At 41.6% G+C, this 106692-nt stretch overlaps 5 protein-coding genes across 10 annotated transcripts; 1 reads left to right on the forward strand and 4 right to left on the reverse strand.

Annotated features, from left to right (window-relative positions):
- Positions 1-14702: 14702 nt before the first annotated feature.
- Positions 14703-21690, reverse strand: LOC306817908 (glucoside xylosyltransferase 1-like). The gene is made up of 7 exons (XM_079335164.1): positions 21346-21690; positions 20449-20662; positions 20221-20352; positions 19300-19551; positions 19000-19123; positions 18689-18861; positions 14703-15852 (listed from the first exon to the last, which is right to left on the reverse strand). The coding sequence occupies exons 1-7, from the start codon at positions 21546-21548 to the stop codon at positions 15691-15693; spliced, it is 1260 nt and encodes a 419-aa protein (XP_079191290.1). The 5' UTR covers positions 21549-21690; the 3' UTR covers positions 14703-15690.
- A 1178-nt stretch (positions 21691-22868) lies between these two features.
- Positions 22869-39774, reverse strand: LOC306818013 (YY1-associated factor 2-like). The gene is made up of 4 exons (XM_079335343.1): positions 39579-39774; positions 39067-39192; positions 27077-27232; positions 22869-26850 (listed from the first exon to the last, which is right to left on the reverse strand). Exons 1-4 carry the CDS (start codon positions 39602-39604, stop codon positions 26589-26591), a joined length of 570 nt encoding a protein of 189 aa, XP_079191469.1. The 5' UTR covers positions 39605-39774; the 3' UTR covers positions 22869-26588.
- A 1043-nt stretch (positions 39775-40817) lies between these two features.
- On the reverse strand, positions 40818-43648 carry zcrb1 (zinc finger CCHC-type and RNA binding motif 1). The gene is made up of 8 exons (XM_079334738.1): positions 43531-43648; positions 43286-43388; positions 43124-43152; positions 41835-41946; positions 41631-41738; positions 41390-41499; positions 41227-41305; positions 40818-41139 (listed from the first exon to the last, which is right to left on the reverse strand). Exons 2-8 carry the CDS (start codon positions 43367-43369, stop codon positions 40987-40989), a joined length of 675 nt encoding a protein of 224 aa, XP_079190864.1. The 5' UTR covers positions 43370-43388; positions 43531-43648; the 3' UTR covers positions 40818-40986.
- Positions 43649-43658: 10 nt separating this feature from the next.
- Positions 43659-63121, forward strand: pphln1 (periphilin 1). 5 transcript variants are annotated; one of them, XM_079334733.1, is made up of 12 exons: positions 43659-43740; positions 44224-44262; positions 44902-44966; positions 45225-45440; positions 47369-47430; positions 49034-49150; positions 49363-49544; positions 49839-49925; positions 50785-50820; positions 51550-51605; positions 56861-57001; positions 62074-63121. In XM_079334733.1, coding segments are annotated over exons 2-12 (1236 nt in total). In that variant the 5' UTR covers positions 43659-43740; positions 44224-44261; the 3' UTR covers positions 62347-63121. The 5 variants fall into 5 exon arrangements, with proteins under 5 accessions (XP_079190859.1, XP_079190861.1, XP_079190862.1 ...); XM_079334735.1 differs by having other exon boundaries at positions 43660-43740; positions 49363-49538; XM_079334734.1 differs by lacking the exon at positions 43659-43740 and adding an exon at positions 43778-43896.
- Positions 62606-91999, reverse strand: LOC306817655 (prickle-like protein 1). Of its 2 annotated transcripts, none has more exons than XM_079334718.1 (8): positions 91674-91999; positions 73073-73270; positions 72113-72226; positions 69798-69935; positions 67267-67470; positions 66985-67171; positions 65812-66810; positions 62606-65699 (listed from the first exon to the last, which is right to left on the reverse strand). In XM_079334718.1, the coding sequence occupies exons 2-8, from the start codon at positions 73256-73258 to the stop codon at positions 64735-64737; spliced, it is 2793 nt and encodes a 930-aa protein (XP_079190844.1). In that variant the 5' UTR covers positions 73259-73270; positions 91674-91999; the 3' UTR covers positions 62606-64734. The 2 variants fall into 2 exon arrangements, with proteins under 2 accessions (XP_079190844.1, XP_079190845.1); XM_079334719.1 differs by lacking the exon at positions 91674-91999 and adding an exon at positions 76510-76625.
- Positions 92000-106692: the final 14693 nt, after the last annotated feature.

The following is a 106692-nucleotide window of genomic DNA, read 5'->3' on the forward strand; positions in this document are numbered from 1 at the left end:
TCTCGCATTTAAGCATGAATCCCGAAAGACAAGGAAGTGCTGGCTTAGATAGAGAGCTACCAGAGGGCATGAGAGGGCGTTTAATGTACTTAGAATCACAAAGGAAACAAACCAGATTGTCGCAATAAAACTGCTTGGATGCCTAGCCGTTAAAACACCCAATCGCTTTCTTCGAGCAACTCAAAGAATCACAAAGACGACAAATTCACCTCAAGGCAACAGAAGCGTCTCCTAGTAACGCCCCGCCTTTTTTTGTGTATGAAAGAGCATCTGTCAAAATACATATCCTCCCCAAAGCATATCCAAACACCTCCATCCAAGGACAAATCAATTAGCAGTGAAAGACAGGCAGATGGTTTTGAAGGACGAGCGGTGCCTCCGCCTCAGGTGAGAGGCATCGAATGGCAGCGAGCAACTGTCAAGTAGGATACTCGTCTGAGCCATTCCCCGATGTCATCCACAGGCACACACGCACTCCCGCATCGCCCCAAGAGCCTCTGCTGATATCAGACACATGCCACCACAAAAAAAAGGCGGTTCACTGCCTACTGAAGGATGTACAATCAACGCTTTTAGAGAGAGAGAGAGAGATAGAGGAGTGAATATTTCATATCCATATTATCAAACTGAATCCTAGATTAGCGTTCCCTCAAAATGACCTCAGGTGATGCAAAGGAGGCTCCATGGAATCTCTGCTTGTTAATTTGTGTGCACCAAAAAGAAGATCATGGGGTGAATTATTCAGAAAAATGAACACAAAAAAAAAAAATAATCAAAGCACACCATTTTTCTTGGTGTGCTGCATGTGGAGTTAGCATGCGAATCTTTTTGCTGATTGTATACTTACAAAGGGACAATGAATCAAAGCGGTTAATTAGGTGATTTCCCGGTGTCTTTCATTTTACCTTCCGACTGATGAGATAACAGTCTAACTGAATTAGTCTAGCTGCTTATCTGCAGGTAACCACGGCGACAGTTTGGTTTGCTAATAATTGAGCTATTGATGGGGCAGGTACAAAAGCAACCATATTAAAAAAAAAAAAAACTGTGTCGAGGAATGATAGAGAACCTGGATGCTGAGGGAAAAGGCCCATCAGTTACAAGACGCATTGTTTCCTATTCAGGCATAATTATGGCACACAAAAGCACAAGGATACAGTACACAGGGGCTAGCATGCAGAGACAAAGCAGCAAAGATAGGACATCATTAATTACAAAACAATAGGGCGACAACAACAGCAGAAAACGAAGAATAAAAAAACGTGAAAAAAGTAAAGATTTGGTAGAATTTAAGTCCACATGGCATTAGATCAACGTATTTCCCATATAAAGTTGAATTTAACATTTCGGTATTTTCGCCAGACACTGCCAAAGATCATATTTTCTTGAGCTGTTTTCAAAATATTTTCATCTCGTGCTGTTAATTAACTGGCTGACAGACAGGCAGATTCCAATCACGGAAATGGACCCAGCATAACTGCCAAAAAAGACTTGCTAATTGAGATTCATGGCTTCAAATACCAATCAGATAAAGTGATTAAGTCTTAGCTTGTCCACATCTTTTAAATCATTGCCTCCCCTCCCGGTGCATCATCCTTTGATAGTCCATGTCTCATCATTTCATTATGAATCCTTCTTTGTTAAGGGGCTTGGTGTCTCCCTCGAGGGCTCAGGCTAGGTACAATCAGGAGATGTAATTATTTCTCTGCAGTGATGTACATTCAAGCAATCTATATCTGTCCACTACAGTATAAACTTGAGGCATGTGTTGTTGTTGCATGATGTACAATGGTTCGAGAATGTACAATCACAGTGAGAAATAAGCTTCTGTAGCATCCATATTTACTGATAATCAATAATGAGTGGGGAAGCATTCAGCAAGCCGGTAGATTAATACTGCAGAAAAAAAGATTACAGATTTTCGGTTTATTTGGGAAGTAATGACAGTGAGTGTAAACCCGATTTAAACATATTTAAAGTCATTGTTTACACTTAAAGTAAATACCACAGATATAGATGGGATATTGGGTGAGAAAAAACAAGAGACAGATATGGATTTCAACAAACAGAAGCAAACCAAATCCCAAACTTTTTACTGTCCTTTAAACGGAAAACTAACAACAAGCTACTCCGGCGACTATGTGGTGTGATTAAAGACTTGTTTTTTTTCCATGGTGCTTCATCAAAACAAGGATTAAATAAAGTAATAAATTATACATGAACATAATTCTTACAATGATTCATTTGAACATCACACAAATACAGGTTATTTACTGTTTACATTTTTATAGAAAACAGAAGACAGAGAAAACTTGACAGCAAATATTTTCTTTCCAAAAATGATTAACCTGAATCAAATCTTCTTCCTCTCCAATAGCATCAGTTTAGCAGTAAACAAACAACTCAGTGCCTTGGCCAAGAAGCACAAGTAGCAGCAGCAGCTTTACTCTGAACATTAAAAGATGCTTTATTCATGGTAATGAATGTCTGTCACTGATATTCTTCATCATTATAGTAAAGCTTTAAAAGAAGCCAAAAAATCATCCTCAAAAATGCTTCAGCTTTCAGGGAACTACAGGAAAGTTCAACTGAAATGCCTCCAGTGAGACACACTTAAAGTTTGAGATTGCAGCTTTAGGCTTATTCCTTAAACTCTCACAAAAACGTCCAGCTATCCTTTAACCCCAAAAAGCATTTACCATTCTTTTCTTAGAAGCTTAGCACAGAGCTTCTCAAATGTAAGGCACACATCCCTCCCCAGGGACGCACAAAAGGACAGAACAGAGGGCATGTGTTGCATGGGGAACATGAACTTGATCACAAGTTCAGTCGAAGCGAGCTGCAAACTGGTTATAAGACAAACAGTGAAAACATGCACAACTTTACAGCCTTGTAAATGTCAAACATACCCCGACAAATGTGATGCTACAGGCCATTTTTAAACCTTTTTTTAAAGAGTTTGGGTGAAGAAATGGCGAGGGAGACACAGACAACATTAATTAATTGTTATTGTATTTCCAAGCGGCCGTGATTCTGGATCAACAGGCGTTGTCAGGGAAGAGAGAATTGGGACAATTAAATAGATCCGATTGTCATGCAAAGTGTGAGCCAGCCTTAAGTCTGACTTTAAGAATTCTTATTTGGGATTTAGTCAAACTTATCTGTTTAAATGCTTTTTTTTAGTCTGGTTTTGATCGAACTAACACAATTAATCGACTATTTCACAACAACAGTTATTTTTGCAGACAATCTTGTTTTCTTCTTTTCTGTCTAATCGGCATTCAAATCAAGACCAAAGTAGTCGTGGATGGCTGATCTGTCTCTCTCTCATATGTCATAATCTTATCAAAATTGGCTCAAGCTCCTTTCTTTCATTGGCCAGCTCAATTACCATTAGCTGCTGAAAATACATCAACACAGAAAAGTTGTTTGTGTCATTACCAGAGAGAGGAAATGACCTTGCCCTTATGTGACAGCTTAATTACTGTTCACCGTTATTGAGAGTCTGAATCACCAATGATCAAAATTTAGAGCTTTAATCAGCGTAGGCCAATGTTAACGCTGACAGTAAGCCTGTAGCCCGTCCTGACAGCTGAAATAGGGTCCACTTCCACTAAGAGTGTGTCTTTTTACGATGGCACTGAATCAAAAAGGAATTAGCCACTTTGCAAACACAACATTACTGTGATGAGCTCGGGATGAATTATGATTCGAAGTTGTCCTCCTACTGCATACATGGATCATTTTAGTTGCCATCTGTTTTTATTACTCCCCAGTGAACAAAGAAATGAAGGGATTTTTTTCTTCTTAACAGTACAATGGCTGAAAGTATGTCTTACACATGCTGTCAGGTTTGTATATTTGGCTCAGTCAAATGATGGAATAATATCTCAGTGTTTTTATTCATATCTCTATGTCTTTGAATACACAGGGTTTTTTTTGCTTCAGAATGTTAATTAAACTATAAATTGAATCTGGTAGGGAGAAAAGCAGCAGCCCATGTCTATGACGGTTACAGGAGAAATGGGGTTCACTGAAGAAGGCAGGGCTCCATTCATCTTGACTTTCAAGAACATTAGTCCAGTGGCTGAGCAGGGTTCATCCCTCTCACACACTCTGACTGGGAATGTTCCATATAGGACGTTAAATTAATTTCTCATTTCGAGTCATTAACCGTTTAATGAATGAGTACTTTCAAAGTGGAATAATTCCGCTGGACTATAAGAGTTTTCAGGGCATTGATTTCACTTCTATTTCACCATCGGAGCAGCAGCATTGAAGATTTCGATGTCTCAAGTCGCATTTGACCTTGACTGTGGCGTGACTGCTGTATCATGTTTGGAATGCGTGAGAAGTCTCTGCCATTCCTCTTCGATTGAGACGCTCCTTGTTCAAAGCCCACATGTGTCAGAGCCGTTCTACTTTGATTTGTTAGCCCCGTCTCCCAAGTCTGTTTCCACGTCCGCACACTCAAAAAAGAGCAGGTTGTTTCTTCCTCCAAAGTGGCGTTGATCTGAGAGACAGCCTGGGATCTGCCGCTTACGTAAACTGTCTGCACCGAAGACTCTGTGTATCCATGGTTCAAAGTGAGGCTTGTCTGAGTAGCTGAAGTGCTATGTGTTAGTCTCAGTTCTTCATTAAGTGAGATATCTGGATCTTACATAAGCAACAATTTTCTGTAATTCATAGGAGAGCCCCACATCTCACCCTCAAAATCAAAGAATGAAAATTCAAAAAAGGTGAGGAAAGGAACCACAAGTTCGATTCCAACTTTGGCTGCCCGTTTGAAGGCTTATAGCAGGGGTGTCCAAAGTGTGGCCCGGGGGCCATTTGTGGCCCTTGAGTGGATTTTTTGTGGCCCTTGACTTCAAATCGAAGAATCAGAAGATTTTGGCCCCAGGCCTCATCAGATGGCATATTTCGTTCTTTTTTTCTTTTTCATGTTAGCGAGGGAGACCGATAAAAGCCTGACTATTCTTTCCAAAAAATTAGAACACAACAGTTTCCCACTGCAATTAGTTATTGTGTATTTACATAATTTTTTGAAGAGGTCAAAATACAAAAAGTTCCTTCCAATATTTAAAAAAAACAAACAAAAAAACCCTGTGGCCCGTGAGCAATTCTAACATGACAATTTTGGCCCGCAAGAAAAAAAGTTTGGACACCACTGGCTTATAGCCTCCATACATGGCACGCCATATCCCTTTGGTTATTGTCTCCCCTCTATATGTTGTTTAAGGATCACATCCTTAAACATAAGGAACTAGTCTCGCTCAAGTTAACGGGTTACGCTGATTTGGAATGATCACCGTGTGGTTTTAAAACATCTGCTTTAATCTGGCCAGTTGACTGACACACATAATAATAGTCACATGTTAAGATAATGGTGTTATCATTATTCTGCCTCACCCTCTTGTGTAACACGTACTGTACATACATAGCATGGAGATCAATTAGGTTTGCAATAATGCCATTAGTGGGAAATGTGATCTAAAGCTGACTTGACGTCTTTGTAACTGGGGGAATCAAGAGGACGGGAAAGTGGCAGACTGTTTATAAAGCTGCCTGGCTGATTCTTTTACTGATAGTAAGCAACAACACACGAATTATGGAAGAAAATGACACAGCTTATACGTTCAGCCCGTGGTAAATGGACCTGAGCTTGTACAGTATTATTCTAGTCTTCTGATTACTCAAAGCACTTTTTAAACTGCAGGTCATCAGTATAGCCCATTCATATACATCCACAAGCCCCTTACACAGCAGCAGTAGCAACAGGGGTCAAGTGTCTTGCCCAAGGACACATCCGACATGTGGCTGCAGGAGCTGGGGATCGAACCTCCGATCTCTCCAGTTCAGAAATGACTACAACTGAGCCAAAGCCATGACAAGGCATGTTCGAGGAATGACTACTATTAGTGACGTCGATTAAGTCTGTAAGCTAGGACTCGGGGTTTAGGGTGGATATCCAGATTCTGCCATTTTATTTGAAGTGTAGGTTCTTCTGTTGGGTGACCAGCAATCATTGTAACCTTTAAGAGTCATTATTAATTTAGACTTGGGATACTGGAAATCATCTCTGAGTTCTAATCATATCTTAATCTTTTCGAATGCAGGGAGGGTTTCAGTTGTCTCATTGTCCCCAGGACTGATGATGGACACTGTTGGGTGTAGTATTTGTCTTTGGTATTGACCTTTTCTTTCACTGCATCTCTCCCCTCCTCTGCTACACATGTCTCCCCAGACAGACTGAATCCATCTTTCTGAGGGAGATAATCGCGACTTCTTCCCAATTATATCCTTTTCTCTGTGTTCCTTCGTTAAGAGATCTCATTAGTCCTCCGTGCGGCGTTATCAGTGATTGATCACAACCGTCAGCCTCATATCCTGCCTTACATCCTCCGCCCGGAACATCGAGAGCGATAAGCCTGATAAACATCACTGATAAAGGCTGAATGCATCTGATTACAGCGACTTGGAACCCAGCCAAGATGCTCAACCATTAGTTGCTGTACATTTTACTCAAGGAAATCATTTAGGAGCCACGAAGCAGTCAGTGGTAGAACACATGTGACAGCAAACTGTCTTCATACGTCAGTGCTTTTACCAAGGGAAATAACAGAGATGTAAACAGATTGAGAGACAATGGAGCATATCGAGTCCTCCACTTAGTGAGTCGCATTATTTTACTGTGTTATTCATGTTTGTGTGTGTTCTCCAGCTCCTGTAAGCCCTAATGGCCCACTTTAACCTGTCCATCACACAACATAACGACAAAGTAAAGGGCTTTAATTAACAGAATGGCTCCCATCGTCATGGGAACAGATGTGATAGGTTGTTACTGACGTGTTTTGCCACCTTGAGAGGTTTGAAAATTGCACGGTGTGAAACACACACACACACACACACACACACACACCTATACACACACACACATACATATACACGGGATGCTCCCGTCAAATTGTAGCACACATTTTGGCTCATCTTAACAGAGCTTTAGCGCTGTCCATGTGTCCAAGCAGATCAATAGGTGCTCACTATAAAATGGACTCAGGCGTAAATTAACACCCTAGGGAGCTGTAAGAACAAGACACCAGCACGAGATTCACCAGGATGTAATATGGACAAAGACACCTCAGCTGCCTGAGAGAACAACAAGTAGCTGGGCTTCCAATTTGCTGTAGTGCTTTTTTTTTTTTTTTTCCCAAGACAGAAAATGAGCTTTGATGCATAAATAAATGAGTACAGCGACGCATAAAAAAAAACCCTCAAAAGAACCTCAATTCCATCATGGCTCAGCTTTATTCTAAGGTATTTATTGTACCTGGTTAAATGTTTTTACTACATAGTATATTTCCAAGCGTGCTGTGGTGCTGATCCTTTGACTGTACGCTATTGGCTAAATGCCACAAAAGTGATCTAATGTGCCATCATCCACATTTTAGTTCCACTTTTTTATGAATGGTTAAATATAAAACTTTTCAAATCTCTTTTAAATGTATTCACACTTCATGGATGTAGAGCGTTTTCAACTCCAGTGACATACAACCGGTCGAGTTCACAGGCTCTCACTCGTAGTAATTGATTCAGGGAAAAAAGATTTGATAGATGCTAAAATCAAATCATTTATAATGTAACTGTAAGTTTTTGTCCCACATTACGTTGTACTTGGTTGTGTGCTAGTTTGAATGCTACTTCATTGGGCAAATGGAGCCAAACTTTTTTAGCTTTTTTTTCCTGTTTCATGGGGCCCAAAGCAGCCTTCATGCTGTTTGCTAATAACTGTAATCAGTTGTCTCCATTGTATTCTGTTTTGTCCCCCACACTGACAATAATATGTACATGTTTACTCCTGGTTTGTTTTTCTCTCCTTCAGGGACCCGTTCCTCATTCGTTGTTCAACTAATCAGAGCTAATGTCCATTTAGCCTGATTCATTTCACGTGATTATTGAAGGCTGGCTAAGTCCATGCCAGCAGGGAGGAGAGGAGCTCTTAGGTCAAAGGTATAGGTGAACCTATTTTTCATAATTGGTGATTTACTGTGGGTAACTATTGTGACATTTTGCAGCACTTGGCCATTTGATCACCCTGTTGCAGCTCCCACCATGTGTGTTGGTTTAAGGAGAGAAGCAAGGAAGTGTCTATGGCTGCATCAGTGTACTGATTCTGTGTTTCTTCATTGCGCGTGTTAACAGGGGATAAATGTTCCTCCTGATTCACTGAGGGGGCAGATGATGAAGACACGGAGTCAGCGTGCTCTAGTCTAGACGCAGAGAAGAGAAACTGTAACCCTCATATCTTAATCGTTGTGAGTGGTATTTGGACTAAAATCAATCCATTCTTTTGTTCTTTTTATTATTTATTCTTTTATGGGAGTACTGAACCACAACCAGCAGAGCCTGGCCTCTCTGCTCGCACTGCAAGAGATGGAGTATTCAATACACTCACATTGTAGCAAGAAGATATTCAAGTTAGTATCTGATAAGACAACTAAATCCTGACTGTATTTCAGACAGGGACTGAGGGAAGTGTCCGTTGTGTGTTCAAGCGGTACCTGCAGACCAAGATTGCATACAGGCAGCAGAAGATGAGGAAGCTCCAAGAATAGATCAAATTGCTTGACTGACAGGTGGATGTAGGAATGGAGGCCTACAGCAAAGTCTCATTAATGCCTCAAACTGTGTCATGAATTGTAACTAAACTCGAAATCTCTCCTATCAACAACTCCTCACAGGAGGTTTAATGCTGAGTGAAGTTTATTGAATCTATCTTGCCGTGACATTTTTGTCTTGTACGGATTGCTTTCTATTTGCTCAGTCTGAGAGAAAACTATCATTAAGTAAGAATCAATAAGTAAGTGTTTAATGTCTTGCATTTAATAACATGCTGTTTGTAGGTGGTAATCTGAACAGGAAAATCCTCTTTTCCCACTGCAGGTTGCTCACATAAACTTAACTCATCGTATTTGCATTTTGCACGCTTAACGCACATTTATATTTGAAAAACATTACCATGACATTGTCGAGCATCACTGTCATTGAAAATGATTGAGTGCCACCTCTTCCTGCAGATCGGACCCACACAATAGATGCTTTAGCTTTAAGATGAGGGTACTGGCAAACACACTTGTATCACTGCATGCAGTAGATACACATAGTTACCATTTCACACATTCTCAAATATATGCATACACACAATAGCCTGCAACTCCCCTCCAGTCTGGCAGGTAATTGCTGTCTATGGGGGGAACAGGTGCTTCTACAAAAGAGCACCACTGTCCAGACAGGCCCTATTCACTTCCACTGTAATTACCTAATTGAAAAACGTGCAGGGGAAATACTGCGTGTGGCAGAAAATGTGGGGTAAAGGAAGAGATAATCTCTGGGCTCTCTGAATACAATAAAGCTATACACTTCATGCCTCACTCACATTCATATATGCTTCCAAAGCTTGCATTTTTTGCTTCCAAAGCGTCATTCGGACACGTGATCACACATGTATGACCACACACACACGGACATGCTGAGTTTCTTTTTTGTGTGTGAATCAGATCACTCCGGGGGTAAATATTGTCAGGCTGTAATTGAGGGATGGAGTGAAGGAGGGAGCAGTAATGGGAAATCTATTGTTGTGAGATGAGGATGCAGCGGGGAGAAGAGGAGGAGGGTCGGAGCACGTTTGGATATAAAAGCAGCACGGTCACTCTCATTCACTGCTGTCAGCCTCTTCATCTCAGCGTCCCCTCTGCTTCGGCTTGAAGTTTTATATAGGATCTGTAGATAGGGGAGAGCAGATGGGGTCTGTTTGAAAGAGTGATGTTTGTGTATGACTTACTGTGAACATGTATTGTGCACATGTGAATATAAATGTGAAGCACTGGGTTCCTATCCTGCAAACTTTTTTATTGTCTTTGCAGAAAATGTGCTAGATATTTTAATTTAGAAATAAACCTTCCATTTTGCAGTTACTAATATTAAGTATAAATGTTGATAGAGTAATATATCTAAAACACCAAATTATACCAAAAAAATGGACACTCCATCCAGATTTCCCATTCTTTTTTTTTCTTTTTTTTCCTTTTTCCTTTTTATTTTATTATTGTAATTTCCTGTTTTTTGTTACTTACTCTTGTCTATTTCATCCAGATCCTGCTCCTCATGTTCCCTCCTTGTGTGTAAGCCTCACCTTGATTGAACTCTGCGTTTTGTAGTCCACTGATTGTACTGATCGTTTATCCTTGTGTGTCCTCCCTCATGTTGCCAGTTGGTGTTTTCCCTCCTCTCCCACTGAGTTCTTGTGTATGACTTTTGCCTGCCTTTTTGGCCCTTCCTTTTGTTTAGCTGTATCGAACTGGAGTGAATAAACCTGCTTTTTGTCCTCTACCCTGTGCAGTCTGGCTGTTGAATCCTTTTGAGTGTGTCATTGTGTCAAACGTTGTGATCAGATTTTATGCCAACCAGATTCTGACTGTAGCCTTGTACTAAGCAGATACTAACATGAGATGAGATGGATTTAAATAAATAAGCTGAGTTAGCTTCATGCTATCACTAAATAGGCAGTTATATAGGCATAACTTTAGAATTCTTGAGTAAATATACAGATTCAGCCCACACCATGTTAGCTTAGCTTGATAGTATCTTGTTTAGCCAGGCTTAAAGACTGGAAGAAGGGAGAAAAACCCAGTCCAGCTCAGTCCAAATGTAACAGAATTTTCCTAATAGTACCTCTAAAGCTCATCACTTCACGAACATTGGTTTCATTTATAAAAACAGCTTGAATCTTCAGTGAAAGTTAACACTAACCATCTTTAGGCTAAAGCAATTTACTACTCAGATTTGTACAAAAAAAAGAGATTGTAAAGAAGCTAGCATGGTGCTGGTGTTAGCATCTGAGTAACTGTAAAGATATAACAGTAGTAAATTCTAAAGACATATAAGCACAATTTCAAACCTTGTGAAAACCAGGTTGCTAACTTTTACATTTATTAAATCATGGTGTTTGAACCACTTCAAAGCTCCTCAGTATGTCCTATTTTGTTCCAAACAAAAACTCTACAAACTGTCATGCTTGACAAGACAATAGCCTGTCAGTAGTGCTTGATTAAGTTTGTCGTGCTGTTGCAGCCAGTTTCGACTACACTGTGATTGCAGTGTTGCACAAAGTGATGGAGCTCATATCCCCAAGGCTCGCTTTGCTCAGCAGGCCCAGACTCACACTAGGGGTTCCTGAAATCTTTGTAGGTGCAAACTTCTGCTACACAATCCTTTGAAAGCTTATCTGTGTGTTGCCATTTCTTGCAAGGAAAATGCAAAAGTATGGGCATATTTGTACCAGAGTACATCTTGATTTTTTTTTAGTTTGTTTTGTCTTTGGATGTTTGGGTGGATTGACATACTGGGCCATACACTGATATGGATTTCAAGGATGTTTTTTGTAGGAGCAATGTGAAAAGATAATAAATTAGGAATGAAAGGAGAAAGGGAGGACAAGGAGGAAAAGGAAGATGCGAACAACAGCATGGGGAAAAAAAACAAGGACATGGACTGATTTGGCAGAAAGACCGAAAACGGCGAGCGTTTCCCCGGTCTTGGCTGCTTTGAAAGCAGCGAGATTTCGCCGAGAGCTGGACAGACATCCTTTGGCCTGGCTTTGTGGCATTTGTTGTGTTGAGTCTGACAAACACAAACAGAAACTAAGCTGTGAAGTCAATAAACCAATCTGCTGAAATACCCATCACTCTCTTTGTTTCTCTCTATATTGTACCCAGTAAATCGTAGGAGCAGATTCAGTGTCAGACTGAGCAAATATGTCATATTTCCATCTCACTGGGCATCAAACGTACCCTGGAGTCACTCACATGTGTAAATAAGGAGTGTGGGACATGTCATTCTGTTTGTGGGGAACATTCAGAGCCTGTGTGCCGTTCTCTCTCATCTCCTACAGCAATGATATGTAGACCCTATTACAACATGTAAATGACCCCCTGCTGTGCAATCTAACAGTATGATGTGACATACAAGTTGAGCAGAAGTCATATTTAATATAAGACCGGGTGTGCTGGTGTGTGATGCCTCTCGACATATTACCTCGGCTCACTGTGGCTATGTGTGGGAACATGTTTGCATAATGCATCCGTACAATCATGTATGTTAGATTTAAGCTGTCATATGGTCTTTGAAAATGACAAGTCACATGACAAGTCACATGAAAAACAGGGAACTTCGTCTTAGATCAAAACATACATTTACTACAAAAGTTATCGAAACTCAGCAAAAGCTCAAAGCTCATAATAAAATAGGTACCACTTTTCAGTTCGGCATGTTCATAAGGTTGTTTTATTATGAATAAAAACATTTGGATTTTAAAGCCGCTCTAATCAAATTAGTTGTATTACCCTGTGTTACAGGAAAGCTACTACTTGAATGTGTTAAACCTTACAACTTCATCAGCCCTTTTTCGACCTAAAGGTCCTGACACAACAAGGAGATCGGTGGCTGTTGGTCCTAGTTTGACTGTTGGGGAGCGATCGTTGCCCTAGTTTTGTGGTGTAACTCCAGCTCTCGACACAGAACTTGAACGTGCCGCTGTAGTGTCCATGCTTTTACCTATTTAGTGCCAAGGGCTGACAACGCCAGTGCCCTTTTCAACTTTTAATCAGAAATTATCACATTGCTCTTACAGCTGCTATCCAGTTTTTCTGGTAATTTAAAAATCCATTTACTCATTCTGATGTGAAAAAAGTCCTTTTTACTAGTAGCTCAATTTTAGGATGTCTTTTATACTAGTGCAGTGGCCCTTCAGAATGTGCTTGTTGGTAATGTGTTTGGTCAGGAAGGGCTACGTGCAATGTGTAGTGTTGTGCTTAATGAAACAACTTCACATGCAATAAACAGTAACACATCCTGCCATGACATATAGTTGTATGTTCTATTTATGTAGAGGTTATGTATCATGATACATAGTGTGATACAAGTGTTGGGGTTGCAAAGAATTAGATGCAGTGCTTCAACAGCATTAGTCTCGGACTTAATTCCACATAAGATGTAAGACGGGCTAACATGTTATGCCACTGCGCGCATACACGAAAGTAACACGATTCTGTTTAAAAAAGTGTACTCTTCAGGAGGATTTCGCCATAGCAAAACTTTCAAAAAAAATATTTACGCCACAAATCTGAGCTCATCTTTTCTTCACATCTGCACTGCACTTCATTGGGTCCTCAGCAACACAACAATCCAAGTGTGACGTCAATCAGATCAATGGTTGATGAGAAACTCGACTAACAAACACAGACAGACAGACAGACAGACAGACAGACAGACAGACAGACAGACAGACATTCCTGGATTCATAGATAGATTAGTGGTTGTTTACCAAGTTTGATCAAAGAGCCCACTGGTAATTAGCCCACTATTCTATTCACAAGTACGCTGAACTTTTACCAAATAGAGAAAACACCTTGAGTATGTTTGTTTCTCTCCAAACCTCTCAGTTTCTCTCTTTTTTTTTTTTTTCCATTTGTTGGGACCATTTCGAGGTCCTACTCTGTTTTCAGCAAAGCTATATCAACAAGATAGAGCTCTGAAGCACCTAAGTGCCCTAATTGCTACATTGGCCATGACAGACCTGTTTTTTTTTTTCTTTCATCAATAACACACTCTCATCAGCCATGTGCTCCCTCTATGCACTTATTCTCCCCTCGTCATTTTATCCAGTGACAAAAGGAGAAAAATGGCCAACCTGAGCTTGTGTAAAAAAACACAAAACGCACACAGATGTGGGGACATTTAATTATTCTCCAATGTGCACATTCTCCCCCTGCTCTAAATGCCGGAGGTCACATATTTATTTAGAGCAGTTTCACTTCCAGACTGCATAATACAAAAGAAGAAATACCACAGTTATTTATTATGGTATAAAACATGCAGTTTCAGGAAAATGAAGCCTTGGAGGATGGCTCATATTGAATTTTTCAACATGGTGCTCAATCCATGCTATTGTTTTCTTCTCCCCGAGGACTTGGCCTGTTACACGTTGCCTTTAAGCACACAGGTCAATAAAGGTAATTGATAAGCTCTCATATGGATATATAGTGATGAATGAAGGGTCCTTCTTGTGCAATGAATCAAGTGTCTTCTGGAGCCGTAAATGAACGCTCGTATCCCCTCGCCTAATGGGAATAAGCATAAACTTTTTCCACAGTCAATGCGGTATACAGGGTTATCTATACATCTGTGTTATTGGTCCATCACTTACACTTTATGAGCACCTCAGTGTTGGTGGCCGAGTCAAAGATTATTGGCAAGTCCATTGATCTGCCCAGGGAGATAATGGAAACACAGCATCAATCTTCAAGTTAGATTTTTATGGGATAAACTAACAAAGATTGCATTTTGTCGATAGAAAAAAAAAATCAAATGGGATTGTATTTGCCTACTCAAAGCCCATACAGCAAAGGATCAACATCTGGAAACAAAGGGTTGGCATTTGCTCATATGTTTTTTTTTTTTATACTTACATTTTAATAAATCCTTCATCCATCCAATCTTCTTCCGCTTATTCAAAGTCGTGTCGTGGATGCCTCATCATCATTTCCTTCAAAAGGTTCTTTTATTTTAAACTTAAGTTAGTAACTATATATTCTATATTGGAACATAAAAAAATGCTTCCCCCTAGTGGTTAGAAGAAAAAAAAACACTTTCAAAAATAATGAGATGACCTTTATTTATTTATTTTTTAAATCACATAACAATCTCACAACGTATCATCAAGTACACGTGTAACAAAAGATCTCCCCTCACAGTACAACCACACCGACATAAACACAGATACAATTTGAAGTGTTCCAAATACATTCAACATACAAAAAATACAAAAACCAATCGCTTGAAAAAAATAAAAGAAGAAAAACTTTGGCATTAGCAGAACTTATAGCTTATTCAAATGTTCAAGACTGACGTAAGACAGAAGAATGAGCTTTTCTCAAATGTGAGGAATTATTTTTTGCTATCCCACTGGTCTTGATTTCATTCAGGTTAAGAGAACCTGTGTCACAGATATGTCATAAAATAAGACAAACACTGGTCAGTCTTACTCTGATAGTGGTTATTTAGGCCCAGCCCGTTGCAGCTGCAGAATATAACATGTATAAAAAGTATTGAAGAAATTGTTCACAAGGTCAAATGACACTTTCCCATGCTTGTCCCCAACTTCTCATCCATCATGTTGGTCCAGTGCGTCCATCTTCTCGGCCTGTTTTAAAAGCCTTTGTCCAGTTCTGATGCAAGTATTGTCTCTTTTTTTTTTAAAAAGAGCATTTTTCATAAATTCTCCAATATGGAAAGACAAAAGCTGCTCTTCAAAACTTCAAAGATCTGACAGCAGTGAATAATCACAAGGAAGAAAGAAAAAGATACTTGTTGGATTCAGTGCTGTGAAAGTCTGCACATGGAGAAAAGAATCCATACGTGCGGAAAAATCCGTACTTTGCAACAGGACCGATCGGCTTTTATAGCATTGATTTCAGTCGTTTACATCACGCTCTAATCCAGAGCAACTTAAAAGCGCAGAGCGGTTGTTAGTCTCACTCTGAGACAACCCTGAATGTCTTATTGAGCTTTCGACATCTGCTCACTTAAATAAGTGTCTTCTTCTGGCTTCTTTCCAGTCATTAAGTTTCCTTCGTGTCACCGTCCGTGCTGGGCCTTTCTGTTGACGTTTGCCAGGCTGTGTGCCAGTCTCTTCGTGAAGAGCGGGTGAGATTTACCACAGTAAGTGTGCGTCGTCTTCAAGAGTTCTTCCTCCAGGGGCTCCAGCAAAGTCGTCACTGGATCTGAACCGAAAGGGTACTGGAACGAGAGAGAAAAGGCCACATTCGGTTAACGCGACAAATTCTGAGGGTCCCATTGAAGTGCTATAAAAATACTGGATATGAAAGGCAGATTCATGTGTTACGAAGTCTTCTTTTTTTTTTTCAGACGACTTGCTCTCTCTTTCCTCTCTCTCTCTCTCTTTGGAACATGGGGGTGGTTGGCCAGAGGTTGGATGAGTGGGCTTGGAAGACTTCAAAGGAGCTTCTGAAATCCCAAACTGCTAAACTCCCCCGAGGACAGCCCCCCCCCCCCCTTTACTGTTCGGCTGTGATTGATCAGCTTCCTCCTGTAAGTAAGCAAAGTGCTGCTGTGGGCAGCATTCAGGCTGAGGAAGATATCTGTCCCAGGATAAATTAAAAACCCAAGTCCGGGAGGCATGCTGGACTCAGATGGGACTCCAAATCTAATCTGATTGGTCAGCTGGGCAAAAAATAAATAAAAATAAAACATAAAGCAGTTGTTTGGAGTGAGTTTTATGCTATAGGCTTAGTGTCCAGTGATAACACGGGGATCAGAGAAGAAATTTCATGTCTTCCTGATAATGAAGGAGCCTTTACAACGCTCTGAGGAAATCAAAGGGGAATTACCATTTTTTATGCCAGCTCATTTGCTTGCGGTTGGGTCCCTGATATTGGGTCACAAAGAGAATGGCGTATTTATGAGCACATACTCTCACACACACACACACACAGACGTGCGCGTTGGTCATAAAGTTGCATTTACAGTTGCTGTATTGATTTTGTGTGGCTGATGGGGCACCCTTGGCGTGCAGACTCCGACTCTAAACGTACCGTCGGTTGTAAAAATTTTTTTACTGCTGCTTCTTGGGCTCAGCTTCTTCTTCTTCTTCTTTTTTTTTTTTTTCACAGCGCAGGGAGGGAGGAGATGCTTTATGACGGACGGACGGCTGCGGTCTGTCTGGGAGGAGAGACGAGCAGACAAGACGGGGAGGAGCGGTGCCGTCTGTGCTCCCCTTCCTTTGTGTGAGGATGCAGGGACGTTCACACTCATTTCCTCACGTGTGTCGGGTTATAAAAATGAGTTCCCTGCCTCTCTAATGTAACTTTACCCTGACTGTGTGTGGATTTAGGATTTTCCCACTTCCGTCTCTCACCTGATCCACACTAGTTAATAAAGAATCAGGCCCAGAGTATTGGAGCTTTGAGTCTGAGTTTGGTCGGATTGTGTCTGTTGCCGGAGCTTTCTGGAAAAGTTCCCTCTTTCTTCTGTATGACGCGTTGGTTCTATCTGCTGACGGGACGTTTAGTGACTGTCACAGCCGTCTTTCTCAGCCTCTTCCTTTTCGTTGGTTTTTTTGAAAGTCGGTGTAAAGACTGTTAGTCACACTACACCCTGAGGTTCTGCCGTACGAAAAAAACAGGAAAACAATAAGAGAAGGACTGACCAGCGAGACGAACACACACTCCTCCATCCTCCTGGCAAAGCAGACTTAATCACACATCTGTGGCTGTGTCAATATCTTAACACAGGCTATTGGGAAAAGTGTGTTTTACTGCATGCTCTGGGCCGTCGTGTGCAGGTTTACTGCTCCCTTGTAGCACCAGAGCACGTGTGTGTGTGTGTGTGTTCTACTATCATTGATCGAGTCATATAAAGCGGCACTTTTTGCTGCACGCCGTGGATCAGGTATGGATCACGGATCGCTCGGATCTACGTTCAATGCTTTGTTAATAAGAAAGCAATGAGACTCCAAACAGTGATGGCTCCATTAAGTAAATGCCACTCACGCCGTCAATATCATTACACTCTGGTAAACAAACCGTAAACGCCCTCACGGGGCAAATTAGCCTCGATCGGAGCTTCGCAATATGGTGGGGATTTTGCGTTTCCAATGCCGGCGATCTTAAAAGACCAAACATAAACACACTTCGGGTGTTTGGGGTCAGCACCAATCCAAAATCTAATCCAGGAGGAGGAAGGAAAGAGGGGTGGTGGAGGAGAGCAGAGGTGTCGTTGGCGTTATAAAAAGGGCTCCTTTCATCAGATGTGGCACTAAATTACAACAACAACACTTTAAAAAGGCCCAGCGGGCTCTTTTTCTTCTCTTGAACCGTCCCCGAGAGACTTTTAATGAGGCGCACTTTCTTGTTTACTTTCACTGTCGTGGTTGATTCTTCATTTCCCAAAAGGCGGGGGGATTTACCTAACTTTGTGCATTTCAAAAACTACGAAGAGAGAAACAATGGAATAAAGTAACAAGTGTGTCGTTTTGTCAATTAAAAAAAGTGAGCAGCATCCACTACTAATGATGGACGTTGACACTATTGAGACTTGTGTTATTAAGTTTGAGACAAATGGGCCGCTCTTTGACGTGTTCTGTCGTCAATTTAAACGATGTTGAATAAATGATGATGGCGCTCGAATCAAAGGCAGAGATGCAAAGACGTCGTCCGGGTCTTTATCTTCCGAGTCGTTCGTGCAAAATTGCACTTTTTTTTTTAATGAAGATAACTAAAACGAACATAAAAGCTGCTTTGAGGTTTACTGTGGTGCAGTTAACTTTATGTTCCGAGGGGTTACATCAGACACAAATAAATCTTTACGACGCACGCGTCAGCAGTGGGAGTTTAATGTTGCAACCAGCAATTTTTAATGTCTTTTTTCTGACGTGGGAAGAATTGTTTCTTTATTCTTTCAGTTGTTGTATCTGATCGATGCGTGCTTCCCAGCTTGTTAGGGCGACATTAGAAAAAGGCCTCTCGTCGATTCAGCTGTTCAACGTGAGTCTGGTGCTGCTCGAGGTTTCTGCCTCGAGAGCGTTCGGGCATCCCGCGCGCACTTCCACGCTCACCTTTTGTATGGCCTCGTAAACGGCCCTGAAGGCGGGCTGTTTTTGGTCGTGGTACACCCCTCTGTTTCCGTGCAGGATGTTGATGCCGTCTTTCTCGGCCGACGCACAGTTACTGCCATAGATGCAATGATCTGGACGATAATTCCACTGACAGGGAAACTCCAGGAGGCACTCTGAAAGGACACGATGACGCTCAAAAAAACAGCTCAACCCCTTTTGTAAGGAGGTTATATACATTAAACAGTTAAAAATACATCTATGGAGAGAGAGAAAAAAAGTGCTATATTTGCTTCTTGAATGTGCGGCCTTACCAGAGTTGTGGTGGAAAATGATGTTAAGAAGATCCTGGTCTCCCCAGGTTATATTGAGTTTGTATTTCTGAAGGAGAGGCATCAGCAGCTCCTCCCAGCGCAGCCCCACAGCTGTCATATCGTTCTGGGGGGAAACAGAAAAACGGTCAAAAAGATCCTTTTCTATGTCAGGATATTTTCAATACAGCTTGAAAATGTAACCAAATAATCCTTTCACAGACATGAGATCAACTGCAGCACAACGAAGACATCTAGTGGCCGGTTTAAGTAGTACCAGCAGGAAATGTCCCCCCACACTACCTTAAAGAACATGCTCCTCATCCTCGTCATGTTCATGAGCATGACGCCCGAGTTGATGCCCGTCCTGCCGTAGAAGGGGTGGCGGGCGAAGCGGTTGTACCAGGCGATGCGGGGCTCCTCGTGCTCTGGGGCCATGGCGGCCAGCTGGGAGGAGTTAAACCTGGACAGGAAGGCCCAGAGGCGGTCTACGGGCTGCAGGAAGAGGATGTCAGAGTCCACATACACCACAGAGTCGACGTCCTTCAGGAGCAGCTGAAAAAAAAAAAAAAAAAAGACACAAAGAGACAGGTGTTACGGAGGAGGTGAATTATTGAGATGTTCTTCGGTGAATGATTCATAGAGTCAGTTTGTTCTGCAAAGCCCTGACACAATGGATGTTTTTTCTTAAATATTTAAAGGGGACATATTATGAAAAATCCACTTTTACAGTGTCTTTGAACATTTGTTTGGGTAACCTGAGTCTCTATCGACCCACACAATTTGAAATAAATCCCTTCAGTCCTTTGTTTGTGGTCTGCTTCAGTTTTATCACACAGAGAAAATCTGAAACGGAGCATTTTTCTCGGTTTGTGACATCACAAGTTGGATTCTGGTAATAAAATAACCTCCCCTCCCCTGATTATTCCACCCATAAACTCCACCTCCAGCAAAGAATCAAACTTTTGCGTAGGTCTGCCCTTTTTATTCTTCCGACAGAGGAATGATGTCGGGTGAACTTCAGGGGTCTCATTGCATTTAAAGAGAGCTGGTTTCTACAGGGTCACAAAACTCCTCTGCTGCTTGATTCATGTTATATTTTGACTTAAGCACGGCACAGATGTTTCATTTAGAGCACCGGGCACTGTTTGAAAAGGTGAAAAAAGGGATACAGTATGTCCCCTTTAACACGACTCAAATCTGCCCTCTTTCTTTCATACTTACTGGTAAGAAAAGCCTCTGAGAAGCACAGGGCTTGAAGAGTTTCTTCCACTCAACAGCGTTCTCGCTGGGAAAGCTGATGGAGTAGACGGTGTAGTTAAACCTGGAGCGAATCAAATCGGGCCAAGACTCCAGCTGGAACACACAACCAAAAGATTAAATTGCTTGTAGAGATATCGCCTAAGAGGAGATGATCAACACGAATCAGGCGGGCAGTAATTTAATACTCACTGCTTCCATGAAACTGGCGTGCAGCTGATCCTCGGCGAAGATGTGCAAGGAGAGCTGCTTGATGCTGAAAAGCACAGCGGACTTGATCATAGTGAGCGTCTCCTCCAAACGTTCGCCACACGCCACAACGGCCAGGTGCATGGGAGGGTCCGGTCTGGTGTGAACGCTGCCATCGATGCCTGACTCCACCTGGCCCTTCTGCCGCATTATGTACCTGAGAGAGGTACATAATACTTACTATGACATACTATTGCATTATTTCTTTATTTTTCTGTCAACCCTCTAGAAATAAGGTTTACTAAAAAAAAAAATGTAACCACCAATAAATAAAATATCTGTTCTAGTATAAACAGGAAGTTAAAAACAACAATCTCTGATGCTGTCTTGGTTAAGTGAATACATCATTGTCTTTGTTTCTCACCTCTGTGTTAATTCAAACATTAGATTACAAAGCTGTTGTTACATTGAACTTGTAGCCCGTGGATTTATTGTTTATTCTGAAGGACGTAAAGCTTAAGTTTAGATGTGTTTTCTCTTCCTTTGAACTAAAGCTACTCTTGCTTCCTCTAATCCTCACCAAGTCAAGCTTTACGGACTGTGGCAGACATAATGTTGAATGTTTTTATATTTCGTGACGTAGGCCGACTATTGTTTATTAGTATAAGAAGCAACAAGGTGGCTGCACGTGCAGTCACGCATCGTCTTGCGTCACTGCTCGACAGAAACATGATGCTACTTTGTAGCGTTTCCTCTCTTCTGATGTATAGGAATGTGACGTAGCCAGCGCCGCGAGTATTGTTTGTTTCCGCTTATCGAATAAAATGTTGTTGTTTTTTTTATACACAAGCTGCATGCTGTCGAAACCTCACAGTATACAGACCAAACAAACAGTCTTACCTATTGTACCAGTGTGAGCTTCGGGGCCCAGTTTTGTCCGCAGACCCTCGCCTGCCTCCAGGAACTCTCGGTGGGATAAAAACCTTCTTCGGTCCTTTTCCTCCGACTGGCACGTCCGAGTAAAGCAACCTAGTGTAAACGTACAAACCCGAAAACACGGCAAACACCATGCACAACAAAAGTGCACGAATGTAACGCCGCATTATGGAGTTTGAAAACACAACTTCCAGCTAAAGTCATGACACAGAAACTAACGTATAATAACAACTGCACAGCCAGACTTAGCGGGGAAGTATTTCCGGTAATCGATTGGAAAATAAAACAGTAATACGGCCTAGTTTTCACGCCCTCTAGCGGCAATATTAGGAACTGCGTCGCCAAGTTCATTTATATTGTATTTTCTGCAATTGTCACTTTAGTTTTCATTCATGTTTACTCAGAAATTGTTGAGTTGGTTATAGACTTTACAAACTAGGAAACCTGCAGTGATTGACTTTCCATTTTTTACAAGGATGAAATGACTAAATAAATCAAAAGCAGAATTTAATTTTCAACATGTGTTTGAGAGATTATAAATTCTTAATATGATGACATAATAGCACAGGTGTGGTCATTTACGTACTACTTTAATGTACTAGACTTGACTGCACTCAATCCAATGACATTTGTGTGTTGAATGGATCTTTAATGCAAGAATAGATAAGAGAATAATTATAATAATGTCTCAAGTCTATCGACAACTTCTTCAGGTTTGACAAATTTACTAAGGTAACTAGGCTACAGCATAAATAGGTTTGGGATGTAAGCCTAACATTTTGTGAAAGTATCATATACTTGTCAACCAAAAATGTCAACCAATCTCCCTGTATTAGTTTCATATGTCCTGCACAGACACAATCAGCTGTCCCTTTTTTTTTTTTTTTTTTAGTAAAGCATGTATGATTTTATTTTGAAGGCGAAAGTAAGCTTCCGACTCTTTCCTCTTATTCTATCCGTTTCACTTGCTGCACATCACGCATGGGAAGCCGGAGGTCGGGACCCCAAATGGGGGAAGGGTGGGAGCGCTGAGAAAAGTTGATTCCTCTCTTCTCCCTCCCCCTCAAGCTCCGTCTGCAGCAACTTTCAATTGATTTCACCTCTGAAAAGAGCCATTCAAGGCTTTAAATGACTAGTCTCCCTTATTCAAGTAGCTCCATAGACAACAAAGCTGAAAGCCAACTGCATGTTCATGAAGTGTGGGTAAATCAGATAGTTGACTAATGCAATGGTTAATTAATTACTGTCCAAACTTACCTTCTGCATATAACTACTGAATGACGATTTTTAAACTATATTTTACATGAGCCCAATCTATTATGTAACACAACATGCACCATAGTTAATTCTGTAGTTTTCAACAGGTGAAGTGAAAAATCCAACAAAATATGCTCCCTGAGCATACAAAGCATACATAACAAAATGTAAGCCAGCATTTAAATTTAGAAAAAGTGACTAGTGATATAAAAAAAGTAAAATTGTGCGCATAAGGAAAGACATTTTATGTTGGACGTTTTGTTATTTTCTTATTCAGACATGGAATAAACAAGTTCACACGTTTAAACAATTGAGCATGACAAAGCAAAAAAAATGAAATAAAATTATATCTCCACAAGTGACACCAACATATTTTCAAATGTCCATTTTTTGTTTTTTTTTGCCACAACTGGATAACAAACATCTGTCTGAACACTCCTCACCAGCTCACACACCTAGTCCCAGCTAGTGTAGTGAACCTATATGAGACATGAAACAATGCTAACAAACAAAGAGACATAGCCTGTCCCACAATATACCGAGACCATAATATCATCATGCCATGACATTTCTCAGGATCTGTGCTCAAATATTAACGTAAAAATCTCAATGATAACACTGGTAAGATGGATAATACAACCACATCAAAACATTGTAGTACAATATTATTACTATTTTTTAGAAATATCCATTTGTATCTGTGTTGTGTTCTACAGGTTTTATAATTTATTGTGAAGTTAGGTTGATCTATAAGTTGTTCTGCTGGGAGATTAGCGTCCTCTTTAGCTCCTCCCACTTTGCTACATCAAAATGGAGGAACTGAAACCGTTTCTGAAGTCCATCACACTGCAGGCCATCAGCCGTACAGATCATCAATGTGCATGTCCAGAGGGCAGGGGTCTTTTTCATTCTGGTGCTCCCACTGGGTCCAAACTGGTTCCATTGTTGGGGCAGAGCAGTGCGAGCACCCTCTGGTTGTCCACGGTGACTCTGAGCAGGTGCAGCTCTGTTTGTGCAGCTTTTAAAGGAGAAAACCGGCAGGGTTTACAGCTACAGCCACAGGTCTAAATTCAACATGTTTTAGTCATTATTAGCTCATGTTTTAGAAAATAAAGGCAAGCAAAAATAAACAAACAAATAGGATTTTATGTACATGTATGAGCTAAACTGAAGAAATAAATGGAGACATGAGAGGCACATGTAAGCTGTTATAACTAATATATTAGCAAGTTATTGTTTGCTTGTATATCTAGCTAACATCAACATTGGAATCCCTTTGAACTTGTCTTCTGAAAATTAGCCCAACACAAATATGAGAATTGTTTTAAAGACAATTAGCAAGTTAGCAAGCTTGTAGCAGCAGCTAGCTAATAGATTCTGCTGTTTTATGCTAGCCATGGGGGTGGTGTAGTAACTGGTTTGCTGGATTTGAGTGCTTTAAAATATTCACAATTTAGTCTTGTATCTTTTTGTGAACAATTTTCTTTTTTTTGGAAAATCTCATCAGGTGAAGGAATGATGGAAAGAATAACTTATAAAACAAAACAAACCATGCTCCTAAGAGTCCAACTGTACTGTAACGAGGCTACATAACAACTGATGTTATGAAACCAGTCTGCAGTGGTTGTGCCTGACATCCGTTTTGCTGAGCTACTGTATGTATACATGTAAATGTTATAGCTGTAAGTCCTTCCTAACCAGCTCTTGTCAGTGTGCCAATACTGGGTAATTTCCACAAGTTTCCTATCGCAAATAAATGTAAACATTTTCATGGATTAATAATTGTCAATGTTTAAGGTCTAAAAACCAAATACTACCAACATCTGCCAAGATCAATAGCTGGAATAATGCACATTTTCTACTATCCATTTTCTCTTTAATTATGGTAAGTTTTATTCTAAATTTATATCAAAATAAACCTTAAAGCAGGTTTATATTCGAGGTGTTTATTTTTAACCTTTATTTTCCCAGGTTATTATCATTGGGATCAGAGATCTCATTTTCAAAGGAGACCTGGGGCCATATTCACAAAGTTTCCAAAGTACTAAGAGTTGCTCCTAGTGACCAATTAGGACTGCCAAATAAAATATGTCTTATAATGATGGCGTTCTTAGAATTTCCCCCTAAAGATAAGACAAAATCCTTGTAAGAAGAGTGCCTTAAGAGAGCTCCTAAGTGTTATTAAAACTGCAAGGAGGACTCTAGAGAAATGTTCTACTAACACTTCATAAAGAATACTCTTATTGAAGCATCGTTGGGCCGACCAAACAAAAAATCATATTGCAGACATTCCAATACATCTGACTTTTTTCAGTGCAAAGTGAGACATGCATGGTGATTTCATTCTTCCAGACCGAGGCAGCTTGTATCACTTGTATCCGTCTCGTGCACGCATAATGCACAAGTCGAGTATTTCATATCAAAGTCACATGTAAGCCTGGGATGACGCGTGATGTGGCTTACTAGCCTGCGTCCTCACGAGAGGCGCACCTACAAAATCTTCTCGCCGAGATTCCGAACGTCGGAAAAGTCTGGCGGACATCCAGAATTCATAGAACCGCAGTTATGTATGTAACCCTAATTTTTCTACAGGTGGTTGCGTTATCTTCAGCTGCAGCTAATCACTAATTAAGGCTCTTTACATTTCAAATATCTGATATGCTTTATAATTTTAAAGTACGGCTTACAACATACAGAGATGTTCATTTCATAGTTTGTACACAATGTCTGACTAGATTCTACGATTGTGCCTAATTGATTTAACGGTTTGCCTATGCTCATTATTACTAACAGAGCACTTTAATTATCTATTTTTTTGGATTAACCAATCACAGCTTCTGTAAAAATGTGTAACACATAGCAACAGTTTCAACCCGCCTCCTCACTAAGATAAAAGTTTGTGTCCCTCCCTCGCTCAGAGTTGCCCTGAGAATGCTCCTAAGCTAAAAAGTCGTGCTATGATTTTTTTTAGCCATGTTAAGGAGGTGTCTGAGAGGATCCTCATGTTTGTGAATACTTTTGTTTATACGCAAAAGTAAAGGGCGCATTTACTTAAACAAAGTATTGGCACAAAACCAACACAAACACAGAAAAACACCAGTATTTTCCTTTAAAATCAGTCGCTACACCTTCAGGCACCATTTCAAAGAGGGCTTTAATCAAAACCTGCCTGATGCCTTTGACACAGCAGCATCAAGCGTTGACTGGACTGAGAAAGTCGCTCCAAAAACGATGACGAAAGCCTCAATCCTTAATCAAAAAAGTCACTCTTTCAGGAGCAGATAGAGAAGTTTAAAGGTCGAAGTAAATCTCAGGAGCAAAGGGTCGCAGTGAGGTCGACGATTTCAGCTCAGAGGGTGCACAGGATGGTTCCAGGTTTTTTTTTTTTTTTAATAGGGAGGTAAGGATTCCAGACAGAGGCTGATACTTCCACGTGAGTTGAGGAAAGGTCACTCTGCTGGTCCCTGCAGATGATGCGGGGCTGCACTTGAGTTAAACAACAAGAGAAAAAAAAAAAAAAAAAGGTAGGTGCATCTTCAGGGAGCTGCACCTGAATGTGTCTTTAAAATAAGAATGTCCTGGAATTTTCTTTCTGGCAACAAGCCTCAGACAGTGTGTGGGATCCTTTCGAGTGCACCAAATGTCCAAATAAAAAAATGCAGAACGCTAAAAACTGGAAAGAAAATGGAACAAAAGGTGAGTCATATTGCTTTCTAAATGCAGACTTCCAGTACTGTGAAGAACTGGTTAAACAGTTGAATCTGATGTGTCGTCAAACTTTAATAAAAAAAAAGTCAAAAAAAGAGCAAAAAACAAGTTTTAAAGTCAGTTCTGTACAGCACTACATCAGAGGCAGAACGCTCCACCTGTGACCTGTGGGCTTGCAGATGAGTTGTGGGTGGGAGGAGGGGGGGGGGGGGGGGGGGGGGGTCTTGAGAAAGGTGGGTGACTCAGTGGGACTCCCCGTTGACCGAGCCGGCCTCTCCTCTGGGCGAGGAGGAGCGGGAGAGCCCCTTCTCTGTCGTTTCTGAGCTGGAGCCGTTCTGGCTGTGGTGGTCGGCGGCGGACGCGGCGCTGGACGTCGACGACGACGTGGTCGAGGTGGACGAGGGCTTGGCCTTCTCCTTAAAGTCCGTTATGATGACTGTCAGGTCCCCAACCGTCACCTCGAGGTGCTGGGCGCTGCTGCGGTCGATGTTTTTTAATCTTGGTCTGTGGAGAGAGGAATAACGGATGGAAAAAAAAAAAAACTATGAACAAATGTCAGCATGACGCCAGACACAAAAGGGATCCTACATAAATACATGAAAAGAGAAAAACATGAATATGTAATATACATTTTGTTCAGCGTCTTTATCTAAAGGACAGGTGGCGACATAAACCCAATCTGAGACTCGCTCTCTTTATTCACCCTTTAAAACCCCTCCGCCTCGCTTACCTCATCTTCTTGTGACTGTTCTTCTTAAGCGCCGGCTCTTTGTCACTCTTCTCCCTCTCCACTCGCTCTTTCTTTTCCTTTTTGGGCTGCGAGGGCAACACGAACTGCTGCGTTACCTGCTGCTGCGAGACGAGCTGGGAGACGGGTCGAGGCTTCCTGATCCGGGGAGGAAAAAAGAAAGAGAGAGAGAGAGAGAGAGAGAGAGAGAGAGAGAGAGAGAGAGAGAGAGAGAGAGAGACAGGAGGACAGGCAGATTCATAAAAGGGAAAATCACAATGAACGCATGACTTCAAGCGAGCGTTCTGGAGTAATCAAGGGCCAATAGAAGTGCCAGAGCTGGTTAGAGCGGTGCGGCTGAAGTATTCTTAACGCTGGCGGCGAGGGCTTTCACAATCAAACCCCGGGTTCAGGCATCTGAAAGAGATATGGAGTGTTCCTGCTCGGGCTTGTTTGAGTGCTCGGAGGGATAAACATTGACATGAACGGGGTGTGCAAACACAAAGATGTGATGGGAATTTAGACTTACAGGATACTCCATGAAACTAAAGCCACGCTCACACAGGACATGCTGATCATTTCGGGGACATTCAGGCCCATCTGTTTGTCTCTGGGTTTATATCACTAAGAGACACATGAGGATGAGTCACATCACGGGGTCTCTGTAGAGGGGGGGGGGGCATGATCATCATCACAGTCAACACTTGTTCCTTAAAAACAGACAAAAACGCCCCTTTGATGCCCCTAATACAGCGTGAGACTTTCTGATCCGTGAGCAGGAAGCGTGACGTCAGCACCGCCAAATATAAAGCGAGGGACGGTAACGCAGGAATCCAAATGAAAGAAACACTTGAGTCGCTCTGAGATGGAGGTAAAGGGCTGAGTCAGAGCAACGGAAGCAGACATTACAGGGTCCAGACGGGATCCTGGTGGAGCGACAGTATAGTAGGGGGGAGGTGTGTGTGTGTGCGTTCCCTCGCGTTGTCAAAACGTGACATCACTGATAGGGACGCCGATTTAACGTCGTTGCAGCAGAATCAACACGAATGTGCAAAGGTGAAAGGATGGCAGAGCTCTGTGATCTGCAGCTTGATTGACACCATCCCTCCTGGGCTTTTAATTTGTAAATAGCAGTTTTGTCATTGGCTACAGCTGAAAAACATCACATATTTTAAAATCCATTGTCAACAAAACACGCACGATTTGAACATGAAACATCTCGCACACAAAGAGAAACGAAAAGGCTGAAAGGCAAAAGTCTAATATGAAACATAAACGGGCGCAGCGTTTCCATGTGAAATGTTCCTCCTCGTGGCCACGTTTCGATCCAACATGAGTTTCTGATGTCCCAAAAATGATACATTATGTAACCGATCTGGCAACAGTTTGCGTGCAAGAGGGCTGCAATCTTATTTCTGTACAGGAGTGTGTGAGTGTTTGTGTGTGTGTTTGTGTGTGTTTGTGTGTGTGTGTTTGTGTGTGTTTTTGGAGGGGCTGGCAAGAGCCCGTGCCGAGAGGCAAGTGTGTTGAAAAGGCCATCTGTTGAGGGAGCCTGCACATCTCGAGCCTGATTCTGCACTCACACAGAGACACAGTGATACTACGGATGAATGCACCGATGCCTGCATGCACACGCTGCAGCAACAAACCTGGCTGCTGTTACAGATTTTAAAAAAAGAAAAGAAAAAAAAGGATGCACACGATCATGATGATGTATGCACACTTTGCAAAGAAATATGATCGGCAACACAAGGGGGCAGCTTTTGGCACAGGACGTGCATGACACGCAGAGACACAGCAGTGAGCAGATGAAGCACGAGGGCACGAGGATGAGTGCCGTTTTTTTTTTTAAATGCACTTTATTCTCCCTCTACAAAATCTAATGGTTGACCTGCTTTCCGGAAAAAAAACCCCCTTCACCTTCACTTTCAAACCAGCAAATTGCAGCTAATGAAAAAAAAGGAGTTTTGGAAAAGCAGCATTAGGAGAACGTATATGATAACTCGTGTACAACTCATTTTTTCTTTTGATGGGTGCTAACCTGTGTGTGAACCCTCCGAAAAGTGTTGCAATTACTAAACGCTGGCCTGCAGGTGCTGCGTGATAAATGTCCTCGTGCACTTGTCTAATGCAACTCTAAAGGGTGTAACAAAGCGCAGAGTGTACAAATGTGCTCGCCTTGATGAAAATCCATCCACAAAATGAGTCCAAGCACCTGGTGTTGCTGTGTTTTTTTTTTAATTCTTGCCAAAAAAAAAAAAAAAAAGAGCCTCAGTGGCCTATTTAGCTCCATTTCGAGGCTTCTCCTTCCTTCCTTCGTTTTTTTTTTCCAAAGGGGGGAAATATGTGAGCTGCTGGTCTGCTGTGTTGTTTCGAAGGGCAACACTGTTGTTTAACAAGTCTGGTGATGACCTAAATTGGTACCCAGGCTTCAAACAGTCTTCTTTTTCCCAGAGTTATCACTGCCTTCACAGAACAGGCAGTATGCTCTGGAAAAAAAAAAAAAAAGGGCGAGAGTGAAATGCAAATGGGTCTCTTGGCCTACATAAGTGTCTGATGGGGAGGAGATGTAGAGATTCTCTAATGTGTCCGTCTTGTCAGCGCGACGCTGCAGAACTGCTGACTCCGTTTAAAAATACAGAAATACCGTAAATTCCGGACTATAAGCCGCTACTTTTTTCTCACACTTCGAGCACTGCGGCTTCTACTCCGGTGCGGCTAATGCATGGATTTTTTATGGGGGACAATGAGCTTCTGCCGCAAAAACATTTGACTTCGTCACGTCGGATCTTAATATCAGTCATTTTGCGCTTCATTCACGCACCCTCATCATGGAAAACACACGGAGAAATACATATGATGCAGCTTTCAAGTTAAAGGCGATCGACCTGGCTGTCAAAGAAGCTAACAGAGCTGCTGCACGTTAAGATGACACTGACAGCGACAACAGAGACTGAGGAAGTGAGTAATGAAGTCATTCTGAGGCAGTGAATGGATGGACTTTTTCTTGTGAAATATATTACGGTCATCTTTTTCATCAGCCGTGTTACAGACACCGTCGGCTAGGCTTCGTATTGTAACGGTTCATGTTGTAAAGTCAGTAGTTGATAATGTGTTCATAATTCCGATTATGTGGAGAGTCAGTGAATGCACCAGCGAGAACGTGTTGAGTGGCTGTATGAGAGAACGCTGGGGGAGAGAGTTGGATTGTTACGGCAAGTTATGTGTTGCTCTCTGCTGTAAACGGCGTGGTCACGGCCGACAGTGATCGGGTTATTAAAAGTTATTATTTGAACGCTCTCGTCGTCCTTTAACGTCCGTACGGACGCTACAGTATTTGCGGATGTTACCGGTAGCCTACGTCTGTGTAAATAGCTCTTGTTATAGCGTGGACACCTGCGGCTTATAATCAAGTGCGGCTTATATATGTACAAATACATTTATTTACTTATTTTTAGCCGGTGCGGCTTATATCCAGGTGCGCTCAATAGTACGGAATTTACGGTAAATGAAAGAGCGGGCCTCTGTTCCCACTTTGAGTCACTTCATCCACTCATTGACATTCCCCACCCTGATAATGTCAAACATCCGTTCTTTTCTGAAGGGATTTTTTTATTTTGAGAGTTTCTAACAAACAAAAAAAGCGACTGTCACAACCGGGCCCCGCCTTCAGGCCAAAGACAAGCAGCTTTCTCATTCATAACCTCCTCTTTGAATTCCTTCTTTATCTGACGCGTTTGGGTCCAGGGTGTCATGTTGAGCTCATGGGTGCTGTACTCTTTTTGTAATGAAGATGAAGACTGTCTAATTATGTACGTTTGCTTCGCTTGATGTGCGATCACGAGAAAATGTGACCTCCTCGATTTCAAAAACCTTAGCCCATGCGTGTGTGTGTGTGTGTGTGTGTGTGTGTGTGTGCGCAGAGGTGCTGTTTGTCAACAAGCAAGGCAGGCCACTGCTTGGGGCCCCAGGCCAGTAGCCCCCCCCCCCCCCCCCCCCGAACGACTGACAAACTTGAAACCAAAGCATTTCCTATAAATGTGCCGATTTTTGCAACGACAGTAGGAAACCTGCCTGATGTGACAGCACTCTGCGAGGCGTCGCAGCCTTATTCCTGTGAAAACCGAAAGGTATGAGTGAAGAGGAGTTATCCGCCTGAGGGTGGGAGAAAAAAGGAAAATAATAAATGCTGGTTGTAGGGGCCTCCAGTTAGTTTTTGCCTGGGGCCTAACAGACCATAGAATCGCCTGTGTGTGTGTGTGTGTGTGTGTGTGTGTGTGAGGGAGACAGCAACCAGAGCCCAGACATACAAATATTTGGTAAACTCTTTCTTCTTCATGTGTTACAATTGAGTAGATTGTCACTAATAGACCTCGAGGTGAAAGAGGAGACGCGTAATGGCGCTGGCGAGGCAGCAGGCCTAAACAGAGCTGCCTCTGTTAACCCAATCAGATGGTTATTATCTCAGCACTTAGGCCTTTTGCTGCTTGCTCAATGAGTGTGTGTGTGTGTGTGTGTGTGTTTATTGATTCCAACAACAGTTTCGGAGCCCTAATGTAACAGCCTTTTCTTTCTGACATTGATACTACGTGCTGGAGCCGTTTTGTTCCAAACAATATTTGCTCCACACACGCTCATCCATTATCTTGCAGCTAATGGAGTCTCACACCGGGATATTAGGAAGCCATGAGCAGGGCGAAAACACGCCACAGATATCAATCAGCGTGTCTTTATTCGGGGCTTTTTAAAAAAAAAAATACACTCCTGTAGTCAAGCAAGCAGAGAGTGTATTCATCATTTCCCTCCGTCTCACTTATTTTTCAGTCTTCGTTCACCGTGTTTCAGACCGGGAAAAACAAAACAAAAAACAAGCCTGACTTTTACTTTCAACATCTCCATCGTTATTCTTCTTCAGCTTCACCGTGCTGAGCTTCTACTTCATCTTTTTTCCTGCACACTGCCGGGGTTAGAGAGTGCAAACGCTGCCACTGATCCCTCACACACTTCATTGACAGGAGAACTCTGGCTGACCCCCCCCCCCCCCCCTTTTTTTCACATCACATGCACACACATGTATACCCCTCCTCCTTTCTTTTTTGGACTGCACCCACTGACCTGACACCCTCCCTCCTAGACCCTGTGCTCAGAAAGAAGACGAAAAAAAAAAGAAGACGAAAAAACTCCGCACTAAGAGACGTAAAAAAAAAAAAATCTGCTCTGGTTTTGGTTTGTGGCAGTAAATGTTTGTCGAGCAGAACTCAGCAGGGGGTCAGCTCATGACTCAGGACGGTTTGGCCAGGCTGTCCCATTTCTGCCACAGCAGACAAAAAAAGAAAAGGAAAAAAAAAAAAAAAACAGGTCAAGCTCTCTAATAAAGTCACAGAGACTCAGACACGGACACAGATGGTGTGCTAACGTTCAAGAGCCAGAATGTGCTCAACGATGAATCATGCTATCAGTTACAGAAAGATGAGTTTGAGAGACAGCCTTTTACAGATTAGGATCTCAGTGTGTGTTCATGTTGCATTATGGATACTTGGATTACTCCCTTTAGATCCTGCAAACCGCCCACTCTCCCATGAGGCCTTTAGGTTTCCATATTTGGTTATTTTAATATCCTCAGATAAACTATAGCAGGTGAGGGCTGCTATCATGAATCATCTATAATTAAAACTGTTAGTGACTCATTTCATCGATTTGTTGTCTATTACTGAACACTGAGCTCGTCACAGACCTGCATCAACATTATATAACACTCATCACAAAGATGGTAATCATTAAAAGATTAAAGGCAGGGTTGGTCACTTCCTCCAGATACACTTTATAAGATTTTGGTTTGAAGTTGTCTTTAGGTCCTGACACAAATTAATAACTCCCGTGCTCTGAAAACGGAACAAAGAACGTCAGTCACCTGTAGCTACGAGGTACCAATTTAATGAACCAATCAGAGCGCCCCTGTCTTCCTGCTCATTCTGTACCCCATGTTAGTATGAGCCCACACTTCTGGACCAATGGCGCTTTGTGCATATAAGTGTTAAAGCAACAGCCTGTTATTTTGCTATAAACAAAATCCCGATGGACTGATGAATGATTGAATTGATCGTTAGCTGTAGCCTGAACAGTTAGCCCTGCGTCCTACCCTGAGAAGTTACCTTTAATTATCTTCTTTTGGGGTCAGCTACAGACTATTCTCTCAACGATCTCTGGATCTACTTTCTACGGCCTGACGTTCGTCTTATCTCCTCAATTAAAGAAGAAACCGTCAGAGTTTCCTTCCAGTTTTACGAGGTCAGACTGGAGTGAAACTGAACATTGCAGGCGGGCCTCTGGAGGGGAAGTGTTTGAGCTCGGACACGGACGTCTCGCTTCAACACTGCGTCTCTTCTGGAACTTTTTTTGTTTTTCCTAGGCACTTCTTGCTTCTACAAATGTTGATCCGGAAAATACACAAGAACACATAATAAAACATTAAATCTCTGCAGATGTTCGTCCTGCTTTGCAAACATTTGTCGAGGAACATTGTGTGGTGAGTAAAAAAAAAAAAAACCCCACAGGGCAGCTGATGGACTGCTGTGTGTGTGCACGCTATAAAAAACAAACGTCATCTCAGCATTCTGTGGTGATTGTGAGATGGTAGTGAAATAGCTGATTTTACGCCTTGTTGAACGCTTTCACAAATGGAGGTGTAAGTGTGTATCAGGTTTTTCTATCTGCAGGTTGTAGGCTGCTCCCGGGAGCTCCTTCTCCACCAACCCCATGATTAATGTCTCTTCCTGCCTGTACACGCCATCACCATGTGTGTGTGTGTGTGTGTGGCAGATGGCGGTGCACGTCCTGTGGTTTATGACACCTTCTGCAGCCTGCTACCCACACTATACAACATTCTCCTCTAACACACACACACGCACACACACACCACACGCACACGCGCGCAGGGAGCAGTATGTCATGCATCAGTGTCAGCAAAGTAATTACAGGCTTATCACGTAGCCATAATCTTGAGCCACAATGACGTGATAACAGGCAGCTTCATTGTCCCGGGTGTACGCTGTTTGTTCACTGTACGAGCATTAAAAGCTGAATGTCACACGACGGAGCGGAGAGGATCTAGAAGAAGAGGACGTCGGTATTTAGACTGGATGATCACGCGTCGACCGCTTCACGTGCATTCGGTTTTTTGGAGTTGCAGTCGCAGTGATTAGGATGTCTTGTGAATGACGCTGATTTTGTTCCTCTTACAGATTGAGCTTATTAAACCTCTTCATTAGCAACGATCGTCGCCTCTAGAATTAAAGTCGCGACGTTAAGATCCTTTCTCAAATCAGAGGAACACATCCAACCAAGACAGAACAAGGAACTACAATTCAGACTTAAAGGTGCAGCAGAATAATATGAAAGTGCACCGACGTGAACACTAAACACAAACACTAAACACTCTTGGGTGTAAATGTAATGTGTTGTAGACGTAATGTGATCAGAGGGGGGTGATAACACTAAAGAAGCGGCCCTCTATAGATGTAAGGCTTCCACTCCGGAGTGGTCGTGTGTGTACACAGGCAGCAGTTTGCTACACTCTCACACTGTGCACTCATTCATGCAGTTCTCTTCAGGCAGCGTTTTAATAAACCTTGCATTATATATTAGTGTTGCTGCACAGTCGAGTGAGTGCAGCTATGTAGAGAGAATATTAAGACACAAAAAAGAGAAGGATGCATAATTAATCCTTTCCCTTTTTTTTTGCATTGCAAGTTCTGTAGTGGATTCTGTTGACGCCGAACTTTGAGCAGGCAACATTTCACCTCAACTCTGCACCTGAATCTCGTTTTTAGCTCTCTCTTTTTTTCCCCTTTTTTTTTTGAGTGACCCTATTTATTTAAACTTCTCTTTTTTTACGTGTGATTGTTCTGTGTTTTATTTTTTAGGGTAATATGCTTATTAAATTTGCTGGCAAAACCAAAACAACTAGGTTTGCACTGTCTATAAGTCCAAATCAAGTCATTTCTAGAAAAGCTCGCAGGATTTGGAAGGTAGCGTTCCGTCACCCCTCTGTGTTCCCTCCAAAGCTAACAGCTTTCACTTACACCCCGTTTCCACCAAGCGCTCGAGTTCAGTACGGTACACATTTATCGGGAATGGTACCAAAATAGTGTATCCATACTATCCAGCTTTTTTGAGAGGCTACCCTTCTGTAGCCTACTGATCCGACCATAAAGACTGCCTTTTGTTTACTATGTCCCATTCATCTTCTTCGTTGAACTTCATTAATAGCAGGCTACACTGTGTTGGTCTGCTATGATGTCACACGAAGAGCTGACAGGACTATCTCCATCTGGCTCATACTCTGCTTACCAAATAAGGGTACGGCTAGCTGTAATGCAAGCTAGATCAGAGTTTAACGTACCAAACTGTAGTGAGCCAAAGCCGACTGCTTGGTGGAAATGATGCTTTACGTGCACGAGCGCTTGTTGCTCCAGAAGCAGAGTCACAGTTTAAACTCTGTCATGAGTGTGGGCTAGTGAACACGAGGGGTAGAGACGTGATTGGTTCATCCATTTTGTATGTAAGCATAAACAGTCTCCCTACAAAATGTTATAATCCTACGCTAGGTGCTTGGGTGTTGTTGCTACATGGGTGCATGTTGGCTCAGTTGCAGTCAGTTTTTGCCTGTATTAAGTGTGTGCTGTGCACTGTACGTGAACTGTGAGGGCGAGCTCGTGTGCGGAGGATGATTAAACAACATCTGAAAAGCTGAAACGCTTGACAGGTTCCCAGCACTGCGCCGAGTGGATCCTGCTTGTTTAGGCCGATCCGACAAAGACCTGAACATCAGTCAATCTGTCACCGAAAGACGACGCCTGCGGATTAGTTCGACTCCGGGAGATGGAAAGAAGAAGGAGATAAGAGTAGGGACATGATCAAGCTCACTGTCCTGACCTGTAGAAATAACACTGCTGGAGAAAAAAAAATCTCCTGCACACAGCACATGCAGCACAGCGAGTGTTTCCCTGCTGGGCTCGACTTGTCACAGCTCAGTGAACAGATGCAGGAGGTGGAGGCGAGACACCAGAGAAGGTCACACACACACACACACACACACACACACACACACACACACACACACTGCTCTATTACACACACTAGAATTTGGCTGTGGGCGGTGTTTGGATTGGGGTTTCACAGCTGTCTGTCAACACCACTTCACATGAGATTTTTCAGCCTTTATTGCAAAAAAAAAAAAAAAAAAGAACCCAGAATGGAGCGTTACGTCTCCAAACGAGCCTCTTCTCCCACCTTAAAAACATTAAACTGACACTCAGTGCCTAATGGGTGCACTGGGAGGCCTTTAGTGTCTTTTAGCTGATAAATCAAACCTGTGACCTTTACCTTACCAAACAGCCTCTGTGAACTCCAACCATCATGTTAGTTACCACAGCCTGAGCCTGAGCCACAAGAGCGGTAACAGGATAAAATGTCGTCCGCTGTTATTGAGCAGAGGCGAGAAGTAATGAGGTTCTGATCCCAGAGCTCCTCTAAGACAGCTTTAATTAAATACTGTAAGCTAGCAGGAAGCTCGCATTAGTTGAAAAGCCTATTTTCCCATATTTATGATATTTACTGGAGTCTTGCCCTACAGGTTCCTCTTGTATTTGCTGCAAAAAAAAAAAAAGTTTCCATGCTGCTGAGAGAATAAGAGAAACATCAGCCAGCCGGCCCCTTCTTCGTCAGTCCGTCTCTCTTTCTCATTTCACTCCGCCTCCTCAGATAAGCCGTTTCAATCGTGCTGATGTGTCTCTGTCTCCGGTCCAACTCACAGCGCTCTCACTCAATCACTTGGCAGCTTTGACGTCCCCGCAGTGGATCATCTCATCACATACGAGGGATCGAGGGGGCGACACCTCCCCTCACCAACTCTCCTCCACCTTTCCACCTGAGCCGAATCTGAATTCTTATTCAGTTAGTTGGAGAGTTTCAGTTCACGTCAAGAGACAATGTTGATGCCACAGCATCAACCCACGCTACTTCCTGTCAAACCCGTGACCTTCAGACATTAATTCATTACTCCCACTAATAGCTCAGTCATGCTTGTTTAGTAGCCAGCAGAGGGAATTTGCAGTGTGTCCTCCATTAATATTCCACATGTCGTTTGCCCTTTTAGCACCTTCGGTTTTGCTCGCCGAGAGAATCCACTCGTCTGTCGTGTTCGCTCGTTAACAGCTGTGACCACCTGTGTGGCCATTTTGCTGCAGCATTAGCCTGCGTGTGGCGGCGCGAGGACGTGTTTGTGTTTGGCCTTCTGTAAGAGCGTGACGAGGCTACTTTTCTATTTTTATTTTTTTTTTGGCAGCATTGCAGTTGGAAGGACAGTGGGTCATTACCATTAAATAAGACCTTCTGTTGGGAGTGGATTAGCCAGGGAGTATCTCAGGTGTGGCAAGGAATTCTGGGTCCTTGTGTCCTTGTGGCAATTTATTAAAACAATAAAAACCCAGATGGGGAAGAGACAAAGGGTGTCACTGCCTTTGTTGACATGAGGATTCAGACAGCTTCTTGGCAAAGCTGCTGGACGCTTGGGTTTTTTTTTTTAACGCACGTAAATTCAGAGTCCCTGAAGTGTCTTCTCGACGATCAGCGCTCAGTTGCAACAATCCCGAGCCGATGATGACAACAGCGAGGAAGCTTTTCAATCGAATGTTTGTGTGAGCAGCACTTGTGCACTCGAGTGTGTATTCATGTCTGCGCGTACAAAGAATGTGCACGTGTGTTTGTGTACGTATATGCATGCAGTCATGTGTAAAATTTGCATGTCGAGTGCATCTGTATACGCGAGTGTTTGTTCGTGTGTGTGTGTGTCTGATGACAGCAGGGCTGATTAAGCTGTTGCATAGTAATGAGCTATGGCTGTCTGTCTGGCAGCTGCTCTGACAACCTCTTTTCACAACTAGCCCTCCCACACACACATACACACACACACACACACACACACAGGCGCACAAGTGCATGCACCGACATGAAAAATACCCCAATCCTTAAAGAAAAGCGTCAAAGCTTACAACTGCACCAATGTGTTGTTTTTGCTGTTGTTGTATTGAAATCAAGATGTGCTAATGCAGAAGAGGATAATTGGCAGTACATTAAAGAGGAAAACAACACACACACACACGGTGGCCCTTTTACCCAGTGCTAAAGGCTTCTCTTTCCTCTCCTTCCTTCTTTGTTGTGTTTTCATACTGATAATGACTGCCACTCAGGATGAACACATTGACTTCCTGCAGCAAATCACTGATGTCAGGACGAGTATCAGCCACAGCACAGAGGGCACAGAGCTGTGTTCATGTGTGTTTGTACACTTCAGTGCCTGTACCTGTCTGTGACAAATATCTCCGGGGCAACAATACAGATGTGTGTGCTTTCAAAGAAGAGCACGCCATCCCTCCCCCCTTAAGTCACAGACGGTAACGTCAAGACCCAGTAAAGAACTGAGAGACAAGTAGTCAGTTATACTTTCATCATATTGTCACAATGTAAAGTCTTTAAGACAATAAACTGCTGTGTAAAAGCTCATTGCTCAATTATTTTGTCTAACAAACAACCAAATAAATGACAAATATTTGCACCCAACGTTTAAGATTAATCATTCTCCCTCTAAGTGGAACTTCATTTTCTTTCGAGTAACTGGTGTCTTGGTGTAAAGGTGTTGAGCTTGAGGAAATTAAGTATTTGGCACACTTTAGGAAATGAACAAGCTCATAATAGCATGTTTGTTTGTGCTTACTGTCTGAACTGTAATGTTAACCAACTGTGTTAACTGTAGTAAAGTACTTGATCAATTGAGTGGTAGTTAAAAAAAATGGGGGTGGTAGCAACATTAAACTGTTTCTAAATACGCTAGGAGGGAGGGGTGGCAGTCCCCAATGATCGACCCCCTCGCCCCCCCCTCCTATTAGACCCGCTAATGCAAGGAAAAGGAAGGTAATGTATATGGACCGCCTTACCTTGTTGATGTCCCCTTCCTGACATCACACATCATGCACTTAAAAGCTTCTGCCGTGTTCTTGTACGTGCACACGCTGCAGTCCCAGAACCCCTCGTCGGAGGAGGGCTTCGGTTGACGCTTCGGCCTTTAAAACAATAAATGGGGGGGGGGGAGAAGAACAAATATAAAAATTAAAAAAAAAAAAACACCAAAAGAGAGAAAAGGGGGGAAATGGGGCGAGAAAAAGAGAGAGGGAGTTCAGTTCGCATCCACGAAGGCTATCGATAGCAAACATCTGGATAAGCCTATAGGATTTAGGAAATCATCTGCGAGCGCTCTGTGATCCGACACTGTAATTGGCGATGAGGTTTTAACACTCGCGCGCGCACACCGACACGCGCACACACATGCAGTGAGGGAGAGAGCCCGTGGAGAAAAACCCTTTTTTTCTTCCTCGCGTTTGTCGATGTCCGCTCCCCTCTCTCACACTCCTAGCTTTAAATATCTCGGACACACGGACTCAGTCGTTACCTTGTGGGACTCCTCTTGTCGCCCATGCCAGACCTGGGTTTCTCTGGAGGTGCTGAGACGAGCAGAAGTCGTGTTATTTCCGATATTTTGTAGCAAAGAAGCGATGCGCCTGCACCGCTCGGCTTCCAGCTGTCGTGGAAACTCCGCTTGGGAAATGGTCACGTGACTCACCAGGGCCAATCAGCGCCTGGGTAACATCCCGAGTCTGACATTCCTCTTGATGAATCTATGCCGCCTTCACGCACCCGCTATAAACTCGTTCACTTGTGTACTAGAGACGTAATATGTTCAGATTATATATATATAGTTTAATATTCCGTATGACATGTAACTACGCGGTTCCTCTTCCAACCTTGAAATAATAACGATAAAGGCTGTTATAAAAATCAAATACAGCAGCTGCTTTAGCTATTTAGGTCCTTTTTTTAAATACTGAAAATATTACTTTATTTTAAATACTGATTTTACTGATTCATTTCCATTTAATAAGTACACAAAAGCTTATGTGATGAATTGTCCGTTTAATAAAAAGACATAATTTTAGGCAGAAATGGTGCACATTCATGTTTCTACAACACATACCGTACATTTGATGCTTACCCTTTACCACGAGTCGTCACATTTGAGATCATTTTCAACCAATTAAAGTGATGCTATGACTTCTATTTATCCAGATTATTCATTATAAGGCGTATATTTATTCCATTTCCGAGTACATATAAAAGCAAAAAGCAAGATAATGCACCGTCAGTAGTGATCAATACGTATGGTTCATAGCAGGGTTCATAGCAGCTCACTGTACTTTGAATCCTTTCATTTCCCAACATCTTTGAGCTCACAGATTGAAGAAATGCCGCTGCAGTTTAGACGATAGCTAGGCGCAAAAAGCATCGGGGAATCCCTCCCTTTATTTGCCCAATGACGCAAGTGAGCATCAAACGCCATATTTTCCAAGCGAACCACCGTACCGTGTCTTTCTTTTGACATCCTCAAAGCTCCAGACTCAAGCAGCCAGAGGTTCCCATCGTTTTCATATCAAAGACAACCAGATGGATTCTCCATTACCCCCCAACCATTGGAATTTCCCGCAGCAAACACACTGCAGCGTTTAACCTTTTGCAATATTCAGGATTTTCACACAAGCATCTCTAGGTCACTGCAAGTGTACAAAGTTGAATGAGACAAACATTTATGACCTTAATTTATGAATCTGTAATTAACACCATTAATACATTTGGATTGTTGTTTAAAAAAAGAATTTATTGCCTGACAATGAAAACGACACAAACTTATTGAACAAATGTTTGAACAATAAGACAGTATTTCTAAATGATCATGACCTATCTGTACAACCTATAAAATAAAATGCACAAACAACCTTTAAGGCATGTACAAATGTTTATCATTATTAGTCGCTGAGCTCCTCCTCATCGCTGAAGTATGCACTCTTTTTAATTCTCGGTTTCTTCGAGTCTGAAGATGTTGAAGCGTGAGCGTCGTCCTCTTGGGACAAACGTGCTTGCTTCTTCTGTGTCTCCTCCTCTTCCTCCATACAGGCTTGCTGAAGGGAGATATATTTATAAAAACATATAAATGTAATGTTCCCCAGGTGACACTGTTTTTAATTTTAAATGCAATAGACACAAACCTGAAAAGCTATAGCTTGGCTGAGACTATCTAATTTTGGGTCTTCGCCCTCTTCTTCACTTTCTTCCTCTTCTTCTTCACTGTTTGGGAAATCATGTAGCAATTACAATACAGAAACATTATACAGTGCAAAAGTCTGATAGTATCAGCTTTGAGATACTTACACATACTCAGGTTGCTCAGCCTTTTTCTTCTTTTTCTTTTCCTTCTTCTTCGGAGGTTCTCTCTCTCCCAGGATATTTTTGGGGCATGCGTAGCTCAGATGACCCGTGTCCTTATAAGCATCAGTACAAAAATATATATATACATGTTCTCAATTCAAAAGACAGAACAAAAAGAGATTCTTCTTTCACTTCTGATTCATGAAATGTGAACTGGGAAAAAAATAATTAAGGATGCACTGACCCCACACTCATAGCATTTGGTCTTGTCTGTGTAGTTCCTTCTCCTTATAAACTCAGTTGCTCGCCCGTTGTCGACGGCAATGCTCGCTTTCACTGTTCTGCCAAACAACTAGGAGACAAATACATCGGTGAGCTCTGAGTCCTCCTTATGCTTACACACCATATGCATTGGAACAATTGAGCTTGTAATAAGAGGCAGACTCACTTGTTTGTTGTTTACTGCTCTTGCACAGTTGTGAGCTGATTCTCTGTCTAAGAAGAGAACAAATGCCACTCCTTTGCTTTGGCGTGTGTCCTTATCCTTTACAATTGTAACCCTGGAATACAGAATGAAGCTCTCGTGTAAGTTCAGTAGGGAAGACTATAAGTGATCCACGCTTCAGGCCTTTCTCATTCACCCTATCTCACGCTATCACGTTTCCGCTGTCATTCTCGAGCTGTCTGGGCTGTCATTGGGTTAATTAGCTGTCCTGTCAGCAGACCTCATCTAACCAATGGCACGGCGTTCCTCCCTCATTTCCAGCCTATCGTCGTTCAGCTCCTCTTTATATATTAATATGATTCTTCCTCTGTCCTCTTTCTTTCATGCTGATGTTTCATGCGCCTCTTCAGCAGCAGAATCATCCATCAATTCTTCATCCCACTCGGTCTCATCAAGTCATCAGCTTCACCACCACCAGGGTCCGGACTCCATGGGTGGGGGGGTGGGGGGTCTATCCTAATGATGCTCAGAATTGTATTCTCCAAACTACCCCATAGAGTCCAAGCGTCAAAGACTTTCTGTCAAGTCACATTTTCATATCATCATTATAATAAATAATGTTCTTAAGATCTCTTGTCTATCCTGATTGAATTACAGTAATAAACACTTATTTAATGACACATAAAAACAATAATATTACTGTGATAATGAATAATAGTGAATATTTGAAGAGTTAAAGGGGACATATTATTATTATCAGCTTTTACAGTGTTTTTGAACATTTATTTGGGTAACCTGAGTGTCTTGACCCACATAATTTAAAATAAATCTATCCAGTTCTTGTGGATCACCTTAGTATTACCACGCAGAAAAAAAGTGCTCCACTTAAAATTTTCCCAGTTTGTGACTCTGGTAAGAAAATCCCCTCTCCTGGTATCTCCTCCCATGGACTCCACCTCCAGCCTCGAGTAAAACCTTTGTGCAGGTCTGCCAGATGTATTGTCTCTACAGAGGAGTGATGTATACGGGAAAAACTCATGGGGTCTCATTCAATTTAAAGAGACACACAACAAAACGTTCTGAGAGAGCTGGTTTCTACAGGGTCACAAACTTCCTCTAGTGCTTGATTCATGTTATATTTTGACCAAAGCACAGCACAGATGTTTCATTTAGAGCTCAGGGGACTGTTTGAAAGGGGATATAATCTGTCCCCTTTAAACAAAGCTCGTTATCTCTCTTCTCTAACACTTTGTCTGACACGTTTTTGAAAGAAGTAAGAAGGAAAAACTTACTTTACAACTTTTCCATACTTGGTGAACAGCTAAAACAAACAAAAAAGAGATGGTTCACTCATGACTTGACCTTAGTGTGTAGACGATATGAGCATATTATTGGTGTATCTGCTAAATCAATGCAGCGTTACTATATTAAGATAAAGATCAGTCAGAACTCACCTTATGTAGGTCATTGTTTGTGAGGGAGAATGGCAGGTTGGACACATACACAGTGCTTTTGCTTGGTGCCAAACCCCCACTCATACTGGACCTATTCAACACACTAAAATACAAAAACAAGGACGCAAAAATGATCGAGAATAACATTTAATGAACATTCATCTACACAGCGAGTTTTTAAAACTCAACATGCGAACTAATTCATTTCTATTTAATGCTTCGAATAAATGAACCAAATGTCTTACCGACGCAGCTTTCGACGTCGAATAAAGTACTGATTTGGTATAAATGCAGAGTTTCTTGCACTACCAAGAAGCTCACATTAGGTAAATAGAAACAAACGCCATGTCTTTAAGTCGCTTATTGATGACGTACACGACACCTCTCGTCCAATCCTAAGGTTGTGTTTCCATGTCGCCTGCGGAAAGGCTATGCTAACCAAACGTTAGAGAAAGGTAAGATTTACGTCGGGTATGTTGCATTTTAAGTGACTAACGTAACTCACATTTATCGACTGGGTGCTGAATGTGCCATGTCATATTTTGAGGAGATTTTTGGGAGGAAGTAGAAAAGACCAAACCTCACTCAGAGTGATTGCAGAATTTATGGAGGTTGGCTAATTAGCGATGCTAGCTCTGCTTTCTAAATGGAAATAGCGGATTCACTATAAAATGATTTTTTTTTTTTTATTGGTTGGGTGTTGTTGTACTACTTATGCTTTTACCATTGTGTTTGTATATTTGTATGGACGTTGAACTGTAAGTCAGTGTATCTGTGATGCTCAAGCTGAGCTTTATATCTTACATGGTCTTCCTACACGATGAAGTTATGGCAGAATGAACTTTTTCCTCACAGTTATTTGAAAAATAATAATTATATGTTGTTTTCTTCTTTTATCACTAAACAGTGAAGTCTTAACACGTGTGTTTCTTTGACAGATTTGTGTCAGAAGGTTACAGAAGTCCTCGAGTCAAAAAGTAAGTCAGTGATTACAACTTTCCTTTGCTAAAATAAATCTTATTTCAACACTTTAAAGCTCAAAAATGAAGTCACCGCAGCCATAAATCAGAAAATACCGGGTTACTGAAGCAGCATGTTGAAGTTTAGGGACAAAGTTTTATTACAGCAGTCATTGTAGTGCTGCAGGATCGAGAAGACTAAAGCCAAAAGTCTTAAAAGGCAAACAAACCAAAAACATTACAGTTGTCGATACATTTGTAATTCTGTTTTACTGGAGTAAATGCTCCATTAGCAGATAATAGAAATGATCCATTGATACTTTTTAGTGCATTACAGTGTCAGGCACCGGCTTATATTGAAGCACTTCTGAAGCCATACGACACCAGCAGGACTCTTCAGGTTGTCTGACCGAAAACTAAAGGACCCTGTGCTCTTCAAGCTGTAGCCCCAAAACTCAGTGGACATTTTTTTTAAAAGCAGCTGGAGCCCATTTAGTTTCGGCTTGTCTACTTTTAATCTATGCCTGTTTTGTTTTCTATCTGTTGGGACCTCACTGTTTGTCTTTTTCATCGTTTACGGGGAAGTCTGTATTTGAACGATTTGTTCTTTACATGAACCTGTGAAAACAAACGCTTGCCTTCATTTGACTCTTGCAGTGACGTACAGGAGGGACCGGAGTATACGAGAGGTGTACGACGAGCGCTTTCTAACGGAGAGACCGGTGAGTCAAACTACGCGCTTCACTTTCTTCTCTTGGTTTTTCGTTTTGTCTGCAGGACAGTTCAATCAATTGAATCAATTTTAGGATTCAATTGAAGTATTTAGTCACTGTTCACGTCTAACTTGAGGTTCTAAGAGATTTATTTCTACATTAGGTAAAAAAAAAAGTCTCCTTAGGATCAATCCTTTTCAAACCACACTTTTCTAAACACCCGTTGAAGTTCTGATTTGTCATTATGATGTGTTCCCCGCCTGCTAGGGTCCATACCCACGAGCAGCTGGAGGGGGGGAAAGGAGGGGCCCTTTCGGCCGACCGGAGGAGGAATACGGTCGGGGTGGATACGAATACGAAGGAGGTCAGCGGTTTTTCCCGAATGGCGGCGGCCCCAGAACTTACCACGAGGATCAGCGGGGCTACCACGGCGACAACCTTCACTTCCCTGCAGAGCGCAGAGCTGTTCCACCTGCAAGGAGGGTGAGTGTGTGAACGTCGCACAATGAATGTGTTGAGGAAACTGCACGCGCTCAATTCTACATGAAAGACACAAACAAGCAATGTAGAAATCTTTGAGAGGAGGGAAAAGGCGGAAGAACTACGAGTTACAACCAGTTACTGCAAACTATTGAAGATAAAAAAAAAGCAAAAAAACAACAACACACATTTAACTGTAAAACGTAGAAATGGTCCTTGAATGTTTATATAATGTTATAACGCTTTAAAGAGCATATTGCAGGTTAAAGACACCAGTGAGCTAATCATAGGGAAATGATTCATAAATGAATAAAGCACATTTAGCACGTTTTCTCCCTTTACTTCCACCTTCGACTGTGACGTAACATAAGGGAGTCCCGCTGAATCCCCATCTGTTTAACATTGATAAACATGGATGTGAGTGTCACTCCCGTCAATAAAGAGGAAGAAAATCTGCATTCCTATACATATGATAATCCACTGGTTTATTATTAGGAACCTGTTAGACATGATAGAGAGCAGAAACAGGGCAGGATTAGGAGGAATGACGGCCACAGGAGAGAAGTCGTGGTGTGAGGAGAGACCCAGAGCAGGCGTCCTGTTGAGTGACAGGCGTCAGCTATAACGATATATGAGCTAGTGCTGTGTTCACATCAGCATATGTAAAGTTTGTAATCAGATACATTAACTTAAAAACAACTTGTAGTAGGTGTAAGTGAAAACGGCAAATCTGTTTTAGGGTGCCACAGCGCAGAGAGAGAGAGACGGAGTCCTACCTACAGTCTGTGCAAATGCAGCACAAATGACAAACGTTGCCAAGATATTCAACGTGTCTGTTCGATCGTTTCTGAGGTTGTGGGAATAATTGAATAATCCATCCACTATACGCTCTGCGCCCAGATTGTGTGGCGTGTAAGTTCTAAATTATAATACATGCCCAAAATCGCTGTGCGCTTTAAGCAATCACAATAGCGACCATAGTGACAAAGACAGACAGGGATAAGAGTTGTGACTTAAGTTTGATGGGTACGGCTTCAGTAGTGAAGATTCCGTGCTGCAGGGAGGTGGCTTGTCTGCGCTCACTCACTACCACCTATTACTACACCTCTTTTAACCATGTGATGCTTTAGTGTGTTTTATGTGCTTTAATTCTTTTCTGCTGTCTTTATAAATGTTTGTTTGTAAAGTGTTTTATGCTCTCGGTGCAAGACAAATTCCACCAGGGGCAATAAAGGCTTCATTCATTCATTCATTCATACACATAAAGCTGATCTAAGCAGAGTGACAGAACGCGACTCCCTAATGTTACGTCATATGACGCGTTGTTGAAAAAAAAAAAAAAAGCGTGTTCTGCTATAACAGCTATGCTAAAAACATCCACTTTCTCCTCTAAATTAGAGTCCTTTAGTGTTGAAGAACATATAAAAAAATAAAGTACTTATTCTAAAACCATTATCAGACAATGTGAAGTGTTAATTTACAAAAAAAAAACCCTGTAACCTGCAATATGGTCTTTAAAGGCAAGCAGTGTCTTTATATGTTGCTATTTTTTACTGATGAAATCATTTATTTTAACCGCAAAGCACGAGGAGAGTTTTTGCTGCCATAAGTGGCCAGCAGAGGGTGCTGTTGTTTCAGGAATGATTCTCCAGTGAGAGTTGTTGGTAAACGATGCATCTCATTAACGTCTTGGTCCTGGACGTTATACTCTGTAGGGTTTCCTCATCTTCTATTTTTTTATTTTAAGCTGTAGGTCAAAACATACAGTACGTATATTTAGACTCATTACGTTCAATTGTTAGCGTGTTGCTCCGCTGATTTAGATGAATGAACAGACATTTTGTAATAAAGTCAATACTTATCTGTATTAGTGGCAAAAGCTTGCCTGAACAGGTTCTATTTTTAATTATTATTTTGTCTTTAATAAATAGGAGGACTATCCTTACAGAGCACCCAGAGAGGACCCCCACACAGGACGTCCTTTGGAGTTCGGGTAAACTGCTTTTGTCCTTGAATGAGCCAAACTCAAATTTCAAACTGCAAATGTTTCCATGTATGTGCTATTACTCCTGAAACATGGATGTGTTCATTATTGACAGTAGGGGGCAGTCTGTTTTCACAGTCATGTGGTGAACAAGTACTCCCGTGTAGTCCTCAGCTTCACTTAAAGGGGGGATATTTGCAGGAGTGGGCATTAAGTACGTGTCTGAAATGTTAGTTTACATAGCGAATATCATAAATCATGGTTTGCTCTGAGCCAGATTGGCCTGTCTCTCCTTATTCACACGACTTGCTCGCCTGGCGAGAACTTTGTGAAAGGCTCCTCAGTTTAGATTTGCTTCCTGCTGAACAGGAGGCGGGATGAGTTGTAAATTCAAGGTTTCTTTTACTTTGAAAGTGTCACAGTATTCTCTCTGGTCTCACTCGGCACTTCCAGTAAACATAATGTCACGTGTTTGTTGGCGCGCAGAGATAACTCCTAAGTCTTTCTTTGTTTGTGTGACATGTTGGTCATCAGAGACACGCAGCTTAGTGTTTAAAAGAGGGATGTTAGCGCTACATTAAAACACAAAGATGAAAACATTTAAGATGTAAAATGTCTGTTAGAATGTTTTGAAAACGTTGAGTTAATGAAAGGTTTGACTGAGAAGAATATCACTATTCTTGTCAAATGTTTTTTTCGGTCTGTTTTTTAGGGGGAATCCTTATTTTGAAGAGACCACACTGTTTTTAAAAGAGCCGTGCTCCGGTGTCATAAATTTGACTTGTGATAGATCACTCTGCCGAACCTCTGACTCATCATGATAAAGACAAAGTGAATGAAGTTTTACATTCAGCTTGATGCTCTGCAGACTTAAGACCCACTGCACCTGCTGGTTCAATTAAAAAAAACAAAACTACTTGTCCCCACAATTCAAATGGTTAAAGCATTTATTATTGCGCTCTTATAGGCCCATATAAACCATAAGACACTGACATTGTTGCTGTCATGTGCAAACTTACATTTTAGGGATTTTTGACACATTACTTGAAATTTAGCTCAAATCTCACTTGAGTGTTTTTTTGTTTTTTTTTACTCATTTAAAAAAAAAAATCATTTTACATGAGTCAAATGTGCAATTTTAAATACTCTGAAGCTTCATCTCCCCACCTCCGAGGGTTCCCGGCCCCCATTTTGTATTTCAGTCTAAATCCATTCAGCAGTCTGCGTAGAATTTGTGGACACACATTTGTGGAAAACCTCGGTAGTATGGAGGCGAAAAGGAGAATCAGACACATTTTAAGGTCTAGATCAACCGTTTAGTCGGCAGGCAGACAAACAAGCTGTGAAAGCTCAAAGAGGAGGTCAGTTGTTGTGTTCATGTTTGGGGGATTTGGTGTGAGTGGAGAGGTAGTGGCGCGTTGGGCCAACACGTATTTGTGTATGAGGCAAAGACATGAGCTGTACATTAGGCTGCTGACTCGATCCTGTTACCTCAAAGCACACAATGAAAAATGATACAGCCTTTAGTCGACCACATTAAACGTGTCTTACTATACCCGTTTTGTACTTTGAAGTGACTGCATGTTTGTTTGTTTTTTTTTTCTTCCCTCAGTGCTCGAGCTCCGCCCCCTCACAACGTGCGGAGCCAAGGCGTTTATCCAGCTGCCAGATCGCTACCTGAGAGCGGAGAGGACACATTAGTGCAAGCCATCCTCAACCTGGACAGAGGGTACGAGTGTGTGCACGATCGCTGCATGAGACAGTCAGGGGCCGTCAAGTTTGACTTAATGGCGCATGGGAGGAGGAAGTGTGTTAAAAGTTAAAATAAAGTGCTCATGGGATCCACTATTTAAAAAAAAAAAAAAAAAGCTGCATATTTTTTGTCCTCCGTGTAAAGTCTGTTGCTTTATTTTGCATTGCATTTATTTTTTTTCTTCTCAGGGAGGACAGAGACCTCTTCAGGAGAAAAGCAGCCGCCCCCTTCCCTCCTCTCCGAGAGCGATCCCCCGTGCGCCGCGACGTGCCCCGCTCCCCGCACAGCCGCTCGGGCTCCAGCGTCAGCAGCCGAGGCTACTCACCCGACAGAGCCAAGGGCCTGCCATTCCCCTCACAGCAAGGCAAGAGTATGTAGAGCTTAGTTCACCTTCCCATCATGCACGGAGCTTTTCGTCCCCAGTCGAGGAGATCCGAATGCTTTTACGCTGCGAATTTGGAGTCGGCACCTTCTACAATGTGCAGATGGAATCAAAGACAGAGCAGGCAGATACAACGCGCTTTAGCAGCGAAAAAATAATCAGGCCTTGATTTAGAAAGCGAGATTTAAATTCAGGTCAACATACCCCAAAATTCATTGTTAAAACCCCTAAATTATCCTCCCATTCTTTCAATAACTGATGATCTGTCTGGCTGACTTGCAGGTGTGGACGGTCCCGAAGGTCACGCAGGAGTTCCTGAGCACCTCTGGGGGGCGCTCTTTGCTCAGCAGAGTGGCCATGACACTTTAGGTCTGTACATTGAGCTGCGAGAGCGAGCCTTGAAACGGGTTAGAATAATAAGTTGGTCTCCTTCCACCCCTGTCATGTCAGCGGCAGACATCTTCGGGGAGGAGCAGAAGATCGCAAGGATGAAGGACAGATTATCAAACCAGTAGATGTTTGAATCCAGATGGGGGGGAAAGTTGAACGTTGTCAACAATGAGAATAATAGAACAACACACATACGCTGCGCTTTTTGACACGAGAAAATCTGTCATCCAGGATTCTGGAAATCCCATTTAGCCTGAGCTAGTACCAGTGCTGGCTGTGCTGTAATATTATTCTTTTTCTGTTTTTTTTCATCCTTGTCAGAAAAGGCTCCTTTTTAAAAAAAAATTCAGTTCAGCTCTGCAAACAAACACATGAAGAAGACAAAAGATCCCTGCAGCTGCAGCATGTGGACATATGCTACCTTGCTTTTATTAATTCTACTGTATTAGCGTTTTCACTCATTTGCTTAATCAGGACTTGGTTTTTTTTGTTTTTTTTTCAAACTTGATTTACAAAAGGCTTACAACAAAATGTTAAAGCAGCGACTAAATGTGCCGAACAGGAACAGAGCACTCGTAATAGTCAAAGGAAGTGGACCTTAGGGTGACGGTACAGAACTCCTCTCGCGAGTGCGCCCTTTATCTCCGCTCTTGTTGGTGCTTTTAGCTCGAAAATCGAACAGCATGGGGTTAATGCTGATGCGAGGCGACCATCAAAACATCAATGATCATATTTAATTGAAGCTGCTAGACGTTAGATGTGCTTAATGTAAGAGAAGAAGGCTTGTTTTTTTTTTATGTGTGCTGTAAGTGACTCTATGGTTTGATGTTTCTTGCAGGGTTTGAAGAACCTTTTTCTCAGAATAAGATGGCTGGTAAGTAAAGTTTGACGTTTCATTCCACTTCGACATCGACTTCATCACACTGTCTCTCATGATTGATTCCCCAAAACAAATTAACGACCGCAAGACGAGAAAGATATGCGAAGAATTTGTTTCCGGAACATGCAAAGGTTACAGTCGTTAAAGCGAACCTATTCGCAGTCCGGGTAACCTGATAGAGACAAGGAGTGTTTCTAAAATGTCCAGCAGGCCAAGCCTTTCTCCCCGCTCTGTCTGCCACTTTGTCAGGCCTCGTAAAAATGCCACCAGGTCGTGTGTGGACCAACGTGGATAAAGGTGTAGGATGTCTGATGGATATTCCTGAAGCCATGGAGGTGTTTTTGTTTCATTGCGAGGTGCTCGGAGATCACCTTTTTTTCTCTTGGTAGAACTAAGGGAGAGAGACAGCGAATGAACAGTAAGTGGAAAGTTAGAGACTAGGTGGTGTTCGATTGATGAGAGGGAGTCAGCACCAGAGACAAATGTAACCCTTAAGAGCGCGATTTCTGGATCGTTCCAGATGTCCGCGTCGAGTTTGTCTTCCGGGTCTTGGAACCAAACTTCCAGATTAACACAAGCTCATATTTAATTCCCAGATGCATTAATCATCCTTTATTCATGGATTGTCAACCTCCTGCATTCTCTGGTTCATAATTTTGCGCAATCATTTTACTTCTCATTAAAGCCAACTTTTTTTTTTTTTGTCCCTCATTCTCATTCCAGAAAAAATCCCTGGCCTGTCAAGAGAAGGCTCCCCACACAGCGCCTCCTCCATCAAGGTGAGCTCAAGTAAAATGCTCAGTAATTATCATAATATATTAATTTTCCTCAAGTGCATCGGAGCAAAAAACGAACCGAAGCCTTTGCTTCTTTTGACCTGTAAACTTTTTAGTTTTACATTTTAAGCACAGCAGTTTAGCCCTGTTGTATATTACAGACTGCACTGTCACTGTACAGCTGGATGCATCTGGAACTTCTTAAATCCCATCCTTTTTAATAAGTGTTTCGTCCCATTGAAGTATGTTAATGGCTTTTAAAGTGGCCCTCACGCAGAGCATAAAAGCCATCAGGCCTGCGCTTTGTTTACCGGTGTTGTAAGCAGACTTCAATCATAAGGACTCGTAATGGTGTAAAAGAGATCAAATGTCGACTGTAGAACGAGCCGTGCCTCCTTTAAGTGCCTTGCTTTTCTTTCTTTTCTTTTTCTGTGTTTTTTTTTTTTTTAAATGCACTAAATGTTTGAACTAAATTCAGAATGTAGATCCCTCCTGTCTGTTTTGCAAATGAGAGCTTGTTCTGCGGATTTTCGCGGATAGCTACGCAGAGTGTAAATAGAATCAGATGTGATCAGGCACAGTGCGTCTGGCTGTGGCCACCCAGAAGTCAAGAGGCTAACTCGGTAGCAAAGTCAAAGCTTTATCGTTGGATCTTTGCCTCAAAGCGAGGCGGCGTCCCCGTGGATCCCATTTGGATGTGTTTAGACCGCTTACAAAGAGCAATCATTTCCTTCTCTCTTTTTTTTTTTTTTCGTCTGCTGAAGTGCAGGACTCGGTGTGCTTGGTAAAGCTGTGACTGTCCAGCAGGTCAAGTGGAGCCAGTCAAGAGTCCAGTTATTGACCTGAAAGTGCTCATTTGATTTGACAAGTTAACTTTAATATGACCACAGAACAGGCTATGTAAGAGCTCTAGAATGCTGGCCACAATCCAAACTGCAAAACATCCATCTTTTGAGTTGCATGACACTGACGATGGACTCGAGGCATCAATATTTGATGTTTCCCGGCCTGCTCCCAAATAAATCCCTCCCATAATATACTGCCGCTCTAAAAATAAATTAAGCTTTTCAGTGGAGATTACAACGATTATGCTGACGACAACAATATTTACATGTCAGAGATGTGTTGTCATGGTAACTCACATGTATTGAATGAGGTGTGGCCAAAAAAAAGCAAACTATAAAGAGTCATTCGGAGGGATGCAGATTTAAAACCTCTCTGCTCCGGTCCACTCAGGTTTAGTGCATCAGGAAACTCGGATGTTTTTATTCAGCGTTTAATTGAACGTACAGTAAGTAATTGTTCTGCTCTCTGGTTTGTAGCCATGGCTAGTCCTCGCTAAATCTCAAAGTTATTTCTTATTTATTTTGAGTTTGTCTGGGAAACATAAACCATCTGAAGAACTGACATTTGGAAAACATTTTAGTATATAGAGCTAAAAGAAAAACGCAAAGAATCCAGTGACTATTCCAGTGACAAATCCCTTTTCAAGAGAAGTAACTGCTTAATTTTTTGACCTAAGAAGAATTGATGCGCTTTGGTGAGGCGAAACAGCCTTTATTTACTTCCTGTATTTAGAGAATGTGTTAATTTATAGGAACAACTACATTTTAAACAAACAATAGACACCCATTCAAACCGATAAACTGTACATAAATTCTATTTATTTATTTTATTGGATTACATTTATATTATTTTAGACGGACAAGAGAGAATTTTTTATTTGGGATTTTGTGCCTTTGAGACAAGAACGTGGATAGAGGTGGAAATTGGGGCGAGAGAGATAGAAAGAGAGTGAGGAATCACATGCAGGAAAGGAGCCATGGGTCGGGTTTGAACCCAGCACGGCCTCTGTACATGGGGCACACAAACTCACCATTTGACCACTGGTGTCCCAAGACAGCACTTTTATTTGTAAGTACTTTGTCTCTCATGCATCTCCTAGAAGAAAATGTTCGATGCCAGACTCGACCTAAACAGCTCAAAGTCATTCCCTGCTCTCAATGCAGCTGCTTCTCTTGTTACTGCTGTCAGTGGCTGTCTTTCATTTAAAGAAACACCTGATGATAAAAAAGGAGACTTTTTGTCTAAAAGCCTGAACAGCTGCATTTTTACTCGCCCCCTTTTATGTCTTTGCAATCTTATTTCTCTCATTAGCATCCCTTAGATCTTTCAAAGAACATACTTGAGGTTATTTATGTTCATATTGTTTGCTAAAGTGGGCACCTGGATATCATTTTGAAGCCATGCACTTGCTTCATATGTCAATTACAGGACAAAAGATAGACCAAAGTCCTCTTAATGTGTTTTTTTTTTTTTTTTTTTTGAGAACCAGCCAGCTTCACTTAATCAACTGCTGATGAAAGTTTCACTCAGTGCCCCACCCCTCCACATGCACACTGCTGCTTTTTGTTGTTGTCTTCGTGTGTTTGATGTAGCCTGTGGTGCATTGTTGTCCTCTGTTCTGGGGGGCACAAACCCGTAACCTTGGCTAAGATGAAAGGCCTGTGCTGTGCCCCCAGTAAAGCTTGCACTTATGGCCCTGGCTACTGCCTGCTGTGTGTGTGTGTGTGGGGTGGGGGGTGGGGGGGATTCAACAAACACACACACAGGCTTTCTGGAGCCATCCCAGACGGAAGAGAGCAACGAGGGGGCTCTAAAAGAGCACAGCTCCGACTCTGGCTGCGAGCCACGGTGGCCTAGTGGGTGGGAGAGCACGTCCTGTGGCTAAAAGGTCAACAGGTTTTTTTGGGTTTTTTTGTCCCTTCTCGAACCATCAGATTCCTGACGAGTCCAGCTTGATAACCTTTCACCACTTCCAATAATTGTTTTTACACAAACAAAAGACAGTCAGCACACACACGGGCTAAACAAACCTGTTAGAATTTCAAAAGGTCTTCAAGTCCTCCTGATATTTTTATGTTCATTAGGTGTATAGAGATGTCTTCTTGTTTGTTGCTTTAATGCCAACATGAAGTTTACATGGGTGTTATTCCAACTACAATTCAATAAATACAGCAACAGTCGATATTCATATCCATGTTTGTCCCCCCGTGTCCACATTTTTCTTGGCACCAGCCACTCGCAGTTTCAGCGTACCGGCCGTGTGTACTTAGACTTGCATGGCTTAATCTTTGAGACGAGCGTAATGCTACTGGCAGGATCGACCAGTTTTCAGTTGTTTTCAGTGGGTAGAGAGCGTTTGGAGCGGCAGTCGCTCAAGTCTGTAGGGAATTGGGTTGGGAACTGGAGGGTCACCGGTTCAAGTCCTGAAATGAGTCTGGTAGTTGGAGAGGTGCCAGTCCACTTCCAAGCAAGGCAACGAACCCCAGAACTCGCTGTGGGCCGCCCCTCACTCTGAGACCTCCCCATTAATGCATGTCAATAGGATCCTGTTTGAGTTTGTATTTCGGCCCGTGTGTGTGTTCATGTTCATAAAACAGTTTAAAACTGGATTTCCCCTCGTGGGATCAATAAAGTTTACATTTTTAGTCTTATAATTCTCAGCAGAAAGCAACGGTCTGCTGTTCTTGTGCGGTCTTCCAGTGAAAAGTCTTTCAACTTTTCAGAAAGGTGCTGTTGTCATAGAGACAGCACTTTTTTTTCTCAGTGCACACGCTTCATGTAAACACTCCTGAGTGCACTTTTCTGCCCGGAAAAAAAACACTAGGTGGAGAGAGGGCCTAGAGGGCCTTTCTCTACTGGAGCCGGATCGGACATTTCCAGCCACTTGGTAAGATCCTTGTTACGTAGCCAGGTGTTAGAAGGTAACCTAGCTGAAGTTTGGGGGGGAGCTCCTTCATTTATTTCAGTTTTGTAGAATATGTATCAGCGAAGTGGGCCCCTTATATAGCCTAACGGCTGCGTTGCGGGCTGCATGTATGGAGGCTGTAGTCTTACAAGCAGCTGCATGTCATCCCCAACTCTCTCTCTCCTCCCACCGTTTCCAGTCTCTCATCAGCTCTCCTGTCTAATAAATACATGTTTGATAATGATGCTGATGCTGATTTGAGCGCTCAAGAACAGATGTGTGGATGTTGTGCCCGTCAGCCCATCGCACTTAAAAGCTGTTTGTTTGCACTACCCGACGTTGTTTCCTCCCCTCTTGATCCCTCGCTTGTGTTGCACTTACTCTCTGATGTGTGTCGCTTTTGGATAAAAAAAGCGTCTGCTGAGTAAATTGGAGAAGGGAAAATGCCCCAAAAAATATCAACAAAGAAGAAGAAAGGGAGAAAAAAAAAAAAGAGAGAGACTCGGGACAGGAATACATTTTCCAGGCTGAAGAAGACAGCGGCAATCTTTCCCGACACACTCATCGCCTCGGGGGAGGGAAATTGGAAGCAGTAATAATCGGATGATGCTTTACGAGCTGCGCTTTTTATTTTCGACCACACTCACCCCGCTGTCATTTCTCTCCTCGGTCATCGAGAGACTTAATAAGACTCCGCTCCGTGGCCTGTTTCTGCTTAATATATGAGCGGACTTCAGTCATGGCTGGGCAGTTCTGCGTCCTGGACTACAAACCTCTTTAATAGTATCAGGAAATGAGCAAAAGCAATTGAGCAGTGATCCGAGTTGGCCTCGTTTTCCCCCCTTTTTTGCCCTTTCTTTTTTGGCTTAAACAGCCATACTTAGAGGTACTAAACTTTCCTTTCTGCCCATTAAGAGAGCTCCTAATGGCTCATCATGCCTTGTCCAGACATATTTCATATTCTGAAGGTATAATAAACAGCCGGACACAGTTGAAATAACAGATGAAGAGGGAAAACCCGGCTAAACAAACTGCAAAGTAATCAGAACACATCTCCTCTCTGAACTGTAAATTCCTCATCATGTTTTCTATGACTCTTTATGACATGTATGGACTGTACTCTGTGTGTCTGAGCTCCATCCTCTGGTACACCTCATTACACGCATCTTTCCTGTGAGGTTGAACAGTCAGTAGGTCACTCTTTGTAGTTGCTCGATGAGTTGCTGACCTGCGTCTCCCTCTGTGCCATGGAGTCGCCGGCAGCGTGTCATCTCTTTCTCTTTTACTGTGTTAGAAATCATTCAAGATTCAAGACGTGAGAGCAATCATTCTATGGTTTATCTGCAGTTTTTTTTTCTATTCAAACTCACCCTCTTTTAATTTTACAGCACAATAAACCTTTTTCTCACTCCCCCCCCCCCCCCCCCCCCCCCCAAAAAAAAAACCAAACAAACAAAAAACAATCCAAAAGCAACGACTGACTCCATTCTCTCGCTCTTTATTTCAGGAGGATTGCCATCCACCAGACGTAGAAAAAGAGGAGCTGCAGGTGGCTCCGGTTGCGGAGGAGAGTCAAAAGCCGTCGGCGGACAACCTTCTCGAGCGGCGAGCCGTGGCCATCGCGAGCAAAGCTCAGGAGATCGAGAAGGTAACCAAAACACCGTCATCATACCTAAACTCTAAAGACCTTTTTAAAACCTTCGAAGTGGAGGTGCGTTTAAAGAAGCCTGCAAGTCGCAGCTCGCAATTATGCAATCGGACTCCAAACCGTTTTTTTATTTACCGCTCTAATCGTGCTTTAGACATTTTTTTCTACGCATTCTTGACGCCTCTTTGTGAAGCATTGGCAAAGGGAGTGAAACGATTAATCATGTTCCGTCACACTTCCAAAATATCTACATTTACAATCCGCTCATTACAAGTTCAAGGGTTTGTCGAACGTTTCTGTGTGTGACACACGCTGCACTCTTTGGCAAACACTTCTTTATATACGTTGGCCCTGACTTCTCTGACTGACACGCAGCCCGCTGTAACTGGCCAGGCATCACTTTACGGGAATAGAAAAACCCTATTAGGTTTCGAAACGAGGCAGGAAATGAACTTCTCCGTCCACCAGTCGTCATTGCGGAGGGCACATCCTGAAACTCACCTTTCATGAGCCGCTCGTCGTCGTACGGCACATCTGAGACGAGCTGCTTGCATTTATGGTTTTGTTTTTCCTCTGGCTGTTGTTCAGTTCCCCTTTGACTGAAATAGCTGCTCATTATGCCCAACTTAACGTCCCACAACTCTCCCTCTATGTGTGCATGAAAAGATGAGTCAGTCCCACACACACTCACGGCCTGGGTAAAAGCACAGGGATAATGGTACAAGCCATAAACCAAAGCAGAAACACAAGTAAAGTTCAGACATGCTATAGCTCCGTGCTAGCTATAAATGTTGCTTTACAGAGCGCACACCGCCCCGAGGCTCCGCGTCCCAGCTCGACTCGGTTATCTAATGAAGGCCCATTCCTGCACCAGCGAACACCACCGCTGCTTTACTGGGAGCGATAAACCCGAGCCAGCTCTGCCCTGGAGCACACTCGCACACTGCGCCCTCGCATAGAAGCTGCGCCACGGAGCCTATAGAACGCCGTTAGAACGCCGCTGCTGACACCGCAGCTTGTGCTATTTTTTTAATAGCAAACGTCTTTATCTCTCCCACCTGCATCCGCCTGCTTGCATTGCAGCTCTATTGTGCAAACTTTACTGGAAATTCTCGATTTTACTGGAAGGCCTCGATTTCACACGACTGTCTTAAAGAAGTCTTCAGGTTTTTAATCGCTTGTGTTTTGTTGAGGTTTGAGCTTTTTCTTCTCACCCATCCTGAAAGTGTCACGTTCTGTGGCATGCTTCATATCCAGGCTGTCATCACTTCTTGAAATATAAAACATCCAAACAGAAACTTTTGAATTAATTCTAAAATGATGCATCTTTTCCTAAATTCTGCTTTTTAAGCCTTGCGAACACTCGAGTAAAAACCTCGGAGAATCGCTGTAATATGTATAAGCACTTGTCTGGTGGCTGGTATCAATTTCCCATCATGCCCAGAACACACAGGAAAAAACTTTTTTTTCTTTCAGGCCAAAACAACAGAGTTACTTTCTCATGCATCACCGTTTCTGTTGCAGTCGGCAGCTCGTGTTCGAGCCTCATGACAAGTGTTGGCCAGATGTTTGGCTTTCTGCGCCCAATCTGGTCTAGCCATCTTGTTCCACACACACACACACACACACTGACACAAACACATTGCAGCCCGGTAGCTCCTCACCAACCGTCTCTCGCACTTTTCCATACATTCAAGGCAGCGCTTTCCATCATCGCGCTGGGCTGCGTTTACACCAGCGGCGCGGCGTGTTTGTGTAGTTAAGTGAAATAGGTCTGCTGAAATTCAACCTCAGCCCCGCTGTCATGGTCGGAGTTGACTTTGGCTGCAGTACAGACTTAACTGGTTGTACTGAGTGACAAGGCATGAGAGGCAATAAAGTGTATGTTGCTTTACTCCTCCTCAAAATGCAAACCCAGGCTGTGAAACAAAGTGAGTTTTTAATTTATTTGTTAAGGAAACCTAAAGATACTTGGCTGCAAGTCAGACAGCCATCTGTCATCTTTGGAGCTCATTCTAGGTACAAAGATGACAGAACTGGACCGAGGCCCCATCTCTTGTTCTTTTCTCCGGCCAGGCCTCCCTTCCCTCATTCCTAATCCTGCTTCAACTGGCTCTAAAAATAAAGTCGAAACAGGTTTCTTCTTACAGCGAGAGCTTAAGAGACAGTTCTCGAATGACCCCACCCGACATCAAGAGCCGGTCTTTTCCTTCCTGATTGGATAACGAGGGAGGGGATTCAGGAAGTGCGTTTGAATACAGGTTTTCAGCACATTGTTATCTCGGAATAACTTTCCCTGTATTCACAGAAGCTGTCCGCGCACTTGATTGGACACTTCCCCTGAACATTTGATAAATCACTGATTATTATTCATCAGCTGCTGAATGAGAAAGTAGGACACAGGAGTAAAGATTAAAAGTCCCATGTACTGTTTTTAAATTCAGCGCAGTGGAGCAAGTCTGCCTTGATCAGTTCTTGAAAGGGTTGATTATCTTGCTTGAAAACACTCCTTCCTGAGCCTGTGTGTATTCTCGTGTTTAGCCCAAATGGGCTGTGAATGCATTCGTCCACTTCTCTTACTACACAACGTTTTCCAGGGACGTTTTAAAAAGCTTTAAATAAGAGTACGAGTTTGAACGCCCTGCAGGAAGAAAAAAAACCCACCATGGCTATCTGATGAAGGTCTTTGCTTTCACCCGTCCTTATTTTACACACACACACACACACACACACACACACACACACACACACACACACGGATAAACACACATCCACTTATAACACTTGAAATATGAAATGTCCTTCCATCCGCCTGCAGCACCAAGGATAGAGCATGTACCGTAAATTCCGTACTATTGAGCGCACCTGGATATAAGCCGCACCGGCTAAAAATAAGTAAATAAATGTATTTGTACATATATAAGCCGCACTTGATTATAAGCCGCAGGTGTCCACGCTATAACAAGAGCTATTTACACAGACGTAGGCTACCGGTAACATCCGCAAATACTGTAGCGTCCGTACGGACGTTAAAGGACGACGAGAGCGTTCAAATAATAACTTTTAATAACCCGATCACTGTCGGCCGTGACCACGCCGTTTACAGCAGAGAGCAACACATAACTTGCCATAACAATCCAACTCTCTCCCCCAGCGTTCTCTCATACAGCCACTCAACACGTTCTCGCTGGTGCATTCACTGACTCTCCACATAATCGGAATTATGAACACATTATCAACTACTGACTTTACAACATGAACCGTTACAATACGAAGCCTAGCCGACGGTGTCTGTAACACGGCTGATGAAAAAGATGACCGTAATATATTTCACAAGAAAAAGTCCATCCATTCACTGCCTCAGAATGACTTCATTACTCACTTCCTCAGTCTCTGTTGTCGCTGTCAGTGTCATCTTAACGTGCAGCAGCTCTGTTAGCTTCTTTGACAGCCAGGTCGATCGCCTTTAACTTGAAAGCTACATCATATGTATTTCTCCGTGTGTTTTCCATCATGAGGGTGCGTGCATGAAGCGCAAAATGACTGATATTAAGATCCGACGTGACGAAGTCAAATGTTTTTGCGGCAGAAGCTCATAGTCCCCCATAAAAAATCCATGCATTAGCCGCACCGGAGTAGAAGCCGCAGTGCTCGAAGTGTGAGAAAAAAGTAGCGGCTTATAGTCCGGAATTTACGGTATTTATTTTATTTAGTCCTCGTTAACTTGGATTAATTCTCTCCCACTTCAATAAACAGAACTGACCAAATACAGGTCTAATAAGGCAGAGAGAGACTTGAGTATAGAAAGGAACATGGAGGGACCATACATGGAAAGGACCAGAGTTAAAGGGGAACAACATCCTAGAGTCCCTCAGGACTGTCAATGGGGACATTTTTGGCCAATCATAGTGAAAAGATAATCTTTATTGATCCCTCAATGGGGGAAATTTGGGTGTTACAGCAGCTCTAAAAAAGACAGGGAATATAAACGGCATCAATAGCAAAAAAGAAGAAGAAAAAAAAGAACAGCTATGAGCAAGTTTACATTAATTAAATAATAAATAAAAAAATACAAAGACTTAAATAATACAAGGCATAAACAGAGAGTACACTGTCACTCGTGGAAAGACAGATCAGGAATTAAAACACACACAGTGTGTAGCATTAAAGAAGCAACTAAAGAATGACACGTGTTGTTGCTTCCCAGTGATGACTTAGTACAAGAAGTACAAGGGAAAGACAAATTGATAATGACCAGAAATGTAAGCCAGTAATGAAACTGCTCTTTAGTTGTAGCTTCATTTATTGTCTTTCTGCGCCTAAGTCGTTGCTGATGTTGACTTGTTCATTGGGAAACTGTCGAAGAAATCGAAGGAAACTTGTCTCAACATCTTTGTGTGTGGGAACCCATCTTATCCATGTATGTAGCTCCCAAATGAACCCAACATAAAAAGGGCTTCCCATGAGATTAGCTGAATGGTATTCTCCCCTTTCGGAGGTTTCTTTCAGCCATCAAGTGTCAGGAGTCAAACAAATACTTTAGGTGTTTTTATGGAACCCGGCAGTTTTTCATGAAGCTGCGGGCTCCCTCCATTTTATGAGACATTTGAGGCTCGGTGTGAAATCACAGCTTCCTAAAAGGACACCAGAGCTTCTTCCTCATTGTCCCTCTAACACCTGTTATAAGCCTCTGAGCCCCCCTTAAAGTCGGGGTTTATTGCCCTTTGGGCTACCTTGTCCTGTACAAAGGGCCCCTTATTAAAGTAGAGAGAAGAAGTGTTTATCTTTGGACACTACATGATGTGTGTTAACACCAGAATGATCAGTACAGGCTCAGTGAAGCTGGAATATTTACACCTAGGCGTCAGGTAGACCAGGAAGGAAACAGCTTTACATCTACCCAAGTAAGAGCTTTTTCGATTTAAGGTTTCGCCTGTTAACGCCTTTTTAGTCGTAAAGCTGCATACTAGAGTGATTCTGAAAGGAAAGCTTTTATCTTGTGCCTCTTTTTCCGTTTATTTTTGTTGATTTGTTGGTGTAAGTCATGCATCTATGCTCATATCTGGCTTCAGGTGTACCGGCAGGACTGCGAGACATTCGGCATGGTGGTTAAGATGCTGGTGGCTAAAGACCCCAATCTGGAGAAGCAGCTGCAGGTTCCCCTCAGAGAGAACCTTGGGGAAATCCGCGAACGATGCCTAGAAGACCTCAAGCACTTCATCAACGAACTGGACGAGGCCATACGGCAGCCAGAACCTTCCGTGTGTGACTCAACAACGCCATCTACGTCCCTAACAGGTCATAAACTTGCAAAGACAGGAGTCAATCACAACTCGTCTTTCTGACACTTTGGCCTGAGGTATTCTATGTGACACTGAGCATTATGGGATCGACTGCTGAACACGAGGAATTTCTCCACTGTATTTTAGATTTCTGGACTACAATTTGGATTTCTGGATGTTACAATGATTCTACAGTCCAGAAGTGCTGCCTCCGAAGAGGAGAAGTCTCGTTTAAGGGGATGAACGGTGTTAGTTTTGAACACATTTTTTTTTTATGTTCAGCTATCTTTGGAAAGATAAGTTAACATATTCGAAGAACTGGTTTTTGTTTTTGTTTTGCTGATTATTTAAAAAAAAAAAAAGAGCCATCAGTGTCACGTCAAAGAAAAGCTGGGTTACCATTATTTGTGTTTGTTACTTTCCCTTTTAGGATTTAAAAAAAAAAAAAAGTAAGCCGCTCCATCAGGATCACTTTTCCAAAAGAAAATTTCAACAGTTCTGTTTTGTTCCATTTTTAAGCTATGAACATTTTTACAATATAGCATCCAGATGCTCGACTTGGTGCTGCTAGCTTAACAATGCTACTTTCTAGCCAATCTGTATTGTTCAAGGTTACCTGTTCTGTTCCTTTTCAATGATTCAATGGTATGGCTCATTTTGTTTTTCAAAAGACACGGTCCCTCTTTCCCTGTGCATTCTGTGCACATGGATCGATCATTTTGACGACATTGGGCTTTGCACAAACTGAAATGTCTTTGAAGGTTGTAGTAAATATGATTTTTGTTAAGTTTAAGATTTGTTATACTGTGATATATTAAAATAAACTACATAAATATTCCACGGGCATCCTTGGTCTGATCAAAGACAGACATTACAGATTATTTCAGTGTTATTTGTACATATGTACATATTCCATACCAGTTTACAATTTTAAGGCTGTTTCACACGGCAGGATAATTAGGCCGATTTTGGCCCCGATTCTCCCCTTGTGATAAGAACGCCCCCAATCATTGTAAAATAATCTTAAACAATAATCCTGTGTGTGGTGTGTTAAGACTGCTCGTCTGCTTGGAAGGATGTCGGCACCGCTCCGATCTCAAATTAGGGATATTCAACATGTTGGATTGTGTTGGCCGATTTCTCATTGTGTGTGGTGTCCCCAGAGGAGAAAACAAGCCTGTTGACTGTGACGTGTAGCACACAGGGAATCCAAAAATCAAAACACGTTTTGCGTTGCGAGTGAAATCGGTTCCTGTGTGGTGTGTTGATGTTGCCGTGTGGCCGCACACGACACACTGTACGACCAAAACTGTTTAAAAAGCTCTGATTATTTATCGCTGTGTGTTTAGCTTCTAAGGTTTGGGAAATCAGCTGACAATTTTAAAATCCTGTGCAGCCCTGAATTATTCCTTCTAACCTCCTGAACACAAGGAATATTACAATTGTTTGAATTAGATGATAGTGTATGGGAAAAAAAGTTATAACAAGAAATAATATTCCATTTTAGGGGGGAAAATATTTATTACAAGCATCTTTTTACATCACAAAGCATTTAGCTGGTTATGTCAGGGTAGTGAGCAGTTCAGCTGAATACAGTAACATTTAGAGGTTACTGCCATTTGCATTTTCTACACAAAGTGAACATTTTGGAATATACTGCATGTTATTATAAACATTTATTATAAACATTGTTACAAAGTAACATGGCACTTTGCTGTGAACAACTATGTTGTTCCTCATAACATACTGAAGAGGTTTATTGGGTTTCCTTAACAGTTGCTTTTTCTTATACACTTCAAAAAACAATTATTTAAACCAAAGATATAAAAATACCAGTATGAAAATCTTAACTTAGTATATACATAATCATTTTGTACTATTAGGAATTAAATAATTTGGTTCTTTTTTATTTTCTACTTTACCAGGCTCTGTGTACATTATGTTGCCATTTTATTGCACACAGACATTGCTGCAAAACTTTCAACTGAACAGGCAGAGAAAAGACTTCTTGACAACTGCTGAAATCGGAGAAAAGGATGTTGCGGCATTACCAACTCTGGGCATAATTATTCAAAATGTTCCAGTCCATTCATCCTAATAGTGCTAAAGTTTGTAAGGCCTAGTATTTATGTCATGATTTGCACACACAAAAATGAACTGACAGAGACACTTTTTCCTAACAGTTGACATCTGTTTTTCAGTAGACGTAGGCCTTAAAGATGATATTCATCTTTATATTTGGCTACAGACCTGTTAGGGTGCCAATGGGCTGTTTTAATAATAACAATAAATTGAATTTATAAAGCGCCTTTTCAAGAGACCCAAGAACACTTTACGTGGTGGAGTATGACATCCTTTTCAAACTAAGATTCATCTGTGAAATGTCCATTGAAAAGAAGATCAATATTGCTCAGTTTAGTGCAGATAATAATGTAAATACACTCTGAGCTGTTAAGAAATGATACAGTTTTTGGAGCGATGGCCCTTTCTGCGACCAGTCTGAGAGCCATGGAATTGTGAAGGGATGGCTGTAACCCTTGTTGGGTAGTCCTCAGCATAGTAGCGCCCGACTGCTCTTGGTTGCGGGATTGGCTGACCAAGAAAATAGCCTTCCTCCTCAGAGTCTGATGATGAGGAAGAGCAGGTAGAGCAACAGTCGTCTTCATCTCTGTAAAGACCCATGAAATGTTCAACATGTGGGTTTCCTTGAACCGCACCCTGAGGCGTAAAGTCGGACCTTGACTGGGAATAGGCCATGGGCAGTCTGTGTGCTGGATTCTGTAGGAGCATTGGACTACAAAGGGGGTTTGCCAGACCTTGCTGCTGCTGTTCGAAGGGCCTCTGTACTTTCTCCAAAGGAACCATGTGAAGGTTGTTGTCTGATCGTGCCTTGCGGCCCTTGTGGTGACGGCCTTGGCCATGATGGTGGTGGTGATGCTGCCTGCTACGTCCATGGTGGCTCGCTGGGCGGCCTCTATCTCTGCCTGCTTCATCTGAGCAGAATACCCTCCGCTGTGGCTTCTCACTCATAGGATGTCTTCTAACATTGACGTCAAACCCATCATTATATCCATTGTCCACTGTATCTTCTGAGAACTTGACCATTTGCGGAGGCCTGGACTGAGACTTGCTCCTTCTCAGAGCGGGGGCATGGACAAATGAGGAAGGGAGACCTTCTGATTGTGGGGACAATGGGGTAAGACCTCCTGGTGTGCCTCCCCTCATAGCCAGTGCCAACTCCCCTTCTTCTCCCTTCTCCATATTTAGGATTAGAGAGTTGGCACTGTGGTGAAGATGAGAGGAATTAAAGGTTCCCATGTTGCTCATCTTCTCGCTGTCATCTGCCGCCAAAGGATCCTGCATGGCAAGGGTGTAGACTATAGGTCTTTCCCTGCATTCGCCATCCACTGATGCGCCTAGAGAAAGCAATATGAGAAATATATTTAACAGCTGTTTGACAAAAAAGTAAAGCTAATTTTTCAACTGCAAACACAAGCAATAATTACTAAATATTATTATTCTAATTACCAGTGATGTTTGAAAGTGCCAGTGAGTCCATGGAGTCTCCAGCACCCTGTCCAACTCTCCTCAGCTCATCAGCAATACACTCAAGGGAGTCATCATACCACTGCCTGTTGTCTGACCAGAAGGCCTGTCTCCCTGTCCCAGATTGGTCTTGATCCTGGTCTAACTCTAGCTCTTGAATCTTTCTTGCACTGGCAGGACCTGGATGACTCCCGTAGGCTGAATCCCCCATCCCGTCCTGGGATTGTGCCCAGTACATTTCAGGCAGGTTCTTCTTGCTCATTAGTCCAGGGCTAAGGCTGTTGGCTCGGGACTGACTGGAAATTTGGCTCTGTGTAGGACTTGCAGGGGTGGGAGAAGAGGCTGTTACTCTCATGGATGTTCCATCAGGCTTAAGCCAGGGATCAGAGACTCCAATTATCCGGTTTCTGTCACTGCTCGGGCTAGGAGATTTAAGGGATGGCTGTTGAAGTTGGTGTAACATCCCATGGTCACCAAACTTGAGCAAGAGCTGGGTCATATAGTCATCATGCTGGGCCCACTCTTCTGGATCCTCCTCTCCACCAGCATCCTGTTCCTCCCGATCCCTCCAGAACCTCTCCTCCTCCATGCCCAGATGGGCCAGCTTGCGCCCTACAATTCCAATGTCATAATCAGCATGTCCATCCCGATCTCCATCTCCAAACTTAAACTCAAGCGAGGAGACGGTGGCAGGGGGGTTAAGCACCTGGGACTGTCTCCACTGTTCAGCAGGCCTGCTACTCTTCCCCATGCGGACACTACGCCGGGATTCACGAGACCGGGCAGACTGGAAGGCCGAATCAGATGAGTCTGATGCATGGATATCTTCCCCCTGGCTACATGCCTTTGAGCAATAGATGTGACCCTGCTTTGGTAGGAAGGGGCAGCCCAGCAATGATGTCTTGCACTGGGCACAACAAAAGCACTGATCTGTGGCGTGCCAGTGTACACCTTCATAGGTCATCTGGGCGTGGTCTACACCTAAATGGATAAGGAGAAAAAATTAGCATAACATTCATAAATAGCTAAAGAAATACATCAGGAATATCTGACTTGACATGAAAAGTTATGTTATTTATTCTTATCCTGCAAGATGGATTAAAAAAGCAGAAAAGCAAATTTAAGATGTTCCAGCACCTAACAAATAAAACTCACCAATATTTTCACCACAGGCCTCGCAGTACTCTGCATACAGTGACTCAAAGCAGCCACAGCAGTATGGCCTCCCATCTTTCATGATGTAGCGCTGCCCACCAAGCATTGTTTCACACTCGAAACAGGCAAAGTGCTTCATGTGCCAGTGACGACCTTCTGCTTCCGTGCACTCATCCGAAAAGATGATCTAATGGGAAACACGCAAACATATCACTGTTAGTTGTTTGGAACTCTCATGATTTAGCATTGGCTTTTGCCATGGCAACTATTAATGCATTTTACCTCATCACAAGAAGAGCATCGAGGTTTGACAAGCTCAGCATGGTGTCTTCCGCAGAGGATTTTGCCATTTTGGAAGAAATAGATGAGATCCACCAGAAGCTCCTGACACGTAGCACACACAAAGCATGCTGGGTGCCAGCAGGGGCTCGGCCCTGCTCTGGAGGCAAAAATTGCCATCTCCCCTCCATTGATACCACCGGCACACTGATGATCAAATTGAACAAGAGATGATCCATGAGATTTATATTTCCAGACTTCTTCATATGCCATTTCCCACACCCTTGCTTGTTATATATTATTAGTAGATCTGGTGTTATGTACGTTTCCTCAGTAATTAAACCATTGAGATTAACGTGGAGCTTATCACAACATGGAAAGACATTCTAAAATAGATCTGCAGGCACACAACACCAATGACACATGACAAATGTGTCACAGACAACAGAGGGATTATAGAAATGACTTATATATCACATATCTAATGATGTATCACACTTCTCAGTGCTGCTAAAACCACAAAAGCCAAACAACAGGTGATCATAATTTAAGTGATCTATTTCAAATGAAATCAGTGGATCAGTGGTGACAATTATAGCAGAAATACAGCACCACTACATAACATGGAGAGTACAAGTTAATCTGTGTAATGAAAAATACTATTAAAAAAGGATTGCAGCTATTGTCACAAGCTAATCCACTGCCTTTCTGACTAAAACGATTTTTATAAAGATAGAGGCAGAATAAAAAATAATTATTTTGTGACTGATAAGTTCATTTGGAGGCACTATGTTAAAACTACACTGATAAATTGTGTAGAAAAACCGACGCTAACTCACATTGGCTTATCAATCTATGTTTAATCACTTGCTTTTTCATTTAGGTTTAAAGGTCTGCAATTATTCATCGAGTGTTTCTGTGGAAATGGGCAGCATTTGCTTTCTGAGCTTCAACTGAATATACTGTCCTTGGACCTAAGTTAAAGGATCACAAATCACCACACAGATTGTCAAAGCAGGTCTAAACCTGCAATCAAAAGTCTTAATATAACCCAGTAGAGTTATGACACAAATATGTAGCTATGGGATAGCGTGACCAGCTGTTAACCATTATTACCAGGGTGGACAGATAGAGGCCTTGGATATGGAGGTGTTGTGTGTCCCTTGGAGTACAGCACCAGGAAACTGGAGCCTGACAAATTGTGTGTGAATGTATGTACAATTGTTGCTTGAAATGTGTGTGTGTGTGAGTGCACCCAAGTATGTGTGATATATCCTTTTGAACTCATGAGCATGTGCAGAATGTATAAAAATGTTAGCAAGATCGAATGAATGTGCACATGTGCTTAGGTGTGCCTGTATGAATGACTGAGTTGGTTGTTACTCAGTAAAAATATGTGTTTGTAGAGTATTTATGGACATGCATGCATGTATCTTCAGGGTACTAATGAATGTGTGTGCTCATTGCTGTTCCTATGTGACCTTGCATCCCTGTGGTAGCATCTGTTTTCTGGTGTTGATGGACTGCCTTTCCGGGGGAATTAGCATGGCTTGCCTGCTTTCCTGGATGCCTGGAAGAGGTTTACTCTATGGTCAGGGCTTAGTTTGTCTAAAGCCACATAACACTAATATTGATGTTGTTGCATAGAAATTAAATGTTTCCAAAAATAAGATGAAGGACGGCTGTAATAGCACTGGATGTTGTTTAAATTTTCAGCATAAAATCAAAAGTAGGAAATACAATGGCAGGACCAACGATTTCTCAAAGTGCTGTTGTGTTAAAGCTCAAAGAGATCCTAATGTCAAAGTGCGACTTAGAGTCAAGATTCCTTCAAATTATTGCTGACAAAAAATAGTTTCCATGTCTAACAATTAATGTCTTCCATTCCATCAACAGCACATTCTTACAGAGGAGTGTTTCAGTGTGTATAATTCTGTAAGAATGTATGTTGTACGTGCGGACACATCTATCGTTTAAGCTCATAACTCTTCAACGATTTCAGAGACAGATGTGGAAACTCCTCTCTTCCAGAGGATGTTTTAAAACCAGCTGCATGTCCTGAGTTTAGATGAGTCTAATTGTACTATTTGATGTGGAACAATGTGCCACATACTGGGACTTGTTAAGGAAGAGTTGGATTTTAAGAAAAAAAGTCATTGTTAACTCGGTTTTTTTGGGGGGTTTTTTGGTCATGCTGTGATGTAGATGGGTGGTAGGAAATTTGCTGAATTCCTCACAAGGAAACTGGCTTCTACGCTCGACTTGAGCGTGAGCCCTCCAATTTCCCCACTTCCCCCGTACCCTAATGAATGAGGTTTGTGTCCATGATTAATTAGCCAATAAGGATTGTGCCTTGAGTTGCCTTGTCTTTGGGAGGGGATAACTTGTGTTGGCTGTTGGTGTTTTAAATAAGTTTAAGAGCCACAAGTTGTTTTCCTTGCAATAAATAGTTTACCTTTATGAGCACTTAATGATGCAAGTGTGCATATGCATTGTGTATGTGCGCTCATGGGTATCCACATGGGGGAACCTACATTTTCACAGCGTGTGTGTTGCAGAGCCCGGGGCAGGATCTTGGGTGTTCCTCTCCCAAGTGCCTCTCTCTTCCTCTGCGCGCTGAACATATGGAGCTCTCTCTTTTCCTCTTCGGTGAGAGAGTGGCAGTAACGCAACTGATAAAGAAAAAGAGGACAGATTAGAGAGGCATTTCTTGAAAAACTAAAAGAACAGAAGAGGGGGATTTTTGGCCAGTTGGAAGGGCAAAAGAGGGTGAGAAAAACATCCACCAATTCCCGGTGATGGTCCATCTTTCATTCGGGATGTTTAGAAACTGCTTTGCTTTCTCTATTGATTCTCATACGTAGCGTCGCCTCTATTTCTGACATTGTCTAACTACGAATGAACTTAGAACTTAGACCCTCCGTCAGCACTGCACAGTTTGTTTTGCTAATGTTTAAGTTTAGATTTTTCAGAAATTAGACACTTTTCATGTGCATTGACTCGTGTACTCACATTGAGCATTATCAGCAGGCAGTACTGATATTTGCTTCAGTATCACTCCTGAAATATCTAACTTATCTTTAAACTTCTGCAAAGTCTAGGACATAAAGTCCATATATGGCTTTAAAAGAGTTCAACTGAAGCTAAATCCTACAAAATCGAATAAAAGAAAGGCATGAGCAACACACACAAACCCTTCTTCTGTGTTTAGAGTCGGCGATGAAGCCCCAGATAAAAGGCCCCAACTATCCTAACATTTAGCTTGGTTGTTCTCTACACAACACTAAACACTGACCAGCGTGTGAGCTCACACACTGTCTCTGTCTCTACCTTTCACGCCCACAACACACACACACACAGACACACACACACACACACACACACACACACTGCTCCCCTCTGAACAACAGTTACACATGGAATCCTGTGGCAGTTTGCTTCCTCGACCACCAGGTCTGCCGACAAACATCATAAAACCACTCAGTCGAACACTGTGTACATGTGAGTCCCTATTGTGTATCTTCCGTGTGTGTGTACAGAGACCGCCTCTGTAAGACAGTGGCCGCTCCCATCCTACCCCGTGGTGATAACCCCTCCACCATATCTCAAAATGTAAACTCTATTAACACAGATGTGAAAGGAGTGCTGGTTTACAGACCATAAAGCTATTCTACAGAAGAGGCTGGCATGCGCTTTACTCTGAATGGACGGATTTCTTTGTCAAACGTTTGGGGGAATGTAGGCATTGTAGTTTTACAAGAGAGGCAATTTGTTTTAGCTTTACTCAGCTGTCCAGGGTAAGTTTGAAATATCTTGTTAATTCTGAGGAGAATGTACAAGTGCTCACAAGCAACGATTGTAGACAATGAAAACGGCTTAAAATGTTAAAGCTTTAGTTTGATTGTAGTTACTGGAGTTGACTCTTCTGAACAGTGTCTGTTGATCTGATTAAAAAGAAAGGAGTTTAAATCAATTGACGTAGAGTAAGTCAACGTTGTATTTATTAGTTGGCTCACCCTCCAGATACAAAATGACTTCTGTAACTTCTCGAACGCCGACATTTCTGCTCTCGCTTCTTCTTCAAGGTCATACACTTTATTTCCTTCCACTTCACCCACCTTCAAACTACGTATGAACCCCATTTTGGTTCTTGATTTTAAACACAATTCAATCGCGGTCAGCAGTCTCAATCTGTTTGCAACTCTCAGACTCGTCACTTAAACTACAACTTCTCTCATTAATTAATGTTTGACTGTATTTTTTTTTTAATGTTAACTGCAAGATCCAAGAAAACTGTAAATTCTACACTTTATGGGCATGTCTGTAAAACAGAATACATTTGGGATGCAGTTAAAGGGCTAGAGACAGCTGCCACAGAATCATTGTGTCATTATGACTTTATTTTGAACACATTTCATGCATCTGGATAAAGAAGAAGCAGCTCTGTCCTTCATACTGTTCCTTCACCTTCTCCTGCTCTCTCTCAAACATCCTCTCAGTAGCCGTTTTCACAAAATGCGCATTCCTGAAAAAGTAAAGTCAATAACAGCCTGCCCTTGAAGTCTTCCTGAGTTGCTTGTTCGCACGTCTGTCACAGCAGGTGGGGTTCAAGAGGCAAGCCATGACGTAAAGACGATGCACAAAGATGGCGAATCCACGATGACAACGTTTGCAGTCGTACAAATATTTGACACGTTTCAGTTTGAAAGACGGAGCAAAGGTGATCATACGAGCGTGCAGAAAACATGAAAAAAAAATTTCATTACATGCGCGATGACTGCAGGGGGATTTCACGAAAGATTTTGTGCATGTATGAAAAAGGCTAGTGTCTCTAACTCATCCTCTCTACCTCATTGTCATGCGGCGGCAGCTGGTAGAGAAGTTGTCGGATCCGGTGTTTCTCTCCGGGGCTGTTCACATATGGCACCTTGTCCTCTGGTAGACAGGAGAAATACATCTGCACCTGTAGACAAAGACATTTATGAACATTTTACATCTAACTATAAAAAACATGGGTTTTTTAACCTATTCATCGCCCCTTTTTTGACGTAAATAGTTAAGACGTAGTGCAGCCAGGAGGCCTACAGTGTCATCAGAAAGCTGGAGATGAAGGGAGCAGTAAAAAAAGGACAACAGAGGAGAGAAGGTTTCTCATCTTGTCCTTCAGATCAGGCTGAGGAGAGAGCAGCTGGATATCATTGGAGGCTGACTGCTGTTTTTTTGTGTGTCATCATTCTCTTACACTGCGGGGCAAACATTTCAATCTAAACCCAGTAACAGGCATATGAGTGTCAAACCCTCCAAAAAACGAGTGACAGCCAGATAATAGAAACACATATTCCAGCTGACACGGGGGGGGGGGGGGGAGGCAAAAATGTTTCTAAATTATTTCAAGAAAAATGTTAAAAATGCTTACTGAATTTTGCAGAACATCTGTATCCTACGTGCATAAAAGTGAAATGGGAAAAAAAAATCCACAGCCAGATGTTGGTCGACAGCATGTGGTACTACTAATCTGCTAGAAAGGCACAGAGAACATAGTGTCTGTGCACATGACCTTGTTTGAACTAAAAGCACCCTTGTTGTTAACAAACAGGTTTATTCACTCATCCCTCCTTCACTGCTCCAACTGTAACGTGTGATAAATGGGTTTTTTTGGCCCAAGACATTTGTGCTTGGATTTTCCTTTTCCAATGCACCTTTAATTTTACAGCAAATTAAGCTAACCTACTCATACATATTGAAATAGAAATGATTTAAAACAAATAGTAGATTCCAAATGAAGCTTAAAAACAGGCTGAGGTGTTACCTGCTCAGGTCTGAGTCCTGGTGGCACCCACGCGTACTCCTCCAGCGCACAACCAGAGTCATCATCGGAGGTGGAGCTCCTCTGGAAGCCCACGCACGTCTTCCCCATCTTCCCCACAGTACGAGGGTCCATCTCCAGGCCTCGAGCACAGGGGCGCTCCCCTCTTTCACTGCGCTCCAGGTTCATCACACAGTGGTGCTGTGGATAGAAAAGGGAGGATTAGTGATCAAAACGATAAAGCCAACCTTTGCCTTTATCTATTTTTCTATCCCCCCCTCTGTTTGTTCATAAAACAGTAAAGTAACTGGCTGAGAAAACAATATGTATTTCCTTTTTTATTTCCACATGACTACAATCCATCTGTTAGATCAGTGGTTCCCAACCTTTTTGTCTTGTATTCCTTGACAAATCAGACTAATTAGTAATTTTTCACGCCATTGCAGTATGTCATACCTCTTTCAGTCTTCCTTTACAGAAATACACTGTATAATTCTCGGATTCCATAAAACTACTTGTCAACCTTCAAAGAGATCTTATGACAAACTTAGAGTGATATATAGTGGAAAAACTGAAGACTTTTCCATATTAGGCCCTTATTTAACAGCTATACACGACTTCAGTCAGCGGTAAAATACATATCTCATATAGTGTAAAGGAAACAGGGTACCCATATGTGCATTTGCATCCAATTTAAGATCCTAGAGATTTTTAACTGTGAAGGTACATTGGGTATATTTCTTTTAATAGTTCTTTCAACTTTGGATTTTAACGCTTTCACATTCCAGCTGTTCCCCACCAAGCATCTGTTACTCTTAAGCCACTAAGTACTCAAGGTTATGAGACACGTGTTAGCAGCCCACCACTTTGAGATGGGACAGTGATTTAGAGCTTTTAACAGGGAATTACAGTACCATAAAAAGGTCAAATGATCTGAAGAAAATGCCAAAGGGAATAAAAAATGAAGTGGCTACGGTTCCATTTTAGAGATGCATGTGATCAGCTTTCAGAACAATCTGCATACGCCCACCTCAAGCTCTCTTTCAGAAACATTTTTTCCTCCCTCTTTGTAAGACGATAAGAAGTGCTGTTATATATAAATATAGGGATTAGTCAGTCTTGTCACTGTGTGTCTGCCACCTTCAGCAGTAGCCCTCTTATCTAAGCAGCCATGCCATCAGAAGCCTCTCAGCCTGATAATGCCTGAAGTGTTGAAAGAGCCACTTGCAATCTGCCCCGCCTCATTGACATGCAAATATTTTCAGGAATAGATCTTGTTTGGGTGAAAACAGTCATTAAGTTCACACAAGCTCTCCAAACTTCACAGAGATTCGATCTTTTACACATAAGCAACACTATGAGGGACATTAGGGTCTTGACGGCTTGTTAACAGTGACTGCAGAGCAATCACTTCAACACGTTTGGAACAATGCTTGTGCCAGGTGATAAGGAGATTCTTAGGGACTTTATGAAAATGACTGGGGTGGAGAAAATGCTAGAACTTGTGTTCGATTTATGAATATAAAAAAAAAGCAAAATAACACAAAGGTTATGATTACATTTCAATCCACCCTGATTGGAAAGTATTTGTGCAAGATGGCCACAAAATTGGTAAGTCCAAAACATTGGAAGTTAAATGAGTAAATGCCCAAACTATGAAAAACAATGCTATATGTATATGCTGTTCAAAATATGTAGCATTTGAAATAAGAGCTTCTAAATAAAAGTTTTTACCAGTGACTATGAATTCGGAATTTTTCAGACAACCTTCTCATTGTGGGAAAAAATATCCCCTCCTTCCTTCCCTCTTCCTTCTAATAATTTGTATACAGTCCCTTATCAGATTTAAAAGAATCTTCTAGATACGCTGATTGTAGTTTGGGGAATCCCTGAAAGAATATTGTTCTCACTGAAGCCCCCTCGAAGGTGAAAAGTCATCTGCAACTAAACTCAAAATCCAAAAGTTGTCATCCAGCTCCAGACGCCAGTTCACCCTGAGGGTCTCCTGCCTCACATCATGTATTTGCACCCCCAAAATACAAGACGGTTTTAGCATTCCCATAATTAGCATACAGTTGAAAGAAGCCTTGGGTCTGAAAACACAGAATGAACCAGATTAGAAACGTTGTTAAAAGTCAAACCAAAGCTCTTATCACACAGCAAAGAGGTATGTGACTGTTGCTTTGTTCTTCAGTGACTAATCTATCAGGTTTTATGGTGGGACAGATAATGTTATCACTCAGAAACTTTTCTTTACCCATTTCACTTAATCTTGTCTAACCTGGTTAAGACCAATAAGTAATACAATTAGATGAAGCGGGGTTTTTTTTTTAACATACAAAGAATTTTGAACCTCAGTTCCCTGGCACTGTGGTTAGGTTGAAAAAGGTATACAATGGAAGAATAACTTTCATTACTGAAAAGTTGTCTGTTGTTGATACCTTAGAGGACAAACAGAGTTTTAAAAAAAATGCTAATAATAATTTGCTATAGCTCCAGTTGAGTTTTAACTGAGCAGAATTCCAAAACTAATCAAGACATGGTCAAGTACTGAAAATAAGAGTTGTCAAAAATGTAATCCATGAAACAAAAAAAAACGGATCTAGAATTTTAAATCAGGTCTGGTATCTGGTCATCAGCCACTCTTATGATTTCTTCCCCTCAGCTCTCCTCCCTCTCATCCCAAAAGCTACCAGGGGAACGGTGACTGCAGATTCCTGAGCCAACGTACACATCAACTCACATTACACCATGTCACTCGTTGGCAATAACACAATGGCCGTCTTTGTGAAAAACAAAAACAAAATGTCCGACCATTCCTTCTTTAAATCCAGGCAGACGTGACAGGAGGAGGTTAACGGGGTCAAATGGGATACTTTTTGAAAAAGGCGTTTAAGGAGTCACAACACTGGCTCTGTGTAAACACAGGCCTGATGTAGCCTGCTTAACGGTGCCTCCCTCACCTTAACTGACACTGAATGGGACTCTCCTTCACTGAGGAATTACTAAGTCAAATGCACACAATCTCTGCAAACTATACATCCTACTTTACAGAGCTTAACTCAAACAGATTTCATTCACAGTATCAGATTCCCTCAAATCAAGCTTGTGGAAAAAGTCATTTTCGAAACGTCACAGGATTTTCTTTAGAAAAAACCATTAAATAGCAGAGTTCAAAGGCCGAGGTCATCGCTCTTTGACTGGCTAAGAGTGTGTTTTTAAGGCCAAATGGGTGTCAGGGGGTGCACAGGAGACTTAACACAGCTGGAGTTAGACCACCTGCACAGACGTACAAAAACATAGTCTGTACACACAGACACAAGACCTACACAAATACACATGCACTGTCTCAAAATATAGCAACACATACACGTAGCATTGTAACAGTTTCATTACTTTAGAAATTCACTCTCTTGTGTATTGATCTGGTTTCCTCTCACCTTTTGGAAAAAGATCCCTCTTTCTGCCTTCCTATAGAGCGCTCATTCACATCCACAATCCTCCAGGTCACACAGCACTTAACTTCTTTGCTACATCACCAAAGCATCAGGCTAAAAGAGTCTGTTCCAGATCCTATTCAGCCAGGAAGTGTTGCCCCGATGTCTCAGCCTTTGCATATGAACTCAGCTGAGTAACGTGTGAAAAACAATCCGTAGATGGGAGGAACTCTTTTTTTAGATCTAGAGCTTCAACTCCTTCAAGTTCCAAAACAGCGAAGAGGATAGGAGGGCAGAGAGGTGACGTCTCTATCTTGAGTGTCTCTGATCCCTGTGAGTGTTTTGGATTGAGTGGATGTGTGGTTGTGAGCTCATGGGGCAGCCAGGCCATGTCGGCTCCTCCCTAAATCCTCCCCTCCAGAGCAAATCGCCTGCCACAGCACCTCAATCACACACACTCTTCAGAATCAACACCCCACCTATTTCTACACCCCTTCCTCCACCAGAGTGACACCAAGACTTTCAACCCCACCCCCCAATTCAACCTTTAGACTCGTACCCTAAGGCTGGGTCCAATTCTCGACAGCAGTTCACCGCATTTCAAGAACGAGCGGAATAATCTCATTGTCCCAACTTGCTTACAATATGACTAAAGCAAGTTTAATTGGACCAGCTGCTCCATTATCTCAACTCAAATAACGAACATTTGTCCACAAATCTGAGTTTAATTTGTTGATGAAGGGGACTGGCATAAAACAGAGCTACATGGAATTGTTGCACTTTTGTGAAGACAACGGTTGACTTGACGTTGAAAAAAAAAATGTTGCCACTAAGGGGTGGCAAAAAAGAAGATATCCTCAGACTTTTAGTTACTATGGCAGACAACTTTGAAAACACAGAAAGAGCTGTCCAATATTAAATCTCCTTCGAGCTTTGTTTTGGTCTCCACCCACTCCTGAGAAACGCATTTAACTCTTACCCTCAATTTCCACATATTCTGTGTGGGTTTTCTGTCCTACTACATGAAGCTGAAACTCAAAGCTATTCTACACATTTTTCTGATGTGTTTGGAGGTAAATATAAAAAAAGCATGATTGTTGGTTTTTTTTATTGTGAAAAACTGCGTCCTGTTGTGGCGACAAATCGAGCGAGAGTGAACCAAAGTCAGTGCTAGCACACAAAACTCAACAAAGTTTGGGGTTTAAGTCTATGTTGTCTGCCTACACATCCGAGTACTGAATACAATTCCTTGCTTGCTGATATAACGAGACACTGACTTTAGTTTCCCATTGGAGTGCTTAACATATCTCTTTCTAGAATTAAACTCCCCATGTATTCAAGTTTTTTTTCTGGTTAATTATTAACTTAACTTCCTCCCAAGTCAGCCTCATCCATCTTCAGAAGTTCTCACGCAGGGGATCTGCCTGCTCGTCCTGTCACAGACACTGCCGCCCCCTTCCTATTTTGGAGACCTGAATGAGTGAGAGGAGAAGGGTCCCCTGTCCTCATCTCTCACTTCAGCCAATCACAATGGCATTATTGTCACAGAGCACTTCGATTCAGGAAACTTGTGATGATCTGGCAGAAGAACGAGTGATGAGTCCTTTTTATTCTTCTGCCAAAATGAGACATCCACCATGAGAAAAGGCTTTTGTTCCTTGATATGCATGTTGATAGTTTGATATCGTTTATCTAGACAAGCTTTGCATCATCAGTCATTGTGAAAGGCTGAAAATCTCCAACGGATTCATTTAAGACGCTTAAAATGACAAATGAGTTTACTCAATTGTCCAGTGGACAAAGAAACCCTCTTCCCTGACAACCTCACAATGTGCCTTGCAGAGAGGGAAACAGAGCTGTTTGTCACATGCCAAGATACCTGTTACAAATGAGAAACGACAAGCTTTGAAAAGGCAGATAAAGAAAAAGATTCTGCTTGTGAAGTATTGTCAATGTGCGTTGCCAAAAAAGGCATCTCTCCTGGCCTTCCAGTGAATATTCAAAATCAACCAAGAGGAATTCAGCAGTTGAGTCACCATTAACAACTCTGAAAACCTGTCAAGTTGTCCTGGAGTATCGCTGCAAATTCGTCTGTTTCAAACCCTCAAAATGGTAATATGAATTTCAGACTGAGGGTTAGAGAGGAAATTCTGTATTTCTGTAACAGAGACGCACTTAATTCAGAAGAGAGGAAAAAAGACAATGAGGGGGCGAGGATTGCCTGGGCATGAATGGAGGACAGGTCAGAGGATGAGTGGCTTTATCCCGAACAATAGGCAGATATAGGCTCTTCAGACTTGGCCTGGGCCGGTGGCCAAAGAGCCATGGTCCTTTGGAGAAACACAACCGGGTAGTTGACCTTGCTGTCTCCTCTGCTTCCTTTCTAAAGAGAGCAGAAGGTGCAACAGTGCTGAAAGAAAAATTCCGTCTTAAACTCGATTGTGTTGGTTTGTTGATATTTCCAAACCAGGAAACATAAAGAAAAAGACATCTCTCCTCTGCAATATAAACCAAGTCTTTGATTGGTTTTCACCATTTTATATGCCATTGAACATGCCGTATGCCATCTCATGCACAAATCTGAGGTTGGTGAATAGGAATTTACTAATGGAGGATTTATGCAGTGACCTTTTAAGCCCAGATAGTACAAATACAAACACAAGATTCAAACATGGGGTCGATACACAATTATTTTCCAAAGGGTTAGATGGGCTTTGGATTTGTCCTTATGATGTTTGAACTCATAGCTGCCAATTCAAATTGTGCACATCAGCTTTTCAGAGCCAATAGAGCCACCCAAAAATAAAGCGAAGCGAAAGACATGTAGACCTTGACAAGCATTTTCAAGAAAGAACCTTTGGCTGATATCCAGCATTCATTAAAAATATCAGTCTAACCTTAAACTCAGGAACGTCAGAAGTAGTTTTGACTGAAACCTTTTGATCAAGTCTCTCAAAAGAACTTTCTGAGCAGAGTTTTCTTTCCTTGGCAAAAGCTTGGTCTGGGGTTCAGACAAGATCTAGTGACCTTTTTCTTTACTTGAAACCCAAGACCAAGTCTGGACTACACACTGGCTGCACAAACACACTCTTACACATTCCAGGCACACTTACTCAACCCTTCTGGCTGCACATTTCATTTATCTATTGGAACAGAACTCGACTGGTACTTTGGCCTTTTCTTACCCTTTATTGTGTTGAGCAGACGTGCCTGTTTCCACAGTGTTGTGCCTCATTTTCATTTATAATGGTCATTCACACCTGGATTCTACTGCAAGCACTGTGTTTCATCACCAGGAGGCACAACAGGGTTTAACTGATCTATTCGAATGCAAATTTCAGGGGAGATGGCCCTCTGTTTTTTTTTAACTGAAATAAACTGACGTGTTGTGACTTGTTGCAGGACAGTTGATAAGACCAACTCAAACAGCATGGAGACAATTCCTAAGGAAGGAAATAAGAGTGTATCATGAAATACAAAAGACATCCCATTATATTGTAATTTTAACCAGGATTACAATTTTAACAAAGTCGTGAAAATAAAGTATTTCAAATACTTTAAGCAATTATAGTGTTCGCTTTTGGCCCATATAAATTATATGATTGAAGAGGAAGTGTTCCTCAAAGGATTGACAAATTAAAAGGTATGGTGAAGAGATTGTCATTATAGAGAAAGAAGAAATCCAAAGAATTGAACAAATGACAGTTGCAAACCACACAAGATATCCTGCCAACCAGGTGCCTCAAAGTGCAAACTTTTGTTCCCTCAAACATGGCTAAGTAGAAGCTGACAAGCCTCGACAGATGAATCCCAATGAGGACATTTGAAATTGATGCACACAACAAACCCAGTCCGCAGAGTCTTTAAAAGTAGTATTGTTACTACTCCTTTTGAAACAGAGGTGCGCCACTTTGAATAGACTATTAATACAATTCTGGTGAAACCAAAAAGGAAAAGTTTCTTTTCCACAGTAACAACCTCAGAGTGACATCTGAATTTACATCCATCATGATTTCCCTTTCAGTCCCTTTCACTCCACCAGACGCCTTTAAGCAGCCATTCATAGCAGGAAACGGATCTTTACCCCTGATTAACAAGGCCCACCAGCTTGACCCGCTGCTGCATATCAGGTCTAGGGAAGTGTTCCTCACTGATCTCGCTAGTTCAGTGTTAATGTTCCCTGACACTTCATGGCTGTGTGTGATTCAAGTTTCAGGCCATAAAACACTCTGTTGAGATCTATCACAGGGTGTTACCTGCACACCTCTGGGACAATAGGAGCAGCAATAAAAGTTGTAAAATGCAGGAAATTGTTGCTTAGTTGGGGTTTGGGCTGGGAAGCTTGAGTTTCAGAACCCCAATTATACCAATTTTAAGTACGATGAAGAATGGGCGGCCTATTTTTTATGTCCTATGTTTATAGGGGCATCGGTTTGTTGGTTAATTGGTCAGCAGGTCGGTTCACCCATTTGGCCCACATTGGGGATGAATCATAGTTTAGTAATCTCTTGAGTCCTCCTCTACCAGCAACATAAGATATGTGTGCAGTATCTCAGACTATGAGGTGGATTGGTGCAGACATTCATGTCAACTGCCCAGATAGCTTTTATGATGTTGGACTTTATGTTCTGGGATTGTTACCCAATACCCACAAATTGTGTTGATGACAAAATACATGCAAACCTATACTCCCATTGTCCTACCCCATGTCTTGTGTTTAATTCTAATTATTAGCAAATATTATGAACTGATACATATGGAAAACTATGATGGCATCCATTAGCACAAATCATAATGCTCATTTAACACATAGAGTGTTGTTGTGATGCTAACATTTGGCTAGCATACTTTTCTTCTAAATACATACGCTGTTTTCATAACCGAGTACGACCTACTACTATCTAAATCAGTACTGCAGTATATACTGCATACTGCGTTCAACAATAGTATGTAGTGTGACTGGCAGTTGTTGGTTATTTTGCAGTATGCTTGGCCCAGTTAAACTGGTTTCCGGTCCTGGAATGCGGAGGTAAACACCGGCCTAGTTCAAACAGCTGCGCTTCGGCAGGTCTCTGACTTGGCGCTTTGCATTGTGGGAAACAGTAACCAAGGTAGACTGGTCCGATGTACACTGAACATTTTTCCTGAATCAGTATGACATCCTGGTATTTTTGGCATAATACGAATCTCGCAGTTGTTCGCATACTATATACTCTATACTGCATTTTGGCTAAATCAGTGCGTACTACTAGTATTGTACGCAGCTTCAAAAACAGCCATACTCTTTCCTGTCTTTTTTTTTTTTTTGCTTGAGCGTGTGTTGGTGTTGGCATGCTCCCCATCTTCCTGCTCTCTGCTCAGCTACTTCAACACACCTGCATGCAATCAGCTCATCCCCTATTTGTTCACCTGAGGCTAATTAGCTCATCTTTTTTGCAGTATGTCTAATCCAGCTCTTCACTCACTGCAACACAGCATGCTCAGTTTTTCTGTTTTTTGCTTTTGTAAAAAAAACAAAAAAAACACCCATCATCACAATACCATGGGGCATGTGTTTTAAGTTTTTTTTTAATTTTGACAAATCATCAGAAATGGAGGCAGAGGTCAAACCTTCCAGTTAATTTGAAACAAGAACAATATCTGCTTTAGTGATGTTACTTTAGCTTCCATCTTTAAGCAGAATTTATTTGAAACATTTTACTCGACTACAACTCTAAGTACTTTGAGCAGAAACGAAACCTTGTTGCACACGAGCCTTGCATCAGAAACCATTTTGCGAGTTCTCAAAAGACCTCAAAGCTATCTGTTAGTGACTGTTCTTTCCAACCCTGATACAAACATACAACAAATGCTATTAAATAATATGATCTCTTCCAAAATAGCATTCCCAATTGCAGTTAAACATTGCAAATAAATAAATAAATAAATTCAGCCTCAATGCAGCCTTTCCATAAAGATGTCAATCTTTATGGAACTGGTTCAGCCTTTATCCCTGCATATGAAGCCAATTACTCTTGACGTTCAAGAGGATTTCTGTAAAACCCCTCGCCTCTCACTGACATGACTATGTTATGGAATTATACTATTTGAGTTCTGCAAAGAGGCTTCCCACGTTAATGTCTACAGAAAGTTATCTATTACCAATATGTGTAATGATTTGGCTTTCAATACCTCACTTAAACTGCTTCATACGAGTCATTACCTGTAACGGACTGCAATGGTCCCTCCAGGCTAAAATGTCTTGCCAAGCCAAAGTATCCACTTGGTTAAAAAAACAGTTTCATCAGGCAGCTGGGTAATATATTTCATCATCAATCATCAGTTGTTTTTACACAGAAGATATATTACTCTACAATTCAAAATATTGGTAACGGGAGTGCAAGACTTTTACACATCTATGCACTCAGACATATTCCACTTTGCAGAAATTGAACTCATATACATTGCATCATGGCCTTGATGGTTTATGGATATCTTACAAACTGATGGGAAAAATGGTGCCCATACAGCATCCACAGTGCAGTGTTTTAGTTTATAAACACCAAATACATTGATTGTTGACAAGGGAAAATAAGTGTATCACTGCAGTTTTGCTTCAATTGAGTGAAAAGAAAAGAAACAGGGTTCATATATTGGTCACTGATGAAAAGCCATAAACAGTAAGCTAAACATGGTCAAATTCCAGCTCCTCTTTAAAGTTGAGGTCACAAATAAACTGTTATTAGGCCGCAGATGTAAGGCAGACGGACGACAATAAAAGTTAGAAAAGCTCTTTTTCCCGTTGAAAGGAAATAAAAAGTGACACACTCCAGCTGCACACATCCATTTTAAATTCTCTTTTTTCTGCCTTCCAACACACTCAGAACTAAGACTGATGCAGCGTTGTTTTTCCTCTTACGGGCATTCCCTTTATCAGTCTGAGTATCTATCTGAGTGATTTACAGTGCGTCTCGTGTTGCGGCCAAAATAAACAGACACATGTAAGCTTTAATAAGCTGTGCCAATCAAACTAGATGGATGCAAAAACAAATGTCCCCTAGAAAAATATAAGAGAGGGAAGCAAATGTAAAAACAGCTATATCTGATGACATATCAGGCAAGACAAGCAGCAGTGTTGCATCATGTTTGGTATGGGAAAGCTGTGTGTGAGAGTACAAATCCCACATGAATATCAGCATAAGAGATAGATGTAGGCCAGGGATTGGGGTTGTGTACACAGAGGCTTAATGACAGGACCCTGGAGGGATGGCACACAAGTCAAGCGGAACAGACAAACACACACACATTAACCGGCTGTCTATTACACAACCCGTACCTTCAATTTCCCATAATTTAAAATTGGAAAGACAACACGAGCTGGGAGCAGCGGGTCGCACCACGCAACAGCCGAAGGGGTCTTTGTCACACTCGGCCTACATAGGCCGGCACAGTTCTTAAATAACCATAGTGTCATAGAAGGGGGTGTGGGTGAAACTAAATAGCCTTGAGTTGATTCCTGGGGGACTTTTTGTTAAGTTTTATATGGGTTACTTAGCCAGCAGTGAAAGATTTTTTTAAAGAGACAGATAACAAATCAGCTGAGTGATTTTACTTCATTCAGCACAGCAACCTTAGTGTTTTGGCGGTGGCTTTAAATGCCACGTGGGCGTCAGATTTAGAAGGTATGTGTTATATGAAAGCTGCTTTGAGCTCTTGCTTAAATAAACTCACTATCACAGGGAAAGTGGCGTGACTGGACTCTTTGCGGGGTGTTTACCCCCCCCTCCCTCCTCTCCTAGGGACTGTGGTTGAATTTGGCCAGGAAGCCGCTGTTGGCATTCCACACCAGCCCTCGAGTAGCGGGCCTGAGGTTCATGGGTAAACAGACGACCCGGTTTGGTGGGCTTCGTGTTTAATTTCGGAGCTTGTCTTACTTTCTCGCTGTCTCTCCTCTGGGCTCCACTTCTCGTCTTTCCTCTCAACAAGCCATATCCTTAGTTGGCCTCTCTGTTAATTCAGACCTACCTGACAGTTCTGACTAAAACCTTCTGGGTTTACTATCTGTCCTGCTTGGCGACAGGCTCGGCACTCTAAACACACACTGAGGACTAATCTGCAACAGATGGGAGACAGCCCAGGGAGGAAGTATAATATAAAAGGATATACAGCATATTTGTACCCCTCTGAAGAAAAAGATAGGGTTTCAACTAGGTTGCAAGCAAAGCCGGAGGAGGCTTGTAATGATGTGCACTGCGGCGGCTCCCAGGGGCTTAACTGGACATATTACTTGAAGATATAAGCTCTCCATCCGCAGCCAGATGTCTGAAAGGCCCTGAAGGGGATTCTTGGGGGCTTTTCTCTGAAGGGAACATGCATACATGCTCATTCACACAGTCTAAAAGCTACATGTAAAGTGTTTGGTAAATAAAAACATATGGAATCAAGTGAACGTGCATGGATGCATAGATGTGCACACACACAAACAAGCCCACACATGTTGGATTTTATGGGTGACTGGTTAGAGATAATGAATACCGCCCCCCACAGATCACAGTCTGTTTTTGGAGGTCATTAGTGTAAACATGAGACATTTATTTAGTACCTCATTAATGCAAGTGGCAACTTAAGCCCCCTTTCTCTGGCCAAAACAAGAAACGGATGCATCTCAAATTGCTGAAATCTTTCAAAGCACTATTTGTATTTATTTTGAGACAAGCACTTGCAAAGCCTGAAGCTTTCATCAGATAACCACTGCAAGAGAATATCTTGAATTACACTCTTCCTCAAAAGTTTAAATTGTCCTGCTTGTTGTTGCTACTTGATTGCTAGCCACAGAGCGCAAAGGCAATTCATGTCATGCTAATTTTGAAAAGGTTATAAAAGGAGAAAGTGTTTCTCTTATAGTAGGCTTTATGAAAAATGTCATCCAGAAATACAGTAGCTTAATGGACTTTTTTATTTTTATCATCAATATCCATAATATGGATATGGATAAAAACTGTAAAGACGTCAACGCAAGGTTGGAATTTTCGATTTATGTGCTTGATTAATTTTGCCCTATTTAAAGCATCTATATCATCCATTTGTTTTTTGGCTCCTTTTTGGTCCCTTGGTCCCTACCAACTCATAACTGCTTCACTAAGCAGCTAGTTGATAACTTTGTTAGCTAATATACGATGAGTTCTACAAGGAAAGTGGGCCAAATTAATACATGGACCAAAACAGTATGCAACAAACAAGTCTAACCTCTTTTTTTCTACCGTACAAACATGACTTGGAGCTGCTTCATGCACCAACAAATGTGCAGGTTTTGGCGAATTTGGTGAAAATCCTGTAATTATCCCCACCCTCACTTTCAAAGTAGGCTAGTTATCACAACAAGCCATTTCCTGACTCCTGGTGGCATCAGATTGGATGGAGCCATTTCCCCCTCTGGGTCAATTTAAAAGGCTGGTATTCCTCGGGGATGGAGCAACTAGGCAACATGGAGATATTGTGACGGATAGGGCCTGTCCCTAGAGACATCAACAGCCGACCACCCAACAACTGGACGTTCACATGATTGATAATGAAATGTTTTATCAAAGGGTTGCCATCTTGAGTTTTGTCATAAAGATCTGAAACACCTCTTTTTCTAATCGGCTTCTGTTTATGACGAGTCATGGAAAACAGAGATTCATAAGAATATCAACGGCCATCTGAAGCTCCATGCATGTCCAAAAAAGCAAGGGCTGCGCTAATAAAGTTATTTAGAAAAGCAAAGATTTAACATTTTGGAAAAAGGAAAAAACGTGAAAGACTATACTTGATAAATTGACAAATTCAGCTTGGGAGTTGGTCACTGTCTCAGGAACACTCTTTTACAACACACTAGACACCATGCAACCAACATAATGAGTGATAGCAGGAGCTAAGTCATGTTTTCCTGCTCCTCAAACTGAAGATAAATTGTTCTCCTGAATAACCCTTTAGGAATTTAGTTGTATTTGCATCATGCTTACAGGTGGAGATGTGCTGGATCAGGCCATGAATTAATCACACTCCCAGTTTTGCAGGTCAACCATGCATCTCCAAAATGTCATGTTGTCTTAAACAACAGCGCGACAGTTCTTGGACTTGATGCGATGCACTCTTGGCATCATTTGAAGGATTTAGAAAGGGTGTTCCTTCATCGACACTGAAAAACACAAAACTTCCAGACATCAAACTTTGTAACATGATCACTTAAATTAGGCAGTTTCAACACATCAGCAATATTGTATGAGTGATGTCCCACGCAACAAACCAAAACCTGTTATGGAGACCTTTTATGTTCTCATTCCAAAACAAAACTGAAGGCTATCATTTGTGTTCCCCCTCAGGGTGGTCATTTGACGTGGAGTAATTACGTGGTTGAAATCTTGTCTTCCTAAACGAGACTGTGTTCCTAGCTATACTGTTTACCATAACTCGAGCTTTAAAGCCTTTTAATTATTATCATCTAATAATCAGCACCTTTAATGTCTCCATAACCACCAAGGCTGGCGACTGGCAGTGTCTGGGCAGACGAGTGCGTGTGTTTTTTTGAGTGGCTTTAATCATCATCAAATAGAGCTGTGTGTATAGATAATTAAGGTGGTGCCAAATCTACTCTCACTCGCAGGCACGAGTCGGGAACGCTCAACAACACCTCAGTTTGCACCGCTTAGCAAGTGCTGGGGGCAACTATATTTCTGCCTCCCTGCAAGTTTTAACAGAGTGGTGTGTAACTCCCTCTTAGAGTCCATTACTCAGTGTCTGATATTCTTCTAAGCCCTGGATTACTTTTCCTCCCCACAAGCTGACCATAATACCAGGCTTGTGCAGCCAATGTGGCCTGCAGGGTTTTGGTCTGTAACCACTCAGTGTGCACAAGGATCTCGATTAGTGTTTCTTAGATCAAGGACTGCCGCACACATTGACACACCGCACCCTTCAACTCCTCTGCACGGCCGTGGTTCATGGCTACTGTAGGCCAACATACTGTATATACACACAGTTGGCTTGTCTTTTATCATTAATACAGCAATATTTCCATCAAAAGATATCAACCTCTGAACGGTTACATTTATTCAGAAATGTTGATCATATGAAAAATGTCATAAACATTTCTGAATAAACTCACTTCAGTTAGTTAGTAAGGCTACCTTTAGGATTATTTTCATTTTCAACAGTACTTTTTATCAACATGATTTACAGTATAATGATCCCTTCATGTGCAGCCCAATTCGGATCAAATAGGTGGAAAATAAAAGTACCACAATAACAAAAAATGAAAAGTTGAAATTGATACATGGGCTGCTGCCTGCCAGTTGGTCGAGCAAGTGCACCACCAAGTCACTCTGTCTTGTAGCTATTTGGTGTGTGTCATCCTCCACGCTTATTCCTCACATTTCCTGTCTCTTTACAGCTGTCCTTTAAAACAAAGAAAACAATACAAAGAAGCAAAGAAGCAGTAAAACTAAAAGAAAATGCAGAACAAAAAAACACTAGATACAAAAAAAAAGAGAAAAAAATTCAGATCCAAGCAATCACATTACTCCAATTTAGCTTTTCAGTCAAAGTAAAGTGTGTGTGTGTGTGTGTGTGTATGTGTGTGTGTGTGTGTGGGGGGGGGGGGGGGGGGGGGGGGGGTTGCATGGAATAAATATTTGGAACATTTGAATTGTGTTGTGTTGTGTCAGTGTTGGTTGGGTTGCAGCACTAGTTGTATGTAATCTCCAACATCACCAGTTGCAATGCTGCTTGCACTGGTTAAACCTTCTGGCTTCCATGTAAGATTACCTTTTTAATCTCTGCTCTTCCCAGAAAAGTCAGGTTTTCACTGTTGGGGATCTCCAGTTCAGTGAGAAATGCTTCACTGTTTGGCCCAATACACACAACTACAGTGGATAGCAGCTTGGCAAGTGTGCGTGTATTCTGAGGTTTGGAATGATTTACACAACCCCACACTCAATTAATTCCAGTATGACAGCACAAACCTGCCTGTGTGTACACATGCTGGTCTGAGGTATTAGGCTGACAGCAGCGCACAGACAGAACAGTGTTGACTTACTAATAGACGGAGGTATGGCTCTCTCTTTTTTCAGACACACTCACACTTTTAAACACACTTAACATTCATGTTTATGTTTCTTATTGGTTCCATTTATTTAATGTAATGCCAATCTATGTTCCAGCTCAAAAACTGAGACACAGGAAATCTGTTAAAGCTGTACTAACCCTAACCTGCACAAAAACTTAAATGTAAAAAGTTACAGTTAATCTCTGTAAAAGCATGTCCTTTAAACTGCTTTCAAACGTCATAAGGGACATAAATTAATAATTCAAGCTAACCAAGGGTTGTCTCTTATGTTCTAAGTGTCAAAAATCGATAAATGTCAAATTCATCACATCTTGAGCTATTCAAACAGCTTCCTGCTGTGATCAGATGAGGTGTTTTGGCTAAGGAGTCAGCGGCTCTAAATCCAGAGCACCGTTGGCCATAGAGCAAAAACGATTTTCCAGGAGAGAGTCCAACAATATCAAAACAATCTCCAGGCTGGATTTCCTCGCTGGCATTTGAACCTTGCTGGAGAGGATGAGAATTTGGGTTGCATAAAAGAAAAGGAAGAAATGTAGGAAGAACACGCTCATCTGGATATACTGCTCTGAAGAATGAGCCTGTCAGTTTAGGAACTGTCCAAGAAGAAAAAGCAACAAGAGCAAAAAGTCAAGGATGCATTCAAAAATCTGTCAACTTCTCTGGCTAATGGTTTTACTATAAACGCATGACATAAGATGCTGAGTCGTTGTTTGAACTATAATGGTTTTCTTGTCTGTTTTTTGCTGAGCTAGCAAAAGCCTCTGCCAAACCATCTTTGACTCTTTTGGGGTTAAAGCAGCTTAACAAAGCTCGCTAGGTAATGCTCTCTTGTCTGCTTTCATGTGAAGAATAAAATAATACCACTGATACAGTTTGTTTGGTAAAATTTGGCTACAGCTAGCTCAGCTCTACAAAAACTGAAAAAAAAAAGCCAGGATGGCTATGAAAAAAAGCTACGAAAAATTGTCCCGCAATCAACCTTTTAAGGCCAATTTACAAACAAAGTAAATGTCTTGTTAGTAAGGAATAAACACAGAACAATTGGTGGTTTTATGCTTTGTTTTGTGACTATTTCATGGTCGGGCCGCAGGGTGCCAGTCATGGTATCAATGAGAATCCATACTAAGTAAGATTCAAAAAAATATCTGAAAGAAGGGAAATGTTTTTTTTTTCTTTTAAAGATGCTAAGCTAGCGGTTAACCCTTTTTTCTTTATTAGGCCTATGCTAAACTGACCAGCTGCCAGTTATAGCTTCATACTTAGCATACAATAGGCTACATGTATTACTCAACCCAGCTGTGAGAGGCAGATGGCTTTCAAACCAATGAGTTTGGTTCTGCTCTAGGTCTCTGCCTGTTATAGGAAGTTTCCCCATGGCTCTGTGGTTGAACATGTTTTGCATTGTGTAAACAATATAACAAAGAATATTGTCTAGACTTTCTCTATTATGTGATCAGTAGTAACTTGTCAATAAATGTTAATCAATTGATTTTCCAAAATGTTGAACTATTTTCTCTGTAAATATATTGCTGCACACAATATTTAAATCACAAAATCAATGTTATTTGTCATCTTAATCAGGTTTAGAACACCTATAATTTGAGACACTTCCTGACTCAACTTCCATCTGGTCCAAATAGCTGACCAATTAACAGCAGCTTAACTCCTGCTTCCAAACACCTATCTCTCTCTCTCTCTCTCTCGCCCTCTCTCTCTCTCTCTCAAACACATGCACACACAAAGGTAGCATACAGACATGCAGACCCATAACCACTCGCCCTGAGTGCCACACACAGACAAGGACTCACACACAGGCAGATACTCATTAACAGAGGCTTAGCATTGCAGAGTGTATACCCCCAGCAAAGTGTAGCACATAGTCTGGCTGACTGGCCCCCCACAGAGGGGGAATACACCTACAGTCACCTGATCCTCAGTCGCTGTCATCTGGGATCAGCAGCATGTCATTCAGTTACAGACACCAAGCCTAGATGACATGAGATTTCATGTTAAACTGCAACACAGTCAATAAATGCTCATATCAAATTATCCCCAATTTGAATATTTCAAAATTAATCAACAAATCAGATAGTCATTTTGTTGAACATGCTTACTGAAGGTTTCAAACTCAAAGGCAGAAATGCCAAAAGCCTACAGCTCCATAATGCAAGCGTCTTTAAAAATAAGTCCCACCACTAGGTGCCACCACTGGCTTCAATACAGATGACAGCACCGCAAAGTCCATCCAAACAAGGGCCCATATTCAGACGTTGAACTCCTTCTTATAATATGTGTTTGTACATTTGAGATTAAAGTAAGTATCTTAAAAGAGGGCCCATTGTTCAGTCATTCTGAAACAATTTGATTCAGATGAGAAAGACAAAGGCTACCACCCCAAAGTTAGTTTGAAAAGTACGTTTATGTCTGCGGTATGATCTGCGTACGAGAAAATGTCTTTCTTGGTAACTTGGTTCCCTGTTGTGGCTTCACTCTGTAATGTCTCTGAGGTTATGGGATGTGGTCATTCAACACTGATGTGATACCGTGGAGCTGCATGAAAGGACTCGGAGGAGTAGGCTCGTAAAGAGAAAGGAAAAGGAGTAGACGGGCAAAGCGAGAGGGAGAGAGACCACCTGAGTGACGAGCAACAGCTGAGTTCACACATCTGGAAACCAAAACGCACCCCTCCATTAAGTGCGCCTTAACGCGCAGACACTTTTCGAGCTAAAATCCCCCCACACTTAAACACAGATTCACTCTTTTCTCTCCTCTTTGTTTTTTTGTCTCTCAAAGCTTCAATGCCCCATTCCCATTTTTTTCTGTTTTGCATTTGATTAAGTAGAGACGATTTTTTTTTGTAAATCCTTGATGGTGCTTGATTTCCAAAAGATGAATGTAAACAAGCCTCTCGAAACCTGATCTGCTTCATTAGCCTTTTTTTTATTTTATTTTATTTTATTTTTTTTACAACATTTAGGCACAATATGCACACTTAAAACGCATTGCAAAGTTTAAATGAAAAAAAAGGAAAGCAAAAAGCAAAAACCTGACAGCCACAAAAAAAAAAAAAAACTCTCACACGTACCTTTCAACTGCAAAGTTTGGTCCGCTTTCGGGGCTGAGTATTCCGTCTTTTTTTTTTTTTTTTTTTTAGAATGAAATCACGATTGTGGAGGCATACGGGCAAACTGCATCCGACAAACACAACTCCGTGCAGTCTGAGACTTGAATCAGCTCTGTTGACGTAGTCGTTCAGTGCATGATCGTTGATACCGAAAGGGAGTTGAGGACGCAGACCAGGGTTGAGCGTTTCGCTGCTCTGGCACCAAGTTAAAGCGTCGAGAAAATGACATTAACGCTGCTCTGCACCCATTGGCTTACACATGAAGCTCCCCCCTCCTCTCTTCCTCAGCCACACACACGGACGCAAACATACAACACGTAGGCTCTCTCTACCTCTCCGAACAGGCAGAAGAAGGCACACTGTAAACATCCATCACTTTAAAAAAATCAAGTCCTATATTTTCCACACAGATAAGCAGTTCCCTTTAGAGTGTATGTGTTAAAAATACCATCAAGTGTGATAAGGTCATTGTAAACTCATTAGGGATGACCACAGAGGCTGTGTAAGTGCCCACAGGAATACAGCAGCAATTATGTTACAGAATGTCCTCTGGGTTCACCTTTCCATGTTCACAAGAGTTTTACAATGAACCTTTGATTGGATGTTCTAAAGTCATAATTACAAAAGTGCTGAGTGAGTTTTTATAACAGAGTTGTTTTTATTAAAGTGGTTGATGAATTCAAGTTTAAGTCTATTGTTTGTACTGTATATGTTAGGCTTTATACTCAATGGATATTGGAGAGTTACATTCCAGAAGAGGATTAAGGACAGGCATGACAAAGCACTGTGGAAAAAAACAAAACTTTTAGGGAATAAAATTAGTAAACAATGAGAATAAAGATGACATTTCAAAAGGTAGAACTTGTTTCTCAACATTTGGACTTTTTTTTCCTTCACTCTCCAAATTGGCAAAAATCAAATAAACAGTGCTCACTGGAAGAGCTCTGACTGGTCTACTGTTGCATCATGCTTCCTTTGCACTACAGTTCATGTGTATAATTGAATGAATCTACTCTGATTCTGAATATATTGCTTCGCTTTTATCAATGTAACATTTCTTTATCTTTATTGTTTCTCACCGTTTTATTCCTTTCTTTAATTGTTTCCCTTCGAAAACCTTCTGTGGACAGGTGTCGAGAATTTGCACGTATAAAAAACTGCATCTGGTTCGTCCAGTGTTATCTGTGATGTCCATGCCATAAAGTGATCTGGCTTTTAGTTTGCACTTCTTGTGTTGTACTTAGTCTCTGGTGACCATTGCTTTGGACAAAAGTGTCTGCTAAATGATTTGCAAACTGTAGAATTACGACTTTTCTTTTCTTGAAGCTCATCATGGAAATAAAATCTTCTTCCTCCCCTTACATTTATTTCCTCATGCCTGGTCCTAATCCTTTGCTGTAGTCACATTGTAGCTTGCTGTAAATCAAATTATAGATGATATATTATGAACATGATCTAAGAAGCTTGTTTAACATAGGAACTCAATGGGTGATTAATCAAAACACAAGACACCTATCGGAGAAAGTAAAGTGCTGTTCTTTTTCTGGGTCTAAATAAAAGAGTTAAAATTATTTGTTGCATGTGACCATAATGTTCCATCAATACATCGTATTATTCAGTACTTTACATGATGTAAAGAACAGTAGACGTGTTAGCCCCAACAAAATTGGACTGAAATTGTAAGCCAAAACTTAAATTCTCAAAGGCAGACTACATGATACAGTTGGGGATCCATAAACTCTTGAGGCATCTCAATCAGACCCAAACTGGACTAATTGCTGAGTGCATGCTTCACAGTTTCTTAACAAGCCTCTGACCTGAAAATAGAAATATTGTATTAGCAAAGATGAAGTTGCGTTGTCATCAAAAGCCAGAGGGGTAGTCCTCATCGCATTTGTGCCAAAAGCCAATTATCACTATGTACGAAACATACAGAGCTATAAATTTGTCCATCATTTCACTATTCCACATACAACCAGTTTTCTGATCGCGAATGTGTTAAAAAGGTCAACCAAAAGTCACATACTGTAGTAACTGTATAAGGGGACAAGGACAGTAGTCCAGTTAAGTGGCCCAATCGAGCTATAATGTAACTCGACAGTTTCCTTACTTGAAGTGAAACATCACTGGGGCTGTTATTCTAGGGAACATGTATCAGTGTTTCTGTCAGTAATCATGGTAATTATTAATCACAGATGAATCAAGTCTATCTCACTCTTAGGTTTACTGTCGGTGTAGCAGTAAGTGTTCTTGTCTTTAGGTTTTGAGAGTATGGAAGAAACATTAGATTTTTATAAACAGAAAAATATTAGTTATACTCATAATAATACTCATCTCACTGTTTTAAGTCTGAAAATAAACTCTAATGGTCACAAACATGGATAAACAAGTGATTAAAGTCAGCAGCCCAGGTACGTGTAGCTTAGTATTTGTATTAAAGTTACTGTCTCCGCTCGGGATTCAGGGGAGGGAAGACAAGTTGTTTAAATGTCCGTGAAAGTTGGCAGTGGGACAGACAGGGCAGGTCAAACAGTATGGCTTATTGTCCCTGCCAGCCAGCCAGCCAGGCAGACGGCCCACACACCTAGGAACCCATTGACGCCCGCGTTCACCCAGCTGGCTGCTGCTCTGACAGCATCTGACAGCGTGATTTACTACTTGAATTTACTTAGTTTTAAGTCTTTAAGCTTTTATCCAGAGAGAGAGAGTGCAGCAGTAGAATAAGTTACGGTGCAGTGGTTGGGTACCTGGCAACAGATGTTAACAAATACTTTGCAACACTGCAAAAGTGCTAAAAAGCTAATGAAAAGTTGTGGTGAAATGACGCTGAAAAAATTGTAAAAATGTGCAAAAAAAACCAAACTTACTTTGAAGTTTTTGTGTTTTGACTGCCATTCTCCCCTATCAGTTCACCTGTTGTATGTTAATTTGCAAAAACACACACTTAAAACACACGTGTAGTTGCTCAACTTTTAATGAGAAATAGGATCATCATCTTTTGTGCCCTGACTGCTCTTTCCCCCTGCTCTCTTGAAATACAGCCAACCTCTGTGCTTCACTTCGGCTTTTTGTGCTCGCACACAGACATCTGTAACTTTAAGCCTATTTACAGCAGACAGAAAGGGAGAGAGGGGTATAAAAGGTAAGCCTATAGGCCTATGCATACAGCCAGAGAGGAAGCTGAGGATCAGTGTGGCGTTCAGAGAACAAAAGGGGCCTCTGGGTTAGTAAATCCTGCTCTGTCGCCTTTTTTAGTTCATGGAAACACAGCACGGTTGACGAAAGTGTCCGAGCCAGGCGCTGCACGTTGTTCATCGCTGAATCTGTCTTTTAACTACATCCTGACTTCTCCTCCTCTTTTCTTTATGGAACACTGCTTTGAAAACAATCCAGATTGATGTGGGTTTGATGCTTTGTGATGGCAGCTTATGCGATGAATGGCAATTTGCTGCATAAAGAGGTTATCTTTCCATCAGCGTATCTGGTTCTTAGAAGGCATGTTACCTGAACTGCAGTAGGCTCATCTGTCACAGAGTAGCCTGGTTAGTTACCAAAGATGTTATCATATTCATTTAGAACTACAATTGGTATTTTTGCTTCTCTGCTCATGTTTGTACATTCATAGAAGTCATAGAAAAAAGGGCTGATTTCAGCATTAATCCAAAAGTTTATATCTGGTTAATTTAGATTTTTTTGTTTTGTTTATTCAGCACAAATAAAAGTTATCTCACACTTGCTGTGTGTCTTGCTGTATACGTTTTTTCTAGACTTTGTAATATTAATTCTAAAGACCCATTATTCATCTACCAATGAGAAATGAGTGGTCTGAAAAACCTGTGTTGAAAAGGCAGAAGCTTTGAGTAGTCCCTGAGTCTTGGGTAGACAGTCATCTGCCGCAGCCCGAACACAATGAAATAGTAAATTACATACACAAATATAAAAAGCAGCAAACTCAAATGCAGTGAAACCAGACATTTGGTAATTAAATCTATGAAATTAGCTTCAATTAAGCTAGCTCGAGAAATAGTTTGGTGTCACCATGCCATACACATCAAGTCTCCTTTCCTGGTCCTGACCCATTGGGCCCCTTCTCTCTGTGACCTTGCATAACCCAGCTCCAAAACCTCCAACCCCCTTTGTGCGAATGAGGTAAGTGGTTCCAGATTTGGCCTAAAGGAAAACTGTCAATCAAGCTGTGGGAATCTGGTCTTCGCTGTATTGTAATGGTCTGGTCGCCCAGAGAACATCATCAAGAACAGACAGTGAAATGGAAAAGTGTCTGACTCATCCTTTGCTACCAACTGTCTCAATGAAAAGGCATCCTCAAGTAAGAAAAACAAAGAACTTATTTATTTCTTTATTTATTAGAATCCAGGATATGTTTCGGAAAAAGCATGCCCAGTCACTCCTACCTATTTACTGGTGTCTTTCTCCCCTGTCATTAGTCTATCTGGTCATGTCATCTCTGTTACTACAGGCAGAGTTGGGCTTGGAGAGGTGAGGGTGTACTGTTATCACTGAGCTGTCATCAGACAGAATCAGTTCACTGAAGTCAGGGAAGGTTGGGTTACACTTACTGGAAGGATGGCTCTGACGCCCATCTTCACCTCCTATAATGATCATATACATTTATACATGTTCTGTTCAAGTATGTACAAACTTTTTCTTAGAAACAGGAGAATATCATGCCATTGATTTATACACATGAAAGCCAGTTAAAGCAAATGAGGAATCTTGGCAATGTTAATTGGAATGGAAACAAATAAGCCTTCTTTAACTATACACATTTCACATGAAATGTTCGTTTTGATTACAACTTTTGTTTGGCTTACTACATGCTGGATCAAGCTTGCAGTATGTTCAGATGGTTTGACTTTGTATGAATTAAACGAGATGTAATGTGTTAAAGAGTGAGCTTTAGAGGTGCTGGTGGGCAGATTTGTTTTATCTTTGGATGGAGCCAAGATGGTCATTCCCACTTTTTTAATTGTATTATTTAAGCGAAGCAAAGCTAAACTAGACATGTAAGCTTCTCCAACACAGTATTTCACAAGTCAACACAACTTGGGTTTTTGGAGTCCTGTAAAGACAACCAGGGTGAAAAGTTTGAGATTGTTTAAACATGTCGACTCTTTCATGCTAAATCCAGATAATTAGCTGCTAGCATTAGCTTAATCTTAAACCTATGTTACAGATATGAGTGGTTATAATCTTATCACAATAAAAAGTAATCAATGAGAATATTTATTGCTAAATGCTATAAAAGGGGGAAATATTTTGATTAAAAAAAAGTCCATTGTCTATCCGAGGTGAACAATATAAGTCACTTTTTAAGAGGAGTAACTCACAATAACAAGTGGACCTTCAAAGGTGATATGTGGTGTGACACAAGAGATGCTTAGCCCACTAATTAAACTAATTCAGGTATTTTTATGAGAGGGAAAGGTCCGACCGGATGGAGTGGAACACAATCTTTCCTCATTTCTAAAATTCCTGCCACCTGTGAGTTTTAATTGTGGAATGAAGTTAACCAACAGTCGGTGACCCCCTACAGAGACACACGCAGATGCACAGCTTCCTGACTCACTGGAGTGGTGTTTTTTTAGACAGGTGTGTGACAGCGAGTGAGTGCTCTGGTTAAATGTTAATCCCATTAAGTGGATGTGCTGTTCATTGCTGAAGGCATGTGCAGTCCCTCCAAACACACACACAACAACTCCTATGGTGATACCTCTCAAACTCCACTAATTAGGCTCAGGATGTTAAGGACATCCGGCGTGCTACCTCCAACCTGCGCAGGACCTCCAGCAGTTAAGCCTCCATAGCTGACATACCTGAGCACTTTGTCAGACACTTGAACCCCTAAAAATCTAATTCTTTAACTCTTGTGTGATCATTAAGCTCAACTCGAGTGGATGGAAGTCACGTCGCCCTACTGCGTCCCCACTCCTAAATACAATTACTGGACATGTCACTCACAACATGGCCAAAAGAGCAACACTTGACTAACTTAAATGATGTGTAATGAAAGTCATTAAGCACAGTAATAAATGGGGCATTCATTTCAAAATTGTATAAATTTGAGAGCTAATAACTGATGCCTCAAATAGGGGATGCATAAACACAGGTTTGCATGTTTTGATTTGATGAAAATTCCTGAATTATGAAAGCATATCATGGATTGACTTGGAAGTCATTGGAAGACTTTTTTGATGGCCATTATCCTTGTCCAAAGTAGGGGTCATTCAGTACGAAATAAATACAACTTCAGAAACAATGGGCTATCATGTAGGATCTCTGACAATGGATAACTTGTTTCTTCTTCCAGTGAAACCAGTGGTCACAGTTAAGGACTTCTGGCCAAGACTACCTTTTCTGTCCATTGCAAATACTAGCATCTGAGGAGCAAGAATGAAGTTGGTGGACAAGCCACATTTTTGGGAAGATTTCATATCACACTTGTATCCATATATTTGTTTAGGACATGAATGGAATCAAAATCTTTGTTAGATGACCACCAAAAGGCTCTGGAACTGCATTACAGCGGATCGTCTTTGCGTTTTCTATTCACTGTCTTCCTGTCAATGCCCTTAAAACACCTTTGATACTTAAAGTAGGTCCAGTCTGTACATCTGTAAATCTTTAAAAAAGAGATTGATAGAAGAATAGCTTACTTTAAATTAAACAGGTGTCCGTTTTCTCATTAGAATACTTGTTTGTGATGTGCACCATTTGATCCAGAATTCTGAGCCTCCCAGTGATAACCATGAGGTGCAAAAGAAGTAAACATTTAAGCTGATGTAAAGGGAAACCCTATCTAGGTCCATATCTGCAATGTAACACTTGACTGTGGAGTGGCGTTTCCCCCTCAGGGCTAAACTCTAAAAAAGTATATCCCAAACTCAGCAGCCATGTATGTGTCCTGTGACTCAAGATTTAGGTTTCTAATACTCACAGAATCTCAGAGTGTCTTTGGATTATTAATTTCTAATTATTTATGAGGTTTATCTACGGTTACATTGTCAGTAAACTTTGACTTGATTATTGGCATTATTTGTTATCACTCTCTAAATTCTCCAAATAAATGAACGGAACTTTAAATAGAATTTACAGAACTACATTGATGATATTTCATGAAAAATAACATACATTATATCATTTAAAAATCATTATTGTTTTAATTTACAACTTAGACATTGTACTCCTTAACTCCCAATATCATTGCTCTTTAAACAGTTAATGGTGCTTTGTTTTGGTCAATTCAATAACCATATATAGAAGACATACTTTACGCCCCTGTCTATAGGTCTTAAAGTGATTACCTCACTCTTTCGGTTAATGCTAAACCTCTCCAATATTGGATTGTCTAATCTTTAAGCTTTGCCTCACCTAAAGACCTCCATGTATGATCAACCCTCTGAAGCAGTAAAACAAAGGAATAAAATGTTCATGGATTTATAGGTGTATTAGCTCCAAGCCTTAGCCTTTAGCTCCAAGCCTGATTAAGTGTTTGTGTTTTGAAAAACTTTGAGAAGATGATCAAAAAGTTTAGTGCAGGTAAGTGGGAGCTATGATGGGATGTCTGATCATTTAAAAGCAAACTGACTTCTGTAATAGCTGTTGTACTTTTTTTCAACTAATGTATTTGTTTCAACTAATTTTACAAGAAGGTGCTCCTATTAGTACACACTAGATTTGGTGCGTTTGTTTGAGAATGCATAGGGGGCTTAAACAAATGAGCCTCTTGGCTTAGTGCTTACTGAGGCAAGCTAAAAAGCAAACATGAGGCATTCAGACTACTTAAAACACACACACACACACACACACACACACACACACACACACACACACACACACACAGGCCTTGCAGATAGAATGACAAGAGGGGGACAACACTGGTATGTTTCAGACTAAAAAAGGAAGTAAGTAAACTATGATATCACACCACCGATCTGGAACTTTCTTCAACTTTTCATGCTCCCAAGACGATCTTGTTGAAGTATGTTGAAGTGTGTTGAGCGGATTCCGTAAGAAAGCTTTTACTTACCTGTGCACCTTTTGGGCATTTTTCAAAAGTTTTTCCAAGCTGACCTCCCTCCTCCTCCTCCTCCTCCTCGTCCTCCTCCTCCTCAGGGTTCTGGCCCCAGGGAGGAAGTGTGTGACAGCACGTAGCTCCTGGCCCAAACTAAGGAATGTCTTAGACAGAAACACGCACTAAAGTTAAAACATGCGCTAAAAAAACGGGCTATGTCAGCCAAGGGCAAAAGTGGAGATCAGAGGGAGGGTGAAAGTAGGAAAGAAAGGATCGAAGAGGAGAATTGAGGGACCATAAGTGGGGAAGGAAAGAAGAGGATAAGAAAGACCTTGGCTTGCACTCTCGCCTTGGGAGGCCAGGGAGAACAAATGACTCTGACAGTCCAGAAATGAATTTTCCTGCCGTTGTTACAACTGTGGCCAAGCACGCCAAAGCCTCCCTACTGTCCCAGGACCACAGTGAGTCAAAGGCAGATAAAATGAGAAAAATACTTTATTTGAGGTTTCTTAACTTAGGTGACCCAGGGGACTCTTTTCTGTCTCTTGGAGATGAAGTTTTGGATTTCTGACTGTGGTTTGAAAACACTTGATATTCACTTGGAAAATGTTTTTTTAAGTACTAATAATTCCTTGAAAGTTGTTCAATTAGGAAACCTAGAAAATGGCAGAATGCCATATAAGCTTCAGCTAGCAACTATTTAGCCTAGCTTAACGTGAAAACTGTAGGGGAAATATACAGCTAATTCTGTTTTTGTTTATTAACAAACAGGATATAATGTGTAATGTGCATGAGCTTTCAGCTATGCCAGAATTATTATTGCCTCGAGACAGAGATGCCTGGCCCACACAAGAAGATTTTCTAGATGTGGAACTGGCCTACACATCAATAATACAGCACATGCTAGAGGTGAGTAAACATGGATCAGTTGCTGTACTTCCATTTCCTGGCAGCTTGCTTCCTAATTGGCTATCGTTTGGTTTCATGTGACAATTCACCGAGTGCATGCTCGGCTGTCCTTGGGTTCCAAACCAGGAGAAGAGATTATAAAGACTCAACATGTTTAGTATTAACAATTAACACACCTCACACAGCAGGAAATCTGGCAAGATAATCTTTAGAATTATTAAAAATCAGAACTGTGCTTAGGCCGACAACAAACCCTCTATCACAGAATCTTTATATTTACATGACCAATATGGGGGTGATTTGATCTTTATGTTCTACTCTTAACAAGAAATGTCAAGTCAGGTCAACTTTATTTGTTTTTTCAACTGGTTGGAGGACCTTAGTGCTCTGTATGGGGCATGAACATGTAGAAGTTAAGAAGTAACATTTTAATGAATCCTGTAGCGAACAGGAAGCCGGTGGAGAGAACAGAGCACAGGGGTTATGTCGTCCCTCTTTTTTGTGCCTGTTAGCAGGCGAGCAGCTGCATTTTGGACAAACTGCAGGTGTTGGATGGATGACTGGTCCAAGCCCACACAGAGTGAGTTGCAATAGTCCAGGCGAGATGTTATGAATGCACGTATTACTGTTTCTAGATCATTTGCAGAGAGGTATGATTTTATTTTGGTTAGCTGAGCTAGTAAAAACTAAATCTCACAACAGTGGATATCTGTTTGACAAAATTAAAAACATTTATCAAAATGCACAAAGCAACTATCTTAACTTATTATAATGTTGAAGTCATCATTTTTAGTCAAGGTGTCCTATCATGGGTGGTCGTAAAATAATCTGAACATATCTAACACCCTTGGGTCCATGTCATTCTTTCGGTTATGTGGTCTGAAGCAGAGCGTCCTTCCATCTGTAACTTTAGAATAATCTGTTTTTCATACCTGTCTAATATCTCGCCTTGCACATAAACCCAGAGGCTTAAGAGGTGAGAACCTGCCTCAGATAAGCAAGTGAAGCTCATTGAAACCCAATAAGAAACACCTGTTACACACATGGACAGCTTCTCGGGTGTACAAATGAGTCCACTGCCCTCTGTGTTATGTTTCAGATGATGTATGCACACAGTGTATATACAGGGAGTAATCAGGGTTCTGGCCTTCATAACATTAGGGTTATGATAAATACACAGATGAAGAAATGCTGTATGTATGCCTTTCTATCAAACAACAACCAGTGAAATGTGCACTCTATGACATAGCTAATGCTCACAGCCCTATCGGCCATAAAAACAGCTCACTATTGGCTCAAGACAGTCAACTAGAGCAGATTTTGGCGAGATAATGTACTCATTACTTCCTTTGAGAAGAAACGAGGCACTTTTTGGCAACAAAAAATGTGTCTGGAATGTTACAGGGCCTTGCACCAATCATATTTCTGTAATTTGTCAATTGTTCACAGTTTAAACCAGAAAAAGTCATCTGTTGCAAATCTTTCATAAAAATTGCAGGATGACAACAAACTTATTAAAAGTCCAAGTCTTTGTAATTTTAAAACATCAGACATGTGCTCGGACTTGGTTCATTTCCTTCCCAGGACATAATCCAGAAATTTAAAAAAAAAAAAATGATGTGGTTTCTTTTAACTGTAAAGTTATGTTTATACAAATGGACATCCATTCTAAAACGTTAATCATAGTTAAAAGTTAAAAGGAAGCTTAAAGGGGCTATGTAACTTTAAAAATACTGCGTTTGCAGCGATATCACATGGCTGTCAGGCGAACTGCCTAAAGGTTTATATATAAATACAAGTTACATATCTAACTTTTTACATGTATAAATTGTTTTTATTGGCCAGTAATAAGCAATCTTTTAAAGTAGATGTTCATTGTCTATCTGTGTTGCCTGTATAAAAACTTCCCCGGGTCTGATTGTCCGCAAAAGTTCCAGGAAATGTTGTTTTATTTGCATTCCCATCATCCTCCTCACTCCGCTCCGCTCACAGGAATCAACAAGACAAACTACAAACTCATCACACACTCCCGGTCTTCTCCTGCACAGCCAGAGGCCGCCTTCCACACACTTCTACCTGTGCCAGGAGCTCTCTCAGGCAGACTAAGTCATCCCACACTCCTGCTCTCAGGCAGTGCCTGCCGAGAGTGCCGTTTGTAGGATGGAGAATGAGACACACAGACTCCTTCACAGACTCTCACACACCTACATGTTGATGCTCTTTTGTGTACGTACAAGCACGCATGACGAGCAGGCGAGCGAGAACGAGCACCAGGTTACCGGTGCAGTTCGCCTAACGTCCATGCGGTATCGCTATAAACACAGTTGTTTTGAAAGTTACATATTTCCACAGCATGTCAAAAAAATAGGTTGCTTTAGTGTGCAGTCAAACTGGAAATCCTTACTGTGCCCAAGCACGCTTCAATCCTATAGTCCAGTTCGTTTGGCCAGTGTGACCACATACAGGATAGTATCTCTACATTGGGTTCCACAGGTTTCTCCTCTTTTTTTGCATTTATGAATTAAAATTTTGTGTTCCTTTGATTGTATTTTACTAACCGCAAATCTCTAGAACTGTTGGCTAGCTACCTGTTACATTGTCACTTTGTTTTTTTCAATCTTTATCAATCAATTAATCAATCAATCTTTATTTGCATTGCTTCAATTCATAAGGAGTGTTATCTCAAGACACTTTACAAAAAGCAAGTTTTGTTTTCATAATACATTCAGCTCAACTGGCTAGTATAAATGTTAAACAGTATCTGCAACAATTCCCTCCCTCATTTTGTGTAAAAAAAAAAAAAAAAGGATATGGTAAATATGCAGAACAACCTGCCTTTTCATTTAAGGAAAAATTTGAACGCATACTGTAATCGCATTAGCAAACATGTTACACTTCCACTGTTAGACGTACAGACTTCCTACAAACTTTACTAAATGTTCCACCACAATCTCCTAAGCCAAAGTGGATATGTTCAGGTTGAATTAATACATTCAACATGTGTTCTGTGTAATCCATGAATGTGTGTTGGTGTTGGTCTGGAGGCTCTGGAGATTCATCTGCCCAACACATGCTGGGGAAGTTCTGTCGTCACCTCTGAAGAGTGGAGAACAGACAGATGGAGCAATATCAGGGGAGAGGAGAGCTATAAAAAGAGAAGGAAAAATGGGGTATTTGTGGGATGGGGGAATATGGGTGTGGTTTAGAAGATCCAGGGGAGGGTCTTAAACTCTCCTGGGACGGATGTGAGAAAGTTCTCCCCGTGATAGAAATCTTGGCTCACACATCTACTGAACATGCCACCTCTATGCCTGGGCCATCTATCATTCTGTCTCTAAAACTCCCCACTACTCTTATACCCCGTCTCTCATCAATCTCTTGGAACTATTGAAAGCAGCACTGAGTCAAGGCCGGACACTCTCATAATCAGACTGTGGATCACTCGTTTGCCAACTGCAATAAATGGACATGGATTTGTTTTAGTTTGAGAACCTTGGAGGGACAAATCAACAAATAATGGATAAAGGAAAGTAAACACTTGAACACTTGGCAGAGGGGCATAAAGTAGTTGTGCTGCATTAGAGTGCATGATGCTGTAAACAGACTTCAGTACATTGTATGTATACCAAGGAGAAAACATTTTTTTATTATTATTATCATTGGAATACGTTTGAACACAAGAACCTTTTATTTTAAAGTATTGATACTTTCACATGGACAATGTTGCTTTTTTGTGTCAAAGTTCCACATCCTTTTATCTCATGATTCCTTGACTCACTGGCGAACAATCCAGGGAATACTCTGCCTCTCGCTAAGTCTCAGCTGGGGTCGGCTCCAGCCCCTCGGGACCCTTAACTGGAAAAGCGGCATAGATAATAGAAGGATGGATGGTTCTGTCCCAATTTTCTGATTGTCTGCATGTGTGTCCTAATGTCTTGCAGTCTCAGTCATCATTTTTTTGGATCCAGGTTTCTAATAGTTTTTACAAACCTGAATGAGGTATTTACTTAGAAGAGATGTTTACATGCACAACTGATGACTGGAGGACCAAATACGAATTTGAGCATATTGCTGGACACCCATTGATTCCAAGAGCTCTTCTGTGCACCTCTTTTGTTATTGTTCATTGTTCTGGCTGTGTTTGTTTGCATGTTGACAGAGCCATGCTCTCATCTCTTCTCGACTCCCAGTCTACTCAACTGATTCCCATCAAGCTCATTAGTCTATAAATTGCACTCAGCTCTTCACGCTCTCTTCACTAGACTGTGGTTGCAACCTCAGTGGTAGCCACAGTTCTTAAGTTCTTGACCAACCACTCGATCAATTTATATTATTTTCTTTGTTTTCCTTGCTTTATTTTCACCACTGCCTCATGGTTTGTACCAAGCTGACTGATTGGTTCTTTAAGACTAACCACAGCCAAACCATGCTTTCTTCCAAATCGCCTTTTTGTTCTTGCTTCGGATGCCGTTCTTCCTCCTTTCCTGGATTCCATTATCCTTTATTAGCCTTACATCAGGTCTCTGTAACCATGAAAGTTGCCTGATTTTCAATAATTGAATGTACCTATGGCACAAATGTTGGATTAATGTTATAATGCAACATTTGTTGTTGGTGTTTTCAGTATGAATGTTTAAAATATACAATTTCCAAGCCAACATTGAGACTTATTGATCATTTTCTCCTACATTAAATCCGTTTCTAAAACTAGATGGGTAATTCAGATGTAAGCAATATACTCCCTTCTCACCTGCCTCCAAAGAGCAAATTACAGTTTTAGTCGATAATATTCACTTTCTGTCAAGTAATAACTTAGCAGAGTGAGAGTAGAGCTCAGTTAAAGCTCTAATTAGCTGAGGCTAATGGGAAAGTGTGTCAGTAATGTAACGTTACACCTGCCTGAGCTGTCTAGGGAATGCTGCTGGGTGTACAATAACAACCTTGCAGGTGGGCTCAGGTGTGTGTGTTCAAAGGAGAAAAAGAGTGACGAGTTAGAGGGACAAACTATCACTGAGTGAAGAGGCCGCCCTCGGGAATCCTGCATGTTTTTGACAAAGTAGTCACTGTTACACAGTGAACACAAAGTACTTGTTGTTGTAACTCATTCATGTAAGGTAGTTGAATCTTGCATTATTTGCATTTGCACCATGAGCTATCTGAAAACAGGATCATTACAGTGATTTATAACTTATGAAGTAAAAAAAAAAAAAACAGTCCAAGCAGCACAAACTGAGAGTGAATACTTGCCATTTGGCAACAAATGGGAAGCTGTATAGGGTTGTGACCTCTGTGTCATGGGAGAGTCTCTTTGGCCATTTGTCCAGCCTGTCTGTTAATGTACAGAATGAAGCATCAATGGACTAAATCATGTGGAATTATAGTTTTAAGCAACATCACACTTGTGCTTAATATCAGCGCAGCTTTTAGTAATTGAGTGCCAAAGATACTCAAAGTGTGCTGATGTGCAATCTTGACAGCTCGACCTCAGAAGTGGTATCTCTTTTCCTCAATAGTCTGACAAGCTTTAATGTTTATTGTGTACAAGATTTATAACACCTGAGTAGAAGTGGCACATAGTTTAAGTGTCAGTATTGTTGTACTTTATATCAACAATCATGATACGACCCTTGTCCAATCAGATCACTTGGTCAGACTAAGACAATACTAGTTATTATCTCCACATCTTTGAGTTCTATATGTTCTATTGTCTTCAACCTTTTTTTTTTTTTAACAAGACCTTTTGAAAGCATGGCCATCTGATTTAATTCTGAAACTTCTTATTGGTGCATTTCGACTTGCTAGTCTATGTTGCAGCTGTCCGTTAGAGTCCAATAAAGCTAAAAGCAGCCCGAGCTGCGCCTTGCTCTGCTGTACCAGCCATATTCCACCCTCAGCTGATATTAGCAGATGAGCATGTACAGAGGAGGTAAAATTCATCGTGATTTCCATCTAATCATGTCTCCAAATCATTAATAGGGGCTTTTAATGTGTGTAAGGAGGCTTAAAGACGTAAATATGTGCGCACACACTTACGCATGT

This window comes from Symphodus melops, assembly GCF_947650265.1.
Source record: "Symphodus melops genome assembly, chromosome: 22".
Classification (NCBI taxonomy): Eukaryota; Metazoa; Chordata; class Actinopteri; order Labriformes; family Labridae; genus Symphodus; species Symphodus melops.

Coding starts and splice junctions, on each gene's coding strand:
- LOC306818013 (XM_079335343.1), bottom strand. CDS start 39,604: ATGGGCGACAAGAGGAGTCCCACAAG. Junction 39,193..39,578: donor GACAAGAGGAGTCCCACAAG/GTAACGACTGAG, acceptor ATTGTTTTAAAG/GCCGAAGCGTCAACCGAAGC. Junction 27,233..39,066: donor AGGAAGGGGACATCAACAAG/GTAAGGCGGTCC, acceptor TCCCCGGATCAG/GAAGCCTCGACCCGTCTCCC.
- LOC306817908 (XM_079335164.1), bottom strand. CDS start 21,548: ATGCGGCGTTACATTCGTGCACTTTTGTTGTGCATGGTGTTTGCCGTG. Junction 19,552..20,220: donor CTCAGAGGCTTTTCTTACCA/GTAAGTATGAAA, acceptor TTTTTTTTTCAG/CTGCTCCTGAAGGACGTCGA. Junction 15,853..18,688: donor TTTACGAGGCCATACAAAAG/GTGAGCGTGGAA, acceptor CTCTCGTTCCAG/TACCCTTTCGGTTCAGATCC.
- zcrb1 (XM_079334738.1), bottom strand. CDS start 43,369: ATGAGTGGGGGTTTGGCACCAAGCAAAAGCACTGTGTATGTGTCCAAC. Junction 41,739..41,834: donor GAGCAGTAAACAACAAACAA/GTGAGTCTGCCT, acceptor TTTGTCTCCTAG/TTGTTTGGCAGAACAGTGAA. Junction 41,306..41,389: donor GCTGAGCAACCTGAGTATGT/GTAAGTATCTCA, acceptor TTTCCCAAACAG/TGAAGAAGAAGAGGAAGAAA.
- LOC306817655 (XM_079334718.1), bottom strand. CDS start 73,258: ATGAACCTGGAGCGCAGTGAAAGAGGGGAGCGCCCCTGTGCTCGAGGC. Junction 69,936..72,112: donor TGCCGCCGCATGACAATGAG/GTAGAGAGGATG, acceptor TTTCTTTATCAG/TTGCGTTACTGCCACTCTCT. Junction 66,811..66,984: donor GGCCTGTGGTGAAAATATTG/GTGAGTTTTATT, acceptor TTATCCATTTAG/GTGTAGACCACGCCCAGATG.
- pphln1 (XM_079334733.1), top strand. Junction 44,967..45,224: donor GCTTTCTAACGGAGAGACCG/GTGAGTCAAACT, acceptor CCCGCCTGCTAG/GGTCCATACCCACGAGCAGC. Junction 47,431..49,033: donor GGACGTCCTTTGGAGTTCGG/GTAAACTGCTTT, acceptor TTCTTCCCTCAG/TGCTCGAGCTCCGCCCCCTC.